We start from the raw sequence: 144,179 nt of genomic DNA on the forward strand, positions 1-144,179 counted from the left end.
AAAAAGTTTTGACATACCGAAATCAAAATTTTCCAGCCCCCCCTACCAAAGTATTTATGAACGTTCCCTTAGATACTTTGTACTGAAGAAGTCCAGTAGCCAGTGGTAGCGTAGATTTCTTTTTGACATTACGGGGGGGTTGAAAAAATTCTTGATGTGTAGTGAATCCAGCACCTTTTGGCGCGGCGACATATACCGTAATAAGATAATGGTACAATTCCGCGTGAAGCGCGCGAAACTGAAGTGCTATTTTGAAGCTAAATGATGAAATACCGTAAACGTTCGCCTAATGGCGCTATGGAGTTTATAGAAATGAGAGAGCGCCCTCCCTGTAAAAGCCCAGTATCATCACTGAAAATTAAGGGCGCGTGTAGTTAAAGCGTGAAACCTATCGACACATTCAATTATGACCAAGGAATTGGTTGGAATAAGCAGAGAAGATGTAAAGAAAGGAGATAGGCCTAGATCCAGCTATCCTCAAACAAAATATGTGTGTTGCCGCTCATTCAAAAGCAATCACGCTATTAAGGTTTAACAATAAAATACAACAAAAGGGTTCGAACCCATGACGGGTGTGATACACAAGTTGCTGCTTACTAGTTTTAGGGAAAGGTCAGTGTCTGTATACCATCAATACTATGCATATCATGCATGCAGATCCTCATACATCCAGTTTATTTCAAATAAAATATGACCGAAGTTCCATGGCAAATATTAATTTTGCACGCTTGGTTACGCTTTCAACCTGTACGATTTATGATACAGAGCTATTTTCAATTATTAAAATATCTTTATTAGGTTTGCAGGAAATGACAGGAAAATACATTAAAACAATAAAATATAGATGATCAAAAACCATCCCGTTTCTAACAAATCCTAAAACACTCTCCTAATAATTAATATATGTTCCAAAATGGGCGGATTTTTTGGAAACTTTACAAAACTACATTTCTTTCTTATAGTATCCATTGTATCCTTGAAAGTATGACACACGTGTGTTAAGTACCATGCAGAGCAACATCAGGTACTTAACACACACGTGTCATACTTTCAAGGGATTATCTATAGAAACATTGGATATGGTTTCAATTCTGGTTTTAATTAATCAACCGTCATTCGGCAACACACATCACATCAAAGGCTACTTTCAAGTAATGTGTAACTACTTGAGAATAAAGGACTATGAATAGGTGCGACAGGATAACCTACGGGATATAATTCCGTTCTTTCTCCTTCTTTTTCAACTTTCCTGGAATGAGGTATACTACGGGAACAGTCGTTAGAAGTCACACATGAGTAAAGTGGATAACCTCTATTGTTATTGCAGTATAATCTTACCGCATACAGCCACTCACGCTCCATGTAACCAGGAAAGTTGAAAAGAAGGAGCAACTTCTGTGTATCATCATGTCATGGGTTCGAACCCTATTTGTGTGTTAAGTACCTGTTGTATTTTATTGTTAAACCTAAATAGCGTGATTGCTTTTGAATGAGCGGCAACACACATATTTTGTTTGAGGATAGCTGGATCTATCTCCTTTCTTTACATCTTCTCTGGAGAAACATATTTGCTAGAAGTTTTGGAGAATAAATTAAATATTGGCTGGTTATTTTTCACACAGTGATGTTAACTAGGCAAGTGTCCATTCTTCCAACATACATCATTTGTAGAGAGGTCACGCGTCAATGGTGAGAGCACTGTGTATTGTGTATAGGAAAACGGACAGTAACTGCAGTATGACATCTTCTCTGGTGTAACCTAACTGTTTGATCACATCACGAAAGTTTGTTTCTGAATCATTATGTCGAGGTTGCAGACTCGAACAACACGTATCCTTAATGCTGTTGGGATTTTACAGGGATGGCGCTCTCTCATTTCTATAAAGTCCATAGCGCCATTAGGCGAACATTTACGGTATGGTGCAAAAGTGGAATAAATGCGCGCGAAGCGCGCGAAAATTTTGCACTTTTGGAGCTAAAATGGGCAAATATGAGGTTTATTTGGTCAAAAATATGAGGATGATTGTATGGACCATCCCCTGGCAAAACGGGGGGATTTACCCCCCGGGATCTACTGCTGACGAAAGCTTGACACTGATAGTTCTAAACTTGTCCGACGGCGACCCGCTAAAAACTCTCTAATTGATAGTTTAGAGACTTGAAAATTAGTTATAAAAAAGATGCTTAATTGTTTCTGAGTTACCTTCAATATTTACAAAATGTGCATAAATCATCTTCTCTAACATCAAATTTTAGCAACAGACTATTGTTCCTAAAATCATTTGGTTAATTCTATATTGGAACCATCTATACTTCGAATCCACAGAAAACTTGAAATTTAAAAGACATAGGGCCTAATTGTTTCCAATCCTCAATTTCTATATCGAAATCTATATTTGCCACTTATCAAGTTATTACCCAATTGTTTCAATCTCTGGCCCTACAAAGACATCGTAGAATCTGAGACGGAAGCAAGCACTTTTGTGTGAGCCATGTCTGTTATGGCAAAAAATTGGCCCTTTTTGTGTCTCATCACTTCAGCAAAATGTGGTATACTTTACAGATTTTTAAATCGATACAAAACATGGAGAAACATTTAACAAGGTCGTGTATTAAAATCTCAAAAGTTATGCATATTTTGTGAATATAATTTACATTTCCTTACGGCTAGAGCTACGGTGTTCAGAATTTAGCTGAGTTATCTCATAATTAAATTTTTGACTCGTGCTTAATTTTATCATGTAACATGTTTATGCAAAGTATTCTAGCCAATACTTTGCTGAGACCACACCTAAATACCTTAGGTATTACATGGTCTCAGATGTAACTTAATGTACAAAATTCTCCATGTCATACGTTTTGAAAGTCTGTTGTTGCTTTTCGATCATAATGTTCGATAATAATAATAATAGTAATAATAATAATAATAATAATAATAATAATGGAGCGTATCGCGCAAAATTCATCAAAAAGTTATGATACAGATGTTCGTGAACATTTTATCATCTTATACGGCATCTACAGAAGTACATTCGCAATCATAGGGAATATTGGCAACACACTTGTCATCTTGACTATTCTAACTACTACTAAACTTCAAACGACAACCAATGTATTTGTGTTTTCTTTAGCAATCGCAGATTTGAGCATCACCGGATTCTGGGAGCCTGCGACTGCAATAGGCATATTTGGGAGACGAGGGAAGTTTTACGAAGATTGGCCTCGTCTTTGCGCGGCTGTTTCCAGCGTTTGCTTCATCAGTTGCACCTGTTCGCTGTGGAACATAGGAGCAATTGCTGTAAATCGCTACGTGTTCATCTGCAAAAATCAACATTACACAAAGATATTCACCTGGAAAAACACCATCGCGATAGCGATTGCAATTTGGGTGATTTGTATCTTGGCCGATTTGAGTAATCATTTTGGATGGGGAGGACATACTTATGATGTCAAATTCATCGCTTGTTCTTATGATAGGTTAGCCGATTATGGTCATGTGTTGTTCACCATCTGTGTGTTTATCTCGTTACCAGTCATTCTTATTGTCGTTTGCTACGCACAAGTGTTTCTTACTTTGCGAAGAAGTTCCCAAAGAGTAAAAAATCAGATACAAGCAGCTTCTCAGCAAAATACGCACAACGTTAACAGCAAGGACTTGAAACTCTTGAAGATGCTTTTCACCATCTTCATCACATACATCTCCTTCTGGACATTCTACACATTGCTATTACTCATAGATTTTCGGGATAACATACCAGCTCCTGCCTATTTCATCGCAGGCATGATGGCTCACATGAGCAGTAGTATTAATTCGATCTTGTATGGTGTGATGAATAAGAATTTCAGAGATTCATATAAGAAGATTCTTTCTTGTGGAAGGTGGAAACCAAGTGCTATTCATCCATCTGGAGGAGGAGATTCAAAGGCTACGGGGTCAACAAGTGTTAAGTGACTTAAAAACAATATCATACTAAAACACAGGCGGACTGCACCAGAAAATGACCAATTCATTAGGAAAACAATGAATGATCAATGAATAATCAATGAATTAGGAGTACAAAATCACATATAGTATAAAATCACGTGTAATAACTTTCTTAGCTCTATAAAAAAAAAATAATAAAAATATAGGTCCCTCGTAGCTAGCTGCTGGTTTTCTTTGGTCACAACATTATACTAGAGGTAATTAGAGAAAATAATGCTATCATCGATTTATGGTCGGAAAATGCTGAGCCCTGAAAATTTGTTAAACCTCATAATGATTGTTCAACGTCTCAATAATGTCCTTTACTCTACCGACTTTATGCAATCTGATTTAATTCAAACCTTACTGAAAGAGCAAACATTATTACAAGACGTTATGCCACTATTAAGCTGAAGGTATCGCTAAATGAAAACTAACCAATACGAATGCAGTCTTTCTTGGACATAAAACAAGAAAATTTCACTTATTGGTTTAATCAAGACAATCTGTCGCTACTGGACTATGAATCTAGTTGCAACGCATCACACAGAGACGTAGAAATCATTACTATTTGCATTTCGTTACTACTAGAGCTACGGTGTTTCAGATTTTAGCTGAGTTCTCTCTTTGACGTGATCGTGCTTGTATCCTGTTTTTGTAACTTAAAGGACGAACTGAGTTCTCCATATTATACATTTTGAAAGTCTTTTGTTGTTTTTCGATCATAATGTTTGGTAATAGTTCATCAGATTTAAGAGGAAGTTATGATACAGATGTTCGTGAACATTTTATCATCTTATACGGCATCTACAGAAGTACATTTGCAATCATAGGGAATATTGGCAACACACTTGTCATCTTGACTATTCTAACTACTACTAAACTTCAAACGACCACCAATGTATTTGTATTTTCTTTAGCAATCGCAGATTTGAGTATCACCGGATTCTGGGAGCCTGTCACTGCAATAGGCATATTTGGGAGACGAGGGAAGTTTTACGAAGATTGGCCTCGTCTTTGCGCGGCTGTTTCCAGCGTTTGCTTCATCAGTTGCACCTGTTCGCTGTGGAACATAGGAGCAATTGCTGTAAATCGCTACGTGTTCATCTGCAAAAATCAACATTACACAAAGATATTCACCTGGAAAAACACCATCGCGATAGCGATTGCAATTTGGGTGATTTGCATCTTGGCCGATTTGAGTAATCATTTTGGATGGGGAGGACATACTTATGATGTCAAATTCATCGCTTGTTCTTATGATAGGTTAGCCGATTATGGTCATGTGTTGTTCACCATCTGTGTGTTTATCTCGTTACCAGTCATTCTTATTGTCGTTTGCTACGCACAGGTATTTCTTACTTTGCGAAGAAGTTCCCAAAGAGTAAAAAATCAGATTCCAGCAGCTTCTCAGCAAAATATGCGCAACGTTAACAGCAAGGACTTGAAACTCTTGAAGATGCTTTTCACCATCTTCATCACATACATCTCTTTCTGGACATTCTACACATTGTTATTACTCATAGATTTTCATGATAACATACCAGCTCCTGTCTATTTCATCGCCGGCATGATGGCTCATATGAGCAGTAGTATCAATTCAATCTTGTATGGCGTGATGAACAAGAATTTCAGAGATTCATATAGGAAGATTCTTTCTTGTGGAAGGTGGAAACCAAGTGCTATTCATCCATCTGGAGGAGGAGAAGATTCAAAGGCTACGGGGTCAACAAGTGTTAAGTGACTTAAAAACAATATCATACTAAAACACAAGCGGACTGCACCAGAAAATGACCAATTCATTAGGAGAACAATGAATGATCAATGAATTAGGAGTACAAAATCACATATAGTATAAAATCACGTGTAATATTCTTAGCTCTATAAAAAAATAATAATAAAAATATAGGTCCCTCGTAGCTAGCTGCTAGTTTTCTTTGGTCACAACATTATACTAGAGGTAATTAGAGAAAATAATGTTATCATCGATTTATGGTCGGAAAATGCTGAGCCCTGAAAATTTGTTAAACCTCATAATGATTGTTCAACGTCTCAATAATGTCCTTTACTTTACCGATTTTATGCAATCTGATTTAATTCAAACCTTACTGAAAGAGCAAACATTATTACAAGACGTTATGCCACTATTAAGCTGAAGTTATCGCTAAATGATAACTAACCAATACGCATGCAGTCTTTCTTGGTCATAAAACAAGAAAATTTCACTTATTGGTTTAATCAAGACAATCTGTCGCTACTGGACTATGAATCTAGTTGCAACGCATCACACAGAGACGTAGAAATCATTACTATTTGCATTTCGTTACTACTAGAGCTACGGTGTTTCAGATTTTAGCTGAGTTCTCTCTTTGACTTGATCGTGCTTGTATCCTGTTTTTGTAACTTAAAGGACAAACTGAGTTCTCCATATTATACATTTTGAAAGTCTTCTGTTGTTTTTCGATCATAATGTTCGATAATAGTTCATCAGATTTAAGAGGAAGTTATGATACAGATGTTCGTGAACATTTTATCATCTTATACGGCATCTACAGAAGTACATTCGCAATCATAGGGAATATTGGCAACACACTTGTCATCTTGACTATTCTAACTACTACTAAACTTCAAACGACAACCAATGTATTTGTGTTTTCTTTAGCAATCGCAGATTTGAGTATCACCGGATTCTGGGAGCCTGTCACTGCAATAGGCATATTTGGGAGACGAGGGAAGTTTTACGAAGATTGGCCTCGTCTTTGCGCGGCTGTTTCCAGCGTTTGCTTCATCAGTTGCACCTGTTCGCTGTGGAACATAGGAGCAATTGCTGTAAATCGCTACGTGTTCATCTGCAAAAATCAACATTACACAAAGATATTCACCTGGAAAAACACCATCGCGATAGCGATTGCAATTTGGGTGATTTGCATCTTGGCCGATTTGAGTAATCATTTTGGATGGGGAGGACATACTTACGATGTCAAATTCATCGCGTGTTCTTATGATAGGTTAGCCGATTATGGTCATGTGTTGTTCACCATCTGTGTGTTTATCTCGTTACCAGTCATTCTTATTGTCGTTTGCTACGCACAGGTGTTTCTTACTTTGCGAAGAAGTTCCCAAAGAGTAAAAAATCAGATACCAGCAGCTTCTCAGCAAAATACGCGCAACGTTAACAGCAAGGACTTGAAACTCTTGAAGATGCTTTTCACCATCTTCATCACATACATCTCCTTCTGGACATTCTACACATTGCTATTACTCATAGATTTTCGGGATAACATACCAGCTCCTGCCTATTTCATCGCAGGCATGATGGCTCACATGAGCAGTAGTATTAATTCGATCTTGTATGGTGTGATGAATAAGAATTTCAGAGATTCATATAAGAAGATTCTTTCTTGTGGCAGGTGGAAACCAAGTGCTATTCATCCATCTGGAGGAGGAGATTCAAAGGCTACGGGGTCAACAAGTGTTAAGTGACTTAAAAACAATATCATACTAAAACACAAGTGGACTGCACCAGAAAATGACCAATTAGGAGTACAAAATCACGTATAGTATAAAATATGAAAAGTTCCTATACAAATCGTTTTCGAAAACATTCATGGTAAAAAAAAAGTTGCCAGAAATTGTGCAAATGTCAGGTTATATAAATTTACATGTATAAAGAGTACTAGGTTTTAAAAGTTTTGATGACATTCAAAACACTTTTGAAAACTTGCTGCAAAATATTCTACCATGGCGTTATTTAAAGGGCATATCTATTGCAAAAACAAGTTTAACTCCATTCGAAGAGAATAATTATTGCATTACAAGTTGACACTAATTGTAATTTTTTATTCGTATTTCTCCTGAAATAAAAAGACAAATGCTAGTTCGTACGGCTCTTAAGTTCACCGTTCGAAGCGAACGGACTGATGACGTACATTATATGAACAGTAGTCTCCTCTGCAGCCAGTTTGGTTACGCGTAACCAAACCAGCCAGTTTGGTTACGCGTAACTAAACTGGCTCTTTTATGTTCATTGATGTGTGTAATGCGCGACCTTCGAAGGCTTCTACACGAACAATTGGGAAGGCACAACAAAATGTTAGTTCCCGGGCCATGGGAATTTGTTATAAATACAATATTGATATGTCATGCTCCAATTCTGATCGTACAGTGAAATTGATCTAAAATATTTTTTAGTCCAAGTATTTCTCATCAAGTTGATATCCATATGAATTGTAATATCACAATTTACTAATATATAATAAAGAAGCGGCCTGATTTTATCCATATGTGTAAAAACCATTACATTTGTAATACTTGATTCAAAGATTTTTTTTCTGATAAAAGGTAGGTTATGATATGAAAATTGAAAGTTGAACAAATACACCTGATCCGTGAACTTTGTCTTTTTTTAAAGACAATTTTTGTTTTATTTTGCAACGTGGTAAATTATGATAACACTAAGTGATAACATTGAACAGTATTATGAAAGAAACTTTAATATCGAACCTGTAACCTTCAACATTATTTTCACATGGGTTGTAAATACACGCGTAGAAAGAGTGGAATAACAAAATGTGCGTATTCAATTGGGAACAATAATAAACGTTAATTAGATTTTATGAGTTTTAAAGACTGGTTGTTTGTATTACAAATGCTACGATCTACCGGGACGATCTATATAATGAAGACCGAATCACGCTTTTCAAGTTCACGCACGGAATGCACAACAAACGCATTAAATCTTTAATGGAAGACATAGTAAACGATTTTGTAATCAACATAGACAATACAGTCTAAACGCAGGACAACCGTTCTTTTGTTCTGCTTAGTCGCGCTAAAAGTCGATCGATACATGTTAAAATCAGCACAATTCCGAGATACACCTTTTTGCTATGAAATTTATTTTCTCGGTCAAATATAAAGCTAATTTTTTTTTTCTTCAGTAATGTCAAATAAAAACATAGTGCTTGGATGAACTTTTTTTTTTTAAATCCTGGTGTTAAAATTAAGCATCAAATTGTGTCTTTTAGTGTGATATTTTTGATTTTTATAGGCCTTTAGTTCGCCCGTGAGCTTTTTGCAGAATTCATTTTTAGCGTCTCAAACTAATATAGTTTGCTAAAGAAAGATATTTCCCACCTCTGTAAAGCACATCGTGTGGGTCTATATATTATAGTTTTGTCAGAATTTCCGTTTTGATTCCATAATTTTTGAATACCAGCTGAAAAAAATTTCAAATCCACGCGTGAAATACTAGCATTGTGGATCGATATCTCTGGGTGCCCGGCCTGGATACAGTTTTGCCAGAACTTCAATATAGCAAAGAAATTACCTAGTGTTTCGGTATAGTGCCTTTTGTTTGTGTTTGTTTGAAATTGCTTAAACCCACCGAAAGTCATAATGAAGCAGCCAAAACAATACAAGGTTAAACACGGAAGTTTATAACAACCTATTATAATGACCTAAAGGAAAAATCATTTATGGTAACAATGAGCCTTGCATTGTAAGTCATGGTTCAAATGTGTTGAGTACCCACCCCACCCCCATAGGCCTACATAATATTACATACCGGTACCTTATAATATTTATATAGCACGGCTATAGCTATACATTTAGTAAGTAGGTCCTATAGCGCTAAATTATGACAAATAGGCCTACACAAACCCGAACGCAAGTCTGAAGGGTGTAATGAAAATGCCAACCCGCGATGGGGGGGGGGGGGTCATTCAAAATTCACCTGGAGATAGGAGGGACAGAAAATTATTAAAATCCCCTCTAATAACACGCGAATTTTTCTAGGTTTGGACAGTGGATTTTCCCATGGATCTCATCCTAGGTAAATAAATAAACAAACAAACAAACAAACAGACAAAATGGTTTTCATAATCATGGAATCCATAGCCCCTATAAATTGAAATTGCAGGCTATCACGGGAGCAAATTTCCAAAATCCACCTCATTTACCAGAATTGGGGATTTGGGCTACCAAATCGCTGGTCAGGCAATCCTGGTTTTCAATGGAAAAGGGACCTGGGTTGACAACAATTGAAATATCGATTATTTGTGCTGGTTGCTCTCGAGGTAAAGTACTAAGTTTGACATTTTCGGAGCATGGAGGGGAAAAGGGTAAAATAAAAACGGAAATTCTGACAAAACTATAATATATAGACCCGTACGATGTGCTTTACAGAGGTGGGAAATATCTTTCTTTAGCAAACTATATTAGTTTGAGACGCTAAAAATGAATTCTGCAAAAAGCTCACGGGCGAACTAAAGGCCTATAAAAATCAAAAATATCACACTAAAAGACACAATTTGATGCTTAATTTTAGCACCAGGATTTAAAAAAAAAAATGTTCATCCAAGCACTATGTTTTTATTTGACATTACTGAAAAAAAAAAAAAAAATTTGCTTTATATTTGACCGAGAAAATAAATTTCATAGCAAAAGGTGTATCTCGGAATTGTGCTGATTTTAACATGTATCGATCGACTTTTAGCGCGACTAAGCAGAACAAAAGAACGGTTGTCCTGCGTTTAGACTGAATACGCCTGAAAATTCAGCATTTGCTCTGGTTGTGACGATCAATAATTAAGCAACGCGAGTATTTTAGTATTATACCAGTCTTTAAAAAATAGTTTAAGACACCAGGTGATTGTAAATGTAAAAAATGAGCAAAAAAAATTAGCCAAAAAAAATCGATAGTGTTCAATAACACAATGATAGCGCAGGATACAGACTTGACAACATGGCAGGTTTACAAATTGAGACTCCTGATTTTAAACTATTTCCAGCCATTTGAAACATCTGTCGTACAACGCGAAAGTATCACGGGCCTGGCACAGTGTCACCGCCCCGATATCTTCATGGCAGAAATCGCCATGATGGTAGGCTGAATCCACTAGTTCTTCAACAGCCACGCATGGCCATTTTGTTCCGACCTATAATAGTTTTGAGACTATGGGCCGAGGGATCTCCGACTAAAGCTATTGACAATCGCCTGGTCACTGACCGCTGTAGATGTCAGTGAGCGTCATCTGCTTTAGACTGATATTTAGTCTACACTGCGCTAGTACCGTGTTGTGGCCCTGCAGGGTTGACGAATGAGGGCAGCAGTCATTTATTTTGTTCTGCACATATAAAAAGTCCGAATTTTTGTCAGTTTTTTATTTCAAAACGCACGGTTGTTTGTCAGTACGCACGCTTATGACTGACATGTTCTTTCAACATATATTCAAGTGCAAGCCTTACAATTGGTTTCTTTAGAAATCAAAAATGACGGGAGATATTCATCATTTTTCTACCCCGGTATCCAAAGATCTATCGTCTGAATATCAAATAGCAGATAACTCGGCTACCCAATTGCCCTAGCCCACCTGAAAAGGACAAGAGTGCGAGCGGTTACTTCAAATTATCTCATTGCCACAATGTGGTTTAATCGTTCAGGAATTCTATAGAGAGGTGAGACGCTGCTGATTTTATTGTCCCCTCAACAATGTAGGATTTTGATTCTATTTGGTCGTTACTAACAATAGGTGATCATTGTCATTGATTTGGAACGAATAGAAATGTCAACTCTATTTTGCATTATTATTATCAGCGGCGTGATAATAAATACACATGTATTGATTTAGTCTCCCTGCCTGTATAATATAATTATTTACCTGACGTTGTCGCTGTGCTGGGCCTCCTTACTGTAGCCCAATCTCAGACCATTTGTTTATCGTCGTACCGTATAACTATATGGCGTTACAGATGTGTTCAATCAATTAAAATATCTCCGACGAAAACTCTTGAACAAATCATTTGAAATGGTTTAAATAAAAGCTGTATTGTTTCATTGAATGAAAATAAAGTGGCTTTATGGCTAATTCTATATGTATTGAATCTGATTCAGTGAACATGTATATACACCATTTGCTCCATTTCTTGATTTTCTCTACCATTAAGGCGAGCCTAACACTTTCATTTATTTTCCATTCTTTGTCTGTTCTTAAACTGTTTGACTGCATTTTTTAAATCTCAATCTACCCTTCCCCCTCTTTCACTTCAATACGTAAGTTTCGCTTTTTCGGTATCTCTGGCGTTCTCCTCAGTATTTCCTTTGTGCCTCTTGTTATTACTTCCTCTTACCTGTCCCTCTTCTGTTTACCTTCTCTGTCCCTCATATTAAACAACATGTCTTAAGACACGAAATTTTTACATATGTCATAATGGTGCATTTATCATTATATAAAACGTAATATGCATCCGAGGCTCACATCGAAAGAGATTGTGGCTACCATTAGAGGGAACAATATCGCCGTTATCCATGTTATGAGTCACTCCTCTCTTAATCAGAAAAGAAGTTGATAAAAGTTACAAAAGGGTCAGTGCCCGGGGGTCAGTGTCACCTTAAATTTAATGTAGGTCTATTGAATACTATACCTACGACGAGAAATAATGATAAAGCCATTTATGGATTATAAGGATATCCACCACAAATATACCGCGCGCCGTTGGTTACTCATAAAAGCATTTTGCAATTTACACAGTGACCCATTTTTTTATTTATTTATCCAGAGAAGATGAGAAGAAATTTCTTCTCATCTTCTCTGATTTATCTATTTAACAATAGGCTAGAAAGCCTGGACAAGCCCAATAGTGAAACCACTAAATTAAAGGGATGCCCATTACATCAAAACAATTAAAAACAAATAAAAATAATACATTTTAGGACAAAGGACAGAAATGACAGAAACGTCATAATTATAGACTACAATGTACATGTCCCCTTGGTTTAATTATGACTGTCATTTACGACGTTTGCCTCAGGTGGAACCTGATACCATTATGGTCTCAGGGTGGAACAATGTAGTAAATTCAGTCATTTGTCAAAATCAAGATTTATTTTTTCTTGTCATATTTTCCCCACTAAACAAACAATATGCTGGCACAAAAATTATTATATAGGCCCTACATGTGTTGGATTTACAATTCTTTAATATATTTGCTCTTTTATTTACACAACAATGGAACACGGAAAGAGCTTGGACACTTCATTTCGGTCATCAAAAAGATCAATTTTCAATAGTGACAAAATGCTCTTTTCATTTTACTGAATGTGTCATTTGTCTATCATAATCAATGACATTGTTCACTTTATGACCTTCATATTTCGACGTTTCTTCAAATTTCACACTTCATCACTTATTTTCATATTTTTTTACACAATCGCACATCAAGCGTAAAAGTATCTATCATTCAAATCAAATATTCTTTGAGTTTACGATTGATTTTCATTAGACATTTATAAATAGATGACAAAATGGGACTAAGTGAAATGTAAGGAAATGAAGGAAAACGAGATTGTCACATCAAGTGCTCAAATAGACCGAAACATCATGGCCTTGATTCTGTAGCCCTGGGTGTTCCTTCCTCATCATAGGCTGCGTGCGGTGAAGTCAGTGCTCCTCGTATCAAACCCAAACCCGCTGGAGCCATGCAACTCAAAATTTGGAAACATATTGTTTTAATAGTAGGCCTCAATCTAAGATTGAAAACAAAACTTCATCGGACCACGCCTCTTTAAAACTACAATTCAGTACCATAATTTTAAGAGTAATTTAACTGTTTTAAACTGGGCTTGTCCTTTGAATTCATAACAAAATCATGACAATAATAATCAGGCTTGTATTTCATTGAATATTTGGCATACTTTTGACAAGTTATTATCAAGAATAGAGCGAGAATATATATCCACATGGTATAATGTTCTTTAAATCACGAATATGCCTATGTCACTGATAAAAATACCCTCTTATATGAAGAGACCTGGAATATTGTATATAGTTGTGGGTTTTCGCTGATTTAGCGTTGAATTGGGAAGAAACAGGCATTTCATTAGACACTAAACCTGATGGGTACCAATCATTTTGATACACCCTGTAGTTGTGGGTTTTCGCTATTCACTGGGAAAATTAAACGATTTTTAATGTTTGTGTGTTTCATCAATCATAATTATGAATAAAAATTCCCTTTAAAAGGGAAAGCCAGCCTCAATGTAGAAGAGGTCTTGTAATTAGTTTTGGTCAATGTGAAAGGCATTTTTAGGATCACGCTTACATCTACATGACAGTCCACCAAACCATCAACGATGAGAACATGCACACTGAAACAGCAGAAAACATTAATTCCTAATCTCATGTCAACTCTTTTAATTCATTACATGTACTCCAAATTGTTCTGGTCTGTTTGTTTTTGTTGTTGTTGTTGTTGTTGTTGTCGTTGGTTTTTTTTGTCTTTTCAGCTTTTTACCCACGATATCTCAATTTCCAATTTTGTAATACCAGAACTTACGAACTCAATATCTTCGCTTAGGAATGTCCGATTTCACTGCTTTCGATATATACACTGCCGGTTTGAGTTAACTTACATGTACATTTTATTTTAAAATAACTTAATTAATTCGCAATGTATAGTTTAAGCCTACTATATTATAATAGATAGTGGCCAGCACATTTATAAAGGACTGGTTACTCACTACAATCTTCACTCTTAAACTGTGTTTTTCTGAATGTGCTGATCATGTTGATTGCTAGTCGGAAACTCCTGCGAAGCTATGGACATGGCATCTTACATACTCCATTCTATAACAGTCTGCCTAGTGCCTTGTGTGTTTTCTCTTCAATCATTTTGTTGAATGTAATTTTATGAATCAAATAGTTATGTGTCATTTTATTTATAATAAAGAAGTTATTAAATTAATAAAGTAAGACAATTTATTTATCTATAAGTGCATGTCAAATGGGGTACATTGTTCAATACTATATGCATAAATTATGCCCATATTATAGCTAGGCCCTAAAAACTTTATTTTGCATCGGATTTTTCCCGTTGAAAAGACAAAACTGATGTTTATGATAGCAACCATTTCATCAATAACATTTTGAGTCATTTTTATCCATAAAACGACACAGGATATGATAGATAACTACTTTCACATCAATATGGTCCATATGATCACAGATTGTTGAGAATCTGTGATATGATCCGGGATATGATGAAGATTTTGATTCTATAGATCTGTTATCAACATGATATCACGCTGTTCAGTGGTCAAGGAGTAAGGACCCCGGTCAAGGACACTGATATGACATCATAGGTGATGTCAGATTTTCTTCTGCTGACCATATGATGCTATATATATTAACTATTATTGTTACATTTAGGCCTTTAAACTTTTTAAAGTCATAATTAATTAGTTCAAACATAACTTTGGTAATACTCACTCGTTTTCGTTCGTTGAAACGGCAAAACATACTTACTTTTCCTAACAAATCGAATTAAAATATTTAAAAAAAAATTTAACCACAAAAAGTAAAAAAAAAAATCATTCCAATACCACTAAAATATAATCTCTTGAGTAAACTGACCCCAAACCTGAAACAGGTACCAGCCCCGAATGGGCTGGCGAAAACTACATATTTTGCATTTCATGATTTTGCATGTTTCGCCATTCACAGGTAAATCTACACTATTTTCTATTGCAGGTCATAATTGTTATGGAGTGTCGCCAGTCATCGGTAAAACTACACTATTTGCAATAACAGGTCATGATTTTTGCGTGTATCGCCAGTCAACCGTAAAATTACACTTTTTTAATTGCAGGTCATTTGCATGTGTCGCCAGTCGGTAAAACTACATATATTTTCAATAGCAGGTCATGATTTTTGCGCGTGTCGCGTCGCCAGTCAATCGTCAAACTGCACTATTTTCAATTCTCGCGATTCCAAATACAGCGCGCCACCAACGACGGCAGTGAAAATTGGCATTTCCCGTGTCTGGGGTCGACATCCTTTTTCATCAACCATAGCTGACCATGTTTGTGATTATTACTCTAAAAACACAATGTTTTGTAGTACTTTTTGAAATTTTTTGAGACTTTCTGTGTTGAAGTGAAATATTGCAGTTTGATATTCATAGATGTCCTTTTCTAAAACCCGCACACTTGATGTTGATACTATAGGTGTTAACTTTTTGTTATCCCATTTTCTAAAACCGCCCTTTTTTGTTTTTAAACTTTACGATGCTTTTCAGCCCGAAACGCGCGAGCCTAGTCAATGCGAAGTAGCCCTAGGCCTGTCCTCTTTTTTTTAATGGAAAACGCATAGGTTTTTATTTTGGTTATTAGAATAAATTGTTTTAATTCTTTCTGAATTTATTGTTTGTTCAATACGATAATAATATAACACCAACATCCATACTATAGGTGTTGCGTTTTTGTAATCGGCCTACATTTACTAAAAATGTGGGGTTTTTTTTGGAACGAAGGCGCATATAGCGGCCCGCCGCGCGGGATAGGCCTACAGCAAAGAAATTCAAGTAAATTTTAAAAAGATTCTTAATACTCATTACTTATAAACATGCATCACATTGGTTTGCCGTTTTGTTATTATTGTAATTGTTTGATTTGTCCTTATTTTATGTTTAGCCTAAATTTGTATTTTTAATTCAAACATTAAAAAAATTACGATCACAATAAAACACTTTGTAGGCATAGCTTACCGCATAAAAATAGCATTTATTTTTTGTTAATATTTCAATTTGAGACTTTAATGCATAAGTTCAACAATACCTCATAGAGTTCTAGCATTATAATAAAGATGAAGAAAGTTTCAAACTGCAAAAGAGTACATGAATTTTAAAAGATCATTATTTTAAGGCATATCAAGAAAATCTGCATGAAAAAACTTTATAACTTTAGAACCAAGTATGCTAGACCTTTGGTGTTTTCAATTTAAAATGATAGCCTAATTTACAGTAACACAATTTTCAAAAATGCCTCCTTTGGCCCCCATGAACCAGATCGTGTCACAATTAAGGTTTAAATTTGACAATTGTCATACCCGATTTTAATATTAATTCATGTTTCTTTTTCATATTTTATTTTTACTTCCGCTTTCTTGCATGTCATACCATCTTTATTTCATCTTTCCCCTTTAATAATTCATAACCCAAGGAAATTTACTCTTAATGTAGGCCTAGGCCTACTCCCAAATAGCACACGTTGGTTTGGAATGAGTTTCTTTTTAGTCATATTATCGGTCGGCACAACATTGAAAAATCAAACTTTTTCGACTAAATATTCAATTGGACAATTTTAAACACCTAGGCCTGGGCCTATACATGTTTTTTTTTAAAGAAAATGAAAAAATGGGAAAGATTAAAATCTTTCCCATTTTCTTTTTCTTTCTCATGAAATTATAAGTCAACACTGTGAAAAGAACTGAACTGTAGTGTAGTCCAACCTTTACGGCCTATTCATACAGAAGGGTAGGCCTATTCGAGCTCCCGCACCAAATTTATTGAGGGGGCTGAGTCCCAAGCCCCTGGTTCATAAGCCTATGTAATTTTGTTGACAGAATTGCACCACGAGAGTTTATTTTAAAAATTAACAGGTTTATTTGTTTAGTGCAAGTATATATTTTCTCCCGACATTGTACATTGGGGGCAAAGTGTTTTATTTATAAGGCTATATAGAAGGAAATGGCTTCTAAATTTACGACCTTTCATGATCATACAGTAGGCCTACATCATGCTACAAAGAGCGTTTCAAAACGTCACACGAAAATGCTTATCTATTCAAGTTTGTTAAAAAGGTTATAAATGTAAAACATCTCGATAGGCCTAGGTTAGCAAGAAAAAATAATAAAAATAAAAATAAGACAAGCGTTCAAAACATTTATGAAAACCAAACGCTTTTATCTTAATCATATGTATGGTAATAATTATGGGAAAAGTTATCCAATCAAGAAATAAAAAAGGCACGAATTTGAGTTTTAGATTAAATTACCTGTTTGAAATTGTCTTGCATCAAAAGCATTTGCTATTATCAACTCGAAAATTGACATTTTGACATCGGGTTTATAGGCCTAGATGGTCGATCAGAGACATCAACATTTTTGACTTCGAGTTTTAACCGTAGATGGTTGAATAGGAATAGAGTACATTTGAAATTCGAAAACGTTTTAATCGTATTAAAAAAAATGCTTTACGCTGTCCATGCTGTTAAAATATGTATTGAATATTTCGTTCTTCTAAATATTGAGAATTAGGCCTACTTTACTTAAAACGAACAAGGTTTAAACATTTGGGTTTTTTTAAAGGATATATATAAAGTAGGCCTATCCCCAATCATATTTTTCACTGTTTTCTTTTCTTGTAAACGAGAGCCTAAAGTATTTTCCCAAGCGCCTCGGATCGGGCTCGGAAAAGTTTGAAAATAAGGGTTTAATTGATGCCCATTATTTTGTGAACATTCACAGAGCTAGGCCTAAACCATAACTGTCGAAATTAACTTTAAAAAGGAGGCAGAAATGAAAAAAAAAATCGTCGGAGGGTTGAATCAACAGCTGATCATCATCAACGTAAATAAACAAAAGTGGTGGGTCGATGGTTCATCGTCGACGCGTCATGGATGTCGACTTTTACCCATGATGCTCTGCGCGAAGTAGATCAGCCAGGCGTGATCGTAGGTGGCGCGCTGTATTTGGAATCGCGTCAATTGCAGGTCGTGATTTTTACGTGTATCACCAGTCATCGGTAAAACTACACTATTTTCAACTGCAGGTCATAATGTTTGTGTGTATCAAAATTTAAAAAATAATTATTTATTATTTTCACCAGTATTAAAACTGCATTACTTTCAATTGCATGATTTTTGCGTGTTTCGCCAAGGCAAACACCGGTAAAACTACACTGTTTTCAATTGCCGGGTATAATAGTTGTGTGTATCGCCATTTACCAATAAAACTACACTATTTTCAATGGCAGGTTATGACTCATGCGTGTGTCGCCATTCACTGGTAAAACTACACTATTTTCAATTGTAGGTCATGATTTGAGCTGATTTGTGCGTGTTTCACCATCCATCATCTACTAGTAAAATTACACTATTTCAAAGAGAATATTGTTCAAGGTTGCGCCGCAGGCTTACAAAGAAACAACGTTGCTCCAAAAACAACAGTAGGGGAGACCGGGGATGGAAGTTACACGGGGAAGTTGTTACACCTCTCAGTGTGCCAAGCTGGAATAAGAGAGGGCAGGCTAACTGACATCCATATGTTGCCTACACATCACTGGGATATACTGCCAATCGCGAGCTTTCTCCATTGTTCTACTAAAGAGTTAAGTCAAAACGCTTTTTTTGTCCTTTCCAAGTAACTTTCTGACAAAACTGTAATATTGTGATAGCTCTAACGACTGGAGGTGCATAATGCTAGCTTGTTATGGTAAATATAATATGTGTAGGTCACTAATATATCCCCGAGTCATGATCTGTAATTCTGCCTCAGGGTTGTGTTATAATGGCTTATGTGTGCAAAACTCCCTATGGGGATAGTTGTTACACTGTAACAACCTACCCCATGTAACAACCTACCTTTACATGTGTTGAACTAAATTTTGTTTCAATTTTCACATTTAACTATTTCATATGTTTACTGTGTATTTTGCTTTACCTAGAGCTGTAATTGCTCTACTGTTAATGATGCCAAGAACCTGGAAATGGAAGACAGAGAGGGGGAAACACATCTTAATGTAATGGAAGCTGCTGTCCAACGTGTGTTGGAATATGGCGATTCTTTGCGAGTTGCAGCGGCTGCCCATAATATAAGAGCATCATAGTTTAATATAAATGAACATATTATAGAATAAAAATGATCTAAACGCTTCTAAAGGCATATAAAAGGTACATAAAATTTTGTAACATTGTAACAACTTACCCCGCATGGTGTAACAACTTACCCGGTATGCAGGGTAAGTTGTTACAAAAAATTACCTTCATTAGTTAATTAGTAGTTAATTAGTTGTTTGATGTTTTCATGTTTTGTATGCCCAAAGTTTTAGTAAACATAATGTGCTAACCACAGACCCAAGATGGAGTGTTTGAGTTCTTTCATTGGACTTAAAAGGGGCAAAATGTAAATTTTGTAACGTCCATCCCGGTCTCCCCTAAACTAGCCCTCGATAGAGGGCAGGGCCTGAAGAATGAAGGAAATTATGGAATAAAAAGTTTAAAAAGTTTAAAGTATCAAATGGGTGACGGGCTGCCCAGTATCATTAAAAAAACATCAAAAAATATTGTTAGATATACTGGGTATTGCATCAACAAAAAACATCAATGCCGCAGGCCTGAGGTCGGAGACTCTCATACGACAACGAAACACTCCAAGTGGGACTTAATATAAGGGCCCCGCAGGGCAAGAAAGTAAGAGTATCCTTAATGTAACATTGACCAACAGTAACCTTAATGTAGCCTAACATATTTGAGTTACTATATTATTTTACCCCATAATTTCCCTCACTCTTCAGGCCCTGCCCTCCATCGGGGTCTAAGTTATAGTAGAGACAGCCCGAAACCCTTAAGGTTACTCTCTTTCTTTCTTTCTTTCTTACTTTTTTGCCCTGCGGGCCCTTATATTGGGGTCCCACTTGCTTGGAGTGTTTTGTTGGCGTATATCTAACAACATTTTTCAAGGTTGCGCCGCAGGCTTACAAAGAAACAATGTTACTCCAAAAACAATAGCAAACAAGCTTAAACTATAAATTAGCCCCGATAGAGGGCAGGGCCTGAGGAATGAGGGAAATTATGGGGTAAAAAGTAAAAAAAGTTAAAAGTATGAAATGGGTGACGGGCTGCCCAGTATCAATAAAAAAACATCAAGGCCGCAGGGCCGGCAGGCCCGAAGCTGGAAACTCCCACACGACAACTAAACACTCAAAGTGGGACCCCATTACCCCAATATAAGGGCCCTGCAGGGCAAGAAAGCAAGAGAAACCTTAATGTAACATTGACCAACAGCAGCCTTAATGTAAACCAGAGGGCGCTATTTTCTGCCGTATATTCAGTCTAATAGACTGCTTACGAGTATAGGTTCAGTGCCATACGTACAGACTGAATAGACCAGGTTGATTGAACACAATTAATGAGACGAATAGAAATAAAGCAACGATAAATAACGATATTAAGTAAATATTACTTTTAATAACATGATTAGTACATTTCCATTCCTCCAATAAGTTAATAACCTTGTTTCAGATTTACATTTACATTATGCATATAATTTGTTAACATTTTGGGTTAATATTACCTGTGCAGATTACCAAATATCTTGGTGGTGTGATTCATTTCAATCCCGGGGAGGGATTCTTCAAAAAGATTTGTACGGGAATGTATCACGCAGACTTTCGGATGCTGACTTTCTCTATTCTTTTTGCTGTTTTTGTTACATCGGTATACCAAAACACACCCAAAAGGCAGCAAAATTTGCCCAAATAGGGTGCTTTAAATGGCACTTTTGCTCAAATGTGCCCAATTGGGTGAATTGGTCTCCACTGAATACCCACCCATCGATATACCAAAATTGCTGAAAAGTTACCCCAAAACTGTGGCACATCCCCGTACACCCTTCAACCAGGAAGAACCCCCTATGGTATTTCCTCAAATAATCTCTAGCCATTCTTCTCAACAATGTTTTTGCTTTTGTGTTGTGTTGTTCATAATCATGATAATTTAGGCAAGCATACCTGTACACCGTTGTACACTATGTAGTGTTTCTTTCTGTAACTTTGTTAACATTTTAGAAGCTAAACATATGTGTCAAATTGTTGAAAATCGACAAACAAAACTGCAGAGCTAAGCTAAAATAATGTATTTTGTAAAATCCATTGCACACAAAATGTTGAAAACGATACTTAGAACGGCATATGCAGTTCTCCGTGATAGAGCATAGAAGTTTGAACACCTACTCCACACCAAACAAATAGTTACGATGGGTAAAAGCCAAAGTCAATTTTACATAACAGAACAATAATGAATTTCACAAAGTCACGATGCATGGGATAAAACAAGAAATTCGGTCCATGATTAAATTCCCGAATAACATAAAGGCCAACATTCCAGTTTTCGATTACGATCAATCGACGTACATTTGACATTGACCACTTTATCTTATGATATGATCAAAAATTGCACATGATTCTCAAAGTCAGTGGTCTTATAATAAAATATAATCTGCATCTTTATAATAATCAGGTTGACCATTTTCTTGATGTTAAAAATCAACCCTCTAAGTGATATATTGCTAAAATTGCAATTGTTAAAAATACCTTTCTAAAAAATGGTATAGAGCAAATCACACAAATATTCCCGAGCTGCTAGAAATAAGTCAATCCTACTCGTATATCCAGTATCTAATCATGCTTTCCTTATAAACCTTGGTCCGTTTCACAAAGACTTACGATCAATCTTAAGTTTGACTTGGTAAGTGTGTTGTTAACCTTATTATTAGAACGGTAGACAATGGACCAAGAGACTTGAATTAATGTCAAGGACCCAAAAAGGAAGACAGGAAAAGTTAGGAGAGATAACATCATCGTACATTAATATATGACAACTTATAGGAGTGACAAGAAATGAGTAGATGACAAATGCTTGAGGAGGGCCCCGAGGGAGCCCTATCAAATCAAACTTAAGATCGAGTAGTCGTAAGTTCTTCGTTACACAGACCCACTTTGAATATAAAGAAATTTAACTGAGGAATCTTAGAAACCTACAATGGGTCAACAAAATGCGAAAAAAAACCCAATCAACATAGCGATTGATGCCACTCGGATGAAGAAGGAAATTTAAAGTAACATATTGGGTGGTTTTTTTAAAAGTATAAGCCTGATCATCAGTTTGGTTTGTAGTATAAGGTTCTCAAATGCAAGAAACGGTCCGATAAAGAACCCACCACAACTATATCAACATTGTCGGTGGGTAGTACACAAAATACTTGTATTTTGTGCCGACATTGCTGGTTCTTTCTGTTCATTTTTTTGAAGGTGTCCTATACGGGATATTTTATATAATAACCTTTAAAAACATGATTAAATTGAGAGTAGAAATAACTGAGAAAAACTCTTATTTGATCATAATTCGTAATATTTTTTCTCATACCGACGAACACCAAATAAATACAAACCGTGCCTTTTGTATTATGCTGAACGTAGAGGGCGATGTGTTCAGTGCTAAGTTGTTTTTACTATATGTTGTCTATAGTACCCTCGCTCTACGAATCACGTAAGACATTTCGTGGGCTATAGGCCTATATATAGGGTAGAAATAGTGATATGATATTCCTCAATATGAAGAAATCATGACCAGTTGTAATACTTATAACGGATCTGTTTCACACATTGTATGTGGTGGTTCGAGAAAACTTTGCGTGATAGCTCCAGCTGACAATAGTACTATATACATTATAAGTGATATAACTCCAGTTCTTTTATTAATCCGCCAATTATTTAAACCCAAAAATAATAACGATACAAGATATGATATAAGAAGCACACTGGCAACATATCGAAAGCCATGGGTTTCGAGATGCACTGGTTGGTTGTGTTGTGTAGTACTTCGTGCGAACCACACCATCCCAAGACACACACAGATTTCAAACGTATTGCTACCCATGATGTTACCGATGGCTAAGTCGTAATAGCCTGTGATGCATGGATGATAATGGGAAAGACACAAAAACACCTGTGATAATAATGTGTTAGATGATTGACATAATACATTTTCCCCCACATCCCACAATACACTTTTCCAGAGGTATTGCCGCCTATGATATGCGCATGTCCGCATTCGAATGTGCATGCGGGGACATAGGGGGAAAGGGCAACTTAGGTTATACATTGGGCTATTCCAGTTGCAATCCATACACCCCCTGTAGAAGACATGACCTTAACCTTTCATACAGGGAGTGCGAATGGGGTTACCTGAATGGGTGACTCCATTTGAAATAGATGCTTTCCATAGGAGCGTATGGATTTCACATGTAAAGGCTCATTTCGGTTAGGGTATTTTGACAAAGGTAATGTAAGCAACCAGCTTTGTTTAGGAGGAAAACATGTCAAAACCACTTGAAATATTCAGTAGAATCCGAGGCGAACGGATCAAGAATTCAGTGAGGATCGGAAGATGATTGAAAGACAAAATTATGAACAAAGATGAGGGGTCGTACATTTTAGCAGACTAACAATAATCTCAGAAAGTCGGTGTGGTTTTTTGCCAGTATAAGATAGAAAACGTATTAACCATGTTAATAGGAAAAAGGCGTTTGCATGTGATTTGCCTATATATTACACAGAAACTATTTCAAGTGGTTTTAGAGGAATAGAGTTAAGGTTAACGATGAGGATAGATTTGCCAGGAACCACTAAGCCAGGAAATGCCGGAAATCTGGATCTGAGGAATGAATGTCAGTGTTAATGATATTTATATGGTTAGTAATGCCTTAGTATATAGTACCAAATGCTATAAATAAAAATATTGACTGCTCAGTGCCAGAAGTGGGTAAGTGCAATAGCTGCCATGTGAAGATTTGGCATTATATTCATCTACACATGGCAGATACAGATGGCAGTTATCACCAACTTCTGGCACTGAGCAGTCGATATAGCAAGAGAACCCATGATCCAAGTTATTGCAGGTTGTATAATCAACATTACAAGAATTGTTATGCAAAGTATAGACTACATGGCAAGGATAAATTAGTCAGTGGAAGACGATAGGACAATGAGCTATATTACACCCACAGATTACACCACAAAAAAATAACACCAGTTGATATTGTCTTTTACTTTGGAAGCATTCACAATATTTGCCCATGGTACACATACAGTATCCGCTATATCGTTTGCTTATATACTTCATCTCCAAAGTAACAAGACAGTACCTTTTCAGTAACTTGTTTGCGGATCATGGGTTGTATGATGCTGGTCTTATTCAATTCATAGTTCATACGTTACCCATGAGCGATTAGACAGTGCATTAGGGCCTACACAACGCGGATATTTTCGGTACATAGCAGTGGCGGCGGGAGTGGCGGCACCAAATATTATTTCAAAGGGTATGGGGGAGGCAAAGTGAAGCTTAGGGGGTCAAAACTCGTGAAATTACACAAAATCGGTTTGCGGGGGTGGGGGTAAGATCTCTGACTGGAGAGTATTTTCCCCATGCCCCCGTGAACCGCTACTGTACAGAAGTACCGTAATAAGTGATCAATTGCTCTGGATATCATATGAACAGTAAATTTGACCGTATAAGGGATATAACTTTTTATTCATTGGATTTAGTACAATATGGCGACACACCGAAAAAAAGGCACAGCCAGATTGCTATTGCTAAGAATCCAACATAAAACACCACTGATATTACTCCGATTTTTCTGTTCAATACCCAGCCAGTACAACTAAGCAATAAAATGGTTGACAGAAAGCAAGCAAGAAGTACACTAGAAGTTATTGCAAATCCATGTGTGTCGAGATACACGGGGGCCCCACCCTCAATCAGCAAGCTTTTAGTTAACCAGGACACTCCGAGACCGATGACGATCTCGAATGTATTGCTCCCGCTGATGTTAGCTATCGCCATGTCATGATACCCTGCGAGAAGAATGTCAAAAGCACACAAAAAGCAATATAATCAATCATGTTATTAAAGCAATATACGACAAAAAATCATGTACATGAGACTGAGTATAGTTTGAGTAAGTTTCATTTATCCAAACAAACCCAAATAGTCAACAATATGAAAATTAATTTAAAAAGATGAACAACCGACTAACCGTCTGTGACAGACCTAGACTACTCCGTAGTCCACTTGCCCATTGTGCATATTGTATTTTTAAATAAAAATTCAGAGCTTAAAAGCTCTGAATTAATTAATGTGTGCACAACCGATCTTTTCAGTCACCGTACTCCCTATGTTTGTTAGCTTCCCTTAGTGTTTTAACTCATGAACTCGGACTTTCGCGATTAATAAACTGGTAGAAACCAGAATTGTTCAGTATTGAAGTGCCAATATAATGATGACATTATGATATGTTGCATTCAATAATATAAGCCTACGTACACTTATACTTTTACTGTCACTAATATAATTATAAACTTTTTCATAACAATTTTATACTAGTATTGTGATGTAATAAATAACAGTATAATTTCGAGTTCAACTGAATTCTTTCATCATGATTAATAACATGCTTTTATTGATCAAAAATCGACTATGGCATAGTTTATGACAGACCCGGGTCTGTCACGGATCCGCCAATTTATCGTAGCGGTTAAATCATTGTATAACCTTGAATATCGAACACCATGTCATATACCGTATCAAGTTTTCGATGATATAAATCATGTTAATAAAAGTTGCAAAATATCAACAGATCCGAAGTTGCAGTACATTGAATTAAATTACAGTGGTGGACCGGTTCTGTAATGGCCGCGGTAAACTAGCCGTGATGGACCAGAGTCTATATAACACCCACAAACTGATAGCCTTCGAAAAGCAAAGCGGTCCAGTAATAAATTCTAGAATGTTAAAAATACAAATACATTGGATAGGGCGGTTAATACTCTCAAGAAACGTTGAAAATGATTCACATTCAAATATTTATGGCTACGTTTAGCGACCTACATAGGGTTTGTACCTTACCGTGTTTCGATACGATTGCAGAAGCTACTGCGTCTGGCAAGCTAGTTCCTATGGCAAGTAATGTGTAACCCATCACAATGTCTGGTATGCCAAAGAAGTTACCTGCACAAATCAAAATACAAAACATGATTGCCAACACTTATGTTTGTTTGAGCACTGACACGTGAGCAAAAACAAATGAAGGAATATAAGCCAATACTACGACCGCTCCCCACACCGGTACCATAATTGTCTCATTCTGCTACAAACTCCACAATATTAATCTATCAAGCAAAGGAGGATGTTACATATAGGGCACTTGCCTGCCATGTGCGTGGAAATATTTAAACGAGTTTACTGTTTTGAGCTTCTTTGTGCAACATTGTATTGTCCTATACGGTATTGCATTGCAGAAAATGGTAAAATAGCATTGCTCCGTGGTGTTGCAGGAAGTGTTAAAACCACTTTGTTATGTGGTGTTGCAGAAAGTGGTAAAACAACATTGCTCTGTGGTGTTGCAGAAAGTGGTAAAACCACATTCTTCTCTAATGTTGCAGAAAGTTGCAAATAGCAATGTTCTGTGAATATTGCCAAAAGTGGTAAACTAGGATTAATTGCTCTGTTGCTACAGTGGTAAATGATATCATTATGTGGTGTTGCAGAAAGTTGTAAAACACGATTGCTCTGTAGTGTTGCAGAAAGTGATAAAGACACTTTTTTCTGCGATGTTGCAGACAGTGGTAAAAGTAACATATTGCTGAAGCTGAAGTTAGTACTCTTATGTGAAGTTGCAGAAAGTGGTAAAACAACATTGCTCCGAGGTGTTGCAGAAAGTGGTAAAACAACATTGCTCTGTGGTGTTACAGAAAGTGGTAAAATAACATTGCTAATACCATCATTCCTTCCCAAGAATTTCAGCATTCGCTTGACATTTTCAGATATTGATTTTACAAGAATTGTTTTCTGTAACCCAAGTCATTGTTTTAAATAATATTTTCCTATACGAAAGTTCTTTTGTTTCCAAATGTCCTTCTCATAGTTTGTATTCAACAAACAAAAACAAGTATCAAATTGAAAATAAATGTGTAGTTTTATGATTGCCCAAGGTGTTGCAGAAAGTGGTAAAACAACATTGCTCCGAGATGTTGCAGAAAGTGGTAAAATAACATTGCTCCGAGGTGTTGCAGAAAGTGGTAAAATAACATTGCTTCGAGGTGTTGCAGAAAGTGGTAAAATAACATTGCTTCGAGGTGTTGCAGAAAGTGGTAAAACAACATTGCTCCGTGGTGTTGCAGAAAGTGGTAAAACAACATTGCTCCGTGGTGTTGCAGAAAGTGGTAAAACAACATTGCTCCGAGGTGTTGCAGAAAGTGGTAAAATAACATTGCTTCGAGGTGTTGCAGAAAGTGGTAAAATAACATTGCTTCGAGGTGTTGCAGAAAGTAGCAAAATAACATTGCTCCGAGGTGTTGCAGAAAGTGGTAAAACAACATTGCTTCGAGGTGTTGCAGAAAGTAGTAAAATAACATTGCTTCGAGGTGTTGCAGAAAGTGGTAAAACAACATTGCTCCGAGGTGTTGCAGAAAGTGGTCAAACAACATTGCTCCATGGTGTTGCAGAAAGTGGTAAAACAAACTTTGCTCCATGTTGTTGCAGGAAGTGGTAAAACAACATTGCTCCATGGTGTTGCAGAAAGTGGTAAAACAACATTGCTCCGAGGTGTTGCAGAAAGTGGTAAAATAACATTGTTTCGAGGTGTTGCAGAAAGTAGTAAAATAACATTGCTTCGAGGTGTTGCAGAAAGTGGTAAAACAACATTGCTCCATGGTGTTGCAGAAAGTGGTAAAATAACATTGCTTCGAGGTGTTGCAGAAAGTAGTAAAATAACATTGCTTCGAGGTGTTGCAGAAAGTGGTAAAACAACATTGCTCCACGGTGTTGCAGAAAGTGGTAAAACAACATTGCCCCGAGGTGTTGCAGAAAGTGGTAAAAAACATTGCTTCGAGGTGTTGCAGAAAGTGGTAAAATAACATTGCTTCGAGGTGTTGCAGAAAGTGGTAAAACAACATTGCTCCGAGGTGTTGCAGAAAATGGTAAAACAACATTGCTCCATGGTGTTGCAGAAAGTGGTAAAACAACATTGCTCCGAGGTGATGCAGAAAGTGGTCATATTAATAGCATTGCTGTGGGTGTTGCTAAAAGCGATAACCTAGCATTGTTCTGTTGCTAAAAGTGGTAAAATGGCATTGTTATGTGCTGCTTCGAGGTGTTGCAGAAAGTGGTAAAACAACATTGCTCCGCGGTGTTGCAGAAAGTAGTAAAACAACATTGCTCCGTGGTGTTGCAGAAAGTGGTAAAACAACATTGCTCCGAGGTGTTGCAGAAAGTGGTAAAACAACATTGCTCCGAGGTGTTGCAGAAAGTAGTAAAATAACATTGCTTCGAGGTATTGCAGAAAGTGGTAAAACAACATTGCTCCGAGGTGTTGCAGAAAGTGGTAAAATAACATTGCTCCGAGGTGTTGCAGAAAGTGGTAAAACAACATTGCTCCGAGGTGATGCAGAAAGTAGTAAAACAACATTGCTCCGAGGTGTTGCAGAAAGTGGTAAAACAACATTGCTCCAAGGTGTTGCAGAAAGTGGTAAAACAACATTACTCCGAGGTGTTGCAGAAAGTGGTAAAACAACATTGCTTCGAGGTGTTGCAGAATGTGGTAAAACAACATTGCTCCGAGGTGTTGCAGAAAGTAGTAAAACAACATTGCTCCGAGGTGTTGCAGAAAGTGGTAAAACAACATTGCTCCGAGGTGTTGCAGAAAGTGGTAAAACAACATTGCTCCGAGGTGTTGCAGAAAGTGGTAAAATAGAAAGTGGTAAAATAACATTGCTCCGAGGTGTTGCAGAAAGTGGTAAAACAACATTGCTCCAAGGTGTTGCAGAAAGTGGTAAAAGAACATTGCTCCGTGGTGTTGCAGAAAGTGGTAAAATAACATTGCTCTGAGGTGTTCCAGAAAGTGGTAAAACAACATTGCTCCGTGATGTTGCAGAATGTGGTAAAATAACATTGCTCCGAGGTGTTGCAGAAAGTGGTAAAACAACATTGCTCCGAGGTGTTGCAGAAAGTGGTAAAATAACATTGCTCCGAGGTGTTGCAGAAAGTGGCAAAACCACATTCTTCTATAGTGTTGCAGAAAATGAAAAAGTAGCATTGCTCCGTGGTGCCACAGAAATTGGTTAAATCGCGTTGTTATGTATTGTGATATTGCAAAAAGTAGAAAAACAATGTTGCTTCGTGGTGTTGCTGAAAGAGTTAAACCTCGTTCTTCTCTGGTGTTGCAGAAAGTGGTAATCTCACATTGCTCTGTTGTTAAAAGTGGTGAGGTAAATGATATTGCTCAGTGAAGATGCAGAAAGTGGTAAAACAACATTGCTCCGTGGTGTTGCAGAATGTGGTACAACAACATTGCTCCGAGGTGTTGCAGAAAGTAGTAAAACAACATTGCTCCGAGGTGTTGCAGAAAGTGGTAAAACAACATTGCTCCAAGGTGTTGCAGAAAGTGGTAAAACAACATTACTCCGAGGTGTTGCAGAAAGTGGTAAAACAACATTGCTTCGAGGTGTTGCAGAAAATGGTAAAACAACATTGCTCCGAGGTGTTGCAGAAAGTGGTAAAATAGCATTGCTCCGAGGTGTTGCAGAAAGTGGTAAAACAACATTGCTCCGCGGTGTTGCAGAAAGTGGTAAAACAACATTACTCTGAGGTGTTGCAGAAAGTGGTAAAACAACATTGCTTCGAGGTGTTGCAGAATGTGGTAAAACAACATTGCTCCGAGGTGTTGCAGAAAGTAGTAAAACAACATTGCTCCGAGGTGTTGCAGAACGTGGTAAAACAACATTGCTCCGAGGTGTTACAGAAAGTGGTAAAATAACATTGTTCCGAGGTGTTGCAGAATGTGATAAAACAACATTGCTCCGAGGTGTTGCAGAAAGTGGTAAAAGAACATTGCTCCGTGGTGTTGCAGAAAGTGGTAAAATAACATTGCTCTGAGGTGTTCCAGAAAGTGGTAAAACAACATTGCTCCGTGATGTTGCAGAATGTGGTAAAATAACATTGCTCCGAGGTGTTGCAGAAAGTGGTAAAACAACATTGCTCCGAGGTGTTGCAGAAAGTGGTAAAATAACATTGCTCCGAGGTGTTGCAGAAAGTGGCAAAACCACATTCTTCTATAGTGTTGCAGAAAATGAAAAAGTAGCATTGCTCCGTGGTGCCACAGAAATTGGTTAAATCGCGTTGTTATGTATTGTGATATTGCAAAAAGTAGAAAAAAATGTTGCTTCGTGGTGTTGCTGAAAGAGTTAAACCTCGTTCTTCTCTGGTGTTGCAGAAAGTGGTAATCTCACATTGCTCTGTTGTTAAAAGTGGTGAGGTAAATGATATTGCTCAGTGAAGATGCAGAAAGTGGTAAAACAACATTGCTCCGTGGTGTTGCAGAATGTGGTACAACAACATTGCTCCGAGGTGTTGCAGAAAGTAGTAAAACAACATTGCTCCGAGGTGTTGCAGAAAGTGGTAAAACAACATTGCTCCAAGGTGTTGCAGAAAGTGGTAAAACAACATTGCTCCAAGGTGTTGCAGAAAGTGGTAAAACAACATTACTCCGAGGTGTTGCAGAAAGTGGTAAAACAACATTGCTCCGTGGTGTTGCAGAAAGTGGTAAAACAACATTGCTTCGAGGTGTTGCAGAAAATGGTAAAACAACATTGCTCCGAGGTGTTGCAGAAAGTGGTAAAATAACATTGCTCCGAGGTGTTGCAGAAAGTGGTAAAACAACATTGCTCCGAGGTGTTGCAGAAAGTGGTAAAACAACATTACTCCGAGGTGTTGCAGAAAGTGGTAAAACAACATTGCTTCGAGGTGTTGCAGAAAGTGGTAAAATAACATTGCTCCGAGGTGTTGCAGAAAGTGGTAAAACAACATTGCTCCGAGGTGTTGCAGAAAGTGGTAAAACAACATTACTCCGAGGTGTTGCAGAAAGTGGTAAAACAACATTGCTTCGAGGTGTTGCAGAATGTGGTAAAACAACATTGCTCCGAGGTGTTGCAGAAAGTAGTAAAACAACATTGCTCCGAGGTGTTGCAGAACGTGGTAAAACAACATTGCTCCGAGGTGTTGCAGAAAGTGGTAAAACAACATTGCTCCGAGGTGTTGCAGAAAGTGGTAAAATAACATTGCTCCGTGGTGTTACAGAAAGTGGTAAAATAACATTGTTCCGAGGTGTTGCAGAATGTGATAAAACAACATTGCTCCGAGGTGTTGCAGAAAGTGGTAAAACAATATTGCTCCGTGGTGTTGCAGAAAGTGGTAAAATAACATTGCTCTGAGGTGTTCCAGAAAGTGGTAAAACAACATTGCTCCGTGATGTTGCAGAATGTGGTAAAATAACATTGCTCCGAGGTGTTGCAGAAAGTGGTAAAACAACATTGCTCCGAGGTGTTGCAGAAAGTGGTAAAATAACATTGCTCCGAGGTGTTGCAGAAAGTGGCAAAACCACATTCTTCTATAGTGTTGCAGAAAATGAAAAAGTAGCATTGCTCCGTGGTGCCACAGAAATTGGTTAAATCGCGTTGTTATGTATTGTGATATTGCAAAAAGTAGAAAAACAACGTTGCTTCGTGGTGTTGCTGAAAGAGTTAAAGCTCGTTCTTCTCTGGTGTTGCAGAAAGTGGTAATCTCACATTGCTCTGTTGTTAAAAGTGGTGAGGTAAATGATATTGCTCAGTGAAGATGCAGAAAGTGGTAAAACAACATTGCTCCGAGGTGTTGCAGAATGTGGTAAAATAACATTGCTCCGAGGTGTTGCAGAAAGTGGTAAAACAACATCGCTCCGTGGTATTGCAGAAAGTGGTAAAATAACATTGCTCCGAGGTGTTGCAGAAAGTGGTAAAACAACATTGCTCCGAGGTGTTGCAGAAAGTGGTAAAACAACATTGCTCCGAGGTGTTGCAGAAAGTGGTAAAATAACATTGCTCCGTGGTGTTACAGAAAGTGGTAAAATAACATTGTTCCGAGGTGTTGCAGAATGTGATAAAACAACATTGCTCCGAGGTGTTGCAGAAAGTGGTAAAACAACATTGCTCCGTGGTGTTGCAGAAAGTGGGAAAATAACATTGCTCTGAGGTGTTCCAGAAAGTGGTAAAACAACATTGCTCCGTGATGTTGCAGAATGTGGTAAAATAACATTGCTCCGAGGTGTTGCAGAAAGTGGTAAAACAACATCGCTCCGTGGTGTTGCAGAAAGTGGTAAAATAACATTGCTCCGAGGTGTTGCAGAAAGTGGTAAAACAACATTGCTCCGTGGTGTTGCAGAATGTGGTAAAATAACATTGCTCCGAGGTGTTGCAGAAAGTGGTAAAACAACATTACTCCGAGGTGTTGCAGAAAGTGGTAAAACAACATTGCTTCGAGGTGTTGCAGAATGTGGTAAAACAACATTGCTCCGAGGTGTTGCAGAAAGTAGTAAAACAACATTGCTCCGAGGTGTTGCAGAACGTGGTAAAACAACATTGCTCCGAGGTGTTGCAGAAAGTGGTAAAACAACATTGCTCCGAGGTGTTGCAGAAAGTGGTAAAATAACATTGCTCCGTGGTGTTACAGAAAGTGGTAAAATAACATTGTTCCGAGGTGTTGCAGAATGTGATAAAACAACATTGCTCCGAGGTGTTGCAGAAAGTGGTAAAACAATATTGCTCCGTGGTGTTGCAGAAAGTGGTAAAATAACATTGCTCTGAGGTGTTCCAGAAAGTGGTAAAACAACATTGCTCCGTGATGTTGCAGAATGTGGTAAAATAACATTGCTCCGAGGTGTTGCAGAAAGTGGTAAAACAACATTGCTCCGAGGTGTTGCAGAAAGTGGTAAAATAACATTGCTCCGAGGTGTTGCAGAAAGTGGCAAAACCACATTCTTCTATAGTGTTGCAGAAAATGAAAAAGTAGCATTGCTCCGTGGTGCCACAGAAATTGGTTAAATCGCGTTGTTATGTATTGTGATATTGCAAAAAGTAGAAAAACAACGTTGCTTCGTGGTGTTGCTGAAAGAGTTAAAGCTCGTTCTTCTCTGGTGTTGCAGAAAGTGGTAATCTCACATTGCTCTGTTGTTAAAAGTGGTGAGGTAAATGATATTGCTCAGTGAAGATGCAGAAAGTGGTAAAACAACATTGCTCCGTGGTGTTGCAGAATGTGGTAAAATAACATTGCTCCGAGGTGTTGCAGAAAGTGGTAAAACAACATCGCTCCGTGGTGTTGCAGAAAGTGGTAAAATAACATTGCTCCGAGGTGTTGCAGAAAGTGGTAAAACAACATTGCTCCGAGGTGTTGCAGAAAGTGGTAAAACAACATTGCTCCGAGGTGTTGCAGAAAGTGGTAAAATAACATTGCTCCGTGGTGTTACAGAAAGTGGTAAAATAACATTGTTCCGAGGTGTTGCAGAATGTGATAAAACAACATTGCTCCGAGGTGTTGCAGAAAGTGGTAAAACAACATTGCTCCGTGGTGTTGCAGAAAGTGGGAAAATAACATTGCTCTGAGGTGTTCCAGAAAGTGGTAAAACAACATTGGTCCGTGATGTTGCAGAATGTGGTAAAATAACATTGCTCCGAGGTGTTGCAGAAAGTGGTAAAACAACATCGCTCCGTGGTGTTGCAGAAAGTGGTAAAATAACATTGCTCCGAGGTGTTGCAGAAAGTGGTAAAACAACATTGCTCCGTGGTGTTGCAGAATGTGGTAAAATAACATTGCTCCGAGGTGTTGCAGAAAGTGGTAAAACAACATCGCTCCGTGGTGTTGCAGAAAGTGGTAAAATAACATTGCTCCGAGGTGTTGCAGAAAGTGGTAAAACAACATTGCTCCGAGGTGTTGCAGAAAGTGGTAAAACAACATTGCTCCGAGGTGTTGCAGAAAGTGGTAAAATCACATTTTTCTTTGGTATTGTTGAAAGTTGCAAACAGCATTGTTCTGTGGTGTTGCTAAAAGCGGCAAATTAGCATTAATTGTTCTGTTGCTAAAGTGGTTGAATTGTATTGTTATATGGTGTACAGACTGTATCAAAATGATTGGTACCTATCGGTTTTGATGATTATTGAAAGCCTGCTTCTTCCAAATGCAACATATAGGGTCTTCTTGAAATGGCCATGATAGTATTATGACTGTTTATAACAAATTATCAACAAATTATGTGGATCGTATGATGCATTTTGATGTGGCAGTCAAGTCCATATCACAAGCCTCAGTGGCAGTTGAGATTGGATTAAGCACTTCCTTTCCCTTGACCCAAAGGCTGACAGTAAAATTGTTAACTTGATTGTTGGGAGTGACCTTCTTTTCCTTGTTCTTTGTCTTCAAATCTGTTTCTCACTTCTCTTTCCATACATGCCAGCATGCTTTATATAGGCTTTTAGCTGGGCTTGAGCATTTTGTTTGAGCCTGGTCCCATTAGGACCCAAGCGTGTCTCCATACGGAGCGACCGTACAAACAAACAAACAAACAAACAAACAAACGAACGAACTTGAATCGGATGGGTACCAATTATAGCCTGTATAACAAATGGCGCAGACAACATTGTTTTGTAGCGTTACAGTATGTAGTAAAACTGGATTACTTTATATACTATTGCATACATTCCAAGTAGGCGCATGCTGTGATTTCAACGTTGTATCAACGTTGGTACAACGTTCTATCAAGTTGAACGTTAATATCAACTTTCAAATACAACGTGATTTCAACCTATTGAATTCCAATGCTAAAATTCCAACATTGATACAACCTTGTTTTAACAACCTTGTTTTATAATGATAATATAATCTATTACATAAAAGGGTAATATTTTGTCTTTAAACTTGTTTCTGAACGATAGTTTCGGATAAAGTTATAGAGTACAATCAAAATAAATGGTATTGTTACTTATAACCCTTATATTTCCATCCTGGTTATAATCACTTCACTTACCTATTACAGTGACGACCCAGAATAGTAAATAGCAAACTAAAGCACAGACAGTGGCAGACATAATAAATGTCAAAATATACAATTTCCTTCTTATTCCTGGTTTTCTGCAATCTGGTATAGAGATACAACATAAAGCAATGAAGGGAAGACCCACGATCCATAATATCAGCATTGTCCAATGTTCTGGAGGATGGAATACGGAGCACCAGCTATCATCATCGTCATCATCAAATTCATAACCATGGAAGGAGCTATTGGGATCTGATGGTAGAACACAAGTGATGATTGCATGTAAAATAATATTATTTGTTTAATAATTAACAGAATTATCCATCTTTTAAGGTGGTACTACACACCCTGATAAATTTTGTGAATAATTTTGCATTTTTCTCAAAAAATACTGAACTACACACTGGTAACAAAATTTATGTGTATTAGAGGGGCAAGGAATCCAATTACTTCACTGAAATAGTGATTCAATGTTAAGAAATGAGGTACATTCTAGCGGTACCTCTTTTCTTATCATACATAACGTACTGCTTGTCTTGAGTCACTGAAATTCCAGTGTAGTAACTGGATTCATTGCTCCTATAATATACATAACTTTTGTTACCAAAATGCAAAAATAGTCACAAATTTATCAAGGGGTGTAGAACCACCATAAAGTATTTTTAAGGCCAATTCACAATGTCAAATTTGGTCAATTTATATGATTTGGAATAAGTTTAAGAGTCCGTTCGCGGCTCTCGTTTAGGTTTGAGTGAGAGTTTTTGACAATGCTTAATTAAGGTGACGTTCGTATACTGATTATGCCTAGGAATTTGTAATGATATCGAAGGTTGTGAACCACGCAGAAAAGCCTTAACTCACAATGACCAGCTCTCACAAAATGAGCATAAAGTTGACAAAATATTTTTCTGAGATATTCCAGATTTGAAATCCTTATTTTATACCCTTTAAAATCATACCAAACGACATGTTAGGATGGCTCCTTGCTTTAGTCTTCAAAGGCTTCAAATATCAATATTTCCTCCAGAATGTCTTTTTTTGTTATCTATTGAATTTTGCCATGATTCATTAATGGACTGTATCTTCTACAGTGCTCTGGCGACTTCATGCTCATTTTGTGCGAGCAGGTGATTGCGAGTTGAGGCTTTCTGGCTCTCACCCCTCAATATTTACATAAGTTTCGTACTCGTAGTTCGTAAAATTTAAGGATGATGACTCGTTTTCATCATTATGCTGTATGTATTGAACGGCCCTGAACCCTAATCCCAACCTCAGTAACACGGCACCTGTCGGGCACAATTTGGCTAAACAAGCAAAACATTTGAAATAGCAAAAAGAAACCCATTTTAGTTGTGCAAATTTTGATACCTCATTTGTCTGGATAGCTCAAAAGTTGTATGGCGACTCCTTAAGGTAATACACTATTTTAAAGTGTTGCGATTTGGTAGTTCACAACATCTTGCGAATGGTAGTGAGTTTTGGCAAAAATTGCATTGCTCATTTCCTTACGAGCGTGAAGAAGAATCCAAATATCACAGAAATATTTTGTAGGTCCTGTGGTTCTTGAATTATGTTTTAAAGAGGGCTGAAACAACAACACTTTTGTAAAATGTACATAACTTATTAACAACAATAAATTAAGCAAGTTTTCAAAGTGTATGATTTGTATAATGAACTTTTGCAAAACATCAAAGTGTTATTTTCCAATAATATATTGATTTAGACAATAAATATCGATTTTTTTTGGCTGCTTCGACCAACAATACTGCATCTACCCTTAAAGGCCCATTCAGTGATTTGCTCATCCGGACGATCGTAAAAATCATCAAAATTCAGATTTTGGTACCTTTGTAATTGGCATAGATGTGCTAACATAGCCTGCTAGTGGTTCGGTCGAAAGCCGTGTATTTTAGACAAAATATAAAGCATTTGCATGATTCTGGACTTTTGATACTGACAGTACAAAAAGTCCGACTCGAGATCGAAAGAAGCTCACTCTCCACGTACCAACACGCGTTGCGTATTGTTTCTACTACTTATTACATCAGTAGCTACTATTTTAAACAAAATACACAATTTTAACAGCTTTTAACTGTTTTTCATATTTGAATTGACCGTTAGTTTGCCTCGGTGACCTTAAATTGCTGATTTTGTTTTCTACTACAAAAATTAAGCGTCTGTTTTAAATCAATTTAGACTCTACTTCCCCCGTGTTAGGTACGCACCATTAGATTCTCAGGGTGGGGGTAGGAAGTTTTTTCAACAAAAAAAACTTAACCCACTACACGAGCAAAAAAAAAAAAACTTTACCCACCAACACTAAAAAACAAAACAAAAAAACTTCCCCACCTTACTGCGTATAGATGCATGAAATTAAAAAAAAAAAAAAAAAAACTTTGGCGGCGAAAAAATTTCTTTCCCGACCCCAACTTCCTACCCCCCGAGTATCAAATGGTGCGTCCCTTAGAAACACTGGACTAGGAAGTTTTTCCAGTCGACTGGTGGCGCACTGTACGAAAATCTCGATTTTCTCGAGTCGATCTGAGTTGAAGTAGAAAACCTTTCTAAAACTTCTGTTTTTAGACTAATTTGTCGATGTATTCAGGGAAAAGTGGTTTAATGAAATTCTGTAGACTTATTCTTTATTTCTAAGCAACTCTGACAAATTTCCATTTTTTTTAATGTTTCTGTTAAATCACTGAAAGGGCCTTTAAATGCAAAAGATGCAACATCAAAAGTTGCACTCATAAAAATTCCTTTAAAAAGGGATATACCAGCAAAGTATGAATTACAATGAGTAACATCAGATTGGTTTTTTTTTTATAAATATAATATATATACCAAATTATGGTAAAAATAATTTTGTGTAAAGATTATGGTTGTTCGAACATTTCGAACACATTTTGGGCTATTTAGACAAATGAGGTATCAACGTTTGCAAAACAAAACTGTGCTTCTTTTTGCTATTTCAGTTTTAAAATTTGATGCACAGATTATGGGTTATCATCTCATAGTAAAGGAAGGGAGTACTACTTTACGTGATGTGTTTGTAATAATAACACAGCTTTTACATCAGCTTTTTAACTTTTCAATTTTCTTATTTACCATAATTATTTTCCTTCTGATTCAAAGCTTCTTCAATATACTCTGCCTGGTCATCACTAGTCCCATACTGGACAGGTACGTCATTGTATATAGCATCCCTCTCGCCTTTTTTCTTCTCTTTCCTTATTTTATGCGTCTCCTTGGCTTCATCATCTCCTTTGTGATTTGAATTCAGTTCATCATCATAAGTACCACCGTCATTTATGGGTGGTGGTGTCGGTGTCAATTCAACGCTATCTTCTTCAGATAAATCATCGAAATTGATAAATTGAAAATGTTTTTGTAGGAATCCTTGAATGCATTCTGATATAGGGGTGTTGAAAACCATGACGATGACATAAGCCACGTAGAGCAAAGACAGGATGAGACTCTCCCACCTATAGTGGGGATGAAATAATTATTATGATAGGCCTAGAGTTACATAAAACATCAAAATATTAGTAACTTGAGTTTTGGATTTTGTATATGAAAACCTGTCCCCCCTTCGGCTCGCCAAAATAATTATTGCACAGTGAGTATCGGAATGAATCGTTTCATATATTGCAGCTCAATATTATTTACTGCTGTTGAAAGTTTACCCAAAAAGTAAGAACGCCATTTAGGAAATGGAAGTATGCATTGTAATGCATGTATCTTGCTTGTCTCCTATGTCTCTATCCCTATTGAAGTCATGGTCATGATGGTGACATTTTTAGCTATTTTTGCCTGAACTTCAGCAAAGGTTGAGTGTATAATACATTGGATTTGTTTTCTATTAGCTTGGTAATTTCCCTGTTAACACGTCTAAATGTAAAGGGTTCTGATGAATGATAAATACGAAGGGACTCGATCGTTTTTTCTGAGTGAACAAACTGAACTATAAAGTCACGGTTTTACCTTCATGGCAATTTCATTTGTATAGAGTCACTGACCCGGGTCACTGACCTCGTTTAATACATACAACCGATACATTTATCAGGATAAAATACAATAATCCAAGGCCATTTGGTGAAGGGCGTAAACCACCAAATAACTTCTCCATTGAAAAGCACGTAAAAATCAACTTTTTCAAACGGCGATTTCTACCAGGCGTGACAATATTTTTCACTTTTTACGTCATCCCTGTATTAATTAAGGACTGAAATTTTATTTAAGCTTCAATTTTGGGGAACTTTATAGAATCAGTTTTTATTAAAAATGTTGAAAAGCGACGCCGCTATTTCAACACCAAAACTAGCATTAAAACTTGTTCCGTTAGCAGTAATTCGGACAGGGCCTACTTTTCTTGTGAAATCGATTTGTATAATTTCATATCTATTTTAGTCATTAATAGGTTAGTATCTTTCATTTAAATCAGAACATGCCAACCTCACGAAGAACATGGTCCCTAAGGACACCACATTGTCTCATGTAGCCATATACGTTTAACCGGAACTCATCACCATTGCACCTTTCGCGCAGTGATTTAGTGTAATACGCCCTTGAACCGCACAAGAGGTTTGAATTTTTTTAACTTTTCTCTATTTTTGGAAACAATAAACTATTCTAAGAAAAAGTGTCATTTCTTTAATTCGTACATTACACCAATCTGCTATAAGGGTTCTCTAAACAATTTTTGATACATTAAAAAAACCGCCATTTTGGGTACTTTTGACCATTATGGATATAAACAGAGTTTATAGCAGGTTTTATCATCTTTAAATACAATTATGACATCATAATAGTTAAAACTTTAACAACAGTGAGTCAAATAACTTCAGTTGCACATTAGGCCTACATAAGCAAAATGCACAAATGTTTCTGAAGCCCCCCCCATGACAAGCATCATTTCATTGCACGAGTATATGCCCAGGTCGAAAACGTTAGGGTAGGGGTATAAAGACACGCCACCCCACCCCCTTGCGCGCATATTTTCTCCCAATGTCTGATAATATTACAATATCTTCAATCAAAGAAACTCGTCACAAACTTGGTTAATCAATTTCCCTCTAGAGAATTGAAAACGGCCGCATTGTAACTAATAACGCCATATACCGACCAAATTTCGTTAAAATTGAGAGGAAAATAGAAACGTCACCTTAAAACGCTATTGATAAGGCAGTTGGAGGTACTTGGATACCTTTGATGGGATAAATGTTTCCGAGAGTATCTTATAAACGCATTTCATGTTATACGTTTTTCAATTATTGTACCATTTTCTTAAACAAAAATTTTAAAAGTTGAATGGTTATTCGATTCTAAGCTCAAAATGGTATATCTGAACAAACATGGCCGCCATTGCCAGCTTTGGTACCAAACCCTGTTTCCAACGAATTTTCCAGAAATTTATACTCTAAAATCTTGTTTGAAAGCTTCGGGATTATAAAATAGAATATTCTCATATCAAAATAAATCAGTTTGAGGGGAAAACTTTCTTTAATAACTTTAAATTCCGAATTTTATAGCTCATTCCACCATTTTTTAACATGCTTTCAAGGGCGTAAACCACCAAATAACTTCTCCATTGAAAAGCACGTAAAATCAACTTTTCAAACGGCGATTTCTACCAGGCGTGACAATATTTTTCACTTTTTACGTCATCCCTGTATTAATTAAGGACTGAAATTTTATTTAAGCTTCAATTTTGGGGAACTTTATAGAATCAGTTTTTATTAAAAAATGTTGAAAAGCGACGCCGCTATTTCAACACCAAAACTAGCATTAAAACTTGTTCCGTTAGCAGTAATTCGGACAGGGCCTACTTTTCTTGTGAAATCGATTTGTATAATTTCATATCTATTTTAGTCATTAATAGGTTAGTATCTTTCATTTAAATCAGAACATGCCAACCTCACGAAGAACATGGTCCCTAAGGACACCACATTGTCTCATGTAGCCATATACGTTTAACCGGAACTCATCACCATTGCACCTTTCGCGCAGTGATTTAGTGTAATACGCCCTTGAACCGCACAAGAGGTTTGAATTTTTTTAACTTTTCTCTATTTTTGGAAACAATAAACTATTCTAAGAAAAAGTGTCATTTCTTTAATTCGTACATTACACCAATCTGCTATAAGGGTTCTCTAAACAATTTTTGATACATTAAAAAACCGCCATTTTGGGTACTTTTGACCATTATGGATATAAACAGAGTTTATAGCAGGTTTTATCATCTTTAAATACAATTATGACATCATAATAGTTAAAACTTTAACAACAGTGAGTCAAATAACTTCAGTTGCACATTAGGCCTACATAAGCAAAATGCACAAATGTTTCTGAAGCCCCCCCATGACAAGCATCATTTCATTGCACGAGTATATGCCCAGGTCGAAAACGTTAGGGGTATGGGTATAAAGACACGCCACCCCACCCCCCTTGCGCGCATATTTTCTCCCAATGTCTGATAATATTACAATATCTTCAATCAAAGAAACTCGTCACAAACTTGGTTAATCAATTTCCCTCTAGAGAATTGAAAACGGCCGCATTGTAACTAATAACGCCATATACCGACCAAATTTCGTTAAAATTGAGAGGAAAATAGAAACGTCACCTTAAAACGCTATTGATAAGGCAGTTGGAGGTACTTGGATACCTTTGATGGGATAAATGTTTCCGAGAGTATCTTATAAACGCATTTCATGTTATACGTTTTTCAATTATTGTACCATTTTCTTAAACAAAAATTTTAAAAGTTGAATGGTTATTCGATTCTAAGCTCAAAATGGTATATCTGAACAAACATGGCCGCCATTGCCAGCTTTGGTACCAAACCCTGTTTCCAACGAATTTTCCAGAAATTTATACTCTAAAATCTTGTTTGAAAGCTTCGGGATTATAAAATAGAATATTCTCATATCAAAATAAATCAGTTTGAGGGGAAAACTTTCTTTAATAACTTTAAATTCCGAATTTTATAGCTCATTCCACCATTTTTTAACATGCTTTCAAGGGCGTAAACCACCAAATAACTTCTCCATTGAAAAGCACGTAAAATCAACTTTTTCAAACGGCGATTTCTACCAGGCGTGACAATATTTTTCACTTTTTACGTCATCCCTGTATTAATTAAGGACTGAAATTTTATTTAAGCTTCAATTTTGGGGAACTTTATAGAATCAGTTTTTATTAAAAATGTTGAAAAGCGACGCCGCTATTTCAACACCAAAACTAGCATTAAAACTTGTTCCGTTAGCAGTAATTCGGACAGGGCCTACTTTTCTTGTGAAATCGATTTGTATAATTTCATATCTATTTTAGTCATTAATAGGTTAGTATCTTTCATTTAAATCAGAACATGCCAACCTCACGAAGAACATGGTCCCTAAGGACACCACATTGTCTCATGTAGCCATATACGTTTAACCGGAACTCATCACCATTGCACCTTTCGCGCAGTGATTTAGTGTAATACGCCCTTGAACCGCACAAGAGGTTTGAATTTTTTTAACTTTTCTCTATTTTTGGAAACAATAAACTATTCTAAGAAAAAGTGTCATTTCTTTAATTCGTACATTACACCAATCTGCTATAAGGGTTCTCTAAACAATTTTTGATACATTAAAAAAAACCGCCATTTTGGGTACTTTTGACCATTATGGATATAAACAGAGTTTATAGCAGGTTTTATCATCTTTAAATACAATTATGACATCATAATAGTTAAAACTTTAACAACAGTGAGTCAAATAACTTCAGTTGCACATTAGGCCTACATAAGCAAAATGCACAAATGTTTCTGAAGCCCCCCCATGACAAGCATCATTTCATTGCACGAGTATATGCCCAGGTCGAAAACGTTAGGGGTAGGGGTATAAAGACACGCCACCCCACCCCCCTTGCGCGCATATTTTCTCCCAATGTCTGATAATATTACAATATCTTCAATCAAAGAAACTCGTCACAAACTTGGTTAATCAATTTCCCTCTAGAGAATTGAAAACGGCCGCATTGTAACTAATAACGCCATATACCGACCAAATTTCGTTAAAATTGAGAGGAAAATAGAAACGTCACCTTAAAACGCTATTGATAAGGCAGTTGGAGGTACTTGGATACCTTTGATGGGATAAATGTTTCCGAGAGTATCTTATAAACGCATTTCATGTTATACGTTTTTCAATTATTGTACCATTTTCTTAAACAAAAATTTTAAAGTTGAATGGTTATTCGATTCTAAGCTCAAAATGGTATATCTGAACAAACATGGCCGCCATTGCCAGCTTTGGTACCAAACCCTGTTTCCAACGAATTTTCCAGAAATTTATACTCTAAAATCTTGTTTGAAAGCTTCGGGATTATAAAATAGAATATTCTCATATCAAAATAAATCAGTTTGAGGGGAAAACTTTCTTTAATAACTTTAAATTCCGAATTTTATAGCTCATTCCACCATTTTTAACATGCTTTCAAGGGCGTAAACCACCAAATAACTTCTCCATTGAAAAGCACGTAAAATCAACTTTTTCAAACGGCGATTTCTACCAGGCGTGACAATATTTTTCACTTTTTTACGTCATCCCTGTATTAATTAAGGACTGAAATTTTATTTAAGCTTCAATTTTGGGGAACTTTATAGAATCAGTTTTTATTAAAAATGTTGAAAAGCGACGCCGCTATTTCAACACCAAAACTAGCATTAAAACTTGTTCCGTTAGCAGTAATTCGGACAGGGCCTACTTTTCTTGTGAAATCGATTTGTATAATTTCATATCTATTTTAGTCATTAATAGGTTAGTATCTTTCATTTAAATCAGAACATGCCAACCTCACGAAGAACATGGTCCCTAAGGACACCACATTGTCTCATGTAGCCATATACGTTTAACCGGAACTCATCACCATTGCACCTTTCGCGCAGTGATTTAGTGTAATACGCCCTTGAACCGCACAAGAGGTTTGAATTTTTTTTAACTTTTCTCTATTTTTGGAAACAATAAACTATTCTAAGAAAAAGTGTCATTTCTTTAATTCGTACATTACACCAATCTGCTATAAGGGTTCTCTAAACAATTTTTGATACATTAAAAAAACCGCCATTTTGGGTACTTTTGACCATTATGGATATAAACAGAGTTTATAGCAGGTTTTATCATCTTTAAATACAATTATGACATCATAATAGTTAAAACTTTAACAACAGTGAGTCAAATAACTTCAGTTGCACATTAGGCCTACATAAGCAAAATGCACAAATGTTTCTGAAGCCCCCCATGACAAGCATCATTTCATTGCACGAGTATATGCCCAGGTCGAAAACGTTAGGGGTAGGGGTATAAAGACACGCCACCCCACCCCCCTTGCGCGCATATTTTCTCCCAATGTCTGATAATATTACAATATCTTCAATCAAAGAAACTCGTCACAAACTTGGTTAATCAATTTCCCTCTAGAGAATTGAAAACGGCCGCATTGTAACTAATAACGCCATATACCGACCAAATTTCGTTAAAATTGAGAGGAAAATAGAAACGTCACCTTAAAACGCTATTGATAAGGCAGTTGGAGGTACTTGGATACCTTTGATGGGATAAATGTTTCCGAGAGTATCTTATAAACGCATTTCATGTTATACGTTTTCAATTATTGTACCATTTTCTTAAACAAAAATTTTAAAAGTTGAATGGTTATTCGATTCTAAGCTCAAAATGGTATATCTGAACAAACATGGCCGCCATTGCCAGCTTTGGTACCAAACCCTGTTTCCAACGAATTTTCCAGAAATTTATACTCTAAAATCTTGTTTGAAAGCTTCGGGATTATAAAATAGAATATTCTCATATCAAAATAAATCAGTTTGAGGGGAAAAACTTTCTTTAATAACTTTAAATTCCGAATTTTATAGCTCATTCCACCATTTTTAACATGCTTTCAAGGGCGTAAACCACCAAATAACTTCTCCATTGAAAAGCACGTAAAATCAACTTTTTCAAACGGCGATTTCTACCAGGCGTGACAATATTTTTCACTTTTTACGTCATCCCTGTATTAATTAAGGACTGAAATTTTATTTAAGCTTCAATTTTGGGGAACTTTATAGAATCAGTTTTTTATTAAAAATGTTGAAAAGCGACGCCGCTATTTCAACACCAAAACTAGCATTAAAACTTGTTCCGTTAGCAGTAATTCGGACAGGGCCTACTTTTCTTGTGAAATCGATTTGTATAATTTCATATCTATTTTAGTCATTAATAGGTTAGTATCTTTCATTTAAATCAGAACATGCCAACCTCACGAAGAACATGGTCCCTAAGGACACCACATTGTCTCATGTAGCCATATACGTTTAACCGGAACTCATCACCATTGCACCTTTCGCGCAGTGATTTAGTGTAATACGCCCTTGAACCGCACAAGAGGTTTGAATTTTTTTAACTTTTCTCTATTTTTGGAAACAATAAACTATTCTAAGAAAAAGTGTCATTTCTTTAATTCGTACATTACACCAATCTGCTATAAGGGTTCTCTAAACAATTTTTGATACATTAAAAAAAACCGCCATTTTGGGTACTTTTGACCATTATGGATATAAACAGAGTTTATAGCAGGTTTTATCATCTTTAAATACAATTATGACATCATAATAGTTAAAACTTTAACAACAGTGAGTCAAATAACTTCAGTTGCACATTAGGCCTACATAAGCAAAATGCACAAATGTTTCTGAAGCCCCCCCATGACAAGCATCATTTCATTGCACGAGTATATGCCCAGGTCGAAAACGTTAGGGGTAGGGGTATAAAGACACGCCACCCCACCCCCTTGCGCGCATATTTTCTCCCAATGTCTGATAATATTACAATATCTTCAATCAAAGAAACTCGTCACAAACTTGGTTAATCAATTTCCCTCTAGAGAATTGAAAACGGCCGCATTGTAACTAATAACGCCATATACCGACCAAATTTCGTTAAAATTGAGAGGAAAATAGAAACGTCACCTTAAAACGCTATTGATAAGGCAGTTGGAGGTACTTGGATACCTTTGATGGGATAAATGTTTCCGAGAGTATCTTATAAACGCATTTCATGTTATACGTTTTTCAATTATTGTACCATTTTCTTAAACAAAATTTTAAAAGTTGAATGGTTATTCGATTCTAAGCTCAAAATGGTATATCTGAACAAACATGGCCGCCATTGCCAGCTTTGGTACCAAACCCTGTTTCCAACGAATTTTCCAGAAATTTATACTCTAAAATCTTGTTTGAAAGCTTCGGGATTATAAAATAGAATATTCTCATATCAAAATAAATCAGTTTGAGGGGAAAACTTTCTTTAATAACTTTAAATTCCGAATTTTATAGCTCATTCCACCATTTTTTAACATGCTTTCAAGGGCGTAAACCACCAAATAACTTCTCCATTGAAAAGCACGTAAAATCAACTTTTTCAAACGGCGATTTCTACCAGGCGTGACAATATTTTTCACTTTTTACGTCATCCCTGTATTAATTAAGGACTGAAATTTTATTTAAGCTTCAATTTTGGGGAACTTTATAGAATCAGTTTTTATTAAAAATGTTGAAAAGCGACGCCGCTATTTCAACACCAAAACTAGCATTAAAACTTGTTCCGTTAGCAGTAATTCGGACAGGGCCTACTTTTCTTGTGAAATCGATTTGTATAATTTCATATCTATTTTAGTCATTAATAGGTTAGTATCTTTCATTTAAATCAGAACATGCCAACCTCACGAAGAACATGGTCCCTAAGGACACCACATTGTCTCATGTAGCCATATACGTTTAACCGGAACTCATCACCATTGCACCTTTCGCGCAGTGATTTAGTGTAATACGCCCTTGAACCGCACAAGAGGTTTGAATTTGTTTAAACTTTTGTCTAATTTTGGAAACAATAAACTATTCTAAGAAAAAGTGTCATTTCTTTAATTCGTACATTACACCAATCTGCTATAAGGGTTCTCTAAACAATTTTTGATACATTAAAAAAAAACCGCCATTTTGGGTACTTTTGACCATTATGGATATAAACAGAGTTTATAGCAGGTTTTATCATCTTTAAATACAATTATGACATCATAATAGTTAAAACTTTAACAACAGTGAGTCAAATAACTTCAGTTGCACATTAGGCCTACATAAGCAAAATGCACAAATGTTTCTGAAGCCCCCCCATGACAAGCATCATTTCATTGCACGAGTATATGCCCAGGTCGAAAACGTTAGGGGTAGGGGTATAAAGACACGCCACCCCCCCACCCCCCTTGCGCGCATATTTTCTCCCAATGTCTGATAATATTACAATATCTTCAATCAAAGAAACTCGTCACAAACTTGGTTAATCAATTTCCCTCTAGAGAATTGAAAACGGCCGCATTGTAACTAATAACGCCATATACCGACCAAATTTCGTTAAAATTGAGAGGAAAATAGAAACGTCACCTTAAAACGCTATTGATAAGGCAGTTGGAGGTACTTGGATACCTTTGATGGGATAAATGTTTCCGAGAGTATCTTATAAACGCATTTCATGTTATACGTTTTTCAATTATTGTACCATTTTCTTAAACAAAAATTTTAAAAGTTGAATGGTTATTCGATTCTAAGCTCAAAATGGTATATCTGAACAAACATGGCCGCCATTGCCAGCTTTGGTACCAAACCCTGTTTCCAACGAATTTTCCAGAAATTTATACTCTAAAATCTTGTTTGAAAGCTTCGGGATTATAAAATAGAATATTCTCATATCAAAATAAATCAGTTTGAGGGGAAAACTTTCTTTAATAACTTTAAATTCCGAATTTTATAGCTCATTCCACCATTTTTAACATGCTTTCAAGGGCGTAAACCACCAAATAACTTCTCCATTGAAAAGCACGTAAAATCAACTTTTTCAAACGGCGATTTCTACCAGGCGTGACAATATTTTTCACTTTTTACGTCATCCCTGTATTAATTAAGGACTGAAATTTTATTTAAGCTTCAATTTTGGGGAACTTTATAGAATCAGTTTTTATTAAAAATGTTGAAAAGCGACGCCGCTATTTCAACACCAAAACTAGCATTAAAACTTGTTCCGTTAGCAGTAATTCGGACAGGGCCTACTTTTCTTGTGAAATCGATTTGTATAATTTCATATCTATTTTAGTCATTAATAGGTTAGTATCTTTCATTTAAATCAGAACATGCCAACCTCACGAAGAACATGGTCCCTAAGGACACCACATTGTCTCATGTAGCCATATACGTTTAACCGGAACTCATCACCATTGCACCTTTCGCGCAGTGATTTAGTGTAATACGCCCTTGAACCGCACAAGAGGTTTGAATTTTTTTAACTTTTCTCTATTTTTGGAAACAATAAACTATTCTAAGAAAAAGTGTCATTTCTTTAATTCGTACATTACACCAATCTGCTATAAGGGTTCTCTAAACAATTTTTGATACATTAAAAAAAACCGCCATTTTGGGTACTTTTGACCATTATGGATATAAACAGAGTTTATAGCAGGTTTTATCATCTTTAAATACAATTATGACATCATAATAGTTAAAACTTTAACAACAGTGAGTCAAATAACTTCAGTTGCACATTAGGCCTACATAAGCAAAATGCACAAATGTTTCTGAAGCCCCCCCATGACAAGCATCATTTCATTGCACGAGTATATGCCCAGGTCGAAAACGTTAGGGGTAGGGGTATAAAGACACGCCACCCCACCCCCCTTGCGCGCATATTTTCTCCCAATGTCTGATAATATTACAATATCTTCAATCAAAGAAACTCGTCACAAACTTGGTTAATCAATTTCCCTCTAGAGAATTGAAAACGGCCGCATTGTAACTAATAACGCCATATACCGACCAAATTTCGTTAAAATTGAGAGGAAAATAGAAACGTCACCTTAAAACGCTATTGATAAGGCAGTTGGAGGTACTTGGATACCTTTGATGGGATAAATGTTTCCGAGAGTATCTTATAAACGCATTTCATGTTATACGTTTTTCAATTATTGTACCATTTTCTTAAACAAAAATTTTAAAAGTTGAATGGTTATTCGATTCTAAGCTCAAAATGGTATATCTGAACAAACATGGCCGCCATTGCCAGCTTTGGTACCAAACCCTGTTTCCAACGAATTTTCCAGAAATTTATACTCTAAAATCTTGTTTGAAAGCTTCGGGATTATAAAATAGAATATTCTCATATCAAAATAAATCAGTTTGAGGGGAAAACTTTCTTTAATAACTTTAAATTCCGAATTTTATAGCTCATTCCACAATTTTTTAACATGCTTTCAAGGGCGTAAACCACCAAATAACTTCTCCATTGAAAAGCACGTAAAATCAACTTTTTCAAACGGCGATTTCTACCAGGCGTGACAATATTTTTCACTTTTTACGTCATCCCTGTATTAATTAAGGACTGAAATTTTATTTAAGCTTCAATTTTGGGGAACTTTATAGAATCAGTTTTTATTAAAAAATGTTGAAAAGCGACGCCGCTATTTCAACACCAAAACTAGCATTAAAACTTGTTCCGTTAGCAGTAATTCGGACAGGGCCTACTTTTCTTGTGAAATCGATTTGTATAATTTCATATCTATTTTAGTCATTAATAGGTTAGTATCTTTCATTTAAATCAGAACATGCCAACCTCACGAAGAACATGGTCCCTAAGGACACCACATTGTCTCATGTAGCCATATACGTTTAACCGGAACTCATCACCATTGCACCTTTCGCGCAGTGATTTAGTGTAATACGCCCTTGAACCGCACAAGAGGTTTGAATTTTTTTAACTTTTCTCTATTTTTGGAAACAATAAACTATTCTAAGAAAAGTGTCATTTCTTTAATTCGTACATTACACCAATCTGCTATAAGGGTTCTCTAAACAATTTTTGATACATTAAAAAAAACCGCCATTTTGGGTACTTTTGACCATTATGGATATAAACAGAGTTTATAGCAGGTTTTATCATCTTTAAATACAATTATGACATCATAATAGTTAAAACTTTAACAACAGTGAGTCAAATAACTTCAGTTGCACATTAGGCCTACATAAGCAAAATGCACAAATGTTTCTGAAGCCCCCCCATGACAAGCATCATTTCATTGCACGAGTATATGCCCAGGTCGAAAACGTTAGGGGTAGGGGTATAAAGACACGCCACCCCACCCCCCCCTTGCGCGCATATTTTCTCCCAATGTCTGATAATATTACAATATCTTCAATCAAAGAAACTCGTCACAAACTTGGTTAATCAATTTCCCTCTAGAGAATTGAAAACGGCCGCATTGTAACTAATAACGCCATATACCGACCAAATTTCGTTAAAATTGAGAGGAAAATAGAAACGTCACCTTAAAACGCTATTGATAAGGCAGTTGGAGGTACTTGGATACCTTTGATGGGATAAATGTTTCCGAGAGTATCTTATAAACGCATTTCATGTTATACGTTTTTCAATTATTGTACCATTTTCTTAAACAAAAATTTTAAAAGTTGAATGGTTATTCGATTCTAAGCTCAAAATGGTATATCTGAACAAACATGGCCGCCATTGCCAGCTTTGGTACCAAACCCTGTTTCCAACGAATTTTCCAGAAATTTATACTCTAAAATCTTGTTTGAAAGCTTCGGGATTATAAAATAGAATATTCTCATATCAAAATAAATCAGTTTGAGGGGAAAACTTTCTTTAATAACTTTAAATTCCGAATTTTATAGCTCATTCCACCATTTTTAACATGCTTTCAAGGGCGTAAACCACCAAATAACTTCTCCATTGAAAAGCACGTAAAATCAACTTTTTCAAACGGCGATTTCTACCAGGCGTGACAATATTTTTCACTTTTTACGTCATCCCTGTATTAATTAAGGACTGAAATTTTATTTAAGCTTCAATTTTGGGGAACTTTATAGAATCAGTTTTTATTAAAAAATGTTGAAAAGCGACGCCGCTATTTCAACACCAAAACTAGCATTAAAACTTGTTCCGTTAGCAGTAATTCGGACAGGGCCTACTTTTCTTGTGAAATCGATTTGTATAATTTCATATCTATTTTAGTCATTAATAGGTTAGTATCTTTCATTTAAATCAGAACATGCCAACCTCACGAAGAACATGGTCCCTAAGGACACCACATTGTCTCATGTAGCCATATACGTTTAACCGGAACTCATCACCATTGCACCTTTCGCGCAGTGATTTAGTGTAATACGCCCTTGAACCGCACAAGAGGTTTGAATTTTTTTAACTTTTCTCTATTTTTGGAAACAATAAACTATTCTAAGAAAAGTGTCATTTCTTTAATTCGTACATTACACCAATCTGCTATAAGGGTTCTCTAAACAATTTTTGATACATTAAAAAAACCGCCATTTTGGGTACTTTTGACCATTATGGATATAAACAGAGTTTATAGCAGGTTTTATCATCTTTAAATACAATTATGACATCATAATAGTTAAAACTTTAACAACAGTGAGTCAAATAACTTCAGTTGCACATTAGGCCTACATAAGCAAAATGCACAAATGTTTCTGAAGCCCCCCCATGACAAGCATCATTTCATTGCACGAGTATATGCCCAGGTCGAAAACGTTAGGGGTAGGGGTATAAAGACACGCCACCCCACCCCCCTTGCGCGCATATTTTCTCCCAATGTCTGATAATATTACAATATCTTCAATCAAAGAAACTCGTCACAAACTTGGTTAATCAATTTCCCTCTAGAGAATTGAAAACGGCCGCATTGTAACTAATAACGCCATATACCGACCAAATTTCGTTAAAATTGAGAGGAAAATAGAAACGTCACCTTAAAACGCTATTGATAAGGCAGTTGGAGGTACTTGGATACCTTTGATGGGATAAATGTTTCCGAGAGTATCTTATAAACGCATTTCATGTTATACGTTTTTCAATTATTGTACCATTTTCTTAAACAAAAATTTTAAAAGTTGAATGGTTATTCGATTCTAAGCTCAAAATGGTATATCTGAACAAACATGGCCGCCATTGCCAGCTTTGGTACCAAACCCTGTTTCCAACGAATTTTCCAGAAATTTATACTCTAAAATCTTGTTTGAAAGCTTCGGGATTATAAAATAGAATATTCTCATATCAAAATAAATCAGTTTGAGGGGAAAACTTTCTTTAATAACTTTAAATTCCGAATTTTATAGCTCATTCCACCATTTTTAACATGCTTTCAAGGGCGTAAACCACCAAATAACTTCTCCATTGAAAAGCACGTAAAATCAACTTTTTCAAACGGCGATTTCTACCAGGCGTGACAATAATTGTCACTTTTTTACGTCATCCCTGTATTAATTAAGGACTGAAATTTTATTTAAGCTTCAATTTTGGGGAACTTTATAGAATCAGTTTTTATTAAAAAATGTTGAAAAGCGACGCCGCTATTTCAACACCAAAACTAGCATTAAAACTTGTTCCGTTAGCAGTAATTCGGACAGGGCCTACTTTTCTTGTGAAATCGATTTGTATAATTTCATATCTATTTTAGTCATTAATAGGTTAGTATCTTTCATTTAAATCAGAACATGCCAACCTCACGAAGAACATGGTCCCTAAGGACACCACATTGTCTCATGTAGCCATATACGTTTAACCGGAACTCATCACCATTGCACCTTTCGCGCAGTGATTTAGTGTAATACGCCCTTGAACCGCACAAGAGGTTTGAATTTTTTTAACTTTTCTCTATTTTTGGAAACAATAAACTATTCTAAGAAAAAGTGTCATTTCTTTAATTCGTACATTACACCAATCTGCTATAAGGGTTCTCTAAACAATTTTGATACATTAAAAAAACCGCCATTTTGGGTACTTTTGACCATTATGGATATAAACAGAGTTTATAGCAGGTTTTATCATCTTTAAATACAATTATGACATCATAATAGTTAAAACTTTAACAACAGTGAGTCAAATAACTTCAGTTGCACATTAGGCCTACATAAGCAAAATGCACAAATGTTTCTGAAGCCCCCCCATGACAAGCATCATTTCATTGCACGAGTATATGCCCAGGTCGAAAACGTTAGGGTAGGGGTATAAAGACACGCCACCCCACCCCCTTGCGCGCATATTTTCTCCCAATGTCTGATAATATTACAATATCTTCAATCAAAGAAACTCGTCACAAACTTGGTTAATCAATTTCCCTCTAGAGAATTGAAAACGGCCGCATTGTAACTAATAACGCCATATACCGACCAAATTTCGTTAAAATTGAGAGGAAAATAGAAACGTCACCTTAAAACGCTATTGATAAGGCAGTTGGAGGTACTTGGATACCTTTGATGGGATAAATGTTTCCGAGAGTATCTTATAAACGCATTTCATGTTATACGTTTTTCAATTATTGTACCATTTTCTTAAACAAAATTTTAAAAGTTGAATGGTTATTCGATTCTAAGCTCAAAATGGTATATCTGAACAAACATGGCCGCCATTGCCAGCTTTGGTACCAAACCCTGTTTCCAACGAATTTTCCAGAAATTTATACTCTAAAATCTTGTTTGAAAGCTTCGGGATTATAAAATAGAATATTCTCATATCAAAATAAATCAGTTTGAGGGGAAACTTTCTTTAATAACTTTAAATTCCGAATTTTATAGCTCATTCCACCATTTTTTAACATGCTTTCAAGGGCGTAAACCACCAAATAACTTCTCCATTGAAAAGCACGTAAAAATCAACTTTTTCAAACGGCGATTTCTACCAGGCGTGACAATATTTTTCACTTTTTTACGTCATCCCTGTATTAATTAAGGACTGAAATTTTATTTAAGCTTCAATTTTGGGGAACTTTATAGAATCAGTTTTTATTAAAAATGTTGAAAAGCGACGCCGCTATTTCAACACCAAAACTAGCATTAAAACTTGTTCCGTTAGCAGTAATTCGGACAGGGCCTACTTTTCTTGTGAAATCGATTTGTATAATTTCATATCTATTTTAGTCATTAATAGGTTAGTATCTTTCATTTAAATCAGAACATGCCAACCTCACGAAGAACATGGTCCCTAAGGACACCACATTGTCTCATGTAGCCATATACGTTTAACCGGAACTCATCACCATTGCACCTTTCGCGCAGTGATTTAGTGTAATACGCCCTTGAACCGCACAAGAGGTTTGAATTTTTTTTAACTTTTCTCTATTTTTGGAAACAATAAACTATTCTAAGAAAAAGTGTCATTTCTTTAATTCGTACATTACACCAATCTGCTATAAGGGTTCTCTAAACAATTTTTGATACATTAAAAAAACCGCCATTTTGGGTACTTTTGACCATTATGGATATAAACAGAGTTTATAGCAGGTTTTATCATCTTTAAATACAATTATGACATCATAATAGTTAAAACTTTAACAACAGTGAGTCAAATAACTTCAGTTGCACATTAGGCCTACATAAGCAAAATGCACAAATGTTTCTGAAGCCCCCCCCCCCCCATGACAAGCATCATTTCATTGCACGAGTATATGCCCAGGTCGAAAACGTTAGGGGTAGGGGTATAAAGACACGCCACCCCACCCCCCTTGCGCGCATATTTTCTCCCAATGTCTGATAATATTACAATATCTTCAATCAAAGAAACTCGTCACAAACTTGGTTAATCAATTTCCCTCTAGAGAATTGAAAACGGCCGCATTGTAACTAATAACGCCATATACCGACCAAATTTCGTTAAAATTGAGAGGAAAATAGAAACGTCACCTTAAAACGCTATTGATAAGGCAGTTGGAGGTACTTGGATACCTTTGATGGGATAAATGTTTCCGAGAGTATCTTATAAACGCATTTCATGTTATACGTTTTTCAATTATTGTACCATTTTCTTAAACAAAAATTTTAAAAGTTGAATGGTTATTCGATTCTAAGCTCAAAATGGTATATCTGAACAAACATGGCCGCCATTGCCAGCTTTGGTACCAAACCCTGTTTCCAACGAATTTTCCAGAAATTTATACTCTAAAATCTTGTTTGAAAGCTTCGGGATTATAAAATAGAATATTCTCATATCAAAATAAATCAGTTTGAGGGGAAAACTTTCTTTAATAACTTTAAATTCCGAATTTTATAGCTCATTCCACCATTTTTAACATGCTTTCAAGGGCGTAAACCACCAAATAACTTCTCCATTGAAAAGCACGTAAAATCAACTTTTTCAAACGGCGATTTCTACCAGGCGTGACAATATTTTTCACTTTTTACGTCATCCCTGTATTAATTAAGGACTGAAATTTTATTTAAGCTTCAATTTTGGGGAACTTTATAGAATCAGTTTTTTTTTTTTTTTTGTTGAAAAGCGACGCCGCTATTTCAACACCAAAACTAGCATTAAAACTTGTTCCGTTAGCAGTAATTCGGACAGGGCCTACTTTTCTTGTGAAATCGATTTGTATAATTTCATATCTATTTTAGTCATTAATAGGTTAGTATCTTTCATTTAAATCAGAACATGCCAACCTCACGAAGAACATGGTCCCTAAGGACACCACATTGTCTCATGTAGCCATATACGTTTAACCGGAACTCATCACCATTGCACCTTTCGCGCAGTGATTTAGTGTAATACGCCCTTGAACCGCACAAGAGGTTTGAATTTTTTTAACTTTTCTCTATTTTTGGAAACAATAAACTATTCTAAGAAAAAGTGTCATTTCTTTAATTCGTACATTACACCAATCTGCTATAAGGGTTCTCTAAACAATTTTTGATACATTAAAAAAAAACCGCCATTTTGGGTACTTTTGACCATTATGGATATAAACAGAGTTTATAGCAGGTTTTATCATCTTTAAATACAATTATGACATCATAATAGTTAAAACTTTAACAACAGTGAGTCAAATAACTTCAGTTGCACATTAGGCCTACATAAGCAAAATGCACAAATGTTTCTGAAGCCCCCCCCATGACAAGCATCATTTCATTGCACGAGTATATGCCCAGGTCGAAAACGTTAGGGGTAGGGGTATAAAGACACGCCACCCCACCCCTTGCGCGCATATTTTCTCCCAATGTCTGATAATATTACAATATCTTCAATCAAAGAAACTCGTCACAAACTTGGTTAATCAATTTCCCTCTAGAGAATTGAAAACGGCCGCATTGTAACTAATAACGCCATATACCGACCAAATTTCGTTAAAATTGAGAGGAAAATAGAAACGTCACCTTAAAACGCTATTGATAAGGCAGTTGGAGGTACTTGGATACCTTTGATGGGATAAATGTTTCCGAGAGTATCTTATAAACGCATTTCATGTTATACGTTTTTCAATTATTGTACCATTTTCTTAAACAAAAATTTTAAAAGTTGAATGGTTATTCGATTCTAAGCTCAAAATGGTATATCTGAACAAACATGGCCGCCATTGCCAGCTTTGGTACCAAACCCTGTTTCCAACGAATTTTCCAGAAATTTATACTCTAAAATCTTGTTTGAAAGCTTCGGGATTATAAAATAGAATATTCTCATATCAAAATAAATCAGTTTGAGGGGAAAACTTTCTTTAATAACTTTAAATTCCGAATTTTATAGCTCATTCCACCATTTTTTAACATGCTTTCAAGGGCGTAAACCACCAAATAACTTCTCCATTGAAAAGCACGTAAAAATCAACTTTTTCAAACGGCGATTTCTACCAGGCGTGACAATATTTTTCACTTTTTTACGTCATCCCTGTATTAATTAAGGACTGAAATTTTATTTAAGCTTCAATTTTGGGGAACTTTATAGAATCAGTTTTTTATTAAAAAATGTTGAAAAGCGACGCCGCTATTTCAACACCAAAACTAGCATTAAAACTTGTTCCGTTAGCAGTAATTCGGACAGGGCCTACTTTTCTTGTGAAATCGATTTGTATAATTTCATATCTATTTTAGTCATTAATAGGTTAGTATCTTTCATTTAAATCAGAACATGCCAACCTCACGAAGAACATGGTCCCTAAGGACACCACATTGTCTCATGTAGCCATATACGTTTAACCGGACCTCATCACCATTGCACCTTTCGCGCAGTGATTTAGTGTAATACGCCCTTGAACCGCACAAGAGGTTTGAATTTTTTTTTAACTTTTCTCTATTTTTGGAAACAATAAACTATTCTAAGAAAAAGTGTCATTTCTTTAATTCGTACATTACACCAATCTGCTATAAGGGTTCTCTAAACAATTTTTGATACATTAAAAAAAACCGCCATTTTGGGTACTTTTGACCATTATGGATATAAACAGAGTTTATAGCAGGTTTTATCATCTTTAAATACAATTATGACATCATAATAGTTAAAACTTTAACAACAGTGAGTCAAATAACTTCAGTTGCACATTAGGCCTACATAAGCAAAATGCACAAATGTTTCTGAAGCCCCCCCCATGACAAGCATCATTTCATTGCACGAGTATATGCCCAGGTCGAAAACGTTAGGGTAGGGGTATAAAGACACGCCACCCCCCGCCCCTTGCGCGCATATTTTCTCCCAATGTCTGATAATATTACAATATCTTCAATCAAAGAAACTCGTCACAAACTTGGTTAATCAATTTCCCTCTAGAGAATTGAAAACGGCCGCATTGTAACTAATAACGCCATATACCGACCAAATTTCGTTAAAATTGAGAGGAAAATAGAAACGTCACCTTAAAACGCTATTGATAAGGCAGTTGGAGGTACTTGGATACCTTTGATGGGATAAATGTTTCCGAGAGTATCTTATAAACGCATTTCATGTTATACGTTTTTCAATTATTGTACCATTTTCTTAAACAAAAATTTTAAAAGTTGAATGGTTATTCGATTCTAAGCTCAAAATGGTATATCTGAACAAACATGGCCGCCATTGCCAGCTTTGGTACCAAACCCTGTTTCCAACGAATTTTCCAGAAATTTATACTCTAAAATCTTGTTTGAAAGCTTCGGGATTATAAAATAGAATATTCTCATATCAAAATAAATCAGTTTGAGGGGAAAACTTTCTTTAATAACTTTAAATTCCGAATTTTATAGCTCATTCCACCATTTTTTAACATGCTTTCAAGGGCGTAAACCACCAAATAACTTCTCCATTGAAAAGCACGTAAAAATCAACTTTTTCAAACGGCGATTTCTACCAGGCGTGACAATATTTTTCACTTTTTACGTCATCCCTGTATTAATTAAGGACTGAAATTTTATTTAAGCTTCAATTTTGGGGAACTTTATAGAATCAGTTTTTTATTAAAAAATGTTGAAAAGCGACGCCGCTATTTCAACACCAAAACTAGCATTAAAACTTGTTCCGTTAGCAGTAATTCGGACAGGGCCTACTTTTCTTGTGAAATCGATTTGTATAATTTCATATCTATTTTAGTCATTAATAGGTTAGTATCTTTCATTTAAATCAGAACATGCCAACCTCACGAAGAACATGGTCCCTAAGGACACCACATTGTCTCATGTAGCCATATACGTTTAACCGGAACTCATCACCATTGCACCTTTCGCGCAGTGATTTAGTGTAATACGCCCTTGAACCGCACAAGAGGTTTGAATTTTTTTAACTTTTCTCTATTTTTGGAAACAATAAACTATTCTAAGAAAAAGTGTCATTTCTTTAATTCGTACATTACACCAATCTGCTATAAGGGTTCTCTAAACAATTTTTGATACATTAAAAAAAACCGCCATTTTGGGTACTTTTGACCATTATGGATATAAACAGAGTTTATAGCAGGTTTTATCATCTTTAAATACAATTATGACATCATAATAGTTAAAACTTTAACAACAGTGAGTCAAATAACTTCAGTTGCACATTAGGCCTACATAAGCAAAATGCACAAATGTTTCTGAAGCCCCCCCATGACAAGCATCATTTCATTGCACGAGTATATGCCCAGGTCGAAAACGTTAGGGGTAGGGGTATAAAGACACGCCACCCCACCCCTTGCTTGCGCGCATATTTTCTCCCAATGTCTGATAATATTACAATATCTTCAATCAAAGAAACTCGTCACAAACTTGGTTAATCAATTTCCCTCTAGAGAATTGAAAACGGCCGCATTGTAACTAATAACGCCATATACCGACCAAATTTCGTTAAAATTGAGAGGAAAATAGAAACGTCACCTTAAAACGCTATTGATAAGGCAGTTGGAGGTACTTGGATACCTTTGATGGGATAAATGTTTCCGAGAGTATCTTATAAACGCATTTCATGTTATACGTTTTTCAATTATTGTACCATTTTCTTAAACAAAAATTTTAAAAGTTGAATGGTTATTCGATTCTAAGCTCAAAATGGTATATCTGAACAAACATGGCCGCCATTGCCAGCTTTGGTACCAAACCCTGTTTCCAACGAATTTTCCAGAAATTTATACTCTAAAATCTTGTTTGAAAGCTTCGGGATTATAAAATAGAATATTCTCATATCAAAATAAATCAGTTTGAGGGGAAAACTTTCTTTAATAACTTTAAATTCCGAATTTTATAGCTCATTCCACCATTTTTTAACATGCTTTCAAGGGCGTAAACCACCAAATAACTTCTCCATTGAAAAGCACGTAAAATCAACTTTTTCAAACGGCGATTTCTACCAGGCGTGACAATATTTTTCACTTTTTACGTCATCCCTGTATTAATTAAGGACTGAAATTTTATTTAAGCTTCAATTTTGGGGAACTTTATAGAATCAGTTTTTTATTAAAAATGTTGAAAAGCGACGCCGCTATTTCAACACCAAAACTAGCATTAAAACTTGTTCCGTTAGCAGTAATTCGGACAGGGCCTACTTTTCTTGTGAAATCGATTTGTATAATTTCATATCTATTTTAGTCATTAATAGGTTAGTATCTTTCATTTAAATCAGAACATGCCAACCTCACGAAGAACATGGTCCCTAAGGACACCACATTGTCTCATGTAGCCATATACGTTTAACCGGAACTCATCACCATTGCACCTTTCGCGCAGTGATTTAGTGTAATACGCCCTGAACTCTTAAATGCAATGAACCTTTTCTGCTTTCTGTAAATGGTAGACAGGCCCCATTCATCATTAGTAAAATGCCCAGGTATATAGCTTACACACAGTGAATACCATCGTTTATCAGTGGGAGGTGGTAGCTGGTAGCCTAATGGATAAGGCGTACGTCTAGAGATCGGAAGGTCGTGGGTTCGATTCCCATGCCGGCACATTCCCTTGCTTTTTTTTTCAAGTTGGGTTGTGTGCCGGTCGGGATTTGAGTTTATTTGTTGTCATGTTTAATTGTAACACTTTGGGTTGGTAAACTGTTCCATCTTTCTTGTCAGTGGATACATATTGAACGGAGCCCTTAAGGGATCTGGAATGAGCGTTTTGAGCGTTTCGACAGTATTTTTTGTGGGACATGAGAGCACATCAGACATATCGAATTGCATTCTGAATACGAAGAATGTCTTTCCGATATCAAATAATTTTCATTTTTTGAAATTCACGATATAATACAAATTTTATGACAAATTATTAAAATTTGATATTTTTCACATTTTTGATATAAAACAGTCCTCGAAGTAAATTTTATAAATCTAATGATATATTCTTAAAGTGTATGTAGCTGGGAGGAAAAGTCGACGATCAATTGAAAATTTTGACCTTTCATATTGAAATTATGGATTTTTTTCCCAAAAAGACCTATTATTTTTGTGTGTTTTGGGAAAAAATATCCATATCTTCAATACGAAAGGTCAAAATTTTCAATTGATCGTCGGCTTTTCATCCTACCTACATACACTTTAAGTATAAATCATCAGATTTATAAAGTTTACTTCGAGTACTGTTAAATATCAAAAATATCAATTTTAATCATTTGCCATAAAATGTGTATTACATTGCGAATTTCAAAAATCAAAATTATTTGATATCAGAAGGACATTCTTCGTATTCAGAATGCAATTCGATATACTAGTATCTGATGTGCTCTAATGTCCCACAATAAATACTGTCCAAACGTTCATACCCCATCCCTTAACGATATCATTATCATCACAAACAATAATAATAATATTGATAATAATGATAGTAATAATAGTTGGAGCGAGCAGTCAATATTACTTGGTGATAATTTCACGCCTTTCATTTCCACATTAAAATCTATGACCGTTGCATTACAGCCATTAATAGTAAATATATTATGTGTTTTATATGTGTTTTTCGATAACTTACCATAATAATTTACCATCTATAACGACAGCAATTAATACTATCATGCACACAGTCCAATAGAAGCCGTCACGTAATACTGGAAACCACGAGATTTTGACACCCTCCTATGAAAGACAATTAAAAAATTACATTCGAAAAAAGTTTCCAAAATGGCTCTGGATTTTGTTCTATCAGAAGAACCCTTGATGCAGTGGCGTAACCAGCTTTCTTGGTCGGAGGGGGGGGGCAAAATAAATTTGGGACAAAAATGAAAAAGATTCCCGGATGCATCATCTTGAGCTTCCAAAAAGGGTCATATTGTGACCATGAGCGCGATCGCGAGTAGGCCTACTGCGCAATAATTTTGCATTTTACATTATTTTGGCCCATGATCTGGGTGAAAGGGGCCCTATTGGGAGAATGTGCGCGTGTAGTACGGAATCGTTTTGTATTTTACACTATTTTGGCCCATAATCTGGATGGATTTTGGTGGAAAACGGGCTCCTTGCCCCCTTTCTTTTCCGTTGCCTTCCCGATTTTCTCTTTCATTTTTTGTCTAAAGGGCACTTTTCTGTTAAGCTACTGCCTCGATGGTTCTTAGAGATATTGGGGCACTCTGTGGAAGTGGTTCTCTAAACAGCCTGCGTAATGGTTCTCTAAAAGGTTTTTGAACTTTCAGAACTTTTTTTCTTCCTGATGGATACTTTTGAATCCTTTCAGAACGTCTTTTCTAAGCAATATGAAATCACTAAATCCTATAAATCCTATAAAAACACTATTAATTTTCATAAACTACCAATATTCACATCTAACCTACTCTACTCCTGATTTGACAATAAAATATAAAATTTGAGCATATGTTACCATACAACCCCACTCTAAGATCTTCTCAGTGTAGTTGATGCTGTAACTATTATAAGTTATAAGAGGAGTGGTTATTTTACAAGTATTCCGAGGTCCATCTCTATTTTAAGTGTCAGGCACATTGAAGAAGAAAAGCATTTACCCACGTACCTTTGGAGCAAGGAATGAGCATAAAGCCAATATTGCATAAATGTTGAAAGCAGCTGAGCCGACAATTGCACCTGTACCGGTATCATCTTCTGTCACAAATGTACCTGCACGAAAGAGAAATAGATATATCCTAGAAAATGCACAAAACGTTTTTAAATCCCCGGTTCAGTAACGTTGTGATATTTGCATAATGCCAATTGCGAAGAGCAATTATGGCAAACTTGGTTTTGCATCTCTGGTTGCACCGTAAAAAGCGGTACCGTCGCTCTCTGAAGTATAATGTAATACAGAAGGGCCGTATAGTCTGGATATACGATTCGTCATTATGCAGTATTCGCATTTCAGGAAGAGATAAGGCAGCATTTTGACCCTGTCTGCCATATGCATATAGAGTACAAGCTAGGACAAACAGACAATTTTTTCTTGGCCTAAATTTATCCCATTACCGTATCTTTAATGCATTTGTGGAATATCAACAATTATAATGTTGTTCGTTTGACAGCTATTTTATCGAGGGCTTAGAAATTTAGAACCAATGCCTATGTCCAAATATTATACTTCTTGAGAACCATGAGTGGACTGAGAAAGAGGACTCCTTTTTTTGTATTAATTTTGAAATATAACACGTTTTCACAAAACCTATAATATATCCTATAGTATTATGCTAAAATTCAAAATTGTAGAAATTTGTGTATAGCCATGATATATTGCCAGTTCTGACTTTGCTATGTCTTTGTGATACCATTTGCTAAGGAAGTTGGTCTTACCCATGACAGAGGCGAATAACTCTGGTAGAGACGTTCCTGCCGCCATTATTGTCGCCCCAGCAATGTCTTGCGGTAGTCTCCATTCTGGCGTGATACAAAATAATTATGTTATGAAGAAATTAATGATCTATTACAAACATTATTTTATAAAATGTTATATATCCAAAATCAAACTATATTAAATAAAACAAACGTATAGTTGATCGACTTTGCACATAATGACAGCTAACACTAAAAACGCCACATACTGTCATAGGCTATGTGATCTGCGGCCTGGAGTGATCTGCCTGAAACTCACTTTAAAGAATCGGATAGCAACGTTTGCACAGTATTTTTTGTGGGACCTGAAAGAACATCAGATACATCAAATTGCATTCTGAATACGAGGAATTTTGATTTCTTTAGTCTTTTACTGAACTTTATTGATGGTGTGCAGAAGTCCCTTGCTGGAAGCCAACTATGCTTATATAAATAAGCAAATATGCTTAGAAAAAAGGCTAAACAATCCTGGCTGTCACTGTCTCATTACAAGATTAGATGGGTTAAATATAGTCCTTGTCATGTGGGGAAGGATTCGATAAAGGCATACAAATGAGGGTATGAGATATAGGAATTATGTCCAAGCCTCACCACATGGTTGGTGGGCTAAAATAGCTATTCAAGACCCAGGTATGTAAGGGATAAACTGTGCATATGAGATATGGATTCAAGTGTAATTGTAGTTCACTCCGTGAACAAAAATGAAAATGGGAAAAATAGTGACTATTAGCGCTGTTTTAATATGAGAAATGTGTTGCTGGAATGGGATGGTGTGTAACACGTGATCCGAATATAGCCAGCATGGCCAGGGGCATATTTTATCCTGGCCCAGGGTCCTAAAGAGGTTAAATTGAAGACCTGAGCGCAAGAAAACCGTAAATCCACTTGGCCCTTCATCACATACACTAAAGTTGCGTATAGTCAGTTCGTATAGTTTGTTTTATACATGTTCAGGGGCCAAAACAAATCTTTGACAACCTTTCATGATGTTTTCACCTTGGAACATGTATTAAACATTATAAAACCCGAAGAAACTATACGTAACTTTAGTGTATACATGTTGAGGGGCCAAGTGGACTTACGGTCTTCTTGCGCTCAGGTCTTCAATTTGGTCCTGCCTTGCAACAAGGACATTGATCTGAATTTGATAGTGCTAAAGAGAAAAGGTGACAGTCAGGTAACAGAAATTTAAAAGCCCGAATGGAAACTTTGAACCTACCTTTACATATAATTTCTAGGGACGGCACGAAATAAACTTGGCAAACGTAGCCAATACATCCAGATATATACAATACGCCAAATATGTGTAATAATATAGCCCCATTTCCAAGCTGGTCTTGTCCAAAAATGCGTGGAAAATCTCCTTTCTCACGAGTACAGTTTGGCATAATACCATGTTCGTCATTGTCGTCATTTGCCTGGTTTTCAGCAGAACGATCTGATGAAGGAACAGAGTGCATTCAATTAATTCAAATGCAAAATATTGTTATAAATCAATCCTAGGACCGGACCTTTAGGGCCTGATACTCTACATACATCATCATTTTATTTCATTCAAATCAAACATTATACAAAATATGAAAATACACAAAATTTGAATGAGAATATCCATGCTCAAGAGGCTGACCTATTAAAAGTGACAGCTACAACTACACATACTCACCAAATAAAAAAGAAAGAAGAAAAGAATAAGGAATGTATTCGCTACACAAATTTGCCGTATATGCACATTTATAGACATTTTAACCTATTTTGAGAATAATTGTAAGTGAATTGTAGGCACCTGTTTTATGCAGCTTTGCAGAGTTGTGTTTAAAGACTATTTTACACGATTGGTCACAGGATTAAGAATATTGCAAATAATTAACATGTTTAAAAACCAAACGGCTCGTTAGACCACCATTCTCATTATTTTGTGATGTGACTGGCTGCTACATTGTTGTATACTAAATAGGTACATAAAATTTGAAAGTGCGTGACTCGATTTTTGTTGAAAGTTTTTGAACATGCAACTGTCGTTTATCCTATTTAGTTTAGTTAGAAGGGGCTATTATAGTGCATCCTCGGAAATCAACTTCTAATCGACGTCTGTAGATCAGAAAAAAGGCGTAAAAAACGATAAGCTATATATTAAAAATTCGATAGGTGTCCCTAGGGGTTAACAGGGGTCAAATTTCATACAACAGGGTTGAAATTTAAAACTTTGCTCAGAACAATGGGCCCAGGATTGATCCTTGCGGCACTCCACATTTTAATAAATAATCTTCAAACCATTTTTAGAACATTGCTTCTAAATCCATAGTATAGAGAGTTCCCGTGTTTTCAAGCGGAACGGACTACAATAGTGTTTATAACGTGATTCGCACCGCCGCGCCGTATTCCTCATTCCTTTGATTTGGTCAATGACCCTATTGGTGCTACATTCTACAAAATAACATTTGCTAATTATCGCGCGAGTGTTGGTATTCTGAAAATTGTAAACGGAGTTTAGGTTTCCCTCCAAGATGGCGGGTAACCCAAAACACGGGAACTCTCTATTCCAATATATAAATAATATGCTATGATTAATAGTATCAAAGGCTTTTGACAAATCCAGGAATAAATCCAAACTGTTTATCATTTAATATATTACATTTGTCAATATAATTCATGCACCTGTTAAGGGCTCGGATAGCAACGTTTGCACAGTAATATTGTGGGAGCTGAGAGCACACAAGAAACACCAAATTGCATTCTGAATACGAGGAATATCCTTATGATATCAAATAATATTGTCAATTTTGAAATTTGCGATATAATACAAATTTTATGACAATTTAATAAAAAATAACATTTTTGACATTTAAGTCTTCGAAGTAAAGTTTAAATCTAATGATTTTCCAGGGGGGATTTTGTGAAAAGTGGACTTTCTTCCCCAAATTTGGACCTTTTTTGACCAAAAAAAGCTTTAAAATCCGATTTTAAAGCACCCCCCTGGCTACAGCTCTGAGTCTGCAACTAACACGGAAGCTAAATCAGCATTTGGTTCTGATCACATCTACAATGACAATGTCCATCCTTGTGGAATTCAGCTCCCTCACACCCCATATCATATTTGACGCTTTATATGCAGTCGCCGTAAAGAAAATCTATAGTGAAAAAATAACGACAACCCAAATATCGTTAAAATGAATCCTTGAAACGTTGACAATAAACGGAAATAATAGTTTCATAATGCAAGTGAAATTTTTTTCGCAAACATTGAAAATCATTGCAAAAACCTTGCATAATTACACGATCTGCTAACCATGGAGCAAAGGAAAATCCGGAGGATAATGCCTTCATAATTTTTCCAAGAATCAATAAATAGACTCTATATGGATATACAGGGTGTCCCTGAAAGAACTGTATCGTCGGAAACGTAATTGTTTGGGTATTTTAATGCCACAACTAAACATAACTAAATACTTGGTGTGGTTGAGGAACTAATCAGCTATCACATACTTTTTGAATTTTGACAATTGACCATACCGTTCTTGAAATGTAAGAATTTTACGAAACTCCCTCATTTTCAAGCCTTTCCACGGATTCAAATATCAATCGATGATCTATTATACGGTATAGTCGGAGTGCTAAGGCCATCTTGATTTTAATAATTCGTCTCAAACCCCCGCGCGCATTAGTAAAATCGCCCGTTTTTCTGCCTCCGCAGGAGGTAGTATGCTTTGAAATTTACACCTAAAATGCCGCACATTGCGCGGCATGTAGGCCGATTGTACAAATTTATATTCTGACAAGTACTCTAATTTCCGCCCAATATCGAGAGCCCAATATATATCCCCCACCTCTTTGCGCCATTCATAAATTCGCCTATCGCCATTTCCGAATGTTCAAAAAGGGTAATCACGCTTCCTCAGCATGTGCAATAAATTAGCATTAAAATTAATCTTATTCTATAGGGATTCTAGAAACGCCTAGCACGTGGCGCCAATGGCGTGGGTCTAACAAGTTAATGAATTATGCATTAGAATATTTTCAAACTCATATGTTGTATAATTGAAGACCGAATTAAAAAAGACTAGCTTGCGTATGCCGTCCTGTAAACCAGACCAAAAATGCCATACTGCGCAGGTCAGCAACCAATCACGGCGCGCCTTTGTCATGACGTCAGACGCAAACTAGTCTTTTTAATTCGGTCTTTAATTATAGGTTGTAGCCTCAGCGCTCATCAGCAGCCACACCACCTCAATGCCTTCGGTGTGATCAGCAGCTTTATCGTTGAAGACAAGTTGGAAAACCGTTATGCTGTGGCAATGGGAATACACCTCAAACAAGGTTTAATTTCATGATTACATGAAACCTGATTATTAATGCAAAAACTTTGGCTGGAGAAGTTGAAGCTGACGTTCATGGCGACACTTTGGATGTGATAATTTGACATCATGGATTGTTTTGTGCAAAATTGAGGTATTTTTGTGCCACGGCGAGTCAGCAGACCGACTGGCATGCATGCTAGGCTCGACTAGGCCACAATCATGATCCGATGCATTTGAACTGCAATGTATGGTATGATACGCCTAGCCGCGCCTATGGCCGGCTTCATTGCTGCCCGGGCATTGCTGTTCAAATACATGTACTAAAGTATTGCAATTTTATTGCGTTGATATAATTCGGAATAATTCGTTTTAAAGTATTTGCTTCCCCAATTCCCATGCGTGGTTGTGTTTTATGTTCTACTGAGTACTGTTGCAATATTTTTGCATGCATACCCATGACCGTTTCAAGACTTTGACTGAGAAATTTGCTTTTTGTTTGTTAAGATAAAAATAAAAATAAAATGCAAGAATCATCTTTCCCCACACAAAACTTCTTACAAACAAGGTGTTGATATTGGCCCTTTCGATGCAAGACAACGCACAAATGAAGGAAACAAAACAAAACAATAATGTTTTTGATTTTTTATTCAATACAAAAGAGTAATGACCTATAAAAAGACCCCCCTAAATATAATAATATTAATATTATTTTAGTCCTGAATACAAAATATAATAAACAAGCATTAAAAAAAATCTGAAACGTTACAATCGTAATTTTCAGTCAAAAAATCCACGAGAAATGACTCTTGATACAACTTAGGCATAGGCCCTATATGCATTTAAAAAACAGAAACGGCTGCCTGCATCTGGAACTCTTCATATCTGAAAGTTTGAAGGTCTTATTTCATACATCAGAATTATCTGCAAGATTGCAAGATGGCTTTAGGTGACCGTGGCCCTATTGGCTAATGCACAAATTTAGATTTTCTTTCTATTTAAATAATATGTTAAAGCTTATGCCCTGTAGATTACATTCGGTTCTTGAGATATGGCCTGTCAAAATGGTGCGAACCCAAAACAAAAAATTGGCAACAACTTTCTTTTTATTTTCTATATTTTTGACAAGTCCAGTTGCCAGATGATTTTCTAATTACATAGGCCTATGTATGAATTATGCAAAGTAAAGATTTCAGATACTGAGGCATGGTACATGGGTAGAACACACACTGTAGACCTACTACAAAATTACGGTTGCGTTTTGGCAAATTTCAATTTGCATAATTAATTTGGGCCACTTATTAGAAAAGTTGATTAGGGCCCTAATTAATTATGCAAATGGAAATTTGCATGGAAAAAGGCATTCATGGGTTTTATATCTTATTTTGTAGCCGATCTGAACATTCTACTTTGTACAATTCTTGCATATAGCCTATAATTAGAAAATAAGGCCTACCTGACATCATTGCATATCAAAAATAAAAGAAATTTGTTGCCAACTTCTTGGTTTCGCGCCATTTTGACAGGCCATATATTTTGGTAACCGAATATCCGATTAAAATAAAATTTTCAGTCTTGTAATCAGGAGAGAATGGACTCACATATTTCAATCAGACAAAAATCTATATCCAATAGCGTTACCTTAAAGCTAGCATTATAAGTGTCTCCTTAACTAACAACAAAAGGTGCCCACTGGTATCTTGGAGGCATTGTCTTTTTTAAAGACATTTCTTGTTTCGTGTTATTCCGGCGCTGTTTTATTTTTTTCCCGACCCACCACACAAAAATGTCAGACGTCAACATAGTCCAAAGCCAGAGGATGATTTAAGCACTTCCCACCACGCCACTGTGTTGACTTGCGGTTAGCACAGCTGTGTGAGTGAACATGACACGACTGCTCGCACACTGCATTGACGACCATGGTTAAATTTGAATTTGGACTGATATATTTACAATAAAAACGCATTCACAATGCTGGTCGATTTCACATTTTATGTTACCTACAGAAGGTGTGAATTATCCTTCATACATACATCACTTTAGATCTGAAATCGACCAACTAATAATGACACACGCACAATTCTTAAACAACATCTTTTGCACAGAATTCAATGGGATTTGAAAAGTAAAGTGGCAGTTGAAATTCTGGTGATAACACGTTTGCAGTGCATGATGGGGCTTCCTTAAATCATCCTCTGGTCCAAAGCGTAAATCTCAATAAAAATTCTTCATCTTGACCACAGTGCAACCTCCCTGAGAGATGAAAAGGTGGTCTATCCCTGTCACAGATACACAAAATTAAAGTTAGAACAAGGCGGTTCTCGAACCACGAGTCTCACCTGCTTTCGCAACTGCATGCCTGCTTTTGCGATTACTTTTGGCAGAAGTAAATGAACCTGCAATCCATGGTGACCCCGAAATGACCTTCCAAACATTTGGCTCTAAATGTTGACTGTACCCACAAAGTTTCATGCCCATACGACAGTTTTTAGTAACTTGACCTCAGATGACCCCTGGGTGACCACGGATTCCGATTACCTTGAAATGACCTTCCAAAAAGTTGGCTCTAAATGTTGACTGTACCCACCAAGTTTCATGCCCATACGAAAGTTGTCAGTAATTTGACCTCAGATGACCCCCGGATGACCCTGGATGACCCCAAATGCCCTGAAAATCTAACCAAATCTGTTTATTATAGGCCTATAGGCCTATATAATTGGAACCTTTTTCAATATGAGTGTATAAATAACGTATGATAGCTGTGTCCCGGGAATACGCCATACGTATCGATTTGATTATCATCATTCATATAATTGGTCACATTTCATAATTTACAGTTGTTCCAATATTTTGAAAATAGCCCATACACAATGGTTTGACTTTCTTCTTTTTGTAAATATGAATGTATAAGCAACGTATGATAGGTGTGTCCCGGCCAATAAACCCACCCCACCACAACTCGCATCCCATAAACAAACAACCATCACCCACCAATGCACAAATAATCAATCAAAAACAGAACCGAGCAACAAAAAACAAACAAACAAACAAATAAAACAATATATAATTATTTAAAAAAATTAAAATAAAACAAAAACACATTTATTTCCCCCCTGTTAAATTACACATTTCATTTTCTATTATATATCAGAATCTAAACCCCAGATCCCTCCCAGATACTGAATTGATTTTTATTAAAAGGTTACACAAAATCAATGAAAAATCAATCTTAAGTTTTCCGATTATTATTATTTTTTTTGTTGCAAGCATTCATTTTATATGCCACTCTATAGGAAGGGGGGGCACATCATAACTTTTCGGTGGGTATTCTCCCCCGGAATTTTGAGGTGGTGGGTCTTTGGGAGCTGATGGCGTACAGATAAAAGGTGTCTTTCGGAGTAGAGCTGCGAACAAGAAAAAAGGGGTCTTTTGGAGTTCAACACACTTGTTATTGTGAAAATCCAGACATCGCCAGGGCGGATTGGGACGGTGAAGGGTAACATTATGGGGCGCACTTAACACAAATGTCAGGTATAATGCTACCCGGAAAGATCACTCTCTTTGAATTTGGCAGCTCCGAAAGACCCTCTAAATTTGACCAAAATAGAGCTTCGAAAGACCCTTGATTTTGATCATTCCAGCTCTAAAAGACCCCTAAATTGCTCATTCCTCACATTTCTGGGTTTTTTTTAGGCGATTGTCAACCAGAAAGCCAAGAAAGACCCTTGATTTTGACTTTTAATTCGTAGCTAAAAAAACCTGTTCACAACTCCAAAAGACCCACTACCTCAAATTTCCGGGGGAGCATACTCACCAAAAGTTTATGATGTGCACCCCGAATATTCGACGTAGAATATTTGTTGAACGAGTATAGGCCTATTCGTTATTCAATATATTCATTATTATCTTTTAAAAAGTGCATGTGTGTTGACAATTATTACGAGTAAAACAAAAATAATATACCCATTTGGATTTGTTTCTATATTTCAAAAAGTATTTCTTCAATTGAAAAGATTGTTTGGCTGGCATTATCAGCAGACTTAATAGCAACGACATCGATTTCATATAACCTACTTAAGTTATAGGTGACTTCGTGTTTGAAACAGCACACATAAAATGAAAGAGTTCACTAATTCAAAAGTTGCAATTTATCAAATATAATGCACGTTTTCCTGATATCGGGTGCTCGATTAATCCAAGTGTACTTGCTGATGATTGGTTGCTCGATTATAATGCAAGTTTTCCTGATACCGGGTGCCCGATTTAATGCATGTGCCCAATTGAAGCATGATATAAAATTCTGCTTGACCATCTTCCTGTAATTGATTATAAATGCATCACACCACCTGTGGGATTAGAACCACTGGGTATGAATATGCTCTGAGTCTGTAGATGATGCATAGTGTCAAAATGCATCGAAGAAATGCTTTTTGAAAATATAGAAACAAATCCAAAGAGGTAGTTATTTTTGTTTTACTCTATGTCATGTCTTGAACATGTCGAATGTAGGCCTATATGATCGAGCTTACGTCATCAAACATTCGTTATAAGTTTAACATGACTGACATCCACTATTAACAGTCTGCGACGGTCCTTATATATTATGTAGTTATGGCTCTATAACAGACGGACCGACAGCTTACCGTCCCCTCCGAAGGACGAGCGGAGTACTTTCATATGGTTAACTTTCCCATTCTAAATGAACCATGAGAGCTGAAGTTTGAATGTAATCAGACCAATGCCAATTAAATTCACCTGTACTTTATTTCCAAGTCAATACCTTAGCAAGTTACCACTGGCGGCAATTGAACCCGGGATCCATGCACCAAAGGCGAGAACCATAAATGTCATTAAGGCAACGCAACGCTCCCCCTTACATCTTCAATATCTTTGACCAAAAACTACGTATTTTACTATTTTTTACATATTTTAGTTTTAGTTGGTATCACAGACCCTGAAAAAATATAAATAAATTTCATAAATAAATTTCATCTTGCATCAAGCATTTTTTTCGTAAATTACGGGAAAGCAGCAATAGGCTCTGACATCATATTCTGTTTTATTTCTCTTTAGGCATAGCATATGAGATGCATTGAACACGAGAACGGATATACACTAGTTGTAAATTTTTTACAACTATATTTTGCATTTTTAAAGCAATAAAATATACACTGAATATATAATTTGTATAAACGCCGTGGATTCTGAAATTGTGTATAAACTGTTGATGTTGTTGCCACCTGTATTTTTGATTTATGAACCCTATTGCAATAATATTAATGGCCTATTTGCAATGACATTGACGGTCTATTCCATGTAACTCGCGTCATATTTTTGATAGAATTGTATTGTCAGACTCAGTCTCAAAATTAATCATCAACTACAAGATACAACTAAGCAAGATTTGGGTTCATCTTCACCATAGACTGGGTTCAAAATACCATTAATTAAGGGCTCTGGTATGAACGTTTCGACTGTATTTTGTGTGGGACATGAGAGCACATCAGGCATATTGAATTGAATTCTGATGAATGTCCTTCTGATATTAAATAATTTAGATTTTTTTGAAACTCGCGATATAATACAAATCTTATGACAAATTATTAAAATTTAATATTTTTTAAAACTTTTGATATTTAACAGTCCTCGAAGTATTCTTTCTAAATTTGTACTTAAAGTGTATGTAGCTGGGATGAAAAGCCGACGATTAATTGAAAATTTAGACATTTCGTATTTTTTTCATTATCGCAATATATATTGAATGTACGTGGAAATATTTTTTTAATGATGTCTTCAGAAGATAGTGGATGTACACGAAAAATGTTTTTTTTTCAATGTTATCTCCAGTAGATATCAAATGGAGAATGGCTTTGTTTTCTTTGTTATCTTCATTCAGCGGATAGCAATATAGTGAGTGTACCTTAAAGAATGACTAAATTTATTATTTACTATATAGGCCCTAGATAGCAAAATAGTGGATGCACATCATAGTGATGGAGCATGTTTTGTTCAATGCTTTCTTCAGTAGATAGCAATAGGCCTATAGTCGGTTGTTTGACGTTGTTTTTCAATGCTAACCTCTGCATATGACATAGATATTATAGCACTAGCGGTTACATGGAGAATGGGCTCGTTTTTAAGTGTATACAGAGCATATTGAATTGAATTCTGAGGAATGCCCTTCTGATATTAAATAATTTTGATTTTTTTTGAAACTCGCGATATAATACAAATTTTATGACAAATTATTAAAATTTAATATTTTTAAAACTTTTGATAATTAGCAGTCCTCGAAGTAATCTTTCGAAATTAATGATATGTAGGCCTACTTAAAGTGTATGTAGCTGGGATGAAAAGCCGACGATTAATTGAAAATTTTGACATTTCGTATTGCAGATATGGATTTTCTCCCAAAAACACAAAAAAATTAGGTCTTTTTGGGAAAAATCCATATTATGTCAATACGAAAGGTCAAATTTTTCAATTGATCGTCGGCTTTTCATCCCAGCTACATATATGTACACTTTAAATTTATATCATTAGATTTATAAAGTTTACTTCGAGGACTGTTAAAAAATATCCAAAATATCAATTTTTAATCACTCCATAAAATTTGTATTATATCGTGAATTTCAAAAAAAAAATTATATCAGTACATTCTTCGTATTCAGAATGCAATTCATGTCTGATGTGCTCTCACGTCCCACAAAAATACTGTCCAAACGTTCATACCCCAGCCCTTAATAAACATTATAATAATTGTGGATAAAATAGCTGTTCACTCGCGGAAATGTTGGCCTACTTTTTAACTTTATATTCAGTATTTCTCATACAGACTATTAATTATTGTAAATTAATTTAACAGACAAGAACAAGCCTTTGATGATAGAGCATTATTTTATAGTATAATGTAACTTGCGAATCTAATATAACTTGCAATTCTATCATTTCGTATAATTATGCTCATGTAAACTGAGCTCAAAAAGAAACTTATAAATTATTTTTTACAACTTGAGAATCACAAGGTCATATCTTAAAATAGTGTCAATCAAAATGAACCAAAATTACACACAGGATTACTTTAATACTCTACTCAAAACACATGTCAGTAACCAAGCAGTTGTCCAACTGACACAACAGCAAAATGCACTGTCATGGGACAGCTTCCTGGACGTTCCTCCACGTTCACAGCCCAACATTTGGCACCCAGCACAAAACATCTGTGAGAATGCACAAAAGATCCTTGCACAGATGATAAAACGGTGCTGCTTTCTGCTTTTCATACACTTTTTTCATGAAACAGTGCTGGGCTGTGAATATGGTCCAGGAAGCTGTTGCATGTCAGTGCATTTTGCTGTTGTGTCCGTTGGATAACTGCTTGGTTAATACTGACATGTGTTAAGAGTAGAGTATTGAAGTAAACATGTGTGTAATTTTGGTTCAATTTGATGGACAGGATTTCAAGATATGACCTTGTGAAAAATTATAAGTTTCTTTTTGAGCTCAGTTTATGTATAGGTCCTTCGATCAAAATATTTTGTATTGTATCCATAAACACTTGTCTGAAGTCATAGGTTCGAAGTCAAATAAGACAATAATATAACTCGAAAAGGCGATTTTCATGACATTTAAAATTCATATAAAAACAGGGAAAATCTGTTCCAACTGACCGGCGGGGAACCAAAGGATGGATCCAAAAGGATACAACAGTGTCACACTAGCAATGGATAAAATTAAAAACAGGGAAAATATGACACAACATCCAATGGGGGAGTAACAGCAAGACATATAAACAAAGTCTGAAAAATTGACGTTATAAAAATGCCTCCAGTCAATGCAGCTTTTTGATCTTCATTGATTTTGGGATAAAATAAGAGACTGGTCTCACTATACTGAGAGCCAGCTCTGATTTTATCCCTTGAGATAGAAAAGCTGCATTGTGGAGCATTTTTTAACAGAAAAAAAAAAATTTTGTCGAAACGTTTTTAACTTTGTTTATATGTCTTATGTTACTCCCCCATTGGATGTTGTGTCATATTTTCCCTGTTTTTAATTTAAAATTCAACAAAATGTATCTTCTTACCTTGGATATTGTGAATGTTTTTCATCGATGACGGCCACGGAAATGCCCATGATGTATATGTGAAAGCTAAAACAATAAGCAACGGTACCCTGGGCAAGAAAAGACGAACTAACACACAGCTCAACCGATTCATGATGGTGATGATGAAGATTTTCACAAGTTTCGCATCAAGTGAATCTGTAGCCTGCGTTTACACATTGTTCATAAACTATCCATTGCATTTACCGATATATCGTATTGTCTGATTGTGAACAACAGAACCAACTTTTCAGCATTTATCCACAAGCTTCCACAAAACTGATATACGACTGATTCAGCGTATATGCTGTTAATTGTTAACTTTTAGTACTTGTTGACAAACACGGCTCTTCATGAAGATATTATTACCTCTGTCGTGTGAAATATTAATGTGGTGTAATCATGGTGATCGATCCAATTATTGAATTTGGTATTCATTTTCACATAGGCCTCATCACAGTATAATTCGATCAGACATACTTTTTAGTATTGATCGTGTTCGGCACTTTGCTGAAGTGAAGATGAAAATAAACTTTGTGACGTCTGCACGTTAGCATATGCTTTAGCTTAGCGAAGTTAGTACAGCAGGTAACTTTCCAACAACAGTATGTTCCAAGCATTGATCACCATGGCCGGACAACTTCAGTTCAGTATAGATATCATCATGATCATCGGTATTTAGGCAGAGGCCTTTCAAAAACGCATAAAATAATCCGATTTACCAAGGACAGAAAGAATATATATCTTTGCATGATAATGCAGCTGCCTGTATGGTAGGATTCATGCTTCAAATGGTTTGCTAGGCCTACGCGTTATTAGTGCCCACGAACTACTAGTCGTGATATATAAATCACTGAAACGTGAAGTGTTTTTTATACGATTTATATGTATGATTTTGGTTTAACCCGAGGTCGTCATTTGTTCACTAATCGCATGACGGTCTTTCGCTGCAGGTATTTCTCAATATATTCACCCCGTAAGAAAATTAATCAGATTGTAAAATCAGGTAAAATGTAACCCTGTAATTAAGGCCCCCAGGTTAAGGCCTATCTCGAGATAGGGGCACACCAATTTAAGTGCGGTCACAACTTTCAGCACTATGATGGGGGTCTTGCGGGGGAAATTGTGCCAAAATAGGAGTCTTTTCGGGGGAAATGTTTTAACACTTTTTGTGAAAGATTTAAAAATCTTTCGCGGACAGATGTTAACAAATTGGGGTCCTTTGATGCAAAGTTTAACCTCATTTTTGTTTGTTTGGGGTACTTAAAACACCTCTTGTCTTGAATTTTCCTATGAGTGCAAGGGGCAAAGAATCGGTATTTACATGAGAACCAAGTTGAACTTTCCTATTATTGAAAGATTTTATCAATGCCGCACTCAATAACCACCTTTTGTGAAAAATGAAGTGAATCACAACTACGGTTTCATTTTTATTTATTACTGCGATACCCAATTTAACTTCTTGTCCACGAGGCACCATGTATTTTGAATGAGAATAGGCCTATGCAATGCGCAATGAAGACACCATGTTGAAACTGATATTAACTTAAAAATGATGCTTGATTTTTGCGTTCTTTCAATTCCCTTTTTCAGTTCAAACAAACTTTCGAACATTACTCAAGTTCTTCATACCTCACCCGACTCCCAACTTTTCTATTCCCAATTTGTCCAACTTACTGGATATTTTGTAATGCACTCCACTTCAATTTGCACGCGTTTTCTTTCGACATTTAAAAAACCCGCGCACAAATTTGTATGTTTCTTTTATAGAAAATGAAAGTAAAGGTCAAATATTGTTTCTTCTCCTTAAATAAGATCGGTGCAATAACACCTTGGGTACTCCATTATAATTCAGTACCAATGAAGAAAATGGCAGTTCCAAATTTATCTTACAAAGAGTGTGCTGATGCCATTCAAAATTTAGACGTCTCGTGAACAAACCTTAAAATTGGGTATCGCTATAAAATGTGTCATATAAAAAACCCCGGTAAATGTAAATTACTTCATTTTTTCACAGTCACACAAGGTCACTAATGAATATATTATGCACATAACGTTTTAAAACCCAAACAATTCAACCTGGTTCTAAAATAAAGATGAATACTTTGCACTATTTGACTCACCCTGTACGGCAATCTGTTCATCGCCACACGCTCGGCTGATTCAGTTTTGCATTTTTATTATTTTCAGCATGACTATTGTGATTTCTCAGGACGTATAGGCTTAATAGTTTAGGGGGAGAATGGGCTATCGAGCACTCTCGGAAATCAACTTATCATCGACGTACGTCTCAAGCAGATCAGAAAAATGTGTAGAAAACGATAAACTGTGTTTAAAAAATCAAAGTCAAAGTATTCCTCTGGTCATAACGATTCAGAAAAAGTATAGTTTGACCTATCTGCGACATACCGTTCTTGAGTTATATGCGAAAGGTCTGGAGCCTGCATTTGGACCCTGTGGTATGAAATTTGACCCTTATTTACCCCACGGGACATTTTTTGAATTTTTAAAACATAGCTTGTCGTTTCCTATCCATTGTTTCTGATCTAGAGACATCGATTAGAAGTTGATTTCCGAGATAGCCCATTCTTCCAAAGCAGCTAAAACTTGAAGGATTTTGTTCATTACAGAGTAATTAAATTGAAGGCTTTAATAATAATGGAACAAGTTTTAAGAAATAAATCCATGAATAAAATCTTTGAAAATTTGTCATAAACATCAACATTTCAAAACACACCAGCTTGCAGCCATAAATGAAAATGATACATTTGATGGATTTCATAAACATTTTGATCAAAAGTAATTTGATTTGCTTTCAACTCTACAATAGACCATTCAAGTCAAGATCGAAAAACCAGAGGCAGAGTGAGCAGTATTTATTTAGTAAGCTAGGGGGTCATATTAGGAAAAGACTGAGAAATATCGGTTCTTTTTGAGCGAAAATACAGCTTATTTAGCCAATGTCAACATGGGTTCATCAGTCAAATATTTTTCTAACATATTGAAACAACACCTCAGCTTTTTGGCACTTCACAATATGACAGTAATGGAAAGAAAAGTGCAAATGTTCATCATTTTACGACACTTTTAATTTGGACAAATTGACACATCACAAAGTAAACATCAATTTCTTACACGAGTCATACCCCACGCTTGATCATGTCTTTCATGCAAATTTGCGTTCAGGTTAAATAGTTGCATTTGTGTTAGCGTTTATGACCCAGAATTATAAATCTTCGGAAAAATTTGAAAAGGTCTATGCAAACACAAATTGATACTGAACTCAACTTTGCAAGGTCATAGTAGCTTTGGTTTGGGGTGCCTTGGACAAGGATATGGTTAACAGGCTGGATTTACATTTTCCTAGCCTCTGGGCATGGCAACATGATAGCCCCTGGCTCTTCGGATTGAAATGTTACCCCTCCACTTCAAGTTGAATGAGTATCCTCAATTGACTTTACCGGGCCAAATGTGTGCTAAAATTTGGACAATTGTAGCCTAAAACCAAACCTAAAAGGAAGATACAAATTACAACTTATTCCAACTTCCTCTTTTTTATAGTTATTTTGGCCCCCGTAGATTGTGAGTCTTGGGCTTGGGTCACTGTGCCCTGTGATAAATCTGATCCTGAGGAGGGGGGGCAGACAATCTGGTCCCATAGGTGACCCACTCTGACAAAACCTGGCACAAGTCACATATTTGACATTTCATGATTTTAATATGAATGTAAGCACTAGACGATAAGCTTTAAAATGACACCAAAATTATAACCAAAGTAGAGATAGGGTTAACAGGCAAGCAAGTGGTACAGTGCTTAACCATAAGGGAGATTGATAAGATTATATAAACAACCTTACTAAAATAAAATATTAACACAACTGTTCAAAATATGGATAATTTTGTAAAAGATGCCTTGATAGTTTTTGCCCAATTGGTTCAATGTATTCTGAGAAATGAGGCAAAGCATTCTGCTTAAGGGGTGGGGTATGAACGTTTGGACAGTATTTATTGTGGGACATGAGAGCACATCAGACATATCAAATTGCATTCTGAATACGAAGAATGTCTTTCTGATATCAAATAATTTGATTTTTTGAAATTCGCAATGTAATACACATTTTATGGAAAATGATTAAAAATCGATATTTTTGATATTTAACAGTACTCGAAGTGAACTTTATAAATCTGATGATTTATACTTAAAGTGTATGTAGGTGGGATATGGATTTTTTTCTCTTCAATATGAAAGGTCAAAATTTTGAATTGATCGTCGGCTTTTCCTCCCAGCTACATACACTTTAAGAATATGTCATTAGATTTATAAAAATTAACTTCGAGGACTATTATATATCAAAAATGTGAAAAATATCAAATTTTAAATATCAAATATGTAAAATTTGTATTATATCGTGAATTTCGAAAAATGAAAATTATTTGATATCAGAAAGACATTCTTCGTATTCAAAATGCAATTCAATATGTCTGATTGGCTCTCATGTCCCAAAAAAATACTGTCGAAACGCTCAAAACACTCATTCCAGATCCCTTAAATACAATATTGAATAGGAATTATTCTGGCCCAACTCAAAATAATCCTCTTTTTATTAAGTACTTACAAGGATTTATAAGTCCTCTTAGTGGCAAAGTCAAATACCATGAAATTAAGAACTTAAAAAGTGGAACAACACATCTGGAAATGTAGCATGTTTAAGTCCATTTAATCCAGTAACATTATTTTTATGAGGACAGATGAGTGACATTCACCCACAAGACATGGATTTGATTGTACCATATCCCACAATGCAAATTCATTCAGGTGACATTCAGGAGCAGGTGGTATAAATTTATATTTATGCAGAATAAGTGTTAAGTCCTAGTGCATGCATGATGGGATATTATCTGAGATTGAGATTTCTTGCTATGTGGTAGGTATAATGTTACAACTTTACCACAGACAAAGTTGGAATGGCCAACGTTGTTTCTCCTTTAAAAATTTGAATCAGTGATGGGAATGTCATTTTAGAACCCTATAACACAAAAGCATGATCGGTGAACTGTTTCTAGTTTTGGTGGGTTACGTAATTGACTCTTCCTGATGTGTGACGAACCTAAGCAAAACAAAGGTTCGTTGTCTGTGTGGCAGGTCACATGGGAACAAGTGAACACGGAACAAGGGCACACGCCACAAGGGAACAGCCTATGGATACGGGGCCTTAGGTGACAAAAAAGAAAACACTGTTCAACTGACCCAGATTTAACAAATTTTTCCTGTACAAATGAATGCAGACCGACCGACCCTACTTGAAAGGTCCGTCTGCCCGTAGAACAAGGGGATTTTTTGGTCACCTATGGGCTTAATTAAGGTGAAATCTGGCATTAAATAGTCTCATAATGACTTTTTTTGTTGAAAAGCATGCACAAATTTGGACATTGACTGTTTAGAGGGGGCTCTGAATAGATCATTTGGCCTAGCATAGATTTTAAATAAATCTATGGGCCTAGTCAGTCAATTCTGTGTCCCCTCCAACACAGAGCCTAGGCACATGCCCTTAGTTACGCCACTGCAACTTTACCATAAATACAACAACTTTACAGAGCTGTGTCTACCTCACAGTGTTTGAAAATGTTAAAATCAATGTGCATGTAACAATGTCATACCAGATGAATGAATTAGAACACTCTCTCATTAATATTTCTAATCAGTCTACAGAAGTGGATTTAAACCATTTATGTTTGATCAATGTGCATGTAATTATGTCATGTGGCATAACTATTATATCAGATGAATGAATGACAACTCTCATATAGTTATTTCTAATCAATCTTTAAGTAAATATGTTGACCTATTGCTGTCTCTTCACATTGTTGGACTCATCATGGTCAGCAAACCAGGACTGTTTTCTGTCAAGAATTTCAGCTGCTTTCTGCCATCTTCAGTTACCACTGTGTATAAAAACAAAAGAAGTGAGAACAAATATTACTCCAATATGTAATGAGATGGTTGAGATGGTTCTGACTCTGAGAGACCTCACTTTTGTAAACTTCTGGTTGCATGAGTTTCCATGATTTTCAGAAATTGGTGGTAATACAGTAGGTCAATCTTATTCATGTGCTTGTTAAAGAAACCCGACTGCTATGGACTCAGGTGCAACTTTTAAAACAGCCTCTTTTCTTACATAATAAACCTTTGTGACTCAATGTAATGATGTGTGACGCTATAAATTGGTCCACATGTGTAAAACAAATAGGACTATACATACCTTTTCACATTTTGTAAAATATTTTTTGACTTATTTTCAAAAGTACAAGGTGGAATTTATAAGTTATGGACCCAATACTTCTTCTGGTATATGTTAAATTGCAGAGCTATTACTCCACATTAATCAGTGTCCATGGCTGCCCCACTTTTTGAGAAATTTGTTATGTTTTTCTATATCTTTATTTCAAATTCAGCATATATTTGTATTTTGGCCTCCCCACATTTGTGATGGCCGCCGCACATTTTTAAATCTTGCTATGGCCCTGGTCGCTTTGTCTATTAAACCCACATGTTGGATGTTGATATACACAATGAACAGTTATTACATTGTTGGAATTTATTTTGCCCATTTGGATTTTGTAATTTTGCCATTAAATAAGTCTTTATCGCCCTACAGTGTAAATTCAGAAAGAGTGTAGGTGTAATTGGGCACGTTGCATCTCATGTATCATTAACTCTCAGCATTTAACCTTGTGTGATACTTGTTTTGAACAAGCCAGCGGCAAAAGATGCACAATATTCCAGACTTTCCTTTTCATTACAATTGTGATCATAGCAACAAAGCTGCATATAAAATTATAATTGGTTTTATATTCAGCTGTATCCATTGAATAGGCCAAGATGATTTCTTATTTAAATTTACCAGGTGAAATAATGTATAATATGTCTGTTTACCTGGACAAAACTAGTCAACCATACAGTCAGTGTCAAAGCATCATCAAAATATGTACCACACAGGGTTGCCCAACTTGCAATTTGCGAACTCAATTGGGTGCTTTTTAAAGTCATTAAAGTCAGTCATATTTTGTACTATTTCTTAAGTCATTAACAGTAATTTTGGGCCGACTCTCAAAGTCCCATAACCAAGAGAAAACATTATTATACAGAAAAGCTATGTTATTATTTTCTAGTTCTACTATTTAAAAAAAACATTCATAATAATTTTTGGCTGATTCTCAATGTCCAATAGAAACCAATGGTTAAGAGCAAAAAATGGCAACTTGTCAACAAATGTTACCATGATTTTTTTGTAAAGTCCTGTTCCATAGAAACCAACAACTAAAAAAAACCTGATGACAGGTGATTTGACCTGCACATTAGTGGGTGGAAAACCTCAGTGCAGCAACCCTATGATTGCATTGCATAATATTGGAGACATTTTTATCAAGGATAAGGAAATTAAGTCTTATTGCAATACATTCATATTCAAATTCTGAATACAGTTGGCTGCATCTATTGATTTAAATAAGAATTCTACTCTTTCTATGTCATGGTACATTTCACAGGGATGTGATTCAAAGCTTGTGAAATATCCTGGAAGTAGTAGAAATCCTGAAAAAAACCAGAGTGAAATTGAGCTAAAATACCCCAAAACAAGGTCTGCAAATTACTTGGAATAAACTACCACAAAATGTTTGCCTTACCTTTGATCTTTTAACCACTAACTAATTCAAAAACATTCTATAAAATTAACCATTTAAATTTAAATGCATTTAGTTATTTTTGTGTTTCTACACCTTCAGAGTATCAACCCTTTCATTTCTGTATTATGTATTTAAACTGTATATAAATATGTATTTGTTATATTTTCTTTCATGGGTAAATGAACCATGACGGTGCTTTGTCCTTCAGAGGAGAAGTTGAGCCTCAAGTCTCATGTACAGAGACCATAGAGACCAAAGTTTAGACTTGATAGTCCAGACTCATAATAGCCCTGTCAAAATGCTATGGTTAATCCCCCATATTGAATTGTGATAATGGGGACAAAAATTCTACCATATTTGACAAAGACCCATATATACACAACAATAACAACAATAATAACAACCAAACAAATGAAAATGCTTCTTTAGGGAACAACTTGAAAGAATGATGATGTCTTATGAATAGAAGTTTCATAATAGTGGGAGGGGTTAATACGTCAATTACATTTCTCCTATGCTCTTCAAAAACAAGTTATGTTGACCCACTTCTGGTTTTGTTACAGACAGGAAGGGAGGGGGTAGGCTATGAGAAATAATTCATTGATAGATCACCAGTGCAGTCACCTTCAGAGCCTGATTTTACCCTTATTCAGATGAGCACAGAGCACTCCACTATAATGCCTCTTTGAAGGTGTCTTGGGAAGTATTTCTTGAGCTGCATATCTCCTTGTCTTGGGTAGACATCAAACAATTCTCTGAGGTCTCTGGACTTAGGACCAGACTCTAGTGGGTAAAACTAGTTTTAAAGGATCCCAACTCTCCTGCATCCCTCAGAGAGAGATTTAATTAAATCATCATCAGAGATTGGGCACTCTGTCGTACTTTCAGGCTTGGAACAGCTGGTATGAGTGGCATCAACCAGCATGCTAAGTCAATGCCCCTATATTACCCAGCAGACCCTTGAGCTAGAGTCAGCTGGGCAGAGCTTGAACTGCTGGAACTGGGATGTGCAATGTCATCAAGGACAATGACCTGTCACAGGAACCTAGTCTTACTATCAGTTGGAATGTCATTTAGCATATTAGGTCTGAGTGTCTTGTGCTGGCACTATTTATGTTTAGTGAAATAAGGCTCCGAAGGTGACTGCACTGGTGATCAACTAAAGTTTGTTCGGACTCATAACGCTGTGTATTGATATAGAATGGCATGCACGCTGTTGGGCGCAGTGCTTACGCTAGTTGTGCGTTGTGTAATGCATGACTGGTGCACACTAATGTGAATTTACGAAAGCGTGAGCTGGGACTTTATTGATGCGTGCAGTAACAAAAGCCGAATAATTTCCACCTTATACAAGCTGAACAAACTTTAATTATGTTTCTAGGATGTCATCAATATTTTGTCCTGTCCTCTTACCTGTATCATTCTCTATCCATCTCTTATGCCTGTAGAACTCAATACAACTCTCCATCTCCTTCTCATTGTAGTTATCTACAAATATTGGCACAAATGGATCTAGGAATTCAAAACCCTGCAAGACAATAGAAATATAAAAACACAAATCATTTCAATAGGACCCTCTCTCTCCAGAGGTTTGACTAGGGAATTGTAAGTCAAACTTACATGCTGCACATGGAGGGCAAAAAGGTGGTATTTTGGGGTAAAAAAACAGGTAAAAAATTGGTTAAACAAAAAGTCAAAACAATTTCTCACCCCAAACATCTAAGCTTACATCACTTTTCAGAAATGAGAGCCCGATAAAATAAAAAGATCGAAGATTGCGTAGATAAATAATATTTACATCAGCTGAATCTTTGTACAAAAAGGTTGCAAGAAAGAATTTTAATGTGGCCTCCATACAAGAAATAATCACATAAAGGACACTTAACCTTCAAGTTATGATATCATTTGAAATTAAAATATCCGCTTATTTGACAAAATTAGCTCATTTTATTTTGGAATCGGAAGCAGTTAAGGGATACTAGCTGTATGTAGATAGTATGCAGATATCCTGCATATTATATCACTGCAAACAGGCCTATCAAATCATTTATTGGGCTATTTAATTCTTGACATAATAAATGTCACACCTGCACAGATATAAAATTACATCATAAATTACGGCTCAATCAACATACAATAATACACTTATATAAAAGTTACTACTGATGAGTCATTGAGTCGTTTACATTGGTTTTGAATATTTAGGCATTATATGATCGGAAGCATTAAAATAATCACATTTGAAAAGTTTTCAATAGAAATTCAGCATGTTTACTAGGTAAAAGGTTAATATTTCATCAAATAATCATCATGCAGGCTTTGAAATTCCGACTATATTTCCCACATGTAGTTAAACTACTTCCAGGTGATATCATTTCAAAGGCACAATCAGTGATTCAATAAATCAGAAAATCTTTAAAAAAAATCAAATATCTCTCCTTTTTGGCAGATAGGTGTGCCAACATACTTTACAAGTGATTCTTGGTAAGACCAAAAGTGATATAATATGAGTAAAACTTGATACATGTGACATGATCAAGGGAAATGAGTCACATGTCGACCCTGGTCGAAAATGGGTTTTACATAAAGAGGACATTTAGAACTTTCAGAAACTGAAAACCCCATGTTGATACGCCTCTTCTCTGTGAAGTTATGTCAATTAATCAATCGCTGAAAACGACATGAAAAAAAAAGAAGAATTTTAACACTTTCTTTGCCAATAATTCAAAATCAATATTATAGCGACATCTCATCTCCCTTGATCATGTCACATTATTAGTTAATGTGGGAAAAATTGCCCATACAGGCACTTACAGCTCACACACACACTATAGAATGGTGCTTCGCAAATTCTCAACACTGCTGTTATCTTCCTATTTGTCAATTTTTCAAATAAAAAAAGTACATGAGAAATCTATGGACATATTTTTTACTTTTAGGGTTTCCTATAAATTTCAAATATTTGTATACTATCATGTGGATCACTGATTAGTGCCTTGAATATAAATCTATCAACATGAGGTTTAAATAGAGGGCTCACTATTTATAAAGTGATGCAGCAGGTGGTATAGGACATTCCTTGTTCAATGGGGCAACAGCCATTCTTAGTCAGTGGGAGTGGTCTAGTTCGTAGACACATTTCTGATTGGACAATCGCATGATTTTGGGTGCCGTCTATCAGGCCGTAGACGACCCCACGTCATCATGCGTCTTGATAATCTGTAACACGCGTGTAGGTGCGGCGTATGTATCGCGCTGGATCGTGAGACTAGTGCGGAATACGCGAACGCGCTAGCAGTACGCAGCAACAGAATACGTAAAGTTGTAAACAAGTTTCGTTCATTTTATAATGAGGGAGTTTTTATGACGGTAACTTAGTTTTTGCTTTAAAAAATTGTTTACAGTTATTAAAATAATATTTAACTGACTAAGAATGAGAATAAGCGATAGGAATTTTTATTTTGCCTATCCTCTACCTATGATAGGCGACAGGCAGGTCCAATATTTTTATCGTAGTGGATACCGGGTGCGCCGGCATGCACTGCTCAGAATATTTGTCGTGCGTGTCGTCTATCACACGGTAGAGGATAGGTAAAATAAAAATTCCTCTCTTTTATTCTCTAAATATTACATATCGTAAGCAAAACAGATAGAAGCACAGCCTGGACGCTCATTTCTTTTCAGAGGTGCCTTTTTGGCTCTTTTTCGCATCCATGCAATATCGTTCCAAGAAAAATACACTTTCACTGTGACATGAAAAATAAACAATTTGGGGTTCAAAACTGGATAGAAGCAAAAAAAACCCCCTGAAAACAATTCCACCGCGGAGAATCAAACCCGGGTCATCAGATTATGAGTCCACACTACTTTGCACTACACTAGCATGCAACTCCTTACACTCATTGAAAATTTGATTATATATACCACAAATACCGCAGCAATGAGCAAAAAGAGTGAAAACTACACTTTACAATGGGGTGCACTATTGCACCCAAAGGATTTAGACTAATGAAATATTGCTTGATAACATAAATACACTTTTGGAATTATTTGTCAAAATTTGCATTAAAGCAATTAGCCTTTTTGAGATATGGCGGACACAATATGATGGCGCTGCACGAAGTGGGTAAAGTCTTTTGAATTTGCCGGGTTTTACCCAGATTGAAGACTGCCCTCCTATTGTGTACACCATACTTAAAAAAGGTTACTGACGATGTCAACATTTAGTCAATCTTGATGTAACTTCTAAATAAGAGCAAATTATTTCCATAAACCTTCTTATGACTTACCTCCTTTTGTAGTAAATGCAGCGGCTTGAAGTCATGATTTGGCTGATTACGAGTATTTTGTGAATCTACAGTCATCACCATAGCACCATTTGTCTATATAGAAAAAATAATGATTAAATGAAATTAAATGAAATCAAATGGTGACTGCAACTTGACTTTTCAATGTCCAAGATTACCCTCTCTTGATATATCTGGTTGTATTTATTCAATGGGTGATAATGAACCAATAAGAAAAAAAAAATTCTTTTTTTGTTACTGTGAACATCAATGAAGTCCAAATTCCCACTCCTGCAAAATCACAAATGCTGATGCCAGTCACAAAGTGCACGAAGCGCGCCTCACATACATACTGTGCCCAACTGTGTGTACACCTTTCCACAATGGTGTAAGCAGTGGGGGAGGCTGGTACCCCCACTCATCATGGCAGTCAGTACACAAAGGGCATTGGTGAAAAAAATTGGGGTTAACAATAGACAATTTGACAATTTTGTGTGCACTGCTTATGCAGGGTGAATAAATAAAGAGCTATTGTAGCTCAAATAATTGAAATCTTGGATGTGACCCCTTCCCTTTTTTGCTCTTGACGTTGCTGCATTGAATGATATTGATATGTAATCACAGATAAATTTTTGGATAATTTTGCTCTCCCCCCCCCTACTTTTTAGATTTTTGAGTGCACTGGGCAAAAAAAATTGGGTCAATAGTTCTCAACTTCCGTCAGCAAAAAATATTTCCGTCGGTACACTTACACCCCCGCTTCCGAAAACCTGGACTGCCTTTCCATACCAATCTATTAAAATTATAAGTCCCACCTATTGCAAGTTAAATAAGGTATATGAGAATTATCTACACATAATATGAAGATAGTTTGGTCACAGTAACATACAAACAAGGTACATGTAGGTGGACATGACATAAGGGCAGCACAGTGGCAGCACCAGAAATTGTGCATTCGGGCCAAAAAATATTCTGACTTGGGGGAAAGAAAACACAAGATTGGGTAGTATACCCCCTCCCCTCTGGTGAACACACAGAATGAAACCTGAGATGAACTTACCCAGTTTCCACGTAAGAAGTTCTTAAAATGCATGTTTAGAGTCAGTTCTGCAACTGGTATCTGAAATTAGAACACATGTTTTGTTTATGGCTGATCATGATTACGTAAATATTTGAATGTAACACTTGGATATGAGACAGACATTGGGACTGACTGATTAATTTGAAGTCCAGTGAAATCAATCTTATTTTATAATTGTATTTAGCAATTGATTTGAATTTTTTATCATTTTAGCCTTTGTTATATATCTATTTTCTTATATAACATGACAATACCATTATGTATAGTGTAAAACAACTTCGGTTTTGCTGTCCTTTTGCAGTTACAGCACCAAAAGCCTTTTTGAAATATGGCGAGCACAAAAGGAGGGGGCTTACTTTGGTTTGGGTAATCTTTTGTCAGATGAGAAGCATACAAAAGATTAGCCAAACCAAAGTAGGTCATCTCCTTTTGTGCCCGCCATACTTCAAAAAGGTTAATGTAAGTGCTTGAGCTACGTCTTGAAAATAACAATAAAAATTTAAGTCATTTGAACTTTTTATTGCAAAATGGGGGTTTTCACACTGTTGCACATGTAGCCTCTGCGCTTGGCAAAATATTCCTCAAGTATACTATTTTGCCCTCAATTTTATGTGGAATCTGGACTCTTTATATGACCTCTTTAATCTAGATATATAGCTCATTCACAACATTTGGCAATAAATGAAAAAAAAAAGTTCAAACAATACAAAAGTCTCCAATTATAAGCACTTAGTAATATAATACTCACCACATAGCCTCCAGGTTTGCGAATATTTGTCAACGGTGCAAACAGACCATTGACTGTCTTGACGGCAAACAGAATACGGTTTTTCCCGCTCATGCTATGGTGCTCCAATTCTTTTAAAATGACACCAATGGCATCACATGAATTCTTTGGACGTTTCAAACCCTGTAGACAATGAGAACAATAATTCATTAACATGGAAAACAGACTGTATCAAAATAAGTGGTACCAATCAGTTTTAATGTTTATTGAAAAGCCAGCTTCTCCCACATTTAACATTGGGTCCTCTTGAAATGGCCACAATTTGTAGTTGTTTTTTTATTACATTTACCTACAAATTTTGTGAATCTTATGCTGTATTTTGATACAGCAGTCTTATTAAAAATCAGTGTTGCATTGGGTATTAATCATTTTGATACAGCCTTTTGTTAACATTTGCCAGTTATGTTTTATCTTGGTGAGATGCTTTATTGCTGTACTTTCCATAAAACATAATTGATCTAGCCAAGTGTCTATCTTTTCCAATCAACAAACATACATGTACAAAATTACTTTTTGTTCTTACCTGGTATGATGACTCAAGAGCATTTAAAACTAGATAAACTATATTCTATAAAATTCAGATATCTTGAGGGCACTGGTGCGATCCCTATGTTACAGCCTAGTCCTTAGGCCAATGTTTGACTAATGAAGAGGATTGTTCTTCCAAAGCAGCATTAAACATCAAAACATCAAACATTCTGCAAAAAACTTAGCACCATAATACCATGTACAATCATCAACTAATTTGATACTGAGTTAAAACTTAACAAAAGCATATCTATTTTGTCACAGCAATTTCTAGCAAAGTGAACTCCGCTGTGAACATACCTGATTTACAACATCTAGAAGTGGTTCTCCCTTTTCTGTGGTTTCTCTCTTACTCCATACATAGGCCTCAGTTGTAGTTATCTGTATTATACAAAAAGATTATCACAAACATGCAAAAGAATGGAATTAAAACCTTACAAAATGATATGCACTTCAACAGAACCATTCAAACCACTTCCAAAATTAAAATAAACTTAGGTCTAGATTTGATAAAAATGTAGCACTTTGAACTTATGCAATGGCAGCACTTGAAAGCCATCTTCTTGTTTTATTTAGCACTTGCATTCTTGTCTCTGGAACAAGCATATCGTAGAAACTTGGCATGTTGCCCAAGGGGATCGACGCTAAGTCAGGTATCGCGTGAGCTAACTCAAAAATAGCGCAAATAGCGTGAGCGTACACAAAAGAAACTTCGCGCGATGTCGCCAGGTCTGAACGCTGTACTGGCGTCAGCTGAATTCGAGTACGCGTAGAGGGCACAGGCATGGAAAATTCTGATCTGTTTACTTTATTAATCTATGGGAACAAGCAAGCCCATTAACACAAGCTATAATAGACATTGAATTTTCTTACCTCTGATAAAAACTTGTGATTCCTCTGTTTGAAGTGTGCCAGCCATTCAGCAGCATATACCGGTTGGTCATACATACACTCATATGGTGTAGAATCTTTGTAACTATAATTGTCTATGTAATCAAATTTGAACTTGTAATTCATCTGGCTTGCTGCAAACAGAAAACACAGAAAAACATTTTGATGGATTTAGACCAGAGAGGTTAGACTATAATGAAAGACAGAGATAAAAAGAAGTTATCGCGTCTGGCGTCATCTGTCAATCAAACTCGAAAGCACGGTTTGTTTACAAGTGTCGTGATGACGACTTGCTGAATGCGGCAATATAACCGGGGACCTTATTATTAATTTTGCACCTTCAAACATACAAACCATCTCAAAAGTTAGGTCTTTATAGTAGGAAACTTTCTTTCGCAAAGGCACCATGTCAACAATGCCTAGAAAAGTTGCTTTTTGCCTTGTAAAAGTACGTAATTTTTCGCCATTTTCTGCTATTCCTTTTCTCCGATTGGCACCAGGTAAATCAGCCTTCCTTTTACGCGCTTTTAACCTGTGTAAACCAATCAAGGATCGTATTTGACAGTGACATCAGATGCGATAAATTCTTTTTATCTCTGTCTTTCATAATAGGAATGGTCTATCTCTGACATGTTTGTGTGCCATTCATGGAGTCTGGCAAAGGGGCTGGCAAAATTTATATTAACTGCATGATCTGACAGTACCATATTTCCTCCAACAGTTTTTTCAACCAAGATGTTTCAAAAATGCTGAAATTTCCATGCTATCTTGTGTAGTAAGCTTACCAAAGCTCACACTTGGTCGATAATGGCGTCGGTAATTGGCAAAAATCTGGTAGGAATCCCGAAAGTAAACTGGAAGTAAGCGTTCCTAAGTTCACAGTTCGTCATTTCAGCGTGAGATTAAGCTTACCTAATGATTTTTACAGGAATTATTGTTCTAAAATGACCTCTAATAAACGCCCCCCTTTTGGAAAATGCAACACCCCCGGGCGACTATTCGAGGAAATATCGTATATAATGCCTGTACCATACATACACATCATATATCAGACCAATAGCAGCCCTTGGATTTTGATGAGTTGGCTGGAGGAATATGCAAATTAGGAAATTGATGTTTACATCTGTGACGTCTTTTTTGTCAAAATTATTTGTACTGAAAAATGACGAACAAACCAATGCCTTTTTGTCATTAATCAGTGCCACAGGGCACAGTGTCATCGCCCTGATATCTTCATGGCAGAAATCGCCATGGTAGGTTGAATCCACCGCCACGCATGACCTTTTTGTATCGACCTGTTTAATAGTTTTGAGTCGCACAATGGGCCGAAGGACATCTGACTAAGGCTACTGACAATAGCCCCGATTAGCTCGGTGATTGACCTCGCTGTGTGTCAGTCGAGCAAGGTACGACATAAGTCATATGTGACACGGTCTGGTCCATGGGGGCCAAAGGCGGCAAATTTGAAACTGAGATAAAGGTAAAAATATAGAGCAAAAAAACAATAAAATACATAAGAAAATAGACATCAAAAACTTCATAACTTTAGAACCAAGTATGCTAGACCTTTGGTGTTTTCAGTAAATGATAGCCTATTGTATGTACAATGTAATAATTACAGTAACTCAATTTTCAAAAATGCCTCCTTTGGCCCCCATGGACCAGATTGTGTCACATATGCTTTTAGATTACCTTTACGATTGGCCTATACACTGCGCTATATAATTCGGCACGTATAACTATTGTCAGTTTTTGACTCAAGACGCAAGCTACTCTCTCAAGACGCAAACTAACGACTATCATATCTGTTCAAAATATATATTCAAGTGCAAGGAACCACATCTGGTTTCTTTATACGAAATCATTTACGGGAGATATTCATCATTTTCTACACCGGTATCCAAAGATTTTCTTCTCATATCAAACTCGTGCATAGCAAATTCACGTGTATCGATCCCGGGTATTTATTTTAGTATCTCTGCTGACAAAGTAATTATTAGCCAGGCGATGTCGGTGTGCAGGGCTACCTCTGTAATGTTCATACTTCTTGAAAGATGAAGCTCCTACCCCATCACACCTTAGTTGGTGATTTATTTACAAAGTGCCCACTTCCAAAAATGTCCATTAAGGTTGACTTTCTCCACGCAACGCATAGTTCCACATTTTGGAAAGTTTTGCACCCCAAAAGCAAGCTCTGGCTACGTTGATGAACTCACCATCTGGTAGATGCACAATAAGCCATCCTTGACTATGACAGTAATGTATAATGTGACTGAGAGACATGGTCTTGCCACTGCCTTTTTTGCCATAGAGTGCATACTTGACTGGTGGATTGGTGTAGTCAGCTTGCTTCAGGTAGTTGATCACTTCTAGAGCTGGACGTCTCACCATGATGGACGCCTCCTGAAATGGCTGGATCTGTAAGTTCAAAGTTAAATGAAATAATATGCATTATTCTCAATACTTGGGTGATAATAACAGCAAATTAACTGTGGATAAGAGTTTATATTACAGATTGTAGACTGACTAGACTCCAAATAACCCAGAATTTAACGTTTTTTTTAATCTACCAATTTGGTTTGTCACACATGGGGACCAGAATAGCATCACTCTGGCATTTATGATCATCATCATCATCATCAGTTGGCTGCGGAGCAGGCGACTGCAAGCTTTCTCCAACTATTGCGATCTTGGGCAAGCAAAACAATGTATGAAATTGAAGGATAATCATTGTCTTTAAGCACAAGTTTGAGAGGTGCATGGCACAAATTATTCAGAGGTACAGTATTTTGCCCTGCATGGGGGACATGCTCAGGGTTCAGACTCTCTAGTATACATGTGTTTTATTTTGACTTTCCTCCTTTTATCTTCTCATTGATTGTCACACCAAGCAACCAGGTATTTATCCTTGTATATACATTGGTTTGCCTCAATTTCAGTACTGACATAGCTGCATATTTCGCAGGTCACAGTCTCAAATTGCGAGTGTAAGTCATAAAGTTAATCGCGCAGAGCGTAAATGCACCGTACAAGGGAGGCTTGTCAGCATGCTGGCATTGTAACCGCGATAAAGCATTGATGTCACTACCAAACTTGAAGTGAACCAAAGAATCTGATTACACGCATCATTATAACATAGGATGAACATATGTTTATGTTGTCTCAGAATCTACTTGATGTAGTGACAACTCTAACTATCTTATATGGGATATTCAAACTCACTGTTCAAGTTTTACTCAAAATATTTGTTCCTAGTCCAATATGTGATGCGATAAAGCAAACAAAATGAGTCTGATGTCAATCAAAATCAAAATTTAGTTTTCAATCTCATTATGTGAGCCACTTTCAGAGCTTTCCATCATAATTAGACTTATGGTTCCAGAGATATGGTCATTTTTATAGTGTAGCTCAAAATATAAAATACAAAGGAAGTTAAATACTATTATTGATTATATCTCAAAAGCAATATTCCCGACATCCGACTCATTTTGCTTGATCACATCGCATATACTGATACTTGAACAAAATTGCTGTATTATTGTTGAAAAATTGTTATGTATGTGTCATAATGTAAAACATAAGAAAGAAGATGTGTTTACCAATCGTTGCCATTTGGTAGAAGTTCCAACAGGTAGTATAGATTTCACCTGATCCAATGGAATACTGTAGAACTGTCCTTCATGCTTCAGTGTCTGGTTTGTCTGCAAACATAAAATAATATACAGTTTTGATCAACACACATATATAAATAGAACTCACTTTTCAACTTCCATACATAAAGATATTAAGGGATGTGTGACCCAAATGGGTTAATTTTCACAGAAAGTCCCAAAAACATTGGCCCTGTTTCCACAGGTAACTTCTAGATATGACATGGGACCTATATTTCTATACTTATTTATTGGACTCAACGTTCATCATAACCAAAATCGCATAAATAGGTGCATGCTTTATGAGAAATTCTTAGCCATGAGTAGCTATTTCCAGTAAAAGTACCCCTGGAAATAAGTAATAAAGTGTACAATGACCTCACAGCTCCATGGAAAATTACTCTTAATCCAAGTCTGAGTTGGAAAATTAAAAGCAACTTTCTACACCTACTATATGCTGATTGATTTTAATTGGCATAATTTCTTACTCTTCGCCTATTGCACGGTTCCACCATGATGCAAGGAGAACATCAAACTGGCATGATATGAAAGGAAGAATTACATAACTTTGTTGTATGACTGGTTCAATTTGCATTCATGCTTGCTGCCAGATCGAGGCTCTCCTCGCAGATGGTGAAACCATGCAATGGGTGAATAAGTAAGCTGCATCTCTGTTTGACTTACTGGGTCATTCTCAGTGGCTCTGAAGAAGTCCTGTTTGAATGTACCAGGTGCTGCTACTGAGTCTGTTGATTTGGATTCTGCTTCAGATGTTGAAGTACAATATCTTTGTGTATGTGCCTGGGGAATACAAAACATAAAACAAATTCTGTAAGTGTTGAGAAATTGAAATTACAAAATCATATGGTATTGTTTATTTCCAAAACAAACAGCAAAACATGTGTACTTCAAAACTCAATACAAGTGCTTATGTGTTGCATTTTGATGGTACTGAAATTCAACCCATTGTTGAATGTCCAAGAAAAAAGAAAACAAGCAAAACACCAAGAAACAAATAACAATATCAGCAATCAAATTTTATGGAAATTATTTTTCAGACCATAATGCTGGTTGTGTAAGTTGTGTTCATACTCACATCATCTCAGCCAAAACTTTTATTGTAAGAAACATCCAGAAATTGACAAATTATTAGTGGTCAAATGCATGCATTGCATGATTGTGTATGTAGTTCTTCCAGAAGCACAACAAATCATGCCATCAGGCGCAAGTCCATATTTGTCCTCTACCCCCAGCAGCGCACTCTCATTATAATAAACAGTGACCTGAACCAAAGGAGTTGATGGGTTACGTCATGACTCCAAATATGGCTGGTAACCCCACCTATCATTTAATAACCACATCTATTATATAACGTGCGTAGTATGCTAGTCATCCTAATTGATTGATTTTGAGAATGCAAGGATCAACAATTTATCCTTGCAGTCTGATGGTGTGGATATAGTCCATTGGCTGGCGTGGATATTGTCCGTCTAGAAGGACTATGTGTATGTAAGTATCAGGATGAGAAAAACTTTAAAATGTACTTTTCTTTTACCTACTTTTATATAAATCCTTACCACATATTTAGCTTTTGATTGTTGATGGGCAGCTCTCCGACAATGCCAAGTGATACCTGCGTATGATACAATTATACATGGTATTAGAATGATATACAAAATTATTTATAAATTAATGTTGCAGATCAGCAAACATTTATTCGTTCGTTCATTCATTCATTCATTCATTCATTCATTCATCCATCAATTGACAGTTGCTAAGGCACTACATGTATTATGCATAATGCTTCAAAGTACTTGATGAGACCCAGAACTAAATTTTAACATTACAAGTAGAACTTTTTAGAGAGGAACTGTTTGATTGTTTGACCTTTCTTGACACTGATCAGCATACATTGTAAAAATGGTGATACACGGTATTACCCTGAAGCCCCCAAAAAAGTTGTTTGCTTGTCCTCGTCTGACTGACCGTCTTGGAAGTCTTGACCGTATAACTTTTTTTTTGAAAAAAAGTTTTTTAAACAAATTTTACACACACAAAATTGATAAAATTTTATTTTTCAGATTTTTCAGGGACAACTATTTATTTTTTATAGCTCTTGGTGTGAGATTTACTACCTTGGTGTGAGATTATGCTACCTTGGTGTGAGACCGTGAGAAAGTGCCTGCATGTGTAAGACTCACACCCAATGAGTGAGTGAGAGTTGACAGCCCTGCTCTGACTTGATTCAGAAATCTCTGATGGATTTTCCCACCAAATATTTTTCTTCTTCGTCAGAGAAAAGTGCAAAAAAAAAATGGGAAATGATTAGCGAGAAGATCTCTGACTGTATAGAGAAGTATGTTCCCCATCGGTTTGCAAGCAGTCGCAGAAATCTCCCTTAGTTCAACCGTACGCTCCTTAGACAGTGCAAGAAGTAAAGACTCTATAATAAAGAGAAAAAATCTGATAAAGCAGAAAACTGGGCAGCTTTCTATGCTGAGAGAAGTAGCATGATGAAAAATCTCAATGCTACTTGTGCCAAGTTTATTTCCAACATTCTTGAACCAGCGCTGAAAGACAACCCAAAAGTCTTCTGGTCAATGGTCATACATTAAAAACTTACACAAGACAATCAAGGAGTTACTGATATAGAAGAGAATGGCCAGCTCTTGTACAGTGGGAAAGAGAAAGCTGAAGACCTAAACAGACAATTCTGTAGTGTGTTCACACACCGCCTGAGACTGGTGAAATCCCCTCACTTCAGTTTGTCCACTCTGAAGTACAAAGTGACAACGCGCGCGAATACAGCAAGTTAACAGTGCGTAGTGCTGCGTCTTTGCTGCAGGTATGCGTGCCTTCAAAGTCGACACAATGTGTGCGTCCGCATCTGTACTTTGTACTTCAGAGTAGACTGACTGTAGGAGTCAGCCCCTACAGTAATAATGTTGGTCAACAGGTAATCACCACTGAGGGTGTAGAAAAACTGTTGAAGGGTCTTAATCCTTTAAAAGCTCAAGGTCCTGATAACATTCCTGTGCTGTGTGATCTTTTCCAAACATCCCTGGACATGAGGTGCCACTCAGGGGTAGCGCTAGAACAAGGCGCTCTAGAGTCCGCAGGGACCCTCGAACTTGCAGAAATTCTGAAACAAGGGAGTCCGTAGTAGAGTTTGGTGAGTCAGATGCAGCATAAATAGTATATCTGCGGTAGCGCTAGATTGAAAAGCTGGGGGTCTGCACTCTGCAGGGACCCCTGAACTCACAGAAACTTTTAGAATAGGGGTTTCGAACTATATTTTGGTGAGTCCGGGTCCCCAAAAAGCAGCCTAGCGCTACTCCTGGTGCCACTGCCCCATGTTTGGAAGAAAGCCAAGTAGCCAACATTTAACTATTTTAAGTATTTAACTATTTTAAAGAAGGGATCCAGAACTAAGACTGTCAACTACCATGGTGTTTCTTTGACCTGTGGAGCTTCAAAAATCATGTACCACATTTTGCATAGTCACATAATGAAGCATTAAGAATCAAATTCCAATTTGACAGACTATCAACATGGCTTCCGGGCAAAATGCTCTACAGAAACGCAGGTTAATTTAACAATTAATGATATCACTCAAGACCTATATAAGAACCATACTGTCAATGCTGCGGTGTTAGATTTCTCAAATCCGTTTGACAAGGTACCGCACCAACGTCTCATCTCAAAGTTCAATTATTACGGGATCACTGGCCCCATCTCAAACTGGATAAAAAAACTTTCTTGTTGGTCGATCCCAAAAAGTACTTGTTGATGGAGAGTCCTCCACAGAATCTTGTGTAACATTTGGCATTCGTCAAGGCACAGTCATTGGACCCCTGGGATTTCTCATCTATATTAATGATTTACCACTACATCTGTCATCCACTGCCTGCCTCTTCACGGATGATGTTTACTGTCTAAATCCATCAAAACCAGGAGCGACATCACCATGCTTCAAAATGATCTCGGTAGCTTAGAAGATTGGCAAGAAAAGTGGCTTATGGAATTTAATTCTAGCAAATATTGTACCATCAATTATAAATCAAGATTTCTCCCTAAAAGAACTTACAACTTCAGTCAGGCCAGGAGTCACCTCTGCAACACATTTGGGCATCCAACTGACTGAGAGACTCGATTGGACTCTTCACACACAAAACACTGTCAAAAAGGCTAAGCGTGTCCTGCACATAATTTGACGCAACCTGTGGAGCTGTAACTCTACCATCATGGAAACAGCCTATCATTCACTTGTCCAACCTTTATTTGAATATGCTTCAGCAGCCTGCAATCATTACCTTCAAAAGAACAATTACTCCCTCAACAGTATCCAAAGACAGTCAGCAAGATTTTGCAAATCAGAATACAGTAGAGAACCAGGGACGGTAACTAAACTTCTTTGGGATCTTGACTGGCAAAAACACTGCTGGAGTGGAGTCAAGACACAAATCACAGCGGATTACCATGCTGTATAAGATGATCAACCATATTGTTGATGTACCCATTTCAAAATATGCTAAGTAGTAATTCCCAGCTCACTTTGTCAACTGTCCCACAATAGCAATCTTCAAGTCAGCACTCAAAAATCATCTTCACGCAAGCACCAGATAAAAGTTTCCATTCACAGAAGTTATTGGAATGTTTCCCTCAGGATGCCTTGTCGACTCAACCAAATCCAGATCTAGATCCAAACGGGTAAAAGTTGCAAAAACTTTAAATGCGATTATCTCAAAATGGCTATTTTTGTGATATGCATCTGTCATCTGAGCGACGGATTATTCGGACTATCATCATGCCACACTACAGTGAGCTACTGTTCGTAAAACACATTATATGAGGAGTGAACCATCTGACCTTTGACATCCTTTTGTCAGGACTGAGTGACAAGTCTTTCAATTGGCGCAAATATCCTTGACTTCTTCTTTCTTAGTTGAGTCGGCAGTTTCAGAACTAGCTGTACTATCGCCAACTTATTCAGGAACCTACTAAGGACTGAGTGCAGATATCAGAGCCGGGGATGGTCCCCCTTCTCTTTTCGAATAGCTCTGACACTTAACGTGCACAGTGATGAATCCTCTTGTACAAGAGAACAATAGCTTTACGTGAATCCAACAAAATAGTTAACAGCACACTGCTGAATCCAACACAATCCAGCACATGGATTCTGTTGGATATAGAGGTTACACCTTACAAGAAAGTACCATGGTTCTTTCTAATAGACTGCTGTATCCAACAAAATCCAACAATATTTATTTTACATACACACTGCTAATTCTAACAAAATCCATCAGATTTCTGAGAATGCTGCCATGCTAAATCTAACAAGATCCAACACACATAGTTATGGTAGCAGACATTCTATATCTAACAAAATCCAACATGTGTTGGATCCTGTTGATTTAGCAGGTTATTTAAAGGGGAAACAATGTGTTAGATTCTGTTAGATTCTGCAGTGTTCCAAAGTGTCAAATTTGTTGGATTTTGTTAGATTCTGCAGGGTCCAGAAGTATTTTCTCGGAAGTAAAGGCCGGCTCGGAAAGCGACCTTTTCTGATTTAAATTTGGTTGAATTTAGTATTATTTTGTTCTTGTATTTTCTAAATATATTTGGTCAAAGTTAGCAGGGATAAGCATTTACTTACAACAAGTCAGGGTCTGGATAAGCATAACAGTATGTTAACATTATACCATTAAGTTAAAAGGAAATAAGTTATAGGCTATAATGATTGGCTTGACACCAGCTACACTGTCTTGCTTGTTTTATTTGCAAGTTTCCTTCATGTAAAGGGCTCGGATAGCAACGTTTTCACATATTTAACCACCGTTTATCAGTGGGAGCTGGTAGCCTAATTTATATGGCGTCCGTCTAGAGATCGGAAAGTCGTGGGTTCGATTCCCATGCCGGCATATTCCCTAGCTTTTTTTTCAAGTTGGGTTGTGTGCCGGTCGGGAATTGTGTTTATTTGTTGTCCTGTTTAATTGTAACACTTTGGGTTGGTTAAACTGTCAGTTCTTTCTTATTAAATATATTCAGTTTCCTCTTGTAGCGAGCAATCGTTCCCCATTGTGTTTATTTGTTCTTGTGCAGGATGCATATCCCATAAACCTACTTTACTTATAATTATACTGGGGAAACGATTAAGCATCAGTAATGATCTCCTTCACTTGTGTACTTACGTAATATTTGTTTGTGTGTATTGTATACCATGACTGCTATAACATTAGACCCAGCTTTAACCACCGTTTATAAGGTGTCCGTCTAGAGATCTGAAGGTCGTGGGTTCGATTCCCATGCCGGCATATTCCCTTGCTTTTTTTTCAAGTTGGGTTGTGTGCCGGTCGGGAATTGTGTTTATTTGTTGTCCTGTTTAATTGTAACACTTTGGGTTGGTTAAACTGTCAATTCTTTCTTATTAAATATATTCAGTAATGATCTCCTTCACTTGTGTACTTACGTAATATTTGTTTGTGTGTATTGTATACCATGACTGCTATAACATTAGACCCAGCTTTAACCACCGTTAATCAGTGGGAGCTGGTAGCCTAATGGATAAGGCGTCCGTCTAGAGATCGGAAGGTCGTGGGTTCTATTCCCATGCCGGCATATTCCCTTGCTTTTTTTTTTAGGTTGGGTTGTGTGCCGGTCGGGAATTGTGTTTATTTGTTGTCCTGTTTAATTGTAACACTTTGGGTTGGTTAAACTGTCAATTCTTTCTTATCCTTTTAACCTCTTTTATGACATTTGACCACTACTTTCTTTGTCATGCTAAATTGCCACTTGAAAAGTATAAATCAAAAGTTTATTGGGCTGTTCCATTACAGTAAAGGGCTTTTCTAATTTTTTGTTCATATTTTTGTGTCTATTCCACCCCATTTCATCAGAAGTCTCCCCTGGAAATAAATATGAGCTCCCTGAGAGAGGTAAAAGCCTTACAGCAATCTCTAAGCACGAAAGAAGGGCAAGCATTTGTAAGTCAGGCTCTCAGTGTACACAGAGACATTATGACGAAAACCAGCAAGAGAAGTGTGGAGAGAGAACAAGAGGAGAAAATGGCTAAAAAGAAGAAGACAGGAAGCGGCAAGGAGATAGAAGAGAAGAAGAAAGGAAAGAAAGGAAAGGAGACAAAAGAGAATGGCCTGAAGATATCCAAAGTGAAAGCCAGAAAAGTGACAAAGAAAAGACCAAAGAAAACTTCGGCAGCAAGCAAGAGTGACAAGAGTGATGACAAGATACCAAAGAAGATACTAAAGAAAACTTCAGCAGGAAGTAGCACTGGTAGAAAGAGTGAAGAGAGAAAAGTAAGGGGATTAGCCTTGTACCAACAAAACAAAGCAAGCTCTTCGCCCAGCATCAAAGAGCGGAGCAGAAGAGAAACCTGCAGGAGGCGAAACGGCAAAGTGCCCGTGACGCAATGCGTAGAAAGGAGAAAGAAAGGGTAGAGGCTGCCGGCCCTCCAAAACCGTGTGGGTCTGTACGACATAGATGGGGGGTCAACACCTAGTGTCAGTGAGGCCAGTGACGACGATGATGATGATGATGATTATGATGAAGGCTGGAGTGATGAGGATGATGATGATGAGGAGGAGTATGAGGAGGAGTATGAGGATGATGATAAGGATCCTGAATTCCAGCCTTGTAATCCAGAATTTAGTGCTGATGATGCAGAGGAGGATGGTAATGACGACAAAGATGGTGATGGACAGGTTCCACCAACAACACAAGATGCTCCAGTCGGACGTCGGAAGGCAGCACCAGTAGAACCAGATTCGGACGATGATCCCGACCCACCACGACCAGGGCAGGATTATTAGTTTGGTTGGTGCAGGAGTTTGGAAGACGTAAGTGTCCAGCCTTTCAAAGGTGCAACACCCCATGGACCTACATTTGCTAAACTTCCAGAACCCATGGACTACTTCCTCATGTTCATGTCGATCACCATCATTAGCAGCATTGCCAAATGGACCAACAAGGCAATGCAGACAGCAGGAAGACATGTCAAAACCTCTGTCGAAGAAATCAAAGCGTGGATTGGAATACACCTGGTGATGGGACTGGTGCGGATACCCTACTACCAGGATTACTGGTCCAAACATCTAGGGTATCACAATAATCTAATTGCAAGCACCATGTCCCGTCACAGGTTTGACACATTGTCCAGCTTTCTGCATGGCAGTGACCCAGATGAGGAACCACTTCCCCGCCCAGATCAGACTGACAAGCCAGCGGTGGAAAGGAAAGACCGCCAGAAACAGCTTGGGCCAGTGATGCCGGTGTGGGAGGAAGTGATATCGAACTCCAACCTCCAAACTTCAACCTCGGTCATAACGTTACCATCGACAAGGCAATGGTTGCATACCGAGGCTTCCGAGCCACAACCAGGAAGTTTTTTATGCCGCTGAAACCAATCAGATCCGGGTTTAAATTGTATGCACTGGCGGATTCCATCACTGGCTATACAGCTAATTTCATTACCCACCCATTCAATGGTGGTAAGCCATCAACGATGAAGGACATTGCCATGACCGTCATGCGCCCTTTTCTGTTCCGCTTCCATCATCTCTTCACGGATAAATTATACACATCCGTGAATTTGGCTAACGATCTTCTGGCTAACGAAACATACCTGACAGACCTGTGCTGTGAAAATAAATAGCTCCGACCGGGAGTTCCAACAGGTGCTGTGTATGTGTATGTGTTTAATGTGCATTCACATACACACTTAGCCGCCTGTACGAAGAAATCGTTGCTCCAGAAATGATTGCAAATTGCACATTTGTAATCATTTTTCACCACAAAATATGATATGATTATGAAAACACAGATGAGCAATGTCTGAATATATAGAGAGGTGAAACAGGTTGTTAATTATTGTCAATATTAATATTTTGAGACATTTATAATGAAAACGATTAACACTGAAGACACCCTATGGCACATTCTACAACCTGAGAACAAGTCCTCAAACGTTCGAAATTTGTAGTTACTACAACTGCCTTTCATACTAGACTGCGGAACTCAGTCCTCAATGATAGTCAGTCACTTATCTTTTGGTCGTTATATGACTATCATTTAAGGACTGAGTTCTTACCATACAATACATCTTCCGAGGTGCAGTTTCAGACAATAGCTTTGGATTATTGGGGCAGAGGTTATCTTTTGAATTCTTTCATGACCACTGAAATGAAGCATAGTCAAACCTGTCAAGGACACTCGGCGTGAATTGAAAGACCATGTCACTCGCCACAAAAGAATGTCAAAGGTCATAAACACCCAGTGATGCCAACGCCGCACCTTAGGCGCACAATTGGGCTACTTGGCGATCACTTGCCGCTACTCAAATGCCGCTACTTGCCTCAAATTTGGCTACTTTTGCCAATCTCAAGCCGCGGCAGTAATTTGATGTAATTTCCTTTCAATTTAGCCGATTTATAAAGATTGAGTCTTTGAAGCTCCAAATTGCAATTACAATGGGTTTTGTGACCATTTATTGAAATACACATATACGGTAAAAGCAATACACATCTACGGTCAGTAACTTCCCAGTAAGGACCGTACCGGAAGTTTTTAAGTCAAGTGCTCACCGCCCAATTGGGTGTTTTGCATTCTAAATCCGGGTAAATCCACCCAAATATCCGGTATTGGGCGCTTTTTTGGAAGCTTAAAAAATTGGGCTACTTGAGAATCCTTTACCGCGACCTGGCGAGTCAATGCGCCGCGCCTTGACGCTAAAAAGTTTTGGCAACACTGTAAACACCAATTTGGTGTACTTCCGTGCCTCGGAAAATGATGTTTAAGGTTTAGGACTACTTTCATACCAAACAATCTGACAGTCATGTCAGTGTCAGTGACGCCAAATTGGTCAAGCTGGGAGATTCCACGTTTGTTGATAGAAAGACAGCCTAGGCTAATAGAAATTGGCACTCCATTCGTGGTGGATAATAATAAAGTTTAAAACATGTAGGCCTAGCCTATGTCCTGCACTTAGGCAGGGTGATTCTTTGTTGGATTATTTTATTTGATCCTATTTGTGACCTCTTCTCATAATTTATTACTTTCCTTTTCTCACAAGTAAAGTCTGAAACATCGAGTCGTAGTACCGTCCATGCGAACTTGGACATCTATTTTTCTCGGACTTGGATGTCCGGCTTGGATGTAAGCTTTTATTAAAGCTTACATCCAAGCCGGGCCAAGTTCGCATCAAAGCGCTTAAATCCGGGGCTTAAATAGGCCTACATGTTGACGCAAATTCAAGAAAGTAGAAAACTTGGAAGTATGACTATATCCCGGGACTATATCTGCCTCTGTATTTTGCAAACTAAAACAAGAATAGGGCCTACTCTATTAAATAAATACGAAAATGAGAGTAGGCCTATGACTGAATTAATTTAGATGCCAAGACACTGAAACCGGGACTGAAACTGATATCGTAAAAGTCACACCGGCGCTTGCACAAAGTTATGAATGAATCGTGCCGTACATGCGTACAATGGTTTATACTCATCACATGTATATCGCCATGGTCGGGGCACGTATGTGTAGGGTTATTTGCATGCTTGTCAGCTCTTGTCATGGGTCGACCTGGCTAAAAATCCTGGCGTTTGCGGGCCGAATGTGGCAACCCAAAATTTACGGTCGACCTGGGAGAAACCGATTTACGATAACTTAGGTGGTCTATCGTGTGCGATACGCTATTTTTGGTCGACCTGGGATTTTTTTCTCCCAGCTTGACCCAAAACGCGTCAGTGACATTCATGAAAGCTTGGAGAGCGTGGCCTAGCGGTTAAGGCATAGGACTGTGAACCCAAGGGTCAAGGGTTCGAATCCCAGGTCCGGCTCTTGTGTCTTTGAGCAAGACACTTAACTCTACTTGCTATAGTGCTTAGGAGGGCACTTTAAGCTGTACTTCAAAATACACTCATCTACTCTAGGTTCCAGAGTAAAAAATAAGTACAGCTTGTCTGTACGCAGTGCGATAATACTCATACATATGAGGGAGGCACTTATAAGGAAGAAGAAGAAGAAGCTTAAAAAAATAAAATGTATTTCAAATAAACTCATACTCTAAGCCATAGATTTGACAAAATTAGCATATTGTGCCTCACCAGTATTGCTTTTACCGTATATGTGTATTTCAATTACGTTCTAAACTATAATATTTACCCTCATGTTACTTTACCTTTTCGCGAAAAAACTCGCATGGGCGCAGCCATTTTGGATTATCGGGTTCTGAGTCAGCTCGGCCCTTGACCAACTCGCGACTACCAACTTTGTCCCAAACCAATTCCCCCTGATAAAATGGAAAACCAGCTCACTTTATGCATAACCAAGCAGTCTATGTTTCAAACTTGGAACATAGAATACTAGTCATCATTAGGGATCATTAGGGGCTATCATTTTCTTCGGAAGGGGGGGGGGGGGGGGGGGGTGCCAATTTACAAAAAGTCGGCGTTAATAAAATTGCGACCCCCCATTTCAACAACAAAAAATGTATGACTCCCCACCTTACCTCCGAAAATGGCCGATTATTGAAATCAGTCTTTTTGAATAAAATATACACACTATCTGTGTTTTTTTTGTTTGTTTTTTTGTAACTCCCTACATTTCGGTCATCAAAAATCTTATGACCCGACCCCCCCTATTTATCTTTTATGACCCCAGTATATTTGGGACCCCCTTCCTCCGGAGAAATTGGTAGTCCCTTATATAACAAAGTTGTGATATTTCATTGCAAAGTACCCCAATGTCTTTTCGAAAAGCTTCAAAAGACACTTCAGGTGTTCAAAAGATTTAGTACAGACCAGTTGGAGACTGTAAGGGAGGTTGATTTTCAACTTTTTTTAGATATTTGATTTGAAACAAATGGAGATATCTGTGACTTGCCATAACATTAACTACCATGCAAAGAAAAAAAAATCTACCATGAAGCATTTTTTGAGGAAATCCATTTTAATTTTCAAAAAAAAGCCTGTTGAATTCGGCAGCTTTGCACCACATTTACTATGGGAAGTTTGTAGGCCTATGTGATATTAAGTTCCTACGTTTTTGGAACTTTTTTTGGTATCAATATTTTACATGTGAAAACTGTTTCATTCCACTGATGTGAAAAATAACCATTATGTATCAGATGCCAGAAAATCATTCAAATTTAACCCCTTACCACACCTGGGAGTGCTGTATTTCTGTACCCTTCAATCCCAAGATAGTTAGTTAGTTAGTTAGGGGCAATGTTCCAGATGGGGGTCCAGGGGCAAAGCCCCCGGAAGCTCCAGGATTTTTGAGGTGCAAAACCATCTGACCCCCCCTATCAATAATTAAAAAACCATCTGACCCCCCCTTTTTGCCTGACCAAAACCATCTGACCCCCATGTATTCTCCCGCCCCCTCCGGTGAAAATAATGAACGGTCCCTAATATAACATTAAAGATGATCAGCAACATGCAACATCTGGGTTGGTCTAACAAATACTGACACTTTTATCATAGAATTTTATATCTCTTCAAACATGATTATATGTACCAATCTGATCAAAATACAACTAAATCAAGAAAATATTGCAAATACATTGGATTTCTTTGCACGTAAACTGCACACTTCAGTTTACTATTTCTTATTGCAAAATTATTTTGTACACATATGCCCATGGGTTATTAAAATTATTTTGTACACATATGCTCATATTTGACCATTAGCTTTTTGCATAAATTAGTTCCAATTTTAACAATATTTGACCATTCAAGCTTCAATATGGCCAAATTTTTGCATTTGTAGGCCTACTATCATAAATAGACACAGATCCATATCATGATATGCTGATATGCCTATGAACCTCAAAATAAATCCTCTATTTCATTAATACCTGTAAAATCAGATAAACACCCTTATTTGGGACCCGGGGGTCACTCCCATTGTGGCCTGTACACCATCCGCGATAATCAACTTTTGAAAAGCACCCTAAACAAGGATTTAACCCTTGGCTAAAACGACACCCTAAACAGGGATTTCATTCCTAACATCAAATTTCACACCCTAAATTTCATTTCCGCGTATTTAGAAATTGCAATTTTGCTACCCTTTTTCCAATTTTTCATGTTTTGACACCCTAAACGCGATACGCGCGTATCGTGCCTACCCACGAAGAACGACCCTTTTTACGCGTTTTCATTATCGCGGATGGTGTACAGGCCACAATGGGAGTGACCCCCGGGATTTGGGACAAGTATAAAATGAAAATTTCCTTGTGCTTGTATTTCATGCGCAATTGCCCCACCGGGAATGTTTCCAACATTCACCTCTCTCAATGACATGTGACCCAGATACCACACCACTGGAAACAACACTATTAAGTATAATGTTTGTTATACGATATGCGCGATAAAAGGGAGGGGGGGGCAAAAGTTTTGTCTGTCAAAAGAGGGGGTCAAAAAGGTTTAGCGGTCCATCGAGGGGGGGGTCAAAAAGTTTTCGAGCGAAAAATTGGAGGAAGACCAGCCCCCCTAAAGTATTAATGAAGACTCCCTAAGGGACCCTTACAAAATTATTTTAAAATCTTTTTCAACTTCAAGGTGTAGAAGGGAACCCTAAAGTCTAAAAAATGAGATAATTTGAAATATAGGCCTAGGCCTAATTGGTTTTGTTTGGAAGCAGTGGTTTTTGCCCAAAGTTACCCCATTTTAATACGGTAATTAAAGGAGTATTTCGTGATCCTAGCATCCTCTTTTTATGACATTTTTCAATACTGACATATCCACGAAAAAAGTTAAGTATATTCCCAAAATTTCAGTTGAGTTCCGATTTTGCGTTTGCGAGTTATGCATGCATTATTACACTGCTCCATGACAATATATAGGCCTACGTTGCAAACTGATGCATATTTATGCATGATTATGCTAATATCTGCTCATTTTAAATTCAGTTAATCTAATTGACATTTTAGGCTGATTTTTATTCATTTTTATTCGTACATCATTCATATGCAGATTTCTATCCCCATAATTATGTAAATTTCTGCACAATTATGCAAATTTATGCTTGATTATGATAATTTCTGCTTAATTTAATGGTTCATTTAATTGAAATTTTAGGCTGATTTGGAATAATTTTGTATGCGTACACCATTCCTATAGATTTCTAGACCCATAATTATGTTAATTTATGCACACTTATGCAAATTTATGCATGATTATGCCAATATCTACTCATTTTATATTTTAATCTATTTGAAATTTTAGGTTGATTTTTATTCATTTGTATGCGTGCATCATTCATAATTATACAGATTTCTATCCCCATAACTATGTAAATTTGTGCACAATTATGCAAATTTATGTATGATTATGACAATATCTGCTCATTTTACTATGGTTAATTTAATTGAAATTTTAGGCTGATTTGGAATAATTTTGTATGCGTACACCATTCCTATAGATTTCTAGACCCATAATTATGTTAATTTATGCACACTTATGCAAATTTATGCATGATTATGCCAATATCTACTCATTTTATATTTTAATCTATTTGAAATTTTAGGTTGATTTTTATTCATTTGTATGCGTGCATCATTCATAATTATACAGATTTCTATCCCCATAACTATGTAAATTTGTGCACAATTATGCAAATTTATGTATGATTATGACAATATCTGCTCATTTTACTATGGTTAATTTAATTGAAATTTTAGGCTGATTTGGAATAATTTTGTATGCGTACACCATTCCTATAGATTTCTAGACCCATAATTATGTTAATATATGCACACTTATGCAAATTTATGCATGATTATGCCAATATCTACTCATTTTAAATTTTAATCTAATTGAAATTTTAGGTTGATTTTTATTCATTTGTATGCGTGCATCATTTATATACAGATTTCTATCCCTATAACTATGTAAGTTTGTGCACAATTATGCAAATTTATGCATGATTATACAATTTCTGCTCATTTTAATGGGTAATTTAATTGAAATTTTTGGCTGATTTGGAATAATTTTGTATGCGTACACCATTCCAATAGATTTCTAGACCCAAATTATGTCAATTTATGCACACTTATGCAAATTTATGCATGATTACGCCAATATCTACTCATTTTAAATTGTAATCTAATTGGAATTTTAGGCTGATTTTTATTCATTTGGTGGGGCGGCAGGGAGAGGCTTTGCCTAGGGCGGCAAAATCCCCAGGAACGGCCTGTTGATATCTACTGAAAAATGTCATAAAAAGACCCGGAGGGGGGGGGGGCACTTACATTACGTGATGGACACCATGCTCATGTATGGACTCTCGAAACGCACCCTAAACGAGTATTACTCAGCGCATGCAAAACATACTATTTAACACTAAGAAAGTATACCTTTTTTCCTGATTTTTGGCGTTTTTGACACCCTAAACCCGGGCCCTAAACAGGTACAGCGCTGTACTTGCCCAATGCTGAAAAACAACCCTTTTTACTTGTTTTTTTACACGAACATGGTGTCCACCTTGAAATACAAGTGCCCCCCCCCCGGGTAAAAAGAGGATACTAGGATCACGAAATACTCCTTTAAAGGCCCATGTGATTTGCTCATCCGGACGATCGTAAAAATCATCAAGATTTTGGTACCTTTGTCATTGTCATAAATATCTAAACATAACCTGCTAGTGGTTTAGACAAAAGCCGTGTATTTAAGACAAAAATAAGGAATTTACATGAATCTGTATTAAATTTAGATACTGACAGTATCTAAATTAGCTACTGTAGACCTACATGTATTCGAATGGGTTTCATCTTCATCAATACTTTATTTTTTTCCAAATTGTTCATTACAAAAATACAAAATGACAATTTCAACCTTCAGTTTTAAGTAATTTATAAACACTTTTAATTTTTTTACACCTTCGCTGGGATCACTAAATGGGTCTTTAAATGTTGGGACGAGTTGGTATGGGTCGAGTTAATTCGGAACCGGCGAATTTACAACCGTGAATGAAATCCGTGGTGAGCTTCTGTGACCCGACCTGTACACAGAATTGAGAACGGAATAACTATTTGACTGGTGAGTAGGCAAGAACAATAACAAAACTTTGCATGGTTAAAAGGTCACAAATGATACCCTTTTGTTGTTGCGTTTGGTGTGTGTCCATGTTATATGTATTTATAGAACAAATTGAATAGGACGATTGACCTTGGCGCTTTATACGAGGCTTTTGTATCACGATCCGCGGGAAAGCTGCGAATGTGTTGTGCATGCCTCACGGGTCACAACACAGCTAAGCACTGCATTGCAATGTTGATGTCGTTGTTTTGATTAATTTGCAGAGTCGATTTAGCAGTACGTTGGCTTCAAGTGTGTATAATTTAGGACTCGTTATCACCTCTCTGGTTGGAGTGGACTAGCATAAATTAGACTGACCTAGACGTTGACCAAAACGTGCAGTGCATGATTGATGATTAAAAAGGATAAACCGTCACATATACAGCATGTCCAGTGGATGATATACAACTCAGGTAAACTTTAGTTTTAAGCTTCCTTACCATGTTAACTTAAATATTTTGCAGTAAACCTATACCTCCATGCTTTGACGAGCGTGTACTACCGACCGTCATGCATGCATGTTGCAAAGTTGGAGCTATTAACGCATGTGGTGCAAAGTTCTTCTTCCTTCTCATATATACAAAAATGTATACATGTGCTAAAGTAATAATATTCAGATTTCCTTTGACAGCATAAACCATCGCGTATACGCGCGCGACGTCAAGCGTGTGCATTGGACCTTGTGCAAAATAATACGCGCTGGAGGGCTAGCAGTACGCTTAATTTGTAAAAGGAAATCTGAATATTACTTTTAATGTCAATTTAAGAGACAAGTGCATTTCAATGCAGTAAGTGATGGTCATTGGTGGTGCAATAATTATGTGTACTCCCAGGGTGATGAATTATGGGGGGGGGGGGGGGGGCAAAGATTTTTTGGCAGGCGAAAGGAGGGGGCAAGCTTTTTTTGGCAGGTCAAAGGGGGGGTCAAGTGATTTTTGGCAGGTCAAAAGGGGGGCAAGCAAGTTTTGGCACAGCTATTTTGGGCTCCGTTTCTATATAACGTCATAAAAAGGTGTAGGAAAACGTTAATAGGAACACCTTCAAATAGGCGAAATTTCCTGCTCGATGTGCTCGCACATGTTGATAACTTAGACAATTTAAGGTTTTAAATTTGGGTTCTCCAAAATCTTGCATATATAAGGGGGGGGGCAGAGATTTTTTGGCATGTCAAAGGGGGGGCAAAGGTTTTTGCATGCCAAAAGGGGAGAGGGGGGCAAAGAATTTTTGCCATTGGCCAAAGGGGGGAAGTAATTTTGACAGACCATTTTGGGAATTCACCACCCCGGGGTACATATAATTATTGCACAGCCCCTAAATATGTGATGTACGCTTAAAATGCGCTCTCGTCAAAGGTGTAAACTGCAAAAAAATAGTGATAGTATAATGCTTGCAGCTTGTTATTTATATCGAATATATTCTTTAAAGTTTAAGCAAGGGTTGTACAATAATTATGAGTCCTGTGGAGGGTAAAATGGGGGGGGGGGTTGTATATGATGGGGGGAAAGACGTTTTTGGCAAGCAAGAGGTGGGTGGCAATTTTGTGCAAGTTGAAGGGGTGGGAGGGGGAGTGATTTTTGGCCAGGGGTAGCGCAGCTGTGTACTCTCAGACATGCATGTAGTAAAAGTGCCATAACTTTGTAATTATTCACGCAAGACATATTAAAAAAAGTATACATTTTTATAAAGGCGATACATCAATGAATAAATACAGATTTGGTGTAAAAACATCAATTATGAAGAAAATCACAAAAAAGTGAGTTTTTGGCAATTTTTGTTCGGTACATCATAACAAAAAAACACTCTTTCCAAATATTTTTGTTTTGTTATTTTCTTAATCTTCAGACATCATTCCAAAAACAGTTTTTTAGTTTTTGATATTGGCCTTATTTTTTAGATATTGACCATATAAGGCATCAAAATGAACTTTTAAAATTCACAAAAGCCTATTTGCACAAAATGATGCCTAAAATCGGAAATAGACCAAAATATAAAAAAATGAGAAAACCGTTTCTTAAGTCGATCATGCTTTTTATGATGAGCATAATTGCTTACCTATAGATGATGTATTTATTGAGTTATCGTGTACCTAAATCGTCATTTTACCAGGAAAATGAACATTGAAATAAAGGCTGTTGAAGTTTAAAGAGGTCACATTTTGCACTTTGATCGAAGCTCACAGGAGAATGCGACAGTTCTCGTTTTTCTACCTTACATTACGTGAACATCGGGTAAATCCACAGCCCCTTGAGAAGTTTGGGCGAAATCTATTCATATCTTTGTGTTTAAATCGGGGGAAAGAACTTGAAAAAATTCACATTTTATCAGCTAAAACGGAGCCATTTGACCGCAAGATTTTATGAAATCAGTGTTTCCGTGGTGCTTCCATAAGATGCGCAGCGCATGCAGATAAGCGTTGCGTATGCGTAGCGAATCTGTGCGTTAACAAATTGCGCGTCTACAAAACGCGATGCGTTGTTGCACGCGTACACCCCGATGGTACAAAAAAGATTGTCTTTCCTTTTAAATTGCGGAAACGAGTGAAATAAAATCCATAAAATAGAGCATTTGGAGTTAACAAATCTGAATTTTCTTTCCTTGTATTTATAAAAAACATAACAAAGTGGCTCAAAATAAGCTAAGGTGTCATAAAAGTGTAACACACAATTATTTTTCCAGCTCTTTTCTTTTGGTCTCCAACCAGGTTTAAATTATAGTATGCACATATATCGTTCATAATACACTAAAAGAAAGATAAGTTATAGACCATTTACTTCACAAATTTAATTTTCTAGCCCTTGCAAATGCGTTATATTTGACAGACACAATTTTGATGATTTTCTGCAATCAAATAAAAATTTATAAAGTATTACATAAGGTATTTTGTGGTTATTTAGGTGTAGGACCTACAGCAACTGATTGTGGAAAAAAATGTGTCCAAATATTACAATAAGGAGGATAAATTGTTATAAATAAAATATGTGTGTCTGTCAAGCCATAACATACGCAAGATGTCTGTCAAATGTAACATACAGAATAATAATTTGGCAAAAACAGTAGTTCAAGATGGGAAATTGAATAAAGATCACATGCAGTTTATAAATCACATGTTTTAAAACACTTTTATAAACTCTAAACTATCATCATAATGTGAACATCAAGTGATTTTTAATTTTTTTAAACGTATTGCGTATGTTACTTTTGACAGACACATACAAATCTAGCGTATGTTACTTGCGTACAAATGTTTGACAGACAACACTTAACAATGGATTGTGTCATCAAAAAAAAACTTCTCCTCACAAAGTGATAGTGCCACAAAGCTAGGTGGAGCTAAATGCTATGTCATGTAGCATAATTAGCTGTATCACCCTAGTTTAGCAGGAATTACAGCACCGTCTTGCGTATGTTACTATTTGACAGACATTTCAAGAAAATTTTTTAAATTGTTATATCTATACTACTAAAATAATAGCCGTTAGATGTGTGTGTGTCTGTCTGTGTGTCTGTCCGGCTATGCGTTTCGCCGCGCTTCGACGCATGGTTCCGATATTTCAGACATATATGGGTACCGGGCGCATGCGCTGTTTACCGGGTAGTTTTCAAGGTCATCGGAGGTCAAGGTCAAAGGTCAAAGGTCAAAATTTGAAACTTTGTCCGATCGGGCCCAAACTTGGTGGGTGGCATCCTTGATACAAGGCGAATATATGCCCGAAATGAAATCGAGGTCGACCGAGGTCAAAGGTCATTACGGAGGGGTCAAATTTCAAACTTTGTCCGATCGGGGTCAAACTTGGTGGGTCGAAACCTTCGTATGAGGGGAGCATGAAAAACATTATATGGAGGTCATCCGAGGTCAAAGGTCAAAGGTCATGGATTTCAAACTTTGTCCTTTCGGGCCCAAACTTGGTGGGTGGAATCCTCGTCTGAGGGAATATATATCATAAACAAAATTGAGGTCAACCAGTGCTCTCACAGCATCAGGGCTCTCACAGCTGCAGGTGCACTAGTGTTCAAAAAAGAAGGCAGCCACTTACAAATTGATTATAATATGGAGAAATGAAGTTATTTACAATAGATTTACCCTTTAGTTTATGCTTCAAGTCTTTGTTTATAAAAAACTGAGGGACTTCAAAATCAATCAAAAGTTTGACAGACAATAGTAACATACATGTACGCAAGGCAAGCTTTTAAATCCTTTTTTGATCTGTTAACTTATAAAATTTTCATAATGCCTCTTTCTGTTTTTTTTGATTGTTTTACTGCACCATTTTGGGAAACAGGTCACATGAATTTCTATAAGGATCCATAAAAAAAATTAAAAGCTGTTGAAAAAAGGCGTCTCTTGGCATGTTACAAATAAAAGTGTAAAAATAGGCATTTTTACAGCTATTTTTATTTTTTTTATTATTTAGAGTGAAAGGATTTTACTTAAATTGTGTATGCTATGTCTTTACTACCTAAACTTGCCACTAAACTAGCAAATATTCCATTTCTATAATTATTATTTTTAAAAAAAGATGTCAAAATATATGGCTATAATATGACACCTTAGCATATTTTGAGCCAAGTAAATACATTTCAAAAAAGCTCAATTTCGCGAAAGAAACAATGTCTAAAGTACACAGCCGCGTTAACCCCCGATCGGGGGAGAATGACCCCCTAAATTTAAAAAATATTAATTTTTCACCCTCTATATTGGGAATATGTGCAAGCTTGGGGGTGAACTCTGACCCTCTACTTTTGGACCTTACTCCTACCCCTGACTACACTGCAAAATATTTTTCACCCCCCGAGATTTAATTTGCACCCCTTGTATTTAGATTTTCTGCAAGCTCGGAAGTGAATAACACGGGAAAACAACCCCTGACTTTTGGGCCTTAATGCTACCCCTGTTTTTGGCACACATATTTACATAGCCTGAAACATCATGGCCCTAGTTGTTCCTTCCTCACCATACTAGGGCTGTGAATGCTGAATGGTGACTGTGCGGTTCAATGAGAATTAAAAACATGGCGATGATCGATACGGTCACAAATCTGGTCATTTTACACGGGTGCTCAAAATTTACACATACCGGTATGCATCAAATATGTTTTGTTTAAAGTCATCTTTTAAAATGTGAGGAACATTAGGGAGAGCTATAATAGGCCTATTATGTGAATAAGTCATAAGTGGTACATGTATGTTGTGTGTAGCGTTGAATGGGCTATCCAAGACGTCTCATAGTGACAGAGTACCGTACCTCAGGAGCTTATTACATGACATGAATAACAATCGCTCCCTTAGTTTGTTTTAAAACTTGAAAAACAAAAAGCAAGATAATTATACTTTTATAAATGTTTATGTGTTTTATGTTGCGACTGGCGATACCCAATTAGAATGAACAAAAGCGCATAAACATTGGTAAAAGGCCGCTGATAATGAAACTTTGAAAATAATGAATACTGTAAAACCCCGTCTACAAGCATATACAATGTACATGTATAGTGTTTTTTATGAAAGCTAAATTAATTTGAAGCAAGTGTAAATATACCAATACAATAGATTGGTCTTAAAATAATACTTGTTTGCATATGCTTGGATCCGTAATTTATTTGTTTGAACTCCATAATGGTGCCTGGATTAATGTAGCTTTCATCAGAAGCACTCTACATATATGCTTGTAGACGGGATTTTACGGTAATGAATAATGAAATAGTTGCCTCATTATGAGCTGAAAAAAATAGGACGCTAAACTCAACATCAAGTTTCAATAGCCTTATTGAGCAATGTGGGCGTATGACAATAAAGGCATACAGGCTTGATATAGCAAAGTCCGAAAATGGTCAAATTTTGTCTATTTTTAGCAACCCATTTAGCTCAGATTTGGCCGTCTGGGGCAACAAAACAGTCTTATTTTAACAGTTTTATGTCAAATATACTCTATCCTGTGCTGAAATATGAAAAAGGTTTCTTTTGTTAACGTTATGAAAATTGATCAATTCCCGGCGACCATTATTTTTTTTTGTGTGTGAAGATTGTCAGGCTTTCCGGTGACATTTTTGCTTTCGTCGTCGTAAATTGCTATGTAATTTCCATCAATTTACTTACAAAACTTGGTGATCTTTGCAAATTCAACCATAAAGTCATCATTGTTGATTCTAAAATCTACTGTAAAATCAAGTGCGTTTGTCAATATTGATGAAAACCAAGCTAAGAATGATGATACATGTAGTTTTGACATTGTTTCATTGTTTACATTACAGTCGGCCCGGAAAGTCTGCATCATTCTTTGATGCACAGGTTTTACTGAAACAAATTTCTGTGCGTCAGAAGCTCCAGAAATGCGTCCATGACGCAATGACGCAGGTTAGCGCGACCCTTGCTTTGAGATTTATACTTCAATATGAAAGATGAGTCCATGGGGGATCTGGGGAGCGGGTGCCCATGATAGAGTTGTACACAAAATTGTGAAAATATGGCAAACTTCAAACCTTAGTATCTTTTAGTACAATTAGCATGGACTACAAATTGCACATCATTCTGGATTGTAGATGTACCTCATGTAGTAGATCAACTATAACAAAAGATGTAACTAATTAATTGCCTAATTAAATGCTAATTAAGACAGTTTTCTCGATATTTTACTGTGTACAAAGTGTGTACGTAATGTTCCGACATTTCTAAATGGCGTATATCTTGCTTGAGTCACCCTGCTTCAATTCAAAAGTACACATATATTTAGAAGGAAATTTGATGAGGAATCCAATTATGAATTATGCTATTAGTTTTAGTGCCAGAAATGGAGGAAAATATTTTTTATTGATAATAATGTCATAAAAATTGTAATTTTGAAATGCTAATTGTGACTTATGGGACACATTTTGAGATGGAATCAGTTGGGAAGCCTATAGATGATTTTGTTCCAGCACTTTGAAAAATTAATACAAAATAAAAATATGAGAAAACAGTTCCTGGAGCTGATCTGGCTTTTTAAAATGAGCCTAATTGCTTAAGGGGGTACTACACCCCTGACCAATTTTGTGCCTAATTTTGCATTTTTCTCAAAAATTATATCGCATTGGTGACAAGTAAGATATGTATATTATAGGGGCAAGGACTACAATTACTGCACTAAAGATTCAGCAACTCAAGGCAAGTAGTTTTATTGATTTATTGATCAAATATTGGGTTTCCCTCATTTTTGACTCCACAACTGTTGTCTGTGCTGAAATAAAATTTCCAGTGCAGTAGTTGTAGTCCTTGCCCCTAGTATTATAAACATATCTTACCTGTCACCAATGCGCTTATAATTTTTGAGAAAAATGCAAAAATAGGCACAAAATTGGGCAGGGTGTAATACCCCTAATGCTTACCGATAGATGCAGTTTTTTCACAAAATGGTCTTTTTAGTACTCAAAAATGAACATAGGCAATAAATTATTGCTGTTGAAGTTAAAAGTGGTCACATTTTTGCACTTTGATCAAAAATCACAGAAGAATTCAATAATGTTCTTTCTTCCTCACATTATGTTAACATCGGGTAAATCCGCAGAAGTTTGAGAAGTTTGATCAAAATCCATTTTCTTGATTATGTTCCAAAGTGTGATGAAAAATTTTGGAATTTTGAGAATTCCACTCACAAACATGAATTTCCTTGTTAAAAATGTGTAAATTGTAAATTTACAAAAACACTTGTTTGTGAATTTAATCATTCAGTCAAAGGGGGAATGTAAAATTCTACAGATATTTACAAAAGCATAAAATACATGTATTTATTATGAAGTAGATTTATCAGCGTTAGCTGTTAATTAGTATTTATTACTGTAGTTTCACTACGGTAATAATAATATGTACGGCACAGTGTACTATTAATATTGTGTCATTTTTAACCCATTTATGAAACTCAATATTTCCCCAGGTATTCTTTGTTCTCAAAATGTTTAAGAAATTAAAATTTTACATTTTTTTGCACCTTACAACTGTTTTAAATATATTTGTTTTGTAAAAATCATAGACTTTGACCATGGTATGGTATTATCATGGTGTACAAAAAATGTAAAGTCAGTGAATAAGAGTGCCTTGTACTTGGCATAAATTAGCAAATAGCAATGGTATAAGTTTCAATGTCATTGTGCATATTACCATTGAAAATTTCATAAGAGGCTTTGACTGGTTTACACACTTATGTACTGTTATAAATTTTATGCATTTTTAATTTCATGATTCATTTATAGTCAGAACAGTTAAGAAAACTGTCTGAAATTTGACAATATGAATCTCTTTGAAACCATTTTTTTGTCAGGAAAGAAATAGGCTTGTTCACAAAGTTGTGATAATTCATCATCATCAGATGATTTGCTTGTGAAAAACAGTGGTGTGAAAATTCCAGGGTGATTACAGTAATGAGATGGAGGCTTGCATGGAAGTAGGTCAATTATTTCTTGGGTCAATGTCAATATTCATTGATGCTGTCCTATTATTAACCCCTAAAGGCAGGGTGTCCAGTAATCAGTGTTGCCAGCTTGGTTGAACTTGCCACATGGACTTAGTCACAATATTTGGGCTGTTTATATCATGTGTATTTGAATCACAATACACATCGAAGTTATAGTAGAATAAAGTAAGAAAGGTGTAGGAAGAATGAGACACTTTTCTGACTTTTATTTTCTCTGCTTGGTATAGGCTCCCAATCATGGGTCTAAAACTGGGCCAAAACATCCAGTACCGTAACAATGTTTACTCAATTATTCGGGTTGCCAACTCCAGGAGTAGCCCAGTTAGGTGAAAGTGAACATTTGTCCTGTGACTTACATGTAATATGTGTAAAGACCTAGCTACCCTCTAAATACCTACCTTCTAAATTTGATTTCTGAAAAATGTATGTGATTTTTCAAGTTTCCCACCAGGAATGTTTTTTTTTGTGTGGCAACACTTTATTTCATCAGTGTGAATTGGAGAGGAAAAGTGTAGCTGGTACAGTACAAAGTAAAATCCCTGCATGTTGTCATCAGTGATGCCAACGCCGCGCCTTAGGCGCACAATTGGGCTACTTGGCGATCACTTGCCGCTACTCAAAAAAGCATGCCGCTACTTGTCTAAAATTGGGCTACTTTTGCCAGTCTCAGGCATGCACAAATTTGATGTATTTTCCTTTCAATTTAGCCGATTTATAAAGGTTTTGAGTCTTTGAAGCTCCAAATTGAAATTACAATGGGTTTTGTGACCATTTATTGATCGGTCAGTAACTTCCCAGTAAGTACCGGAAGTTTCAAAGTCAAGTGCTTTTCCGCCCAATTGGGTGTTTTATGTTCTAAATTGGGGTAACATCGCCCAAATATCCGGTATTAGGCGCTTTTTGGAAGCTTAAAAATTGGGCTACTTGAGAATCCTTTACCGCGGCCTGGCGAGTCAATGCGCCGCGCCTTGACGCTGAAAAGTTTTGGCAACACTGGTTGTCATTGTTGACAAAGAACTTAGCATGATGCAGTTGGTTGTAATATTACAAGTTAAACATATTTTTTTTGTTTCAGATATCTCTCCATTTTATATAAATTTGCCATACACTCAACAGTAGGAAGTGTCAACCATATTTATTCAAAATCCCACATATGCCCATGAATATAAAATAATTTTATGTAAAACATGCTCCCACCAAATCAGTGTTCAGAATTCAGAAATGACAAGTAAAATAATTGGCTGGTGTAATTGACTAGGTAATATTTAGTAATACCTGTAGACCTACATGTATGCCATACACATCCAAGCTGGTCAATTTTAACTGAGGATAATTTGAAATGGGATGGACATGTATCCTGGTATCTGGTAATCCTAGACATAAACTGGCATTATATAAAATTTTCCAGCATTGAAAAGAACCGAAAGTCCTGTTTTTGGATAAAACAGAACATTGGTACACACATAAACTATGTAAGAGATGAATTTCAAGGCCTGTCAAAATTACTATGAAAAGAATTCTAATCAGCTCAATTATTTCAAAACTTAATATTAGATTGTACTTGTTTAGGCCCACAGTTTATAACTATTATTTGGGAAAATTATATGAAGACATTGCCCTCAATTTCATTTATCGTCACATAATTTACATTCCCAGTTATAGATCCCAGTAAGAAGTAAAAAGTACCATTAAGGTATAGGTCTAGTCGCATCTAGTTCCACAGGTTTGTTTTCTGTATTTGTGGCCTAAAACCAAAAGGATAAATTTGTTGGTCCAATTTTTAACAATTTAATTATTTGATTTTAAGGACTTACATTGTATGGTAACAAATGCCTTACAACATAAAAATATGCAGCATTAAATCAATTGTTGGAATGTAATTTGGTGTAGATGTGGGATTTTAAATGTAATTAAATGATTTGGTTATTGGTTTTCAATCATACTGTGTGTCAGTGCATTTACTGGGAACATTTTAAATTTTGCCTTTAAATAAACATGTCCAGTAGTGTTCTTATAATATCCTCCTTAAGGTCTTTTTGCATTATTCCCATTACAACGTACATGTAGCTACCGGTTACTACAGATATTTGCAAATAAATTGCACTGCTACTTAACACTACAAAGATTTCAATACTAGGTGAGAATGAATAATTTAATCAAAATGTACCCTCCGTCTTATAGACATGTATGCACACATGTACATGTATGTGTGTAGGGAAACTATAATGGTGATTCATCATGCCTCTATGTACAGAGCTCACTAAGGCCTCGTTTTATAATTTGTAATCCGAAACCGGATAATTTCCACTTTATTTTCTCCATCTCTTTTCAGCATAAACAAGAAAAGGAGAAGTACCTGTCATGCCTTAGCCTAGCAGCGCATTGAAGATGGCTGAAAGGTGTGAAAAAGAGGAACCGAGAGGAGAGCCCAAGTCGTCATCACGCGGCAACCAGGATGCGGGCACTGACGATAACACAGTGATGGAGGATAATGATAGATTGTCATCATCGGTAATTGTAAGCGGCTCAGGCACATCAGCAGCGAGTCAGTTGCATATGGATGAGAGTACGGTGGATAATGATGGTCATAATCAGGTGGATAATTTGTCAGGGAATAAAGTCAATCCTGTTTACCTAGAGGAGGGAGGAAGTGCAGCGGATTGTGCAGCTGGTAGAGGGGATAATAATAAATTCCAGGAATTTCATGTTCATGAGACTAATTTTACCAAGGGACAGTTGATTTTGAAATTGAAGACAAACAAGTCATCGTCGTCATCGTCAAAGATGAGTGCTGCCGCTTCACAGGAATCTGGAGTATCCAAAAAAGATGGGAATCAGTGCTCAGCAAAAGAGACTAGTAAAAAGGTAAGAGCACAGAAAATTTGTTTAATACACGCACGTCGCACATTGTTTTGTTTATTTTCCTAATTTTACTATATATTTTGGATGAAAGTCAGCGCTTAGATTAAATCTAAATGTGTGTTGTTGCTGCTCTTGCAGACATTGTCACTATCGGGGAAAATTGTGCCAAAATGTACAATTGTACATTAAATGTATGTAATTTCTGAAACCCATGTACACTACACGACAGAGCTTTTAAATTCCATGAAATCCAGTGAATGAGAGGCCTCTGTTTTGAAAGCTCTATTTGCATGTGAAGTGTTTGCCTGGATTTCCAGGAATTAATTCCCTGACAATGTCCATTATTATTTTACATGGAAATGCATGTATTGAGTTATCCAGGTGAATTGTTATTAGTAATTGTTCAATATTTGAAATATTATTTAATGGGGGGGGGGAGGTAGAAGATGCATATTTTTTTATGTTTGTTTGTTTCTTCTGGAAAATTGATCTTTTATGTCAAACAAGAAGTCTTTTTGGGCAGCTAGCAACAGTGACATAGGCAGCCTTTTGCAAGTGAAGGAGTATAGGGGGTAAGTGTCATGTAACAGACAGAGGCATGTGTCTGGCTTTTTCCCCCTAGACTTGGATCTGTAACAGGTAAGGTGACATTTTTGAGGTTGTGACATTTTTGAGGTCATATCATCCATTTGGATGGATTGTAAATGTTCTTTGCCCAACAGTTTATGCGTGCCCCCAAGCTTAACTTTGTTTGTTAACATTTCTGTCACTTCATGGATAGACTTCCAGCTCTCCAGTGGGGAGAGAGGTGTCACTAAGGAGGAGGGCTAGGGTTGGTAAAATTCCTCCTGGCTCCTGCCCCCATCAGAGTGTGCCCCCCCCATTTTGTTAGTTGTAAACAAATGTAACCATTTGACTATCTACATTGTATACATGTATCAACCAAAAAAGAAAACCATAGCATTTCCCTTACAGTACATGTAGCAGAATTGGAAAAATACAGAACTAATTTTTTTGGATTAAAAAATATTAATTCGGTTTTGCCAAATGAATCATAGCTTAATCCTAATCCTTTAGGTAGTCCTAACTGGCAAATAATGAAATAAACGGCCAAAAACATGCATTTTTAGGGTGTTTTTGGAAAACACATTTTCCAATCTTTTTCATAATCAATCAGCAAAAATAAAATACTATTAAAATTATGAGCTAACCCTTGGCCTATACTCAAAATTTTGTATGCTTAGATTTGTGCCAAGTCTTACAATTTTGTGACTAAAATTGTAAGAAAACATGCAAAATTGCATGTTTTTGGACCATTTTCCCTCAAATTGCAAACATATTAAAATTTGATGTTTATTGCCAGTTGGCAGTTAGGACTAACTAAAGGATTAGGATTTAGCTATGTTTCATTTGGCAAAACAGGATAATATTTTTTTAATTCCAAAAAATTAGTTCTGTATTTTTCTGGAATGGGGAGTACATTGTAGTACTATCTTAAAATCACAAAAGCCAAATTTTGGGGTTTTAAAACACATTAGACATTTGTGAACTCTACATCATTGGACATTGTATGGGTATGTATATGACTATGTGTGTAATGTGGTCTGCATTTGTTCTAAAAAGTCTGTTTTTGAAATCAGCTAGTTGTTTTGTTGCTAAATATATGGCATACCGGTAGTCATAGTGATCTGTGCTTGGATTAATATACAAGGCATATGATGCTGATTGACTGTCATGTTTATTTCATGAATTCAGCAGCATCATAATGAGCGTTCTTGTTATTGTCATGACGCATTGGACTAACTGATTCATTGGTGGCGGGTTTAGCGCTATAAATTTTCATGAAGGTTTAAAAACAACATCCTTTCAAGATGCAATTGTATAATAAGTCATTACAAAGCAGTGTGCAAATATGCTGATTGAATTTTAAATTGAGGAAGAAGTGAAAAGGATCTTGGAGTTGATTCAAATTAGATTTTGTTTTATTAAAAGGTAAACAAGCTTAAACTGTAAGGGAAAGGCTAGCTGGAAATGCAAGGGGCAAGGGTAATTCATAAATGCAGGGACTGCCATTTGAAAATGAGAAAAGAGCTGTAGAATGCTCTTCTGGTCTCTTCAAGAAGAGCTTTAGAAGAGCTGTTTGCACCTGTGGCCATTAAAGCATAAAGAATTTAACGAGTCATCTAGAGGAGCTATAAATCGCTCTTGCAAATGCAACTTAAGAAGAGCTGTAGAGGAGTGATTACTCTACATTGTAGCTCCTCTCAAACGGCAGTCCCTGTAAATGGGGTCTATCTGTAATTCTGTATGTATTGTAGAGTGGGAAATGTTTAGTACTACTAGTATCATATATCCATACCATACATGTATTTTAATTTCCACACTGAGTTTTGTGACAATATTTTTAACTTTCTGCTTCTAGTCTTTCAGAAAGAGTGAAACTTATTGAAAGATTCAACTTGTGAATATTGAAACTACGGAAATATTTTTGAATTTATGGAAATTGTTGAGAACAAGAAATCGTAAAATGATAGGGTAAAAAACCCAACAAGCACAAGTGTATATTATGAGTCTTTGCTGTTTAAAGAATCACACAAGTAAAAGATTAATCCAACCGGTGTTCAAAATAAGGCTGACCCCTCTAATTTCAAAATACATCAACATGTAACCCTAGGAAAATTATTTACCAACACATTTTGCAAAAAGTACACGATGACTACTTTTCATATTCTGTTCATAACAGCCTTCCTAAAGCAAAACATTATTTTGACCCCTGAATTTGCTTCTAGCACATGGGTTCCATTGGTTATGGAGAGAGTTGTGCAGTGGGCATAATGCTAGTTGCATATTAAATGTACATGTAGGTACCACGGGGAAAACGCGATCGCAGTATTCATAGCCGTAATTGGGTATTTTGGGTGTAATTGCGTTTCCCCCCTAAAATTAAAAAAGTATAGACCCTAAATTGAACAATTTGAAATTGAATAACAATTAATTTTGGGTTTAAAATTGTGTTTTTTTTCGGCATTATTTGCATTATTTGGAAAATTGCCGTGCATATTTTGGCTTCCAAAATTACGTTTTCCCTTGGTGCTTACATAAATGCATATTGTTGCATTGAGATGTGAACACACTTTGGTACATGTACATCAATACTTGCGGATGATGGATTCTGCCTAGATCTACTTGCAAACAGTGTCTAGAAATCATGAATGTTTTATTGCAATTAGGGATGTAGTAACTCCCTGGTGTGTGCATTGATCTTCACTCTCCTTACCGTACTATGGTACCCTGTAAAACATTAAAAGGCACTCTCACGTGCGGTAAACAGTACTAAAATAAATTTGCCAAGCTGTTTGCTCAGCATCTTACGCAGCCCATCCCAAGTCGATATGGAATTCAAATTAAATTTTCTTAAATTGGAACAAAATTGAAGGAATTGCTATCTTCAATATGGCTATTCCCTTTGGAGGATGAATTTGAATATGGATGAGATCTGAGCAAGTCTGAATGCTGTGCAGAAAATAAAATGACTTGATTTGAAGAAATAAGTTGGTGACATCGGTCGGTGCATTGTTAAACTGAGAACTCGTACTTGTATAATTTGCATGACATTTTAGTGCACAAAAGTATAAATTTGATATTCTTCATGAATCATTGAATATTTATCTTAAATTGCTTTTTCTACATCAATTAGATTTGTATGAATCACTCCACATATTGGGAAAATAGTGAACACTGTGACACTGAGAGAGCATTGACCTGTTGGATGCAAAAGGTACAGATAGTTGGGAGAGAATTGTAAAATGGATTTTTTGAAAATAATTACAGAAATCAATTTCAATTCCACTAAACTGCTTATAATAATATACAGCACATCACTAGGAATCCACAGTTTTTTGTTTTCTAAATTCTTGGTCCTTGCCCCTATAATATACCTTACTTGTCACCAATGCGCTATAATTTTTGAGAAAAATGCAAAAATAGGCACAAAATTGGCCAGGGGTGTAGTACACCCTTTGACAAATATTCATAAATTTAGTCTCAATTGCTTATAATTATAAATATTAATTATCTGCAAAAATATTGTGGCAGTCATATTTTACAAAGTGTGCATTACATGTATTATTTTCCAGATGAAAAATACCACTTGCATCGTAAGTTTTCAATAGACCTTTTCAGGATGATTTTACGAAAAATGCAGAAAACACCACATCCAATCACACACTGGTGTGGTCGAATACGCGATCAAATCGCCAGAAATTGATTGGTGGAATATGTTTTGGCGTGTGACATCATTCTGGGCTGTTCAAAATTTTCTGATTAACTTTTGAAAAGGTGTATGGGATAATTTTTAAAAAGAATGGTGCAATAGGAGGATAAAATATTTAAATTGCATTTTGAAATACAGTAAGCAAAAGAATTAAGGTAGCAGTTGTGTTCACCCCTGTACCTGTGTATCCTAAATGAAGACAAATGTGTCAAAATTACAACAAGCAGGGCCGATGCCTGTACTCCTTAGCTCTGATTTAAGACCTTTAAAATTGGTTGAGAATTAAAGAAACTGATCCAAAGCCTAATGTAGATCTATACGAAATAAAAAGTTGCACTTTTGTGTTCTAATCAATGAAATCATGACGCTAGTTTATTCGTGCTAATCAATGCAAGCACGGCACAAGTTCTCTTGTTCGCGAACGCTTTGTGTACAAATCAATAGGGCATGCAATGTGGCAAACTGCAACTTTGAAATTTGCATCTTCCTTGTGTTTTTGGATCGTTGTGTCTTTATTTCTTGAACAATTTCAACGAATGGGGTCTTAAATTCGAGCTACATGTAAAAGATGCAGCTATTGGCTGTTGGTTCCAATTATGACATATCTGCCTTTGTTTAGGATATATAGGGGGGAACGTAACTGGTAGTGGTACCTTAATTATTTGGCTTACTGTACAGGCACATTTTCAAGTTTCCTATTCCAGAGCTAGTGTATACTATTAAATCAGACCACGGTTTGTGCAAGCCTTTATTATTATGACCAATATAGTTCATTTGCCTTGTATGAGAGAAAGAGAGAGGAAGAAGGAAAAGAACATGTTTGGTTTTAAATTACTTGTATGGATCCTCTCTCTGGAACGCCTGCATTTTTTTGTTCAGAAGCGATGTAAACATGTGATTAAGTTACTGTAACACTATATGGTATAATGAAAATTGGTTCATTCAATTGCAAAAATCTAATAAAATAAGTTAAGCATAATTTTAAAATCAATTCATACATAATTTGTAACATTGTGGCCGTTGTCATCATAACTCCATTATGATGATGATCATCATGATCATGTCCATCAGCTGCTTTTGCATTGTCATCATCGTCAATTCGTAATCGTCATTGTTTTCATAATCATTGATCATCATTGTCAGTTTGTCACCTACATGTATCAACCCAATAGTTATGAGATGAGTTTAAAATTATGCACAAAAAGGTACACAATTTAAGGCAACCTTTTAATATCAAAATTTACATTCAGAGCGTAGACTATAAAAATTTGGTCAAATATAATGCTATTTTGTATATAAAATACTGTCCTTAATTCAAAAGCTATCAACTCTTTTCATGGAAGTGTCTTCTGTCCAGTTGTGAAAACATCATCTTTCACTTTGTAGATAAGTAGCAATCGATAATATCATAGAAAAGGAAATCAAACTCTATCAGATAGGAATAGGGTCATCTTTCCTGTTGTTCACTCAGTGCAAATCTCAAAGGGAATGAGAAGATCTATAGATGCTGTGGCAATTGTATTAAAGTGACACTGACTGCTACCATGGTGTAGATGGAATTTTGTCAAACTTTTCCTGAATCAAATTCAAAATTGATTCTAACAAACATCTTGCAAGAATCAAGAGAATTAAGCTAACTTACTGTGTGTGGAATATGCAGTCAAGTTAGCTCAATCGCTAAGGCGTTCGACTATGGTGTGAGAGATTGCGGGTTCGAACCCTGGCAGTGCCTAATACGCTCTCATGAAAAATTGAGTTAGCTTGAACAAGGAACTTACTGCTAATTATCTTGTTCCAACCTGTACGAAACGTGTGGAGCTGATCCTGGTTGCGAAGGTTATTTGTGGAATGTTTAGGGCGTGCGCTCTTGAAGCAGCAAAGTCCCTGAATTGTTGTTTTAAAAATGGTTTATGGATTGATGCGGGGCCGTAGTGGACTGTGGTCAGCGACAACCTGTAAAGTATGCTGAGGCTTGTGGATCGACGTCTCTATAGGCGTTGTGCCTGTGCGTAGCGCACTGTAACTCACTGCGCTAAATGATCTTGGGAGAATCAATTTTGAATCTTTTGCAAACTAAATGTTGGAGAATCGTTGTGAGAATCTGTTCTCTGATTCTCGCCCATTCTGGCACACTTATTTTCTGGATTTATAGAAATTGTATTCATAATCAGCATCACCTTAATGGTGTCATAAATGGCGTGTTTGTGAGGGTAATTTGTCGTTTTACATGAGGGTTTCTCTGTCTGTCCGATTGACACAATTGATTCTATGAATCTGCTGTTGTGATAAGACCCTAAAGGAGCCGACCGTTCAAATATGGAATCACACTCTGAGGAAATCAAAGCTCTAATGGGGAGGATGCAACATGACAGTCAGAGTGTCGTTGTTTGTTGAAGCTACCAAGCGTGATAACAGTAGACAGTGCAGCGATGAAGGAGATATAAGCGGTTGTCAGCGTTTGAGTCGGACAAATATTCCTGTAGATATAAATCTTAAAGACATTTGATTTTTGATTTATAGATTAAGCATCCTACATTTACATGTAAACCATTCAGTACTGTACCCTACATGTATAAAAATCCTGTAAAGAAATGATAAAAAATTACGACGAACTGTATTATGAGTTACCAGATACATGCTCATATAATGTCAATTGAATGACAAGTATTCATTGAGCTGGATATTGGAAAAAATCTGCATTGCTGCATGGCATTTCACCTTGTAGTGTACGAGTATTACAAAATGGGTGTGCAATTTATTGTTTTCAATTGATCAATTTCCCTCGTTGCACAGGCGTGCATCTCTCTCATGAATTACATTTCCGCTCTATTCTGGATATTTGATGTATTATGTAAAGACGAAATAGATGGTGGTATTAGCAGGTGTATATTGTATCGGTGAATGGCGGACTGTTATATTGTATGCTGGCTAACATGATACATTAGCTTTCTATTTGCACCATTTCTGGTGCTGATGTGGAAATTATTTTTAACAATGTGCAGATGTGGAATAATTTACTTTTGGAAATTGGAAAATGGATACCTGTCTCACAATTTTTGATCATTTCTTGTTATGGGGAAAACAATTCCCCTGCCAACATTTTCTGAAGCTAGCACTTTTACTAGCTTAATCCCCAAGCATGCACAATATAATTATGCACATATCAGTTTATTTCTGCATCTCTAAATATGTTGTAACTTCTATAGCTCAGCAAAGCATATAAAAACAAGAAGACCATATCCAAAATTAAGAAACTTTGGGTTTTTTCATCATTTTAATCTGTTTGCTGGTTTTTGAAATTCACAGCCTTGGTTTTTGTAATTCACAGTCAAGTTAGCTCAATTGTTAAGGCGTTCGACTAATATTGGTGCGAGAGGTTGCGGGTTTGAACCCTGGTAGTGCCTAGTATGCTCTCGTGGAAAAATTGAGTTAGCTTGAAATTCCCCTGGACAAGGAACTTACTGCTAATTGTCTTGTTACCCGTACGAAACTCGAGGAGCTGATCCTGGTTGCGATGGTTATTTGTGGAATGTCTAGGGTGTGCGCTCTTGTAGCAGCAAAAGTCCATGGAATGATGATGATGTGGGGCCGTAGTGGTCAGTGACAACCTGTAAAGTGTGCTGAGGCTTGTGGATCAACATCTAGGCATTGTGCCTGTGTGTAGCGCAATATAAATCACTGCGCTTTTGTTGTTGTAAGGCCTGATTCATACTGAATGAAAATCCGGGGGGGGGGGGCACTCCAACTTTGAAATACAATTTCCATTCAGGATTGCAAGTTTTGTTTTGCCAAATCATATTGCGCTGTGACACCAAAATCCAGACATGTTCTCGGAGTCAACACTGAGAATGCATCATTCATGTATCCGGTATTACCGCAATATACAAAAATGTAAAGACTAAGTCAGAAGCAACTGGACACAATTTATTCAAACTAAGCCCCTTCATCCTGTATTGCCACCTGTAAGGAAGAAAGGGATTTTGGCTTCAAACAATCATCTGTATTATGAGCTCAATTATCTGGTTAAGGATTGACCAATTAGGGGATCAGATTCAGTAATAATAAATTATGAGAAACAGGACATTTATGGGTTGGGGGATAGGTGTGGGGGAAAATGGCTTATGATGTAAATATGACCTTCAACTTGATTTTTGTTTGTTTGCATGGCTTTCAAATACTTAACATTAAAAGCATGTTTTAGCCAGTTTTATCAAATAATTGTGTGAAAACAATGTAATATTTTCAAGAATAAGGAGTTCAAAATTTCGGATCTGATGAAATGCATATAATTAAATCCACAATCATTTCAACATTTCAATGGCAAGCATATCAAATTAAGAATTACACACTATCGTAAGTACCCTATCAGGATCATTTGAACTTCCTCACACAATTTTTCACAATCACACTTGATTAAGTAAGAGCATGTCTTTCTTTAGGGCTATAACATGATATCCCTACAAGCATTGATAAGCATCAACACTCGTAATTTGCCCCACATTTTCATCCATTGTGAGTATTTAATTTAACCCCTTTCCCTGAAGTGGTTTCTTCTAAACACGGCCGCACACATGTACTTTTTCAAAACGCACTGCACGCACGGGTACATGTTCGAGTGTAATGATATGATTTCCATTTTGAGCTAGCTAGCTGTCGGCGGACATTTTATTTGAGGTATTTGAGGAAGACAAATTGATAGGTAGACGTGGTTAAGAGGAACTGAGCTTCATCAGTTTTGCAGTGACTCATGACCTCGCATCTATTCTTGACAATCCTATCACATCATCATGTTTAAGTGTCCCATATTTTTATATTAATAAATGAGTTATGAAGAGGGAAATTAAAACGAAAGATCGGTTTTATTGATTGTATGGATGTCGTACATTTTGAAGTCATTTTGGAGCAGGTGCTCATTGTATGTGGCGATAAGCTTTAGTATATACTAGCCACAGTTGATTATTGCAACTGTTATTTCTTATCATAATTATTATTTATATCATCCATTTCATTTGTTTCTTTTTTTATACATGTAGGAACAGCTTACATTTATTATTACCAAATTATAAAGTCAACATGTTTTACATTTTGCATGCCCTTTGATCCTGTAAAGACAAGATACAGTTCCTTCAGTTCATTTTCATAGATGCAGTATAAACTCATAAATTATTTATATGAAGCTCTGTTTCATCCCACTAAATGATGATCATTGTTGATACACTTAATAAGTGGATATTGCTCACAAATTGCAAAAAAAATAAAATAATAATACAAACACTACTGATAAAATAAAATAAAAGAAGTTGACAATTATGGTGCAGTGGGTTGCTTTACTTGAATTTGGTTGATCAAATCAGTTCCTGCTACTACTAATTTTGTCCTTGATCATCTCTCTTCATCTTCATAATACCATATGATCATCCTCATCACATCCCTTGTCTTCATTATTTGTACGGTGGCTCTCAGCTTTTTATAAATTTAAAAGAGAGTAAACCAAATAAAGCCCACGCTTCTGAAAATTTGAAAATAGATTTGTAGCAAATTTGTTTTTGCAATTTACAAACCTCCCACATACTTTGATACAGTATTGAAGTGTTTCAAAAATAGAATCTTCTGATAAAAGTGATATATCACTTTTCCAAAATTGTTTCCTGTTGTTGCAGGATTGAAGGCTATTTATTAGAATAGTTGTTATCAAAAGACATGGTAAGAATGATAAGAGCAATTTTGATGATAATAGCATAAATATTATTGCAATTGTCAAGGCCAAGTGTAATCAAGAGATACAGGTATTTGTTGCAAGAACCGTAATGTCTTGTAATAAAGAGGATTTTCATCAAGTTTACTGTGCTTGTGAACAGTTTAGAAATTCATTTTTATGTAGAAATGGCAGTGAATATGGAAAATCAGAGTTATAAAGGCTTAAAATGAGAAAGAAAATGGAAAATCTGACTAATAAAGACATAAATTGAGGAAATAAGGGAGCGATCGTTATTTATGGCAGGGGGGAATGGGTAAATTTAGAAGGGAACACGAAATTTTTTGTGGTCTTGAGGGGGGAACCTGAAATTTTTCGTTGAACCAAGAGGGTAGATTGTTAAATTTTAAATGGAGAAAATTGGGAAAACAAGGGGCGCGAATTTTTTTTTATGGACGCGAGGGGGGGAACACGAAATTTGTTGTCGATATTTTTGCCAAAACACCCATTCCCCCCCCTGCTGTAAATAACGATCGGTCCCTAATGAAAGCAAAAAAAAGAGGCTTATTTCAATACAACATGTATCATGTAGGCCTATACCACAGACCCTAGGGTCTGTGCCTATACACACTGTACTGGAATAAAAACGTTTTTTTTTTTCACTTTTCGTACAACCAGGGGTAGCGCTAGAACTAAACACTCCTGTGTCCGCAGGGACCCCCGAACTTGCAGAAAATTAAAAAGTGGGGGGTCCGGAGTAGAGTTTGGTGAGTCCGAGTTGCACAAATGCAGCATAAATAGTATGTCTGCAATAGCGCTAGATTGAAAAACTGGGGTCTGCAGGGACCCCGAACTTGCAGAAAATTTAAAAACAGGGGGTCCGAACTCTATTTTGGTGGGTCCGGGACCCCAAAAAGCGACCTAGCGCTACCCCTGCGTACAACACTTGATTTTGCTTAAAATTGAGAGACATATTATTACAAATTGTGTTATAAAAGCATGCTTTGTCTTTGTTTTAGGTGGGTGGGCACTGGGCAGGATAACATTTAATAGTGGAAATGGATTTGGCATTTAGCGTACTGGTGCAGCTAAATATAGATATGTGAAATGAGATGAGACTATGGTTTGGATGCTGCACTCAGACATTGCAATGGTTGCCATAGGACATTAATTCAGTGCAATTTAAAACAAAGATAAAGATATTTCAGAGAATGTTTTTACTGGTTCCTGGAGAGATAAAGACATACTGTTCAGAATCATTTGTAAGATTTGGAATATTTCACGGATTTACTCGTGAATTGTGGTCAAAAGTTATGAATCTGGCAGAGAAATGTCAAATTTGGTTTATTTGGTAGTCAAATTGTAGGCCTGATATATAAAAATAAGTATTTAAGTACACAATTTTGAGAGGCCAATGGACGCACCTCAATTAAGACACAAATATATATGTGATTTTGCAAATGGCAAAAAACCCTGTAAGTGAAACAAGGCTGTAAAATAAGACTAATTTTGAAAGGAGAAAATCCCAGAATTTCCCCTAAAATCCACTTTTTCAACATTTTTTCATACTAAATGTTATTCAAGTTGACTGAAAGACGGGCTGAAAGACCACTATAGAGGTTATTCTTCCCATTCATTTGATACCACATTTGTGATTGCTGTGCTTACATTTACCTTGTCAGATACAAAAATGAGTTTTTGAACAAAAAACAGCTAAAACAATGAACTTAGTACATGCATGCCATAAAATTAATTGAGGTAAACAAACACTTAGTATTATACATCAGGCATTTACAAATTAAAATAAAAGGCATAATGTATTTTTACTCTCCCCACACCTACCCATTTCTCATCATTTAGTAATGAAATTAGGAACTATTTAATAATATTGTCTGTCTCTATCTACTATAAATGCTACAATTGCCTTGAAGACTTCCTGAAATCAAGTGGATTCGCATAATTGCTTTAATTTCATAAGGTCTACTGAAGGACACATTTTATTCAAATAATTATTTGGTTTAGTAATTTTAACATAAATTATCATAAATATTAGGGCTGTTAACATTGACAATCATCAAAATCTCAAGATCCGACGTCAACAAGTTGTTGACAAAGCAAATACATCAATAAAGTCTAAATATTAAGGTCAGAGACCATGTTATGCATCGCTTATTTACATCAAAATATTATTGTCAATTACACATAATTACCTGTAATTTACCATTACAAAATAAAGTATATTAATCCATCCTATCATTGTCATCTTGTGCTCAATTATTACTTTTTTTTTTATTTCATGGTAAATAAATGTGATCTTCAAGGAATTGGATAGCAACGTTTGCACATTATTTTTTGTGGGACCTCGGAGCACATCAGACATATTAAATTGCATTCTGAATATGAGGAATGTCCTTCTGATATCAAATAATTTACATTTTTTGAAATTTGCCATATATACAATTTTTTTTATGGCAAATCACTATATTAACAATTAATGGCAAATTAATAAAATTTGATATTTTTGATTATTTAACAGTCCTCAAAGTAAACTTTACAAATCTAATAATATGTACTTTCAAGTGTATGTAGCTGGGATGAAAAGCCGACCATCACCTTTGACCTTTCATATTGAAGATATACATTTTTCCCCAAAAGACCTACATTTTTTTGATGTTTTGGGAAAAAAATCTATATCAATAGGAAGGGTCAAAATTTTCATATGATGGACAGCTTTTCATCCAAGCTACATACACTTTAAGTACAATTTATCATTAGACTTATTTGAATATCAATTTTTAATCATTTGCAATAAAATGTGTATTATATCACAAAATCCAAATTTATTTGATATCAGAAAGACATTCCTCATTATTCAAAATACAATTTGATATGTCTGTTGTGCTCTCAGGTCCCACAAAAAATACCCTTAAGCTTATTAATATTAATGACTAGTCCTTGTCAACAATTATGCCATGCTTGTCGACAAACTGTAAAAGGGGACATTTTGCACAATGAATTTTTTGTGCTTTGCTAATATTGAACTCTTTCAGTTATTTTTAAATGTGTGATTCTTGTGATTATTAGCTTCCTTATATGGGCCTATGCACAAAAGGAATATATTTGCGCTTTGTTATTTTCACAGTAGTTGCTTGGAACACAAAAAGCATGAAGATAAAAAACTTAAAAACTTGAAATTAAAACTAGAGTGAACATCTGCAGGGCGTAAAAGAAACTAGGACATTTTCTAGCTTGGTGAAAATTCTCTACTTGGCCTGGATATTATAATTTTCTTCATTTTATTTCTCGATCCAATTTCTTAAATCTACTTGCTGAAGTCGGTGAGAATTACTGAAGAAACATGTAAGTGGAACCTACGTATGCAAATATATTGACATTTGAAGCATCGGTATGTGTCTAGATTTTTCGTTACGAGTTTATATAGACTCAGTACACCGGTCGATCTTACCGTTTCCGATGTTGATTAAGATACTTCTTGCATCGATCCCGAGATGCGGAAAAACCAATAGTCATTTTGTCCCACATAAATGAATAAATAACAAAAAACCCGATCCCCGGTGGACTCACCCAAAAGGTGACGTCACACCATATGATCGTCCCTTATCCTCCTTGGTCTCCGACTGACACAGACGCGTGCCTATCGATTGTTCATAGCACTGTGTATCAATTTCTCGACCAAAGGCGAGATATACGGTTGTAGTTTCACACCTTAGGTAAAACCAAACCGGTATTGTTCGGCTGAGGATAGTTTTGACGGCATTTTCTGGCGAAAAAGTGACAAAAACGATCCAAAACTTAGCTACATATCGTGCCTCCGTTTGTATACGGGACACACGAGCAATTCAAAATGGCCGCTCGTTGATGCCATTCATTTTGTTTCCCACGTAAAACAACCATTGCAGCCTGTAAGTTACAATAGATGTTTGTACATACACATTGTATTTCATGTACGGTAGGTTATTGTTGCTATGTTAGGGTGATTACTCTATCGTTATGTCTTCATTACCGTCCAATAAAGACGAGTTAATCAGATATTCATACGGTGGGGATTGGTAGGGACCCGTCTGACATTTTAGTATTAAAGTTAGCCAGTCCTTACTTTACCACTAACGTTAGCGACCAGCCTCCGTGCTCAGGTTTGCTTACTGGGCTTGAGTCGCGTGTTGGGGGGGGGGGGGGGAGTGCCCCCCTCCCTTTTCTCCTCGCTTCGCCTCGGCCCTGTCGGGCTTGCCCTTCCCTGGTGACGGAGCGGGACCCACACCCGCTCTGTTTCACCCACAGGGAGCGCTCACGATCTTCTAGATGTCTTTCTTTTGCTTAGGACTCTCCGAGTTCCAGCTTGACGATTGGGATAGGCTCCGTCCATCGCCATAAGACGAAGAAGAAATCTACCAAGGGCACTGGTAAGGTCGACACGGTGGATTCTGCTGTGACAGCCCCTATGGGTCATGGCAGGTCTGCTTAAGGGGCTCCGGTCCCCGGACAAGCAGGCGGTTCTTCGGGACTGCTAAGCGCGTCCAAAGGCTCAGCAGCCAGCGAAAGCACTGACTATACGTCGGAGCAAAGTAGCAGGCAGCAGAGCGGTAACCACCAGCGAAAACCCTAGCGGGTTTTGCAGCAGGAGGATACCAGTCGATCACGGTAGATTCTGCTGTGACAGCCCCTATGGGTCATGGCAGGTCTGCTTAAGGGGCTCCGGTCCCCGGACAAGCAGGCGGTTCCTTCGGGACTGCTAAGCGTCCAAAGGCTCAGCAGCCAGCGAAAGCACTGACTATACGTCGGAGCAAAGTAGCAGGCAGCAGAGCGGTAACCACCAGCGAAAACCCTAAGCGGGTTTTGTAGCAGGAGGATACCAGTCCTCTAGCGAAAATCCTCACGGGTTTTTAGCAGGAGGACACCCGTCTGTTGCAGGCATATCTACGGGCTCAAACAGCCACAGTAGTAGCCAGCGACGGGCAGCATGCAAGGGTACCCCGGGCTTGCCTGGGTTGAACCCTAGCATGCATGGGTTCAGCAGAGACGATACCGCGGCTAACGCTGTGGGTGTAGTCTTAGCAGAACCAACTGGGGTTGTCACACGGCAGCGTTCCATGGCGGGACCGCCGAGTGATACCCTGGGCCCTAGAATAGCTGCTGGCTGTCCACAGGGACTGGCTGGCGATTATTCAGGGGTTGGGCTCGCAGTCTCTCACGGGACAGCGACCCAGGTGCATTCGGTGGCAGCTACAAAGACGAGCTACGGCTCGACTTCAGTGGTAGCCGCTATGCACCCGCCCATAGCTGCCGTGAGTGGTCCGCCACACACAGCGACCTTAAGCGAAGCTCTAGAGGGTACAGTAAGTAGCTTGAACAGCCTAGCTGATCAACAACCCACTTATGTCCTCGAGAGCCAGCGGAGCGTGGGTGATCCATTACCGTCAATGGGTCAATTACCCTCTCTTGATCGATCACTGTCAAATCAACAGGGCATAGCTCCATTGATTGGCGCTGCCTATTCAGGTGGCGAGGTGATTGATCGGGGTATGCACGCTCAGCTACCCGTGGTACTAGGCAAGCTCCCTCTAGCCAAGGGACAGCCGGTATAGCGGGTACCCATACACACGGGCTTGATCCCCTTGCGGGGAACGCGGTGAGGCATGGGTACAGTGGTACACAGCCGGGAGCCCTCACGGGTACCCATGCTAGTACCGGCGCGGTACCACGCCAGCACACAGCTTGATCCCCAAACAGGGAACGCAGTGTGGCGAGGTACAGCGGTCCACAGTTGGGAACCCTCACGGTACCCACGCTGATACCGCACCGGTACCGCAGCACCGCCTTAGTCGCCACAGTCTCTGTGGCAACAAGGGGGGCGGTGCTGGTACTGCAGTACCATGGGGTTACCCTGGTGGCGGATCCTTTCAGGGTCAGCTGCCGGCTGGGTATGCCCGTGGTACCCGCCGCAGGGTGTTTCTTCCACGGCCTAGCACCGTGGCAAGTGTCGCCTAGCGATGGCCACGCAGTACCAACATCAGCTGTTGACCAGGCCAGCCGGCATGGGGCTAACCCAGATCTTGATCAGGGTAGGCCCGTGCTGCTAAGCGCTAGGACGACGGCTGCGAGAGCATCGCGGACCCAGTGGTGCCATGGCGGATACCTCAGGGTCTTGCGGGAGTACTCCCTCTTCTGCTGGCAGGTAGTCGGCGAGCCACACAGTGGTTATGCCTTCTTACCCGCTTTCAGATGCCCGTCCTCAGTTACCGTCATCATCGGAGCATGATACGGATACTGTGGGCGAGGAAAGAGTCGGAAGCTGAGTACGGTAGTGACATCACTACAATCTCCTTCCCCGCTGCCCCGGCGAGGGGAAAAGCAACAGCACTGATCTTCCTCCGGACACCCCCTAAGGGGAGTCCATGGAGGAGGACCAGGGATCCTTTCAGTAGGATGCTCAGCTGCTGCTTCCTCACAGGGGCGCCTGCACTCTCATTCCCGGCAAACCTCACGGGTAGATATCGTGGGGCTGTCGAGCTCAGTAGAGCTATGGCGCCGCGTGCTTGCACGCTTCCTCTGCGTGTAACTCGGGAGGACCACGGGACCTACCTGAGGGGATCCGAGAGGGACCCAGATGTCGTCAAGCGTATCACGCTCAGACAACATCTGAGCTCTTCCGCGAGGTGAGCCTATTAGCGGTGCTAACAGCTAGCCTCAACGAGAGCTCCATGGGCCTAGCCCATAGGGTGTCCACTCAGCGCCGGGGAGGGGCCTGCCACTCCAATCGCTCAACGCGATGGAAAGGCAGGGTCCTTTTTCTCTTTGGATGCTTCTGCGCTACGGTGGAGGACCGTGCAAAGAAGCTACCAACGGGAGCACTCTGAAGAGGTCGGAAACTGCCCTTACCATGGGTAGGAGCTCCGACTTCAGCAGGCCGTGCACCACCAACATTACCCGAGCCCACTACCTCTGCAGCACCCATTTCTGGGAGGCGCAAGGGTAGCACAGGAACAGCTGGCAAGCCCCGAAGAAGAGCAAGCGCTCTTCCAAGGGAAGCTAGGCAGAGCATTCCTGGGGGCTCAGCGGTTTTTCCACAGGGGATCTCCCAGTGGGCGACCGCTTATGGCTTTCACCCAGAGGTGGGAAACCATCTCTTTGAGCGCCTGGGTATGGTCGGTGGTGAGTGGGGGTTACAGACTGGCAACCCAGTCTCCCCACATTCGTCTGCACATTTCAGAGGTCCACAGTAGTGCCGTCAGACGGCCCCCAGCGTCGGGCACTACTGACAGGGATCACACAGCTTCTCACGGCCGGGCGATTGTCCCGTCTACCCCCGTTCTACGGGTGATCTTGGAGCCATTGGCTCCAAGGAAGACAGGCGACAGGAGCCCCATCCGGAACCGCAGGCTGTTGAACACGTTCTTCAGGCCCAAGAGGTTCAGAATGGGGACTCTCGCCTCGGTGCTAGCCTGCCCCATCAGGGGCATGGGAACAACATCGCTAGATCTCTCGGGCGCCTATCTGCATATGCCAATCGCCTCTCAAGATCGGAGGCATCTGCGCTTCTAGGTACAGGATCAAAATTACCAGTTTTGATACCGGCCATCCGCCTGTCCATCTCTCCCAGGGTGTTTAACACTCTTGGTCAGAGCGGTGGCAGCGTACCTGAAGCACAGGGGTGTCAACATCAGTTGCTACCTGGACGTTTGGCTCATATACGGACGCACTCCACTGAAGACTACGGGTCTCATGGGGTTGATAGTCCGTGGGGTGCGGGACCCTGGATTTTTGATCAGCTCAAAAAGTCCAGCGTGGTCCCGACGCAACACCACTATTTGTAGGGGCCCAGATCACCCTCACGGAGGGGTTCGCGGTGCGCTCACCCGAGCGGGGGACGAACATGGTGCGGTGTGCCTGACTCTTGGCCGAGTCTCGGGCAAAACCCGCTGTGGCATGGATGAAGGTGGTAGGCCTAATGGCCAGTATGGTAGACCTCGTGCTGTACTGCCATTCCTCGTTAAGCTTACCCAACTACACCTTCTAGCCTGCTTGCAGGCCCAGTCGTCACCAATATCCCTCGCGGTTCCGTTGTCGGAGATCGCGCGAGAGGAACTCTGGTGGTGGACCCATCAGCCCAATTTGACCCAGGGTGTCAGGTTTCCTGCACCCCGGTATGTCACGTAGTGACGCGACCATAGCGTCAAAAGCGGGGCTGGGGGTCCACATCCACGAGACTCCGTCTCGGGCCTATGGGGGCCATAGAGACAGAGTTTCACATCAACCTCCTCGCTTACGAGGAGGTGATCGTGGAATCACATACCGTTGTCCTGACGGATAACACAACCGTGGTAGCCTACCCCAACAGACAAGGGGACTCCGGGCCACCACGATTGAGCCTGCATGCACGACACCTGATAGGGTGGTGCAAGTTCAGGCAGATTACGATGAGAGCGATACACATCGCGGGCGTCACCAGCATCCTCGCGCACAATCTGTCACGAGGAAGGGTGTCGGGACCAGCAGAATGGTCCCTTGCTCCGCAGGTCGCTCAGACGATCTTCAAGGGGGTGTACCCCCCCTCGAAAGATCTGTTCGCATCTCATCGCAATCATCCACTGCCGGTGTACTGCTCAAGGGTCACCGACTCCCAAGCACTCACCGTGGGCGCTCTGTCCATAGACTGGGGAGGATGACAGCTTATGCAGTCCCTCCGATCTCACTACTCATGAGGGTAGTGGCCAAGATCGGGTGGGAAGACTGCATTGTCATTCTGCTAGCGGCAAGGCCGCTGGCACTCCCCGAGGTACCAGATCTACTCCGGATGCCCGGAGCGGAGGTACCCAGTCTATCACTAGAGCACCTGCAGTTAGCTGCATGGCCCTTACCAGGAACACGCAGCGGAGGGATACTTTCATCAGAAGCTGTTTTTCTCATCGCCGGGCTAGACGGAAGTCTACCCTCCGTGCGTATAGCCAGAGTCTGGCTCCATACTACGCTTGGTGCAATGAGACAAATAGCTCTCCCGCTAGAGCCTCTGTGCTGCTAGTTCCGGAGTTTCTGACAGAAAAGTTCCAAGCAAGACTTCAGCGGGCCACTTGGGCCAGCTATAAGTCAGCTGTCCTCTCCATTCACCGAGGTTTCGAGACGGGTCGACTATCATAGCCGATGGTTACCTTATTAGTCTACGCCTCGACGGTATGTTCAACGAGTGTCTACCAAAAAGGAAAGTGATCCTCCTAAGGGATCCCAACACAGTCTTAGATTACTTTAAGGGTCACCCCTTTTGACCTTCCGTCAAAAGCGGCGCTTAAATACGTAACTCTCAATATGGCCTTCCGGTTTGGCGTTGGCTTCGGGACGGCGGTGCTGAGTTGCACACGGTCTCGAGGTTAGCTTCCGTGTTCACAAACACTGGGCGACACTGTTTCGGCGCTCTGTTCTCGTGACTACTGAACGGGCGCGTGCATACCGACATTCGTCCCTCTCCAATCCCCAGGGTTGGGCAAGGTTCGCTGAAGCCAAAGATAGGCTGGGGTGTCCGATAAGGCGCTGCAGCACTATTTCTTCCGAACACAAGCCTTGCGAGGACTCACGACCGCATTCATCACCCTTACAGAGCCTTTCGGTCCAGCCGCTGTCGCAATGGCTGGTCCAGGTGTTGGTGGGGTCCGGGATCGCGAAGGTTTCGCGTCCCACGACCCACTCGACACGAGCTATCTCATCATCTTGGGTATACCGTTCGGTTGTCCCTTGAGGAGATCTAGCAGGCGGTGTCCCGGAAGCCACCTTCGCCCTTCTCTACGATACTTCCGTTTACGTTAGTAATCGGAGACGGGGCGAGAGGTTTACCGGGACATTGTTCGGGCGATCATAATACGGTGGTGTACGGGTACCAGGTTTTCAGACTATACAGAATACTCAGCATGGTAAGAACCAGTGTCGCTATTCTTAACCACCAAACTTATTAAGTAAGGAGGTTTATGTCTGTGATCGCGTGGTCTTTTTTGTTTCCCGACCGTTGGGGGAAAATATTTTCTGACCTCGCGAAAACCATCGTTACCGCTCCCGATCCCTGATCAGATGCTGACCAATCTTGTACCTCCATCCGTCGGTTACTTGCTAGATCGATCTTTCAGATGTTGATGCAAGAAGTATCTTAATCAACATCGAAGCGGTAAGATCGACCGGTGTACTGAGTCTAGTCCCAAACAGAAATGTTTGGTAGACTCATAACCGGTCGCGATCTTACCTTTCCGATGTTGATTATCCCGACCCGCCACCCCTACAAGTTTGGTCCGGTAGGGGATCCCAAGTCGGATAAGGGATTTATCATATGGTGTGACGTCACCTTTTGGGTGAGTCCACCGGGGATCGGGGTTTTTGTTATTTATTCATTTATGTGGGACAAAATGACTATTGGTTTTTCCGCATCTCGGGATCGATGCAAGAAGTATCTTAATCAACATCGGAAAGGTAAGATCGCACCGGTTATGAGTCTACCAAACATTTCTGTTTGGGACTATTTGATCATTTGAAGAAAGCTCAATTTTAAGTTTGCAATACCAGTGTTTTTTGTCAGAATTAGAAAATTGCATTGTCTTATTTTAAATGATAGCTATTCAAGGAGAATCAACATTGCTTTCTTAATTGCTTTACTTAATTTGTAGTTTTATAGTGCTTTGGATTGGTGATCATATAGGTGCGCTAATCAATGAAGCGGAACTAGTAAATATTGGTTTGATGCTGTTACTTTCTGTGAATGTGATATGGTGAAACAGACTATCACTATCCGGGGGTACTCAGTACAAATGACCATACGGGGGCGTGCCACAAACATGGGTAGCATTTTCAGCCTTCTGGTATATCAATGACCCCTTTTTCAAAGCCTATTTTGGTATATAAATGGGTCCTTTTTTCAAAATTTTCTCAATTTTTTCGGAAAACAACCCAATTTTTCCGTAATCTAAATTTTGGGAAAATTTGTAAAAACTAAGACAATTTTGGTTAAATTTGGCTGAAAATTTTGACTTTTGGTATATAAATGGGTCCAAATTTTTTGAAAAATTGGTATATTTATGGGTCCACTTCCAAAATCTCAGCGGCACGTCCCTACCAAAACCAAACTTGAGTACCCCCCGGGTCACTATCACAACTGTACAGTCTGTCATGATTACAAATTTAAGTGATAGTACTTATGGTCTCTCACATCCCTGTCGCTACTAGCTCAGACTCTGTGATTATACAGGATATGTGAAGTGTTTGCTTTAACAACCATGCGGAATTTATATTACAGGCTATTATTGAAAGATTCTATCCTTCCTTTTCCTGTGTGACCTGATAGGGACACATCAGTCATAACATTGTTATTGGGACAATGGACATAGAATGCTATTTAAATGTGCATCACTGTGGTGCTTCTAAAATACAGATCAATGTGAACTGATCGTGATTTATGTAGTGACTGCTGCTGATCTCCTATCACATAGTCCGATGAGTAGGACCTTTTTTTCTAATTTACCAGGCTACACTAAGCTCAGACTATGATCACTATCTCACATGTGCAAGAAAGACGAATCGCAAAAGTCCAGTGACCGCGCCGCCCGATTCGGGAGGGGCGGTTAGTGGATTTTTGTGGTTAATCTTTCTTAAGCGATTAGAGTCAAGAGTATAGTTGGTAACTGAGAAAAAAAACAGGTCCTACTCGTCGGACTACTATCACATGGAAATTCCCATAATTATGCCAATCAGGGTGATAAAGGCAGCCTTTCATTATTCAAATTATGCAAGTATGTTTAATTAATTCAATTCATGATGACAAACTTTGATTTGTAGATTTATTTTTGTGGGATTTGTCAGCAGTTAATTAGACATTAATTTGTGACCTTTTTGGCATTGATGGCAATTAAGCTTCAAATTCATGACAGATGCCACTGAAGAAGCCAACTTAAGACGATTGCTACATGCGTAAATAGGCAAGAAGATTGCTCC

General features: G+C 37.3%; 5 protein-coding genes across 6 annotated transcripts in view; 3 read left to right on the plus strand and 2 right to left on the minus strand.

Annotated features, from left to right (window-relative positions):
* The first annotated feature begins 4,691 nt into the window (after positions 1-4,691).
* Positions 4,692-5,708, plus strand: LOC140159420 (melatonin receptor type 1B-like). Its single transcript, XM_072182892.1, has one exon. The coding sequence runs from the start codon at positions 4,692-4,694 to the stop codon at positions 5,706-5,708; it is 1,017 nt and encodes a 338-aa protein (XP_072038993.1).
* Positions 5,709-6,433: 725 nt separating this feature from the next.
* LOC140159421 (melatonin receptor type 1B-B-like) lies at positions 6,434-7,447 on the plus strand. The gene has a single exon (XM_072182893.1). The coding sequence runs from the start codon at positions 6,434-6,436 to the stop codon at positions 7,445-7,447; it is 1,014 nt and encodes a 337-aa protein (XP_072038994.1).
* A 13,790-nt stretch (positions 7,448-21,237) lies between these two features.
* Positions 21,238-76,747, minus strand: LOC140158647 (sodium/potassium/calcium exchanger 5-like). Of its 2 annotated transcripts, none has more exons than XM_072181815.1 (9): positions 75,916-76,747; positions 64,760-64,978; positions 63,502-63,585; positions 62,735-62,838; positions 61,742-61,845; positions 38,578-38,954; positions 35,464-35,724; positions 26,484-26,585; positions 21,238-23,485 (listed from the first exon to the last, which is right to left on the minus strand). In XM_072181815.1, the coding sequence occupies exons 1-9, from the start codon at positions 76,046-76,048 to the stop codon at positions 23,160-23,162; spliced, it is 1,710 nt and encodes a 569-aa protein (XP_072037916.1). In that variant the 5' UTR covers positions 76,049-76,747; the 3' UTR covers positions 21,238-23,159. The 2 variants fall into 2 exon arrangements, with proteins under 2 accessions (XP_072037916.1, XP_072037917.1); XM_072181816.1 differs by lacking the exon at positions 21,238-23,485 and adding an exon at positions 23,756-25,432.
* Positions 76,748-81,176: 4,429 nt separating this feature from the next.
* Positions 81,177-106,137, minus strand: LOC140158648 (small ribosomal subunit protein mS29-like). Its single transcript, XM_072181817.1, has 13 exons — positions 106,031-106,137; positions 96,417-96,472; positions 95,524-95,640; positions 94,789-94,890; positions 93,406-93,607; positions 91,172-91,323; positions 90,599-90,679; positions 89,732-89,893; positions 88,963-89,022; positions 87,906-87,998; positions 85,030-85,144; positions 81,432-81,876; positions 81,177-81,401 (listed from the first exon to the last, which is right to left on the minus strand). Exons 1-12 carry the CDS (start codon positions 106,062-106,064, stop codon positions 81,791-81,793), a joined length of 1,260 nt encoding a protein of 419 aa, XP_072037918.1. The 5' UTR covers positions 106,065-106,137; the 3' UTR covers positions 81,177-81,401; positions 81,432-81,790.
* Positions 106,138-110,824: 4,687 nt separating this feature from the next.
* The window catches only part of LOC140159422 (uncharacterized), a 125,820-nt gene continuing 92,465 nt past the window's right edge, over positions 110,825-144,179 (plus strand). Inside the window, 3 exon segments of the mRNA XM_072182894.1 lie at positions 110,825-110,894; positions 111,158-111,346; positions 121,703-122,235. Of these exon segments, the coding sequence (XP_072038995.1) occupies positions 121,759-122,235 (477 nt within the window). The 5' untranslated portion in view covers positions 110,825-110,894; positions 111,158-111,346; positions 121,703-121,758.

This window comes from Amphiura filiformis, chromosome 8, assembly GCF_039555335.1.
Source record: "Amphiura filiformis chromosome 8, Afil_fr2py, whole genome shotgun sequence".
NCBI classification, from domain to species: Eukaryota; Metazoa; Echinodermata; class Ophiuroidea; order Amphilepidida; family Amphiuridae; genus Amphiura; species Amphiura filiformis.

Excerpts from the sequence above, each read along its gene's own strand:
- LOC140159420 (XM_072182892.1), top strand. The coding sequence starts at position 4,692 with ATGTTTGGTAATAGTTCATCAGATTTAAGAGGAAGTTATGATACAGAT.
- LOC140159421 (XM_072182893.1), top strand. The coding sequence starts at position 6,434 with ATGTTCGATAATAGTTCATCAGATTTAAGAGGAAGTTATGATACAGAT.
- LOC140158647 (XM_072181815.1), bottom strand. The coding sequence starts at position 76,048 with ATGAATCGGTTGAGCTGTGTGTTAGTTCGTCTTTTCTTGCCCAGGGTA. Across the intron at positions 64,979-75,915 it reads AAACATTCACAATATCCAAG|ATCGTTCTGCTGAAAACCAG; the intron begins GTAAGAAGATAC and ends TTCCTTCATCAG. Across the intron at positions 23,486-26,483 it reads TGCAATCGTATCGAAACACG|GCTATTACGACTTAGCCATC; the intron begins GTAAGGTACAAA and ends CATGCATCACAG.
- LOC140158648 (XM_072181817.1), bottom strand. The coding sequence starts at position 106,064 with ATGGCTGCGCCCATGCGAGTTTTTTCGCGAAAAG. Across the intron at positions 96,473-106,030 it reads GCGAGTTTTTTCGCGAAAAG|GTATCACTTGGCATTGTCGG; the intron begins GTAAAGTAACAT and ends TATCATACGCAG. Across the intron at positions 93,608-94,788 it reads CTACCAAATGGCAACGATTG|ATCCAGCCATTTCAGGAGGC; the intron begins GTAAACACATCT and ends TTGAACTTACAG.